Source organism: Centropristis striata, chromosome 19 (genome assembly GCF_030273125.1).
Source record: "Centropristis striata isolate RG_2023a ecotype Rhode Island chromosome 19, C.striata_1.0, whole genome shotgun sequence".
Taxonomy (NCBI): domain Eukaryota; kingdom Metazoa; phylum Chordata; class Actinopteri; order Perciformes; family Serranidae; genus Centropristis; species Centropristis striata.
The window spans coordinates 23,941,602-24,065,660 of NC_081535.1; the positions used below are offsets into that span (position 1 = coordinate 23,941,602).

At 37.2% G+C, this 124,059-nt stretch overlaps 3 protein-coding genes across 3 annotated transcripts; 2 read left to right on the top strand and 1 right to left on the bottom strand.

Moving 5' to 3' along the window:
- The first annotated feature begins 2,736 nt into the window (after positions 1-2,736).
- nfil3 (nuclear factor, interleukin 3 regulated) lies at positions 2,737-11,545 on the top strand. Its single transcript, XM_059358058.1, has 2 exons — positions 2,737-2,898; positions 8,256-11,545. Exon 2 carries the CDS (start codon positions 8,371-8,373, stop codon positions 9,703-9,705), a length of 1,335 nt encoding a protein of 444 aa, XP_059214041.1. The 5' UTR covers positions 2,737-2,898; positions 8,256-8,370; the 3' UTR covers positions 9,706-11,545.
- Positions 11,546-27,638: 16,093 nt separating this feature from the next.
- auh (AU RNA binding protein/enoyl-CoA hydratase) lies at positions 27,639-43,922 on the top strand. The gene is made up of 10 exons (XM_059358325.1): positions 27,639-27,919; positions 29,353-29,420; positions 30,389-30,476; positions 31,493-31,579; positions 33,534-33,626; positions 37,015-37,071; positions 38,549-38,736; positions 39,823-39,873; positions 40,284-40,331; positions 43,304-43,922. The coding sequence occupies exons 1-10, from the start codon at positions 27,688-27,690 to the stop codon at positions 43,379-43,381; spliced, it is 990 nt and encodes a 329-aa protein (XP_059214308.1). The 5' UTR covers positions 27,639-27,687; the 3' UTR covers positions 43,382-43,922.
- Positions 43,923-59,897: 15,975 nt separating this feature from the next.
- syk (spleen tyrosine kinase) lies at positions 59,898-110,989 on the bottom strand. Its single transcript, XM_059358237.1, has 15 exons — positions 110,631-110,989; positions 99,626-99,736; positions 92,353-92,825; positions 91,045-91,205; positions 83,215-83,353; positions 80,016-80,097; positions 78,430-78,485; positions 75,425-75,487; positions 70,370-70,442; positions 67,587-67,746; positions 66,633-66,842; positions 63,999-64,188; positions 62,981-63,121; positions 60,459-60,571; positions 59,898-60,355 (listed from the first exon to the last, which is right to left on the bottom strand). The coding sequence occupies exons 3-15, from the start codon at positions 92,752-92,754 to the stop codon at positions 60,283-60,285; spliced, it is 1,863 nt and encodes a 620-aa protein (XP_059214220.1). The 5' UTR covers positions 92,755-92,825; positions 99,626-99,736; positions 110,631-110,989; the 3' UTR covers positions 59,898-60,282.
- Between the last annotated feature and the right edge of the window lie 13,070 nt (positions 110,990-124,059).

The following is a 124,059-nucleotide window of genomic DNA, read 5'->3' on the forward strand; positions in this document are numbered from 1 at the left end:
TGTATTTTGTGTCAAAAGAAGAAGAATTGTGTTAATTGTATAGCCCACACAGGCTGATGTTGTGGTAACTGTGTGAAGAGTTTTGAAAAAGCTTTAAAAGTATTGAACAACGGGTCATAGCGGTTGTAAAAAAACCTGTAATGTCAGCAAAAGAGGAGGACCATACAAATTTTCCTCTAGGAGTAATTTTCCCTTTCATGAAAAAGCGATTCCTTATATGTTTGTTATTACAGTGGTGACTCATAATATTTACACCACTAACAAAGAGGGTAAAGTCAACTTTCTCTGTCTCTTGCCTTTCAAAATGATCTTTTATTAATTGGAGAATTCCACTGGGAATAGTGTTTATCACTATTTGATATTTTTTATATGTAACAGGGAAGATTTTGGATCTAAGAAATTCTTCATAACTAAGAATTTCACCTTCATCATTTTGTAAATCCTTAAGGTATATTACAGTTTTTCACAACCGCTATGATCCGTTGTTCAATACTTTTACCGCTTTTTCAAAACTCTTCACACAGTTACCACAACATCAGCCTGTGTAGACGATACAATTAACACAATTCTTCTTCTTTTGACACAAAATACACACATTTTACACATTTAAAATGAGTTTTAACTCCTTTTACACACAAGCTCAATCAAGACCAAAACAGTAGATGTTAACTGGTGAATTTTCAATTGCTTTCACACAGTTTGTCAAAACAGAAAACCTCATGTTCAAAACTAATGGATTGAAGATTACATTGATCACAGCTTCTGCTCCTTTTTCTTTTTGTGTATTTGACAAAACAGTAATGAATGACAGCTGATTTTTCCCCCTCTTTACTCTACTGTAAGTCATTTTCATTTGCAATACAGTAAAGTGTTTACTGCAAATCCTGTCATTTACTGTACTGTCTTCTTCTTTCATAAACATTCTGTAAAGCTGCTCTGACACGGCTCGTTCACTTTTTGTACTGAGTGTTGTACAAAAGAAAGGAACAAAATTCATGCCCAACAAATGAAAAATGAAGAACATCATCACAAACATTATCTGGAGTCTTGGGCTATTTTGTCTATTTTTGAATCCTTTTCATGTCTTTTCATGTCTTTGTAAGTCATTTTGTGTCTTTTTTTGGGTCATTTTGTGTCTTTTTTAGTCCTTTAGTCCAACATAAAATGTGATTTTGAATCTTTTTTTTCCTTTCAAAACACTATCATGCTCAATAAAGAATTGTAAATGTGTCAAATGTGACCAAAGGTGTCAAATCTAACATATAAGAGGGTTCCATCCAGTTCTATCATTTGATACTAAATATATTTGAGCTTGTCTCCAGTTTCACTTGGTATATCATCATCAAACTGAAACTGGCCTCATGGAGTTTACAGCCAGAACTTTAGAGGTAAATTTACAGTAGGGCTCCACGCTGCTTTGTTTTCTAGTCTGGATGTCATGAAGAAGTCATGATTTGGTGCTTTTGGAGACTCCACAGGGTTAATTTACATGTATGATCAATACAATAATCTGTTGATTGTAAAAGAAAAAGGAAAAAAAGTAGCTAAGAAACATGCAAAGTGATTCGGTTTGTGTTCTTCCATCAGTTGTCAGTGTTTTTTATGACGCGGTGCTGTGACTGACTGAATGTTTCTGTTGGAAGACAACTTGTGTCAGTGTTTTGGTAGATTTGGTGAACTGTGTTAGTGTATTATTGTATTTTGGAAGTGTGTGTCTGTGTTTAGTTACACTGGGTGATTTTGACCATGAAATTAACTGTTTGGGGAATTGAGTGTATCAGGTGTGATGTGCGTTAACAGTTTTGAAAAAGTTTTTAAGGTTCTGACAAACGGGTCATAGCGGTTGTGAAAAACTGTATATCCTTGTCAATCCAATGTTTCAGATATAGTGATTTATTTTTCCTAGTTATGAACTTGTTGTTCCAGATAATAGTTTTATGCTGAGAGAAGTTGTGGACAAAGCTGCTGAAAGGGCTTGTTGGTGAAATTTAGATAATTTTAGAAGTAATAAATGATGTGTGTAGAACCTGATAATGTAATAAATTCCCGATAATGTAATAACCCTGATAATGTAATAAAAATCTGCACTTGAGTCCATTGAAAATGTAATAAAACCTGATAATGTAAAAACTTCCCGATAATGTAATAAAGTGCACTTCCCAATAATGCAATACACTTTTTTATTTTACCAATAATGTAATAAAGTATAACATTAATGGGAGGTTATTACACTATCAGGTTAGCCTTCATTTTGCAAGTCCTGATAATGTAATAATTCCCCAATATTGCAATAATTTAACAGCAGACCACCCATTACTTGGGTTAAAGTGGTGATACTGTGTAGGCAACTCTAGCTCAAGAGCTCTAGCGCCACCAACTTCTTGAAATCTAAAGGTGCTTGGTGTTATACTTTATTATATTATTGGTAAAAAGGTGTATAACATTATTGGTAAATGCACTTTATTACATTATCAGGAAGTTATTACATTATTGGGGTTATTACATTATCGGGAATTTATTACATATCAGGTTGTACAATGCGCCTCAAAGCCTCACGCGCTTTGTGGATGACGACATACATTCAATATGAGTTCAATCGCTCTGCTGAAGGCAGCAGTCATTGGCTAAAAATTGGAAAATGCTGCATTCCCATTGGCTGCAGTAGCTGTCAGTTAATGTCGCTGCCAATACACTTAACCAGTGACCTACTAACACAGATTCATGAGTCAGTGGCACCTTGAGAGGAAGAAGAAGCGAACAGAGCCAGGTACTGTAACTTACAGGATTTATCGACACTTCTTCTCCTCCTCAGTAGTTGATGGGAAAGCTAAACTTCTTCTCTGGGCCTGATACGTGGTGGAAACCAGGACCAAACACTCCGAGCAGCTGATAGAAACGGTACTGATTTCATTTGAGGTGTTAACATGAACCTTATTGTTCCGTCTAGGGTGGAGGTTTCTGCAGGATGGTGTTGGGTGGACGCGTTGGGAAGAAGGTCCCAGAACCACAGTTTATCTTAGCTTACATGCCGTTAGGAGGCTAACATGTGTGTTTTTAGCAGTAAAACACACTGTACATGTACAGCAGCCACATTGAAGATGAAACCCAGCAACAAGATATCGTGTGGCTATTAGTGACCTTACCGTTAGTGTAGTAGTTGCCTGGTGCTGTGGTTGTAGCAGGGTGATGGCCGCTACATGAGCCATGTATTAAACTGTATCAACACTAACATTAGGCCCAACACGGCTAACAGGGTTACGACACAGTGTTGTAAGGCAGAATGTGGTGTGGTTGTTGAGCCTGTCGTTGTCAGCAGCCACAAGGCTCGTTACAAAGTCACTAAGTTGCCGGTTAGTAGTGACGTTAGAGTAACGTACCAGAGCAACGTACCGAGTACGAGTAACGTTGTGTACTGTAGTAGCTCTAGTCTCACAGTAGTTTTAGGGCGTAGATAGAGAGAGCCAGTGACATGAGTAACAGCCAGTGATGTCAACACAGTGAATGGACACATTGTCTGACTCAGCCTGTTACTCAGACACATCCAATATTTAATATAAGACATTTTAACTTTAACACATGGAGAGTAGAACTAACGTGATCCTTTTTGTTATTGCCACACAGCAAACATTGCATAATGTCTCCAGCCAGAGAAAATGCTGGCAGTGGAAGGCCAGGGCGCCACTTTATTGTGTTATAGGGACACAATGAGGGAATGTGGGACAATAGGACGTGATGAGGTCCGCTGTGGTCCGGCCCGATCCCTCCCAACACAATCCGGCCTGTCGCGGCTAAAACGATGGTGAACTCCCGCGGCTCCCCCTGTTCGAGCTCACGTTGCGGTAATATTACCACCCATTTTATCACGTGTGATCCAAATTTAGTCGTGATGTCATATGTTGCCTCGTAAGAAATCCTCGCAGCCCCGTATAACCCCAGCAGAACCTCTACATGGGTCAGATCTGTCCACAATGTTCTCAGGAAAAAGACAAAGAAAACAATCCAAAGAGTGTTTTTTTTCCAAATGTAAAATTAGAATTGCAATATGCCCAGTAGACTACCAGAGACCTCAACTAGGGCTGCACATTATGGCCAAAATGATAATCACCATTATTTTGATCAATATTGTAATCACGATTATTCATCATGTTAGGGAAAACATCTGTATTTTTATTGCACTACTTTTAAACAAACAATAGGAACAGTTTTTAGTGTGTGTACAGTGTCTGGTGCTTGTTGTAAACAAACAGAGATCGCTCACTGAACACCTCCTGCTACAGAGTTAACAGTAAGCCCATTAGCAATTTGCAGACTGGACGCTAAGGGGTTAACATCCCCTCTGGCTCTGCAGCTGGGAGAGACTGCTGCAGGAGGACTGTGTCTCCAAAAGCCTCCAATAACAGCAGAAAAAGTCGCTAGATTTGTCGCCAGTTGTTTTTTAAAAAAAATTGTCAGTAAGGGTGTCTGCTAAATATAGCAACAAAGTTGCATCACTTTGGCATCACTGCTTCGCCAGCTTTTACAAATGGCGCATGTTGTTGTGGCGTCCAGTACTACGTCAAATCCCGCTTAGCGCTCGCTCGTTATTTATTTAGGCAGCTACATGAAACCATAACTATGCGTTCGCCCCCTGGTGGTTGGTGGACTACTGGTGTAGAAAGAGCTTGATTAGATATGCAGCAGAGCCGCAATGGCCGAAATGGAAATATCGCTGACGATCAGGTTAATTTAATCTTGGTGGCCAAAATCGTGATCACGATTAAAATTTGATTAATTGTGCAGCCCTAGGCTCAAGTTATAGGCTAAGGAGACACTGCAGTGGGAATGTTAAGTTATAGATTAATATAAAAACTACTACAGGTGAATAGGTTCCTATGCACATTCTGAATAACATTCTCACTTATAGATATCACCAGTAGATTACTTACATTAAAACAGTATTTTTTTGCACAGCACATTTTCTGAAAATGTATGTTTACATATTCAAATGAGGCTTTAACAAATTACAGTTTTTCTCAATTGCTAAAACAAATTTTTTCGAATCCTCTTGTCCTTTTCTCAGAATTCTAAACACAAAACTCTTTTCTCACGCTACATTCACAAAAACTCTGATTCTTTTTGCAAAACCATCTCATCGCATCAGAATAGTTTTACCTGTTCTCAAAACCAACTAAACTGAACTAATTGGTCAAAATAGAAAAACTGCTGAGCAGTCATTACACACTACACCAAAACATTGAAAACGGTGTTCAAGGCATGCAGCTCATGGAGAAATATTCATTGGTCACATTAAAGTATAGCACTGCAATGTATTTTGCATGTCAAAAGTAAAAAAATTAAAATTAAAAAATTAAAAAAGATTGCACAACTCAGTGGATTCAGCATTTACTCTACATTGAAACAAAGGTAATGTGAAAAAAAAATCATCCTGAAATTTACAATTATAAATGAAAGTGTACAGCCTACAATGCAGTGGAGAAAAACTCCCCTATGGCATTGAGAAATGGGGAGTATGGTGGCAAGTAAATTTGGATTAGAAATTTGGATTCATATTGAACCATTTTTTTCACTCTGACAGCATGGTGAAAACTAACATTATACCAAACGTTGTCTTGACATGATGAGAAACAAGTGTGATCAATTTTGAATTGTTGTGTTCACTGGATGACACGTGTGTTTCATTTGTGTTCATATTTTGTCCCTTGTTATTCTGCTATGTTCTTATTGCATGATAATTGTGTTTAGAGTTTTGCTAAAGGAATAACTGAGATCTACAAATAGTGTTTTACTAGATGAAGATAGTTTATGGTTTTGTCAAAAGGATGTTCGATTCGGGGAATGAGTTTAGACAACTGAGCAATTAATTCACACAACAGGAATTAGTGTTTTAGCAATTGAGAAAAACTGTATATGTGCTAATTTGCATACAGTGGCTAAACAGGTTCAACATTCTTGTTTAATTTTGTTGACATCTCAGAGTCAAAGGTTTTACAGAGGGACTTTTGTAGGCCTACATTATATACATTTTTATCACTCCATAGAACAGGAAGTGTTGTCAGCAGCCATTAAGTGTTATCAGTAAAATGTTGCATAAATCAAACTATGAATGAACAAAGCCCTGTGTGAAAACCTTCAAGATGTAGATGTAGTAACTACTGCTGAAGTGGAGATTTCTGCCTCAATAAGACCACCTTGACTATAGAAATGCTGCTTATTAATGCATTTATTATCAGTAATATGAATCAAATAATGTATTAAACATAATACTATGAATATTTTTTATATCTATATATTTAAATTAATACAGGGAAACACTTTATCTTATAGATATCACTATGAAACTTTGATATGCAAATGAGGCTTATCTAAGGCTAACTTGTAGTGAAGTAAAATAAATGTGTATTTCTTTTTATATCAAATTGTCTGAAAGAAGAAAATTGACCAGTGTATAAAAAACAATTTTTTCCCCATGTCTTACATTAAATATCATTATTGTGTGTGTGTGTGTGTGTGTGTGTGTGTGGTGTGGGGGGGGGGGGGGTTACAGAGCTTCTGCGGGGCCACGTGTTATGGTTTCATCTGTCTGTAGTCCTTTGTGTATTCTCCTCTGAATGGAGAACATTTTGTTGGAGATTAATATAAAACTTGATTGTCACTGTAAGGTAATGCAGACTTGGGTGCACATATTTGGTGGGAGTTTGGGGGGTCCTTCCCTGAGAAAATTAGTGCTAGTCAATAAAAAAAAAAAATGCAAATTCACATAATTTTGGACCATTATCATTAGCCTATCTGTGGGGGAAAAGTTGGAAAAACTAAACTTATTGGGTGTTGTTTATTTATTATCGCTCAAAAGACAAAACTTGCCAAACAAGTCCAGACCAACTGGTCCTGAGTAAATGATGAAATACTAATATGAATGGTTTACCGGAAAAAATATGAGGCAGACTTTAACATTAGGCTTAGTAGGCAACTGCGTGTGGCCCTCAATTAAAGAAGAAATAGAAAAAATAAACACAGTGGTCCTCATTTATCAAACGAGCGTAGAAACGCGCGCAGATCTGAGTGTATATTTGGTCTTACGACAGGGTTCACGGGTGATTTATCAAATGTTCATGTCTCTCCAATCATAGCATAAAAATGATCGGCTGTTGATAAATGTGGCGGCTTGAAACAAGCGTAATTTAAATACCACACCCTAATATATAATATCCCTGATTCAGAAGACTCGCTTCCAGAGTTTACGACACTGAACGATGCAATACGGCCAAAAAGAGGATTTCCCCCCCTAAAGTCAGCTTTATTTTATTTGCAACATGCACCGTTACAAATAACAACAGGAGGAAATAGACATTTTACAGAAATATGCAGCGACGGAGGTTTATGAAATAAAAGTACTTTTAGTTATCAACTCAAACAAGTTCAGTGAATATTTTACATTTGGAGCACAGACTTAAACGTTTCCACAGCTTTTTGGTTGAAGGAGGTAAACAATGTTTTAAAGTAAGTTTTAATCCAAAAAAAGAGGAATTTCTCAGAGTCAGAAAGTGAAAACCTGACGTCCAACAGCTGCAACACAACAAACTGGTTTTGTTTGGCAGCAAAACTGAGATTACAAATAGGGCAGTGAGATAATAGGACAAAATGTGAAACTTTTATGCAGCTTTTCAGATTCAGATCTTCTTTAATTTAATAGCTCAAAAGCAATACATCTTAACTGTAGAGCAGGTGGAATATCAAATTCAACTTAATCTGAGCTGAATCAATATCGGACATTGGTATTGACTCATACCATTACAAATGTATGTATAATCGATGAGGTTGTATATCTAGATTCATATTGTATGATCTGAGGAAGAACTACCTAAATAGAAATACATACACTGTAAAAAAGGTGTGTCTAAAAAACAGATAAAAACAGTAAATCTGAGGGAAATGATCTTGCTGCATGGACAGATAATTTACCTTGACAAGATTTCTTAAATTCAGATTGTTAAATCTAGAAATAAGCATGTTGAACACTTAAAATGAGAAATTAACTCTTAAAACAAGATGAATTATCCAACACTTCTAAATCTAAAGTTTTTTATCTTAGTAAGAAACAAATAATATGCAGGTCACTCTGCTCGGGCCAGTTCATCGCTGCTTGTGTGTTTTTATCTTGTTTTTAGACACACCTTTTCTGCAGTGTACAAACATTAATTAAATGTAATACATCATAACACTTTCAACTTTCTCTCTTATTGTCTGTTATTCCACAGATTCCCTCAACTGAAGCGGATTCATCTAATGTGGTGGTTGCTATTGCTGCATTCCAGCATTATGGTGTACAGTTAAAGACCTATAAACATACTGACTCAAGCCAATAGTGATAATATGCAATCAATCAAAACAGAGGTGGACAGCAGTGAGTCCCACAGTGGAGAGGATGCCTTGGTCCTTGCTGTAGCTAACAGAGATGTGACAGGCCACAAAACATCTGAAATTCCATTCAAAGCTAAAACTACCTGTCGCAGGAAAAGAGAGTTCATCCCAGAGGAGAAGAAAGACACCCTTTATTGGGAGAGGCGTCGCAAAAACAATGAAGCGGCCAAACGCTCCAGGGAGAAGCGGCGCATAAACGACATTGTGCTTGAGAACAAGCTGATGGCCCTCGGAGAGGAAAACGCCTCCCTCAAGGCTGAGCTGCTGTCGCTGAAGCTGAAGTTCGGCCTGGTGAGCTTGGCAGCATATGCCCACGAAGTCCAGAATTTATCCAGCTCCACCACCATCAACCTCTACCAGCCTCTACCCAATGCTGGCCAAAGTTCTTCCAGCAGGGTTTTGGAGCCTCTTCACTCACGCAGCAGCTGCATATCAGTCATCAAGCATTCACCTCACACGCCTGAGACACGCACTGCAATCCAGGACAGCTTGAGTATCTGCGGGACTACTGAGGTCAAGCAGGAACCAGCAGAGAATGGCAGGTATGCACAAGAAAGGAGTAGTCCCTACAGACTCTATAATAAGTACGTTGCCAGCCCTCTACCTGGAGTCTACTCCCAGCCTGCTTCATTCCTGCAGCTCACCAGGTCATCCAGTAACTCCCCCAGGAACTCAGACGACGGCGCTGTGAGCAAATCATCAGATGGTGAGGACGAGCAGCAGGTCCCCAAAGGGTTGGGGTTGGGGTTGATGCCATCTGTAGCTGACCCAAGAAGCGTCATTGTTTCCACACACAAAGTGCCAGATGCCAGTTCTTCAGCTTTGCCCCATAAACTGCGGATCAAAGCCAGAACCATCCAAATCAAAGTGGAGGCCATCGACCCTGAATATGAGTCTTCTGAAACTAACTTCTCAGACGGAGGATGCTACCGTACCACCGAGGACTCGGAGTACATCCAGTCCTCCCTCTGCCCGTTGTCTTTACAGGTCACTAACATGCAGGACTGGAGCCAGCAGTCTGAGCAGTGGCATAAAAGCAGCACAGAGACACTGCAGAATGGCAGCCAGAGTAGCAGGCTAACCACAAGCCCTGTGTCAAACAAAACCATTGTGGATGTAAAAGAATGTTCCTATGCACATTCAGATGCTGAGGACTTGTATGTAAAGCAGGGCCCTTTGGCCTCTGTGAAGAAACTGATCACAGCACAGCAAGGCTCTGTGATAGAGTCAACCCAAAGCACCACTGATCACCACCAGGCGTTATCCAAAGGAGGTTCCTCTGCATGACCTTTGTCTGTTTTTTTGCATTCCCACTGCATTTGCTGTTGCACTGTGGGGTTGAACAATGTTTCCATTACCGTAAATGTTCAAATAAAAGGTGATCAAACAATAGCTGTTGGATGAACAAAGGCTGTCTATATGGGCTGAAATATGTGCAACCAGAAACTGGATTTGAATTGCTTAACTTGAATAATTGCATTAAGAAACTGAATTTGAATCACATAATTTGAATTTATATTGTATGATTTGAATTTGTATTGTATAATTTGAATCATTGCATTGAAAAACTGTATCTGAATTGTAATTTAAAATTTAATTTATTAGTTTGGAACTGAACATTCAGTTCTCACAATTTAAATTCAGTTTGCATAATTTAATTTCAATGTTATGTGACGAACATCTGGGTAGTTGAGGCAGAGCAATCAATCTCAATTCTGTTCGTTGCAGAAAATTGAAATTGAATTTTTCGAATTGAATTCGCATTGTGAGAACTGAATGTTCAGTTCCAAACTAATAAATTTCTATATTACAATTTAGATTCAGTTTTTCAATGCAATGACTTATACGATTCAAATTCAAATTATGTGATTCAAATTCAGTTTTAAATGCAATTATTCAAGTTAAGAAATTCAAATTCAAATATAAATAATTCAAATTCAGTTTCTGGTGGCACAAATTTCACCCCATATGTCTGCTTGTATAGGCTGATTAAAAACATTGAGGAGGGTTGGAGTTACCTGCACTGTAATAGTTCATATGGTAAATTGAGTAACATGTACTGTACAATACCAAAGCAGTTATTAAATCAGCACAACAGTCATGTCAAACTCACCACTCTGCTCCTCAGAGTGACTCTTCTCTCACACAAATGTAGTTTTAATTAACTATTTAATTCCACCTGCTTCTCCTTTGGTGTTTTTCCCTGCCATTAAGTTAGTGACAATAAAACTCAAAACAAGTTTTTATATTGATAACCTACCACAAGTAGTCAAGATTATGACCTTAAGACAAAACTTGTGACACCTTCTGAATTTTTTTATTCCATGTATTACCTTGAGTGCACTGCAAATTATTTGTTTTTTTACCAAGATAAAAAAAAAGTGTTTATCTTGTTATAAGAGTTAATTTCCTATTTTAAGTCATTTCAACATGATTATTTCTAGATGTAACAATCTTAATTTAAGAAATCTTGTCAAGGTAAATTATCTGTCCATGCAGCAAGATCATTTCTCTCAGATTTTGTGTTTTTATCTTGTTTTTAGACACACCTTTTTTGCAGTGCAGGCTGGAAGGCTTTAATGCAACAAAAAATATTAACAGTAGCTTAATGAGGCATTGGGAAAACAACAGTCAAAGTCAAAGCTGGTGCAATTCATTGGTGATTGAAAACTGTAATTTCTGTTAGAAAACACTTGGTGAGTGAAAAGCTCCAGAATTTACAAAAAATTGTTGGTGTGTGACAGACGTCATCAGTGTGCAGGATATTAACTTTTATTTTATGTTCATGACTACTGCCACTGAACACTGTTCTGCTTTGATTGTGTAAAGCAGGAAAAAGCCCTAGTTCTTTTACAGCTACATTACATGTTCAGCTGAGGGCAGTTTGGCCATTCTTTGCTTTAAAGCTTCAGTCGATTAACTTGTGTATTATGGTTATTTTATCCATTTGTATTCTGGTGTGTTGACAGCTTTACAGTGGAAACACAGTCTTCTTTAAGAAGGAATGGTCTGTAGTGCTTTATTTTATGGGTTTGTAATTTCTGAAAAACGTCAAAACATTTCCTGGAAAGAATATTGAAATTTGGTACTAATTCTGCCCTACCGAGCCTAACTGCAGTAACTACATTTTTGGTCAAAATTGAGTTATAACTAAAAATGAACTCCTTGATATCTGTTTTATCTTGTGACAAAGTTTTAGATTTCAATTTTGCTTTATTTCAGAGAAATAGTTAAAAACCACAAAATCCAACTCAAAACCAAGCAGTAATTGCACTTACCACGGTCTGCTTTGGATATATATACTAATTTAAACATAAATTTTTTATGAAAGGGAAATTATTATCTAGACAGTGATTAAGTAAAAAAGTGAGATTCAATTATATTAAGATTGAAATATAACATTACTATATAATATTAAGAAATATTAAAACACGCACATCTTTGAATAGAGTTGTTAAACACTTTTAAATATATTTATAACAAAATCAATTTGAAAATGTTTATTCACTGAAAACAAAATATAAAAGCTGAAAGAAGACAACAACATTGTTGTTATTACACTCTGTTTATGCATTACTATTAGAACATTTTACAGCAATGCAGTAACTAGGTTTTTGGGGTCAAAGGTCAAATAAATCATGATTTTTGAGCATAAAAATTACATCAATACAAATAGAAATAAGTGTCATATCACTGACCTACCTATAAGCCATTTGGCTGGCCAGTTAAAACATTTAAAAAACTTTGAAGCAGTTTTTCTCAGTTTTACTGTTTGCCTAGTTACTACAGTTAGACTTTGTAGGGCAGTGCAGAATGTCAAGTTCAAACTTCAAGGGCCTCCACTAAGGTTGTGGACTACATTGCAATGTTATGAAAATGAAAAATGATTAATGTATCCACTATGTGATTCCGATGAGCTTTCAACTGAATGGGTTCTTCCTTTGCCCATTTTCACACTTATTTAGTCTGTTTTTGTCTGCAGACAAACTCAATTTGACTCTACGTTTGTGATATAAATGAATAAATACTCACTGGAATTTATATGTGGCTTTTCTTTAAGGATACCCTATTTTCCTAAAGTAACATCAAATTAAATTGTTCTTTTCAGGAAAGTTTCTAAGACTTGTAAAATACAGCATTTGTTATGGGTTAGAATCACAACATGATATTATTTCAATACTTAAGTCACAATACAATATTTCTTTTTACATTTTGCGATATGTTGAGTACTGCAATAAAAATGTATTTTTCAACAACAATGCTATGTCCCGTAAAGGAAACATTGTCAACATGTTTTATCTAATGAGATAAAGTTTTCAGTTTGTTAATTTCACTGCAGTATTTTTTTATTGCAGCTTAATGGGACTATCACGCAAACAGACTGGCAACATTGTCACAAAAAATGTTGCATGCACCTTACAAACTGAACTGTTTATGTAAAAGTCTACATAGTCCAACTTAACACAACACACTGCTGTATAGGTATTTTGAAAAAAACAACTTGTACTGGGGTGTTTGAATTTCAATTACTGTTAAATTTGAATAAAATGAATAAAACATCTCAAATCAGCACCATTTAGTTGGCTAAAAAGAAATGTATTTCAAATTATCATTATCAAAGATGGTAAAGTACTGTGCTGTGATTGTCCCCCAGCATTAGCACTTGTGTTCTCTCTTCTGAATAACAATGCTGAGGAATATTCATCCTTTTTATATCAGTTACTCACAGCATTTTACCTTATATTCTTTGTTCTCCATGGAAAACAGGAATTCAAGAAATGGAGAAAATTCTCCATAAGCTCAGGTACACTGCAAAAAAGGTGTGTCTAAAAACAAGATAAAAACACTAAATCTGAGGGAAATGATCTTGCTTCATGGACAGATAATTTCACTTGACAAGATTTCTTAAATTAAGATTGTTAAATCTAGAAATAAGCATGTTGAACGTTTAAAATAAGAAATTAACTCTTAAAACAAGATAAATTAAAGCTGCCAGCGTATTTGTTTCTTACCAAGAAGAAAAAACTTTAGATTTAGAAGTGTTTAGATAATGTATCTTGTTTTAAAAGTTAATTTCTTATTTTAAGTGTTTAACGTGCTTATTTCTAGATTTAATAATCTTAATTTAAGAAATCTTGTCAAGTGAAATTATCTGTCCATGCAGCAAGATCATTTCCCTCAGATTTAGTGTTTTTATCTTGTTTTTAGACACACCTTTTTTGCAGTGTAAAGGGGCCACGTATACCAACAGCAAAACTATGTCATCACATCCTTACAAATCACGTGACTTGTGCAGTTCAATCCAAGTCTCATGTATTCCATTGTATGCTCACTTCTTACCAAACACAAGCATAGCTAAAAACGTATTATTGAAAACACTTGTGCCGGCTGTTTGAAGAGACTGAGACTGTTTTCAGAAGTATATAGTAAAAGATTTTAGCAAAAAAACATGTTTTGGAAGAAGTGAGCATATGATTGGATACATGAGACATGAATAAACACTTTGAATAAGTGAGTCGCTTTGTGAGTGAATGTGAAAGTCAACTGCATTTCACTATTCAGCCAAATAAACTCCACAGACTCCTTGCTACATGCTCCATTGTTTTAAATGCAGAAAGTTACAGATTTTGGCTTTAAAAGTTTAGTGTAACTTTAAAACAGGCTCTGCTGCACTGATTCACTGTTTGCCAAATAGCTATTGCTTCTTTTTTTTGGTGAACTTTTTTTGATTGTCTAAACTTTCCAGGCCGCTGGTTAATGTACAATTTTGATTCTGGAACTGGATTTTGTAAAACTCAGACACATTCTGTCTTAATCTTTACAAGTAAATGGACATTTGATCTCCAGAGATTCAGCATCATACCCCAACAGTTATTGTAATTGTATTAATATTAAAGGTCCCCTATTGTGGAAATGGACATGTTTTTTCTGGCCTATACATATATTCTTTAGTCATCCTTCAGCTAACCAAACCTGAGAGTGTGGAAAGCTGAAGCCTCTGCATTGTCTCTGTGCTTGGGCCATGGTGGTGTTATGGAATCCACAACTATCAGATATTAATACAAAAGCCTTATATATTCAATTATTGTAGCCATTTGGGGTGACTACATCTCCTGACTGTCTCTGTGCTCAATTTAAAATTGCTGACTTCAGCCAAGACAAGCTGATATTCGCTCCTTTTACAATAATGGGCTGTGGATTTGTTCTATTTTGGAATTTCTCAATGATGATGATGATGATGATGATAACTCCATTGGCCCAGCAATCTGAAGTCCAGCTTCCTGTATCTGAACACTTTTCTCAAGATTTATTGTAATGGTGAATTTTTGTTTACAATAAATGTCTTGTCACTCAGTTTATTTTCTGTGTATTTGTTTTTAGATGCAAATCGAAGTACACATCATTTTCATTTATGAAAAATAAATATTTGTATAAAATAAGTTTGTAGGAAAAAAACAGAATCAAAACAACAGAATCCACGCCATTTATGGTTAGTTGGAACATTATATTAAAACATTGCTGTTCAAGCTGAAACTCTGCATGGCTGAGGATACGCTGAAGACATCTTGTATGAACACATCCCAACACTGAAGCATGTTCAAGTGCATCAGAAATAACTGTTTCATTCAAAGTGTGATATTTGGACCTAGCATAGGATACTTTTCATAATTAACCCTCCTGTACTCTTGGGCTCCTTTTTGACCCCAAATCATTTTAAACATACGATTAATATAGGTTAACTTTTATAGAATGGCTTGAAATGTTCAGCATATGTGCCCCTCTGCATCCATGATAGAAAATATTTCAACTTTCTTGTTTTGAAAGTATTCATTTTTAGATGACAGCAAAAAAAGAAATTATTTCACAATAACTATTTTTTAAAAAAATCAGGTTTTATTACTTTTTTTCCTCTTGTAATGAGGTCTAATTTTGTATATTTTACTAAAATTGACCAATAATGAGAACTAGAAAATTTCCTCTGGGGAAATTCTGAAAGGGCCACTACCAGTGTGTGTACACTATGATGAGATTCTTCAGAGATTTCAATTTCAACTATGCCCTTTAACCTCAAAATGTGTGTGTGTGTGTGTTTTATACAGTCTATGGTGTGCGCGTGCGTGTTTGAAGCATGTGTATGCATGTGTGAGGAGTGTGCGCGCTTACGCGCATGTGTGTATCTGTAATCACATCAAAGATTAAAGAGCAAAGATCAACGGCAATCAGAGCAGAGCAATCAACAGAATTATCTGCCACCAACTGTCGAATGTTCTGGAACAATGACAGCAGCCAGAGGTGGACAGACTGGAATTTCTGGCCTCGAACAGAAAGCATTTTTGGCAAAACCATAATACCTATCATTGATTCGACTTCACTTTGAGCATCCTGAGTTCTTCCTGAACGTCTACATATGTTTTTTTTTTAAGAAAAATGAAAAAATAGCTTTGTTAGAGCGATCTAAAAAAACTGTTCCATTTCCCTTTTTCCTAAAATCTTCCTGCGTTTTTAATATGGGAGCCAATGAGGCTGTTGGTGCATGTTGGTGGCGCATCTGTGCGTCCTACGCCCAAACTATAACTCTGACAGCTTTACCAGAGGATTGTGAGTGAGAAGACAAATTTTCCTACGTTTCTATGTATAGATTATCTCTGTAGAGTGGAATTTGTGGCCTGGAGCGCAGTTTTCAAATTAATTTTTTTACAATTTATTCTCTCCCTCTACACTCTGGCGATGATGTCACACACTGTGACACAAACATTCCGTGCAATACACACCCATTATAATCTCAGAATTTCTCCAAAAATGATCATGGTCATTGAACAGGGATTGATAAAAAACGATATGACCTATTGAAACGTGGATTAATACATCGATACACAAGACTTGTGTCTACTGTTTAAAGTTTAAATGGAGTCTCTAGGTGAAATTATGCCAGAGAAGTAGACGTTTAAAAATCTCCAATTATTGTTCTTTTTCGCTCATTTTTTGTCGGCCGTCCCATTCATTTCAATGCAAAATTTTGGGCAGTTTTTCGTGACTTATATCGAGAAAAACCCTAAAAGGCCCGCAAACCCGCGAAAGGCCCTAACTAGAAAATTTCTTAAGAAATTTTGATTGCGTGCTTGCCTCTGGACCGTCATTCTCGTGGCTTAAATCAGGAGTTAAACAGGGACTCTGTCCTGAGTTCACAGACACCTCAAACAAGTATCTAGGACAGCGGTTCCCAAACTTTTTTAGCCGCGCACCCCCTTCTATGTCCCAACCGGGTTGACGCACCCCCAATCCCCCACACCTTAAAAAAACCCAAAATGCAATAAGCTTTTTTTATCGCCATATTAAAGGCGGCATGTTTAATCATGCTCAAATGACCAGAACACACATATAATTAGATAATCACCATAACAACAATGAGCTCTCGTATTTGAATTAATCTGAAACACAGTTTCAATATAATGCAACAAAGTTATGCGCAAGCTTCCACTTTTAAGAGCAAAGAGGATGATGACAGGCTCAGGATCAGAGGCAGAAAGCAGATCAGTTGGGGGAAAAAGTTTATAATATTTTGAGCCACATTGAACAAAAAATGCAGCAATTTTAAATGAGCGTGGAGCTAACAAACACAACCCCGTCATCATAACACAGGTTGGAAAAATGGAAGATGAAGTGCATTTTGAATAGCCTGCATTTATTAATGAATTACTATTACAGTTTTTGATTTTACATTTTACAAAGGAAATGTTTATTTACACTTCTTTATTGTGTGGGGGAAAAAATTTAATTGTGTAATTATCAGATTGCCATTACATTTTTCATCTCGTGCACCCCCTAGCAGCAGCTGGTGCACCCCCAGGGGTGCATGCACCACACTTTGGGAATCCCTGTTTTACATGATAGGGAAGTTCAAACATTTTATAAATAAAATCTAACAGGAGTAAATAGATATTGACATTTGACATTCATGCTTTTTATTCAAATTGTTTCATCTGGAATTTGAGTTGACAAGATCTCCAACCTAAACAACAGAATATGTTGTGTGTCAGTACCACTCATTGCGACACGTATGTAGGTATCGCGGTTATAAAAAAAAAAAGCTGCAGCGTCTGTGGATTTCTGTTGTAAATTCTCTGGGTGAAAGTCTACCGTTTGTTTGACCCTTCCTCCAACCGAAGGCCGAAATCCGTGTAGAACCTGATAATGTAATAAATTCCTGTTAATGTAATAACCCCGTTAATGTAATAAAAATCTGCACTTGAGTCCAGTGAAAATGTAATAAAACCTGATAATGTAATAACTTCCCAATAATGTAATAAAGTGCATTTCCCAATAATGTAATATACTTTTAACCAATAATGTAATAACGTATTACATTAATGGGAGGTTATTACATTATCAGGTTAGCCTTCATTTCGCAAGTCCTGATAATGTAATAACTTCCCGATAATGTAATAAAGTGCAGCAGACCACCCATTACTTGAGTTCAAGTGGTGATACTGTGTAGGCAACACTAGCTCAAGAGCTCTAGCGCCACCAACAGGTCAAAGTTGAATGTTTATTTACTTTTGACCCGTTCATCCGTTTTTTACAAACGAGGTATCCATGACACACGAATGCATTCAACAACTTCTTGAAATCTAAAGGTGCTTGGCTGTGACAACCAATCACACTTAATGGCTAAGTCACCAAACAGGAAGTTAGCCTATTTCTCAGCAACCCTTTAACATGTCTTAACCAAATTTGGTATATAGAGTCATGACGTCATCCTGGGAACACCTGAACAATTTGGTGACCTTTGACATCTAGGGGGCGGTGCAATATCGTAAATGTGTTTTAACTCCTATATCTTCACATAAGTGGACTGCAAACTTATTTTTCAATGTCTGGTGATATTGCCAGACCTCTCCAAATAGCTCCAAAACTATTTTGCACATCAGAATTTGGCTGCCATTCTGATCTCTGAGCATCCTGGTGTTAAACTTTAACTCTTATTGACATTAAACCGGCTTAGAACCTAGGATAAAAATCTGGTCTCAACCAGCCTTGGTGCCATCCACTATACATGCCCCTTCATCATTGCTTGCAGCTTTTATACGTTTTTGGAATGGATTATTTTGTATTTCAAACTATGTGTAACTACTTGCGCCTAGTGCTTTCAGAACATTTTCACATAATCAACAGCAATATTAGGCTACAAAGCACTGCTCAAACAGTGCAGTAACACTTGACTTTTTACTAAGTACATAGGTTGGATACATTGTATTAGGGACCCTGTAAAATAAAGTGTTACCAACTGTGTTCTGAGCTCGTTAAATATCACTGGCAAATTGCAGTGGACTCCAAATGCAACAATTTTGTATTTGTTTATTTATTTAATTTCAACACACAACAAAAGTAACCTATATCCAGAAAAGCCAGTAATATATAGTGTTACCAACAGTGCTCTGAACTTTTTAAATATCACTGGCAAATGGCAGTGGACTCCAAATGCAACAATTTTGTATTTGTTCAGTTAATTTCAACACACAACAAAAGCAACCTATCCAGAAAAGCAACCTCATTTTAGAGCCACCATTTTAGAACTTCTTTGTGGTTGATGTCTTCATCATGGCTATTTTGAACATGGATTTGAACTTTCTTTCGGCAGCCATATACTGAACTGGTGTATAATCCATAAACCAATAGCAAATAGACAATGTATTATCGTTATTGAATGTGAATATTATATGAAATAACTTCACTAACCAAAGCCTCATTTGCCCTCCATGTTTTAGTAGATAGACTAATTGAAGTAAATATAGAAGATGATAATAAAAGGGACTTTATACACTGGACAGCTATCGATGAGCCTTTGGTACCAGCATGTAGTTAGAAAAACTATGTAGGTAATGTAATACTTGTAATGTAATACTATATTTTTGATTATTCGTATTAGTAGTAATAATATATTACTGGAGATGATTAAAGACAATAATAGTAGTAATAATAATAACAACTAGAAACAACTAGAGTGGATGCAATATACTGGCTAAAATGTTGCTATGTTGCTGAGCTCACTGAGCTAGCTGCTTAATTTGAAACATGTACCCAGGGGGCAAAGTAAAAAAACCGACACGGAATGTTGTAAAAGGTTTCACACCAGAAATGATATCTAGGACCTTCAAGGATCACAACCTGGGTGGACAACCCGGTCAACTAGCTACTGGAAAGCTACAGGGGGCCAAAATCCCCCTTTTGGGGACATTTTCCTGGCGAAATTTTGTAAATGCAAATATTTAGGTACTACAAAGGCATAAATAGTCCTACAACTTTAAAATTTGGCAGAGAGTATCCTGACACATAGGGGAAAACAGGAAAAAAAGATGCTGGGGTTTACTGCAACTCTAGTTTAAGATATCACCCTCAACATGCCAAAAAAGACAAAAAAAAGTACTGTTCGCCTGACAAATGCTCATGAAAATTCATATTTTTCAACACTTTATGTTGAGTATCTATACCTAACATATATATAGAAAACTTCCCTAATTCATAAGCTTCCATTTGAGTCCAAGATGGCCTTTCTACTAGCTACTGGAAAGCCATAGGGTGGGTCCAAACAATGCAACCCCTATTGTGAAAAAAGAGTCAATTATGCGGATCAGACTCCATTCTATTTCTGAGTGGTTATTTGGAGATAGATTTGGAGTGATCATTCTATAAAAAACTGAGCCAACCTATCGAAAGAGCACAAAATACACTTTCAGATGATGCCTTGGTTAAGCAGCTTGGTTCCCACTAAAGCTACATGAGGGAACTGTGCATTTTGTGGTCTCCCCAAAATGAACAAGCAGTGCACTTGTGGTCTTCTGGATTGCTTGCTGTTCAAAATAGGTAAATATGCTTAAAAAAATTATTTCTTTATAAAATACTGAAGGATTTACATTAATATTATATACAGAAGGACAGTATGTATGTTTGCCACCTATGCTAATTTTAGATTTTTTGATGTTTCAGAAACTGAGAACTGTTTCAGCTTGCTAGCTTGCTAGCAAGCTATTAAGCTAGCAGCTAACATTCAGCTAACATTCTGAAAGAAACTGTAAGTCCCTTGTACTGTATTTTTCATTTTATCAATATATATTTTATATATATATATATATATATATATATATATATATATATATGTTTATCACTGATTGAGAGTATTCCATGTGATGTACCAACCATTTGTTGCAGTGCTGTATGGGATTGATGCCACACCATGATGTACACGATGAAACATCTATACTGTATTTAGCACAAGTAAAGAATAGAGTGCGTATATTGAGACAGGCTGCACTACATATGCTTCAATATATTTTTATAGAACATTATATTCAGTGGTGGCTAGTGGTGAAATTGATTGGGTGGGTAAACAAATAAATTATAAAGTAAAAGTAACTCTCTCTCTCTCTCCCTCTCTCTCTCTCACACACACACACGCGCGCGCCGTGATCCACCTCATTCATGTTAGCGCCTGCCATTTTTCTTCTTCTTCTTCTTCTTTTTCTCTCCCATCTTGTCATTGGTCTGAAAACAGCAGTATTGGGCTAAATGAAATCAGCCCAAATGACAAGTAAATCACGGGGGAGTGAAACGACCCCTGTCAATAAGTCACCGGCCACCAGCCTGCTTCTAATTGGTCAGAACCGATCGGCCTGTGGGCTGAATGAAAGTAGCCCAAATGGACAGCAAATGGAGAGGGCGGGACATGGATGGGCCTGTCAATCATTTACACCCGGAAAATAAATTAGAGCACCCATTTAGAGATATCCATGTTTTCCTTTTAACTATTTGGTGCTTTTGCCACTTTAGATTTGACTAAAACTACATTACATTACATTACATTACATGTCATTTAGCAGACGCTTTTGTCCAAAGCGACTTACAATAAGTGCATTCAACCTGATGGTACTAGACATAGACCACAGGAATCAAGTAAGTACATAACTTTAAGAGCTAACTGTCATTGCTACAGGATACCAAAGAGGTTGGCTCCTTTCCTCGCAGCCACTGCTTATTGCAAATTATACACCTCTTCTTGGATTTAAATTTTTCAGTGTTTCGCCTGGTGAACCTGACATCATGGTGTGAGGAGCTGAATCCTGGATCAGCTAAATCTGATGCTTGTGCACTCACATCAGCTGAACGTCTCTTCTCAGCATATTGGTAGCTCCTCTCATTTATGTACCAATTCCGACATTTTGGGTGCCACTTTGGTGCACTGTCTTCCAACCATTTTTCTGACACAGAATCATGGTGCAGTCTTTGGAAGACTTCATCTTGACACGCATTAATGGCTTTTTTAAACTTGGATTTCGTTATGGGAGTAATAAAGTGTAGGTATGTATCAGACTGTCCTTGACATATGATACACTTTGTGTAGTCAGTGCTTTTGTCTTCACAACCCTTGCCACCAGACCATGTTTCAGCCGCATGGCAATATCTCCCACGTTTCTTTGGCTGGCTTGTCATCTTGCTACAAGAAGGAACATACAAAGAAATTACTCAAATTATATAATTGTAAATTTAAAGTAGTGGATTAAATTGTGAAAAATTACAATATAATCAGTGATGGCTGGTATAAATGGGCTAGCAGGGCTAAGCCCTCCCTATATTATGCAATAAAGATGAGAAAGTTATAGTTGTCTAAATAACATACAAAAGATTGTTGTTTAAAGTTTAGTTTTAGTTTGTCTGAAACACAGGCAGCAGCACGTATCTCTGCATGTCTGGCCGACATCTCCCAGTGGATGTCCTCACACCACCTCAAACTCAACCTGGGCAAGACTGAGCTACTCTACCTCCCAGGGAAGGGCTCCCCCACCACTGACCTCCACATCACTGTCCAGAACACAGTGGTTGTCTCCACAGAAACCGCCAAGAACCTTGGCGTGACTCTTGACAACCAACTGTCCCTCTCCACAAACATCACCGCCACCACCAGATCTTGCAGATTCTTGCTGCATAACATCAGGAGAATCCGCCCGTTCCTCACTCAGAAGGCAGCTCAGGTCCTGGTCCAGGCGCTGGTCATCTCACGCCTGGACTACTGCAACTCCCTCATGGCAGGTCTGCCTGCCAAAGCCATCCGACCTCTACAACTCATCCAGAATGCAGCTGCTCGATTGGTCTTCAATCTTCCCAAATTTTCACACACAACACCCCTCCTCCGCTCCCTCCACTGGCTACCGGTGGCTGCTCGGATACGCTTCAAGACTCTAGCTCTGGCGTACTCTGCTGCTAACGGTTCAGGTCCTACTTACATCCAGGACCTTGTCAAACTCTACACCCCTGCCCGTCCTCTCCGCTCTGCATCAGCCAAACAGCTGAAAACTCCCACCCTGCGTGGGTCAACTCGCCTCAAAACCTCCTCCAGACTTTTCTCTATCTTGGCTCCCAAATGGTGGAACGAGCTCCCCACCGACATCAGGACCTCAGACAGCCTGTACATCTTCCGCCGCAGGCTGAAGACATATCTCTTCCAACAATACCTCGGTTAAGCCATGGTCACCTAACACATATATATATTAAAAAAAAAAAAAAAAAAAAATTGCTCTTCTTCTTCTTCTTCTTTTCTCTTCTTTTCTTCTTTAACATATAGCACTCCTGTAGCGATGACAGTTGGCTTTTAAAGTTCTGTACTTACTTGATTCCTGTGGTCTATGTCTAGTACCATCAGGTTGAATGCACTTATTGTAAGTCGCTTTGGACAAAAGCGTCTGCTAAATGACATGTAATGTAATGTAATGTAATGTAGTTTTAGTCAAATCTAAAGTGGCAAAAGCACCAAATAGTTAAAAGGAAAACATGGATATCTCTAAATGGGTGCTCTAATTTATTTTCCGGGTGTAAATGATTGACAGGCCCATCCATGTCCCGCCCTCTCCATTTGCTGTCCATTTGGGCTACTTTCATTCAGCCCACAGGCCGATCGGTTCTGACCAATTAGAAGCAGGCTGGTGGCCGGTAACTTATTGACAGGGGTCGTTTCACTCCCCCGTGATTTACTTGTCATTTGGGCTGATTTCATTTAGCCCAATACTGCTGTTTTCAGACCAATGACAAGATGGGAGAGAAAAAGAAGAAGAAGAAGAAGAAAAATGGCAGGCGCTAACATGAATGAGGTGGATCACGGCGCGCGCGTGTGTGTGTGTGAGAGAGAGAGAGGGAGAGAGAGAGAGAGTTACTTTTACTTTATAATTTATTTGTTTACCCACCCAATCAATTTCACCACTAGCCACCACTGAATATAATGTTCTATAAAAATATATTGAAGCATATGTAGTGCAGCCTGTCTCAATATACGCACTCTATTCTTTACTTGTGCTAAATACAGTATAGATGTTTCATCGTGTACATCATGGTGTGGCATCAATCCCATACAGCACTGCAACAAATGGTTGGTACATCACATGGAATACTCTCAATCAGTGATAAACATATATATATATATATATATATATATATATAAAATATATATTGATAAAATGAAAAATACAGTACAAGGGACTTACAGTTTCTTTCAGAATGTTAGCTGAATGTTAGCTGCTAGCTTAATAGCTTGCTAGCAAGCTAGCAAGCTGAAACAGTTCTCAGTTTCTGAAACATCAAAAAATCTAAAATTAGCATAGGTGGCAAACATACATACTGTCCTTCTGTATATAATATTAATGTAAATCCTTCAGTATTTTATAAAGAAATAATTTTTTTAAGCATATTTACCTATTTTGAACAGCAAGCAATCCAGAAGACCACAAGTGCACTGCTTGTTCATTTTGGGGAGACCACAAAATGCACAGTTCCCTCATGTAGCTTTAGTGGGAACCAAGCTGCTTAACCAAGGCATCATCTGAAAGTGTATTTTGTGCTCTTTCGATAGGTTGGCTCAGTTTTTTATAGAATGATCTCTCCAAATCTATCTCCAAATAACCACTCAGAAATAGAATGGAGTCTGATCCGCATAATTGACTCTTTTTTCACAATAGGGGTTGCATTGTTTGGACCCACCCTATGGCTTTCCAGTAGCTAGTAGAAAGGCCATCTTGGACTCAAATGGAAGCTTATGAATTAGGGAAGTTTTCTATATATATGTTAGGTATAGATACTCAACATAAAGTGTTGAAAAATATGAATTTTCATGAGCATTTGTCAGGCGAACAGTACTTTTTTTTGTCTTTTTTGGCATGTTGAGGGTGATATCTTAAACTAGAGTTGCAGTAAACCCCAGCATCTTTTTTTCCTGTTTTCCCCTATGTGTCAGGATACTCTCTGCCAAATTTTAAAGTTGTAGGACTATTTATGCCTTTGTAGTACCTAAATATTTGCATTTACAAAATTTCGCCAGGAAAATGTCCCCAAAAGGGGGATTTTGGCCCCCTGTAGCTTTCCAGTAGCTAGTTGACCGGGTTGTCCACCCAGGTTGTGATCCTTGAAGGTCCTAGATATCATTTCTGGTGTGAAACCTTTTACAACATTCCGTGTCAGTTTTCCAAAAAATATGGGTTTTGCCCCCTGGGTAATGTGTATCAAGGACATATAAGGAGAGACCTTTGACCTTCATCATCAAATCAATTAATCTTTAAGTCCCTACAAACATACCAAATTTGAATCACTTGCACCAATGCATTCTAGAGATACTGCACTCAAGATTATCATGGCTGTCAGAGAGCCAAATGGTTTTGAATTTGAAAAAGCTGTTTGACACATTTGTTCAACTTGGTCTGAAGATCATATGCCAAGTTTCATGAAGATTGGACAGAATATGTGGCCCCCCAGAGGTCAAAGGTCACCAGATGTTTTGGGTCATATGATGATGTCATGATGTCATATGTACCAAGTTTGGTTAAGATATGCTAAAGGGCTACTGAGAAATGGGCTTACTTCCTGTTTGGCGACCTCACCATCAAGTTTGATTGGCTGTCACAGCCAAGTGCCTTTGAATTTCAAGAAGATGTTGAATGCATTTGTGTGTCATGGTCGGAAGATCATCTGGGCCAAGTTTAGATCTTTTTTTTGATCAAATCAAAGATGGCGGAAAATCCAATATGGCTGTAAAACCCCATTGAGGATGCATTGAGCTCGGATTGGCCCAAGTGTTCTAGTGATACATCCTTTGTGAAAAACAGATGAACGGGTCAAAAGTGAATAAACATTCAACTTTGACCTGTTGGTGGCGCTAGAGCTCTTGAGCTAGTGTTGCCTACACAGTATCACCACTTGAACTCAAGTAATGGGTGGTCTGCTGCACTTTATTACATTATCGGGAAGTTATTACATTATCAGGACTTGCGAAATGAAGGCTAACCTGATAATGTAATAACCTCCCACTAATGTAATACTTTATTACATTATTGGTTAAAAGTGTATTACATTATTGGGAAATGCACTTTATTACATTATTGGGAAGTTATTACATTATCAGGTTTTATTACATTTTCACTGGACTCAAGTGCAGATTTTTATTACATTAACGGGGTTATTACATTAACGGGAATTTAATGACCCGCATTCATTTCCCATATTATTATTTATGTTATTTCATGCTGCTGTGTGTTTGAATATCTTTTTTTATATTACAACAGATCATTATATCCATTTTTCCTTTCATATGTTATGAAGAAAAATAGTTTTTGTATTATTACATCAAGTTTACACACATGGGTCAAAAATGACCTTGTGCATTAGAAGCGTAGTGATACAAAAAGTGATACACTAAATTAACAATTTGAGTATATGTGTTTGTCTTATTTTTAAGGTTTAACTTTAAAAGAGTTGTTAGAACCACCAGGTTACATTGGAAAATCACATATTTTAACATTTGAGACTTATTAGAGCCACCAAATAATAATTTCCATTGGAAAAACACCAATTTAACTAAATAGGATAGTTAATATTTGTGTCTTCTTTGTCAGGTTTTAAATAGGTGATTGGTGACAACATATAAACACCTTCTAATGCACAACATGGGTCAAAAACGACCTTATGCATTAGAAGCGTAGTGATAAAAAAAAAGGCTTTTTATTCAATAAGTAAGAAATGAAAACAAAAAATTAGGATGTATGATGATCAAAAACAAGTTATTTGAGGAAAACCTGCAAAACTGAATGATGAAATTAATTTATTGCAAAGATATAGAATATAGAAACTAATGCTGGGCTTACACCAAACAATTTCCCCAGTCCCAGACTAAAAACTGAAAGTCTTTAGTAAATCTAGGAGTTTTACTGGAGTCACGGCGCTCCCGTCATCTCCATGGTTAAGTTTGAGGTAGTAATCTGCTCTGTTTCATATCAGTCTTTTCCTAGTCTTGGGTTTGGATCATATCAAACATGTTTGATATTATCTCAAGTCTCAGTGATGTAACACAATGACCAACCAATAGTTGAGCGGGGGAAAGGTCCCCGGTTCCAGACCGGCCAGTAAAACCACTTCCACAGGAAAAAGGAACATCACAATAATGTTAGTAAGCTCAGTCCTCAATAAAAAATATAGTGATGTCATATATTTACGGCCACAAGCGGGAATTTGGGGGCGCTGTTTCTTAGTAAAGAGAACAGTAAGGAGACCCAGTTAAAATGTAAAAATAAATGTAGGCCTATACATAAATAAGTAATACATAATCGGTAATTAATGTATGATCAACTAAATGAAAGTTGAAAGAGCTGATAAATATAGCTATTTAATTAAACACATAATTAAATAGGGCATAAATGTATATCATGAATTCATTTATAAATGTTCCTTTCCTTTATTCTTCCTTATATCTATTTTGTTTACAGTAAAATAGTCAACTTTTCATGTCAGAAAAACAAACCCCTTTTCAGCTTTGTGAGGGGGCATTTTGTGGCGTCTATTCTTCTTTTTATTGTTTTTGTTTGTTTTTTTCCAACACAAACCACTGCACACACTAGAGTAGCTGGATAAAAAAAGCTGCTTCTCCTCCATTTGTAAGTTGATGAGGGGAAAAAATGCATGGTAGGTAAAAAAATGCTAAAAGAATCTAGTTGTATTCTTGTAAATAGTGACCCTGTCTTCTGGTGTATAGGGAGCATTAGTTGGGTGACTTTAGACCCATGGTTTGCATCAAAGGGTTAAATAGAAGAAAAAAAGCATGTGACTCAAAGCTCGAGGGCACAGCGAACAACTCGTAAGGTCGGACGGGACCTGAATGCAGCATCTACCATACAGACTGCTTGGTGACGTCAAGACGCCACCGGGTTCAAAGTTGAAAGTCAAATAACACTGCAGCTCCTCAGCATGGCGGTCCTAGTGGGACACAGAGCCCTGCTGCAAGCCTTCCGCGGCCAGGCGACAAGCCGGGACAGTGTGTGTAAGCTAGCGGTGGCCTTCTCCTGCTCCAGACACTATGCTGTCTGCGGTAAACTGTCGCTTTCTTCTCATGTCAACAGTTTCGGAGCACTGACTCGACACTACAGCTCGGACTCGAAGGAGGACCTGCGAGTCAGATACCTGGACGGAGAAGACGCCGGTAAGTCTACTGAAAACCAGAACCACTGTCAATTCAAATGTAACTTTTTCAATGGAAGAAGTGTCGTGTTTGTCGCAGCGCCAGCCCCATTAGCATCCCAACGATAACAACCGACTGAAACGGTGTAAATACAGTCATCGCGATCACACATAGAGGAAGCCCCGCCCACCATCAAAGTCGAACACACGCCTAGACGTCACCTTATCACGTGAAAGTAGGGGTGGGCGATATGGCCCTAAAACATTATCACAATATTTCAGAGATCATCAAATCAAATCAGTTTTATATATATAGCCCAAAATCACAGATTTTCCTCAAAGGGCCTCACAGACTGTACATGGTACGATACCCTCTGTCCTTAGACCCTTGCAGCGGCAAGGGAAAAACTCCTCAAAAAACCCTTTTAGCATCACGATATTTCAGGGTATTTTTGCATTAATGATATTCTTGACAATTTTACAAAATCCTGAAAAATTTGTCGTTTTTGTCTGTATAAATATATAAAACTAAAAATTAGGGCTGCACGATTATGGCCAAAATGGTAATCACGATCATTTTGATCACTATATTGTAATCAAGATTATTAAACACGATTATTCATCATGTTAGGGAAAACAACTGTAATTTTCATTGCACTACTTTTCAACAAGCAATAGGAACAGTTTTTAGTGTGTATACAGAGTGTCTGGTGCTTGTTATAAACAAACAGAGATCGCTAAGTAAACACCTCCACATACACACTGTACTGCTACAGAGCTAACTGTTAGCCTATTAGCAATTTGCAGACAGATGGGAGAGACTGCTGCAAGAGTTTCCAAAAGTCTCCAATAATACCAGAAAAAGTCACTGGATTTGTCGCCAGTCGCTTTTTTGAAAAATAGTTGCTATGGGGGTCTGAAAAGTCGCTAAATATAGCAACAAAGTCGTTAAGTTGGCAACACCGCTTCGCTGGCTTTTACAAATGGCGCTAATGTTTTGCCGTCGAGTACCTCGTCACATCCTGCTTAGCGTTCTATCCAATCGGCAACCAGAGCCGCATTTTAAAATGGAAATATCGCAGACGATCAGGTTAATTTAATCATGGCGGCCAAAATCGTGATAACAATTAAAATTCAATTGATTGTGCAGCCCTGCCTTATGACGTTAGCTGTGTCCCAGATCCATGCTACAGTCAGTGTTCACACTAAAGGTGCTTGATGTGATTGTGCTGCTACACTCACTGCCCAAACAGTATGATATTACTATATAGTGCATCTTGTATACATGTCTATTGTTGTTGTTTGGGACCCAACATTTCAGTTTCATGACGTTCATCTCTATGGAAGATGTTTGGTGTTTTATGATACCATAATGTTATGTGATGTCTATTGTGCTGCTCCTCATGTCCATCTGTGTGCCGTTATTAACCAGCGTGATGTAACTCTGTCTTTCAGGTATTGTTGTTGTTGGGATAAATCGACCAAAAGCAAAAAATGCCATAAGTAAAAATCTGGTCAAAATGGTATGTATTGCTGTTTACCTTGTTTTTATTTGAACACACCTATTTGACAAAGATGACTAAGCCAATAACACTGGGTGTAGTTGGAATTCTGCTCCTCTGGGCAGCACACAGACTAATGCGTTTCTTTTATATGTGTGTGAAATGTTGTGTTATTTTTTACTCATAAAACCCATCTCTGTGTGCGATTGCAGAGACGTTCATCAGTACACTCAGAGAAGCCTCATTCCAGCTTAACTATGATGACTGTGTATCAAGGTTATAATAGTTTTGTTTTTTTCATTAGTTTTAGTTTTAGTTTCGTTGTGATTTTTTTATTTTTAAATTCAGTTAGTTTTAATTATTTTTTATGGTGTGTTTTTTTTATTAATTAATTTTTATTTTTGGGAAAATGCTTAGTTTTTATTAGTTTTAGTGTTAGTTTTAGTTTTTTTGTAATGGGGTATTTGTTGGGGTGGGGAATAAGTTTATTAAGTCATAAAACCAGATAGATTAAATAGATTTTTTTATCAACCGAAAAGGTTTACATATGAAAAAAGTTGACAAAGGCGAAAACTAAGGACATTTTCACTATAATTTTAGTTAGTTTTGTAACCAAAAAATACAGTTTCAGTTAGTTATCGGTTTTTAAAAAACTCAGTTTTTATTTTTATTTCAGTTAACGAAAATGTATTTCCAATTCTAGTTTTCGTTATTTCGTAAGTTTTCATTAACTATAATAACCTTGCTGTGTATGGAAACAAAGTCATGCATAGGTCTTTAAAAAACACTGATGTTCCTGTACCTCTAATCTGCCTCCATCTTTACACTCTATCTGTACACTTCTGTTTTTCTGGTCTTGTATCCTCTGTGAGTTTGTCTTAGAATTACATCTGTTCTTTATTTTTGTTTGCTGATACAGTGAGTATTACCTTTCACTAAAACATTTTGAGAAATTTAATTTTTAAATGCTTTTAAATGATGTCTTTCAGATGTCTGAGGCTGTGGAGGATATCAAGAAGAATAACAAAGTGCGTAGTGTCATTTTATGCAGTTTGGTTCCTGGGATCTTTTGTGCAGGTAGCTCTCTCTGTTTATTGCATTATCAGCATTTCTTTCCATTTCACTTCTTGTCTTCAGTTGTACACATTTTGACAATACAATCTTGATGCACATATTTGTGCATACTATTTCATATTAATATCTTGACTCTGGTTTGCTGAGCAGTTATGGATCCAGTAGAGACAACTCTATATTGAACTTTATATTCAGAAACCTTGACTGTCAAGTTTAGGAATATCCCATAAGAACCCAGACCCAGTTATCCTTAAAATTATGGGGGATGTACAACAGAACAAGTGAACCACATAGAACACATTTATGATGTTTTTAAAAAACTCTACACCTAAATGTCAAAGATCTGTGATGTGATGTGAATGTTACATTGGGCGTTTATGGTATTTATGTTTATGATATTTCTTATTTTAAAATAAATAAAAAAAACTAGACGTATTTTCTGCTTAAAGAAACACAGATTTACCTTTTTCTTTGCATCTCCACAACATTTGTCAAAATTGTGACATTAATAGTGCTGTTTAACAACAAATTATTTTTCAGATTTGTTTTTAAGTAACAAAATAATAATACATCAATAATAAACAAAAACAAATAACCATTTGCTTTTTCTTTGCATCTCCATAACATATATCAAAATTGTGACTTTAATTTGTTCAGGAAATATGGTCAGAACAAGTTAAATGCAATACAGGACATCCTATTAACGGATTAGAATTGTTAAATTGGTTTAAACTTAGCCTAGTAACAAAAAATAAGCTTTTTGAAATTAGCTACTTTTTCACATTTCTGTTTCCAGTCACAGCCACATTTTGGAGAAGTCACTTCTTGTCACAGTCACATAAATACCACACCAGGGTGTTGAGTATACGTCGTTTGGGATTTAATGAGTTTAGGTGAAGCATAAAGCTGAATATGGGAGATTCTAGAAGATTGAAAGTGTTTGTTACACGGGTGTCACCATGGGTTCTTATGGGAGTGACACTGCACTCTGGTTTGATGTCCATGATCCTTTTGTGCAGGTGCAGACCTGAAGGAGAGGGCCAAGATGCACCAGAGTGAAGTGGGACCGTTTGTGTCCAAAGCAAGAGCACTCATCACAGAGCTGGGTAAAGATAGAAAAATCACTGTTATCAATTCATTGGAGATTCTAGAGATGGGCCGATCAGGTTTTTTGGAACCGATACCGATCACCTAAAGCCTCACAGATCCGATTACTGATCAGAGCCGATCGATCATGTGTGACGATATTAATATTTATATTTTACTCTTGTTTTCCCCCCATCAATTCATCCAGTCATGCACAGGCCTATAGTCTTTCATTTATGTTAACCTTGTAATCATTTATTTACTAGATACTACTAGATTACCTAGATTGACCTTTATTTATTGCATAGCAGTAACTTTAATATTCATTCATAGCAGCAGTGGTACTGTGGAAAACAATATGCCAACATGGCCTCTATAGGGCAGTCAAGAACAGGCAAGAGCTTCATGTTGAAAGTTCACTCATTTATTGATACTATCCATTTTAAATGGCTGTATTGTTGCATATATCGTATCAAATAAAATTCAAATAAAAACTGAGCCTATTTAACAGGCTAAACCAACTCAAAAATGCCAGTCTGTGGCATTATTGCACATTGTTACACAGTACAGTGTAACATATTATTATTGCTCACTCTCACACTAACATTTCTCTTCGGCCTTGAGGATCATGTAAACAAACAACACTTCAAGTAAATAGCCTGTGGCTTAAACAGTGTCTGAAAGAGTCAAGAAAATAACTGAAAAAAATACAAATGGCACACAGGCAACTGACAATTAATGTTTCCCCCACGAGGACACGAGGCACTAAACGCTTGCATAAATTGCTTTCTAGCGTGTGTGACATCGGACTCACTCACTTAGATAAAGTTCCATATGGCAGACAGGCTGCGTGACCACAACACTTCTTCTTCGTTTTAAAGCGGCAGTGTTTCGGCGCACTACCACCACCTTTGGATCCGGAATTTATATCACACCATAACAAATACTTGCAAAGCACATGTATAATGCAATCGGATTGGTGATTTTAAAGATATTTTTTGGCCATTTTCGGGCTTTATTGATAGGACAGAGTGAAGGGGGAGACAGAGGGGGAGACAGAGGGGAAGACATGCGGGAAATGGCTCCGAGTCGGATTCGAACCCGGGCCGCCCGCTTAAGAGGACAATGCCTCTATGGTATGCACTTTACCAGGTGTGCCACAGGGAATGCCCCGGATCGGTTATTTCAACCTTTGATCTGATTTTTCGATCGCTATGATATCGGGCCAATCCGATCAGTTGCCGATCGATGGGCGTCATCCCTAGTAGATTCATTGACTTACTTACTGATTTTACACAGGAACCTGTACGAGTACTAGTCCTTTATTTCACACAGGGACCTGTACGAGTACTAGTCCTTTATTTCACACAGGGACCTGTACGAATACTAGTCCTTTATTTCACACAGGGACCTGTACGAGTACTAGTCCTTTATTTCACACAGGGACCTGTACGAGTACTAGTCCTTTATTTCACACAGGGATCTGTACGAGTACAAGTCCTTTATTTCACACAGGAACCTGTATGAGTACTAGTTCTTTATTTCACACAGGAACCTGTACGACTACTAGTTCTTTATTTCACACAGGGACCTGTACGAGGACTAGGGGTGCAACGGATCACTAAAGTCATGGTTCAGTTAAGAACAGTAAGACGGTTTTGATTCACGCATCAGATTATTTTTTGGATCAGCAAAGAAAAAAAGGGGGGGTATAATATATCTTTGCTTCAGTATATTTGGACAAATTGAATAAACAAAACTCAGACAAACTCAAGATGTCCATCCAGTGTTTAAATTAACATTGGATGGACACATTAATTGCCATCGCAATGTGCCGGTATATATTTTTCGCTGTGATTCTTTCCTAAATAATAACTCTGAAGTGAAAAAAAATGTATAAGAATGGGTTTGTAGTTGTCTGACGTAGTTGGTTTGATGTGTACATTGATGAGCACCTTGTGTTTTCTTTTCCAGGTAATCTGCCGGTACCAACAATTGCTGCAATTGATGGAGCTGCCTTAGGCGGAGGCCTGGAAATGGCACTTGCTTGTGACATCAGAATTGCCTGTAAGACTTAAGTGATTTTCTCATATGAACTCAGGACAATGTCCAGATCAGGGCTTTAGCACAATGGTCAAGTGTCTGCTCCAAGACCAGAACCTCGTGGCTCGAGGAGAGTCCAAATCTGGGGCCTATAAACAGCTCAATACTATTAATAATACATTTAATTTATAGCGCTTTTAAAGGTACTCAAAGACGCTTTACATGACAGGAAATTAGACACACACAAACACAAAATACAGAGGAAAATAACTAAACAGAGATGAGAGATTATGAGTTCAGGTATTGTAAGCTATTTTGAAAAGGTGGGTTTTGAGTTGGGTTTTGAGTTGGTTTTTGAAGGCGTGGAGGGAGTCGGAATTGCGGATGTGAATAGGGAGGGAGTTCCAGAGGGTTGGGGCAGCAGTGGAGAAGGCTCTGTCGCCAATGGTGCGGTGCTTGGTCCTGCTGCAGAAATGTGTTGATGTATTTTTTGGTTTTGTTTAGGTCTAACAAACAATCGGTCATTAATAAAAATAAGCGACGGTAAAATATATACTATGCAAAGCTAAACCTGCAAAACCTGCAAAATCTGTTTAAGGCACCACAAAACGTGACACACTACACGCATTATTTTCTTTTTCGTATTTGTATTCAAGGGATAAACCTGGTGGTCACAATACAGTTTTGTTGTATTTCATTGTACCAGCCTCGTATGCACAACTTGCCATGGCGTGCATGGTTACTATGGATACAGTATGCACGCGTAGCTCTACATAAAGCAAAGTAAAATGAAACGCCTAACGACACAACGTTGTGGTGGTAGGACTAACATTAGAGCGTTTTTATATACAGTCTGTCATAGACTGTATATACAATATACATACTGGTTAGAGCAGGGAAGTAATGAGCGCGAGCATTATCTTAAACATTAGCCCTAGCTGTCACTGACTCGGGGTCTGCGTTGCTACATTGATTAATACATTTTTAATGAATATGAATAAATATTTATATAATATTAGCCTATTACTATGCTCACCTTGTCTCTCTTCATGCGAGTTATGTCCTCTTTTGGGACCGATCTTGAAGTCAAAAAGCTCTCCAAGTCCTCCTCCATTGCTCCTCTTCTTTCGTCAGTATCTCGGGATCTCGCAAAAGTATCTCAGGATCTCGCAAAAGTATCTCGGGATCTCGCAAAAGTATCTCGGGATCTCGCAAAAGTATCTCGGGATCTCGCAAAAGTATCTCGGGATCTCGCAAAAGTATCTCGGGATCTCGCAAAAGTCCGTCTTTTTTTTTTTTCACCCATCTTTTTTTTTTTTTCACCCATCTTTTTTTTTCCCCGTGTCCCCTGGGGGGCTCCGTAAAATCCCACGTTCCGCCACGTTTTTGTTTGCACGCGCGTCACTTTTGTCATGTCTGTGCGGAAAGTTTAGACTCAGTTTTTTGTGTTACAGTCTGGTTTAAACCTTTTTTTCTCACAATGTGACGAGGCGTGAATTTATATACCTATTTCAGTCAATCTGTTGTTTAATTCCAGCAACTTTTGGTTTGGAGTGAACCCTTTTTATTTGAAAGCTAAACATGTATAATTTAAGAAAAGTGTGTAAAAGTTTTGTAGCAGTCCTTTATTTATTCATTTTGTTTTAGCTGTTGAGACTAAAAATAAAACATTATATCCAATCTAACCCAGGACCTTCTGCTGTGGTAAAATGTATACTTACATCATTCTCTAGTTTCTTTATGTCCAATTGAATTATTCCATTTTTAGCTTTTTGTCTCCATATGGAGTTCTTGGTTTTCAGTTCCCATAAGCATATGATGCTTGTAGATTGAGCTGACATCCTGTAAAAGAAAACGTGTCAAAGAGTAGCTTAGCTGATTATGTAGTTGCCAATAATTATTTAATTTCTCAATTTCATCATTGCTTGCTGCAGTATTTGTTCCAGCTGTGTCCTGCAGCAAGGTGCATGGTTATTATACACAATCTGAAGAATGAAGATACAGCCCAAACATTATTACGTTTTCACTTGTCCAAGTCCTTTTTTGGCTGTTCAGATTTCTCCTGAGATGTAACAGAATAATTAATATAGGACAGGGTTACTTCACCAAGTTCTTCACTAAATTAGCCTACAGTATAACTGTAAACATACAGCTGTTATTATCCAACCTACTGATAATACAACCAGTCTTATTGTATCTAGTGATCTTATTGTTAATTTATTAACAACTACAAATAACACAATAAGTAGGATTGAATGACTCGTGCATTGTATCAGTCAGCAATTTTTTGCCATGCCATCTCCCTGGCTCTGTTAATGGAGCAGTAGTGTCTGTTATTGTGACCGTCACTTTATATTTTTCATAAAGCTCCAACAGCATCGTTTGCTCGGCCGCCGGGGAAATATCAGCTGTTTTTCACCTTGTTTTGTAACGGTCACTTGATATTCTTCATAAAGTTCCTTCAGCGCTGATTTTCACCACTGTTTGCGACATCTTATTGGCTGTTCCACGATCGATTATTACGGGCTGCTTATATACTCCGCGCTGGCGCACAATGTCGTCTTGTCTAGTCTGGGTTGAGTTAGCGTTGACTAGACACGTTGAGCTGTGTTAGTGGAACGGCTTTAGCCTCAAGTTAAAGTTGGTGTTCATCCTAAACAGGCTTTTTCAAAGAAGCCGCGGTTTATTTAGCAACTTTGATGGAACACCCCTCTGATCAAAATAGCTTGTGTGTCCTAAAACATCTTGTTTGTCTTTGTTATTCACATCAGAAGCAGCAACGCACATGTTGTCTTCTAGTGATCACTAGAACTAGAATTACTAGTGAACTAGTGATTTATTTCTCTACTCAGTTGTTGACCTTTTATTTAAAATATTAACTTTGAAGACTTTCTGAAGGAGTTGTCCATATCACATTGAACTCTTTGATTGAATTCTGTTATTACATTTTGAACTCATGTATCACCTAACTAGTTAACCTACAGTTCAAATTAATTGCTTTGGAATACATTTGAATTCAATGTGAAAGGCAAATGTATGCAAAAAGAGCTCTGGTGTCAGTGTCAGCATATATTCAAATGCAGGCATCATAATTAGAACTGAGGAAAGTGAATGTGTACATTTCTGTGTTACAGAAACAAAGAGGCTACACAGGTGTTTATGATTGACTAGTCCAGTAGAAATGAACCTTATTCTATATTATTTTGGCCCATATAGAAAGTGAACTTCACAGTTCTATAGCAGTTGTGTTTCACTGTCATTGAAGCGGATATAATAATTTATAATCATCAAAATAATAATTATTTTAGTAAATTAATGCATTAAGCTAATATTTGTTTGTGATATATATAAGTATCAATTGTAGAAGTAGTATTCATGTGTAAGTAATCATACTGCTCTTTGATCCCTCTAGCTGATACTGCGAAAATGGGACTAGTTGAGACCAAACTTGCGATTATTCCTGGAGCAGGTAAGGCTGGAATCTTTTTCTTTCATCATTTCTCGTGTAAATCTTTGTTGTCTCCACACATGTACATTTTATTGCAGAGCAAGTTACCTTGAGAGCTGCATCCAGAGTAGATAGATATTGGCAGTTCCAAGCCTAAACAGAGGTGTCCTCGGTTGAATTACTGTACCGTACTATGCTGTGTGTGACAGAATGGATAACAAATAGGACAGGCATCCTGAGTGTCATATTTTCTTTAAGATATTTATTTAACTTCTTTAAAAATCCCAGTTTCAAAGAATTAGTGCCATTCTACATGTCCTGGAAGATTTCAATGTCCCGTACAAAAGGGAAAAATTCCAGCATAATATTTTCTGTATTAATTGATAATGAAGGAAATTAGGAGGCTCCGACTGGTTGTCGAACCTCAGATTCAGGAGGAACAATGCGATTTCCTGCCTGGCCGTGGAACAGTTGACCAGCTTTTTACCTTTTTGTTTTTACCTGAGACTGCTGGAGGGACATGGGAGTTTGCTCATCCAGTCTACATGGATTTTGTGGACTTGGAGAAGGCTTGTGACTGTGTCCCACGGGCATTCCTGTGGGGGTACTGTGGGAGTATGGGGTACCAGGTAGGGCTGCACGATTATGGCCAAAATGATAATCACGATTGTTTTTGATCAATATTGTAATCACAATTATTCATCATGATAGGGAAAACATCTATATGTGTACAGAGTGTCTGGTGCTTGTTGTAAACAAACAGAGATCGCTAAGTGAACACCTCCTGCAGCAGCAGCACATACACACTGTACTGCTACAGAGCTAACTGTTAGCCTATTAGCAATTTGCAGACTGGACGCTAAGGGGTTAACATCCCCTCTGGCTCTGCAGCTGGGAGAGACTGCTGCAGGAGGACTGTGCCGCTTCGACTCGTTCTTACTCTTCTTAACGAGCCTTGTTAAGAAGAGTAAGAACGAGTCTCCAATAACAGCAGAAAAAGTCGCTGGATTTGTTGCCAGCCACTTTTTTGGAAAAATTGTTGCTAAGGGGGTCTGAAAAGTCGCTAAATATAGCAACAAAGTTGCTAAGTTGACAAAACTGCTTCGCCGGCTTTTACAAATGGCGCGTGTTGTTGTACATGAAACCTTAACTATGCGTTCGCCCCCTGGTGGTTGGTGGACTACTGGTGTAGAAAGTGCTTGATTAGATATGCAGGAGAGCCGCATTTTAAAATGGAAATATTGCCGACGATCAGCTTAATTTAATCGTGGCGGCCAAAATCGTGATCACGATTAAAATTAGATTAATTGTGCAGCACTACTCTCAGGTACCAAAATTGGGTACTGTTTGATTTAACATGAATCTGAACTCAGTAGTAAGTACACATAAACGTAGAGTTCATTACTCAACCCTAGTCACCTTACACCTGGGCCAGTCTGTTCAGTGTCTTTGGTCAAGGCTGTCTTCATGTTTCTCATTAATTGTTACTTGTGTGCAGGTGGGACACAGCGTCTTCCCAGGGCGATTGGTGTCTCTCTTGCTAAGGAGCTAATTTTTGCTGCCCGGGTGGTGGATGGGACAGAGGCGTGTCGCCTGGGTCTTGCCAATCATTCTGTGGAGCAAAATAAGACTGGAGATGCAGCCTACCTGCGGGCTCTGGAGCTTTCCCGCGAGATCAACCCTCAGGTAACAAGACCATTTCACTGGCAAGCAGGCCTTTTTTATGGAAGAAATGATGCTAGACCTGTTTGGTCTAGCTTTTAACTGATTATTTTACTATTTAGCTATCTATTTACCTATCTAGTTGTTCATCACATTGTTTATATTTTCTTTCCCGTTGTATTTTAGTTTTTATCCTGTCCTGTTGTCTTTTAGTCTTTTAGTTTTTATCCTGTCCTGTTGTCTTTTAGTCTTTTAGGTCTCGGCACTGGGGGGGGGGTGTTGGGTCTGCCCGTGGGGATGTGGTCTTGGAGATTCCCTGGGCCCGGGGGACTAGGCGGCTCTGCACCATGTGTGGAGTCCGCCCCGGTCTACCCGGGTAGTGGTGGTCTCTGTGATGGCATCCTCTATGGCTGTGGGCTCTGGCACCTCTCAGTGTGGATGCTCCCACAGGTTGCTGCTCTATGGACAATGATTTGTGTCTAAATGCAGGGCCACATTGTCGGTACACCTGTGGACACAATTCAAATGTTTAATTTAGGAAGGCATCACCCATATGTGTTGGGAGAACAAAACAGAAAGAGACTGGAAGGCTAGTCCTTCTCCCACAGCGTCCAGACAGATTCAGATTCCCAGTGTTTATCACTGCAGATATGATAATCATAAGAAGTAAATGTGATATTAAAGCTTGATGCCCTGCGACAGTGTGTCTTCAGTCAGTCTGCTGTGCTGCTCTGTATCACTGAGAGCAAGCAACAGGACAGAGCCTTATGATGGAGCATTGCTGATTATTTGTTTTTGTCATTTAGTGTTTCTTTTTGACATGATGCCAGTATTTGAGTGTCTTTACTCTCACAGTAAGAATTATTGAACTAATCACCCACTGTTGAATGTTTATAATTTATAAAATTATACTGAGGAAAAAAAGATAAGTTATTTGGTGATGAGTGTCGTGACTGGAAAAAACACTTTAATTCATTTTAGACACAGAATAATTGAATCATAGTATTGTACTAATTGAAAATAAATCACATGAGTGATTTGTATCACACAGCAATTTATGAAACCTTGTAACTTTATATAAAGGTCACTCTTTGATTTTTGGCTCCACAGGGTCCAATTGCAATAAGGATGGCAAAACTGGCGATCAACCAGGGGATAGAGGTAAGTCTCAGAGGACACAGACTACTTTTCTGCTTTTTTACAATTGGTTTGGCTCCTCCTTAAAACATCATGTACAGCCCATCCAGAAGGTTCAGCAGCACTAAAGGATCTTAGAACACATGAACTGCAGCTCTTTGTCCAATGAGGTTGCAACCACAGCACTTACGTATGTAATAAACTGCATGCAGTATGTACAACCCAGATTCCCAAAAAGTTGAGACAGTCTGAAACATAAATAAAACAGAGTGCAATCATTTGTTCAATCATTTTTGTATTCAATTGAAAACTGTACAAGTAAAGCAACATATTTAATGTTCAAACTTACATATATTGAAGAAAGAGAGAAAAAATGTTATTGGTGTTAAGTAGAGTAAGTACTGAGTCATGTGAGATGCCCCATTCTCTTTCAGGTGGATTTATCTACAGGTCTGGCAATTGAAGAAGCATGCTATGCCCAGGTGAGTAATTAATTAACCATTTTTATTCACAATTATTTACCCTGCAGTATGAATTATTCATAAAGTTGGATGTGTGCTGCATTTATGATGTCAGTAGAATGGAAAGACCACTGATATTTCAGGTTACTCTGACTGACATATAATTTATTTGGCTGATACTTTTATCCAAGGCAGCTTACATAAGTGCCTTCAAATTCAGATACAATCAGCTAATATGCTGCTTGAAATTTCTTAATGGTTATGGAGGGGTCATCAGCGGGAGATGCTTTCCCTGGATGGAAGAGCAGCTCAGTCTTCGTTTAGCTTCAGGTGGTGTGTAGTCATCCTCTGAGAGATGTCAGCCAGACAAGTACAGATTAATTCTGCCATCTGTGTTTTAGGAAAAGCCATGTGAGTGGACAACAGAGCCAAGGGACATAGTGTAAACAGGAAACAGGAAGGGACCCTGAATAGAACCCTGAGGGACCCCAGTAGTGGGACGAAATGGTTTAGACAGAGAGCCTCTGCAGGTTGAGCTGTAAGTGTGGCCCTTGAGGTCTGACTTTTAACTGGAGGAACACATAGTCTGAGACAGTATGTGTGATAGGCTTTAGATTTTGAGAGCAGGGGAGAGCGGGATATGAAGAAGTGGTCTGAGACACGAGGCAAAGCAGTTAGTGTCAGAGCAGTTCGTGGTTAATGTCAAGTTGAGTTGGTTTCCAGCTTTGTGAGCGGGGTGGGGGGGTGGAGAGGGAGAGAATATAGTAATGGTACTAAGACAGTTAACTTCTCCGTGTGGATGTTAAAGTAAGTCATTATTATAAGCGGTGGGGCATCTTTAGGGATGTTAGACAGAATGTCAAATTTCTCCTGGTGGGCTATAGAGCACAACAATGTTTGATTTTAGCTAATGAGATACAGACAGTGTGAATTTCCAACAAGGGAGGAGGGAAGTGTGGAAGCAGGTAGAGGGAAAATACATTAGGGTGATGTTAGCTAGTCAGTTTCAGGTCCCCTGCTGGCAGGAGTGGGTGAAGGAATCTGTTGAGGTGAGGGGTGGAATTGTCCGCTGGTGTGATCCATGTCATTTACGATAAATAGTGTCCTCGAGATCAGTGGTTCTCAACAAGGGGGCGCTTAAGATCCATGGGCGGTCGCGAAGCCCTCTTTATTTTAATGGATGTAATAAATCTAATGTGTTAAATATAGATGAGTCAGCATTTCATTCATTAGTGGGACAAAAACAAATAAATAAGGGCTACATTAAACGTTTATTCATTTATTTAGATAGAAAAATCACTATAGAAAAGTTTAAAAATAAAGGCCATATTGCGAGAATAAGAGAATACCTCCTGCAGTATACACAGAGGTAACCTCACCTAGCAATAACCTCACCTAGTAATAACCTCACCTAGTGGTAACCTCACCTAGCGGTAACCTCACCTAGTGGTAACCTCACCTAGTGGTAACCTCACCTAGAGGTAACCTCACCTAGCGGTAACCTCGCCTAACAACAGAAACACAGCTAATGGAAAAATGGCGAAGTGTCAGGGAGACAAAAATGCTGAATATCTCAAAAAGAAAAAGAGAGGGTACCATGAAAGTCACATTGAGTTCAGCTTCATTGAAGCAATGAACTATGGGGGGGGTCGCCAAAGTTTACAATGGTAAAAATGTGGGTCCCATAAGAAAAAGGTTGGGAACCACTGTTCTAGATGTAACAACAACTTTGCACACTTGTAAATGCAATACATACAGTAAAGTTCCTATTGTTAAAGGTGATCCTCCACAGGCTGTATAACAATGAAATGTAGTGTGTTTTCTGTCAACCTTTGTCTTGTGATCTCATTGGCTGTAGCTCAATTTCCAGATATTCAGCTTGCTTGATTTGTGGACTGTTTGCAGTAGTTTCAGATTTGTTCACCACAACCCTAGTTGCAGGTAGCATGCTTTCTGTTGTCATTATGATTTAAAAAGAGTAAACACAGTTGTTTGACAATAAATGGCTTCACCCAACCACTAACCATGAGTGAAAGAAAGAATTTTGTAATATCATTCATATTCTCTGATATATTCTCTGTCCACTAAATACTGTGCCTAAATGCATCTTATGGAGACACACATGAAGGACTGAGGCTGCTGCTGCCTTACTAACGTGCTCCTTTAGCAGCATGAGGTGTGTAGAAATTAAGTCATGTCAGACCCTTGGCAGGACTCGGTCACCCATGTGCACATGCATGAGAACAAACCCAAAATGTAGTGTGGTCCTCCATAGTGCTAATGTCCACATTTTAGAGAGGGGTTGATTTGAATTCTCAGCTAACAGGCTGCAATTTGTTTTGTTGTTGACTTCCATTATGTATACCGTATTTCCTCAAATAGTAGCCAGGGCTTCTATTAATGAAAAATCACTTTGGGACCCGGCTAATAATAGGGGCAGGCTGTTATTTGAAGGAGGATTTTATTAAAAAAAGAAAATCAGAGCAGCTCTGACTGGCACTTTTTAGAGTGTTTTACACAGCGAATTGTAGCCAGTTACCTGGATGTCAGCCATATTGGAAGTACTCAGATGTAAACAAACAATGAACAGCACGCTGAATGTTCATTTTAAGCAGGATTTAAAATGTCTAAACTACTAAAAAGCTCAGAAGAACGTGCGTAAATGGCTCGACTTTACAGAGAATGACTAGGACAGCGGGAGACTTTGACATAACACCGGTAAGACACCCGGCTTATAAAAGAGGCCGGCTTTTATTTACTAAAAATTGTTTTTACACCCGGTTACTAATTGAGGCCGGTCAGTAATAGGGGCCCGGCTTTAAATTGAGGAAATACGGTATGTATTGTACTGAGAGGTACTTTTTATATTTATTCTCCCCTCATTAATATTAAGTGAGTGCAGCCTCTGCCTCAGGAAATTAATTTACGAAGGTAGGCTTTAGAAAACGACCTGCATGTTACTTTGGTACTGACACATTGCTGTTGATTTTAAGGTGATCCCAACTAAAGATCGGTTGGAGGGTTTGACTGCATTCAAGGAGAAGAGGCGTCCTCACTTCAAGGGAGAGTGAAGCCACACTCCTTCCACAAATAATCCCAGAGTTCTGCCTTCTGCTCTCCCACTACTCCACTGCTTCCAACATATATCTGGGTCAAACTGTACACGTCAACACATCAAGCTGTACACTACCCAGAGGACTTGTGATTGACCGCAGGACACTTGAGTTGTTCCTGGCTCGTGTGTTTGCAGGTGACTTGAATGCTCAGTGTAAAGCGCTTGCTGGGAGCGTCGAATGCCTGGAAGAAAAGTAACCAATCATTGGCCACTGATAATACTATACAATACTATACAATTTACAATACTAAAAACTTGTATAACTAACTTAAAACAGCAGTTCAAATGACCTCCAGTGGTTATTGCCCTTTGCATTATGAATGACAGCTGGTCACTAACCTCCCTGACTAATGAACCAGTCCAGAGCCATTGACATTTCTGTGAATGCTCCACATAAATGATGTATCAGACAATTTATTGGTGTTTTAATTTGGTAGAAATGTACCACTGTGCTCACATAGCTGAATAACATGAAATCATAAAACGTGTTTTCTTTTGCTTGATTAATAAGATCAAGAAGGTGGGATTTTGGATTGGAGCCTTAGTGCCACTGTGTGTGTATGGTGTTCTGACACCTCTTCCTCTCCATGGTAGCAACAATAAAAAGACACTGTGACCCAAGACAAATTGGCTAAAAAAAACAAACATGCATTGCCTAAATCTAAACAGAATTGTTATATTTTTCTATAAGCCGATGCCTATTCCATCAGAATAATGTGAACATGCTATGGTGAAATGCAACCTGTGTAGAAATAGTGGCTTTAAGGAACTCAAAGCCATATTTCCCAAGTATACTTGGCACTCAAAACCAAGCAGTAATTGCACTTGCCACGGTCCGTTTTGGATATGTATATACACTTTTTTAAACATAAAAGTTAAAAAAATATATAAGAAATTATTATCTAGCTGGTGATTAAGTAAAAAAGTGAGATAAAATTATATTAGGACTAAAATATAACATTTCTTTTTAATAAGTCTAAAATTCGTACATCTTTGAATAGAGTTGTTAAACACTTTTAAATACACTTAAACAAAATCAATTTGGAAATGTTTATTCACTGAAAACTAAATATAAAAGCTGAAAGAAGACAACAACATTGTAGTTATTACACTGTTTCTGCATTACTGTTAGAATCTTTTACAGCAATGCAGTAACTACATTTTTGGGGTCAAAGGTCAAGTAAATCATGATTTTTGAGCATAAAAATGACATCATCAATACATGTCGAGATAAGAGTTGTATCACTTATCTACCTATAACCCATTTGGCTGGCCAGTTAAAAACGTTCAAAAACTTTAAAGCAATCTTTTAGTTTCATTTACACTTTAAAGTATACTTTCAGTAAACTACTTGTTTAATAGTTTTTATACTGCAAGCATGCTTTTCTTAAAGTGAACCTAACAAAGCACTTAACCAATGATGTATGTATCACATAAAAAGACTTTCTCCTTTTCCTATATCACTTATAAAGGCTTAAATAGAAAGAGAAAAATGCCAAATATTTATTTTATCTGTGTCGGTTAGTAAAACTGTGTAGTGTGTAAATCAGGTTTACTCCTCTCTATTCCACTCCAACATGTTTGTAAGTACTGGAGTATTATCTCAGCTGAGATATGTGAAAATGGTATTTATTACAAAATCATAATTTGTAAGGGGGGGGTAAATATGGTATGCCTTGAAAGTAATTGAAGAATCCAAAAAAAATAAAGAAAATTCTTGATGAATTGGGGCTGCAATTAACAGCAAAACTGTATTAAACCATTCAATTAAAAAGGCACACACTTAAATAGTCTGCACCTAACCTTTCTGTAGGCTATAATCTAAATATACTTTTCTGTATACTTGTTCATTTAAGCCATTTATTCTTGAGTATAATTTTATGAGGTATATCTCTTAAACTCAAAATAAGGAAATATAATTTTAGTTAATTAAAGAAGTATACTGATACTGAATGTTCTTCTTTGTAGAGGTTTTCAGTCTGCTGTGCTTCACCACTGTCTGGCTGTACTCACACATTGGCCCAGTGTGTAGTACATCATAAGTTTGTTAGAAATTATACATATGATTGGTTAACTCAGTGGTTTTCAAACTGGGGGACACACCCCCTAAGGGGGGCCCGGAGTTGTGATGGGGGGGCGTGGTGAGGCTAAATATAAATGATGCATTTTTCTTCTTCACTGCTAGCTAGCAAATCATGGAAAAGTTTGTGTAAGTACAGCCAGGTAAACGTCAAACAGAAGATGAATCCACATCAAATGTCACAACTATTAAAACAAAGACAAGAAAATATGACAAGGCATATCTGGCCCTCAGCTTCACCAGGACAACGATGGTAATGAAGAGAGACTGCAGTGTGTTGTGTGTCTCAAAATATTAGTTTCTGACAGTATGAAGCCAAACGAGTTACGACGCCACTTGGAGACTTCACATCCTGAACACAAAGACACGAAGACAAGCCCATTGATTTCTTCAGAAACTAGTCAACTGTCGTGCACAACAGAGTTGCTTTACTAAAGCAGCGTCTGTGCCTGTAAATGCTCAACTCCCCTCCTACAAAGTAGCGTACAGAGTTGCTCAGTGTAAAAGCCGCACACAGTAGCAGAAGAATTATACTATCTTCTGCTATTGATATGGTTCCAACTATGATTGATGAAGCAACAGCCAGCAAACTAAAGGCTATTTTGCTGTCAGACAATACTGTCACAAGGCACATTTATAACATGGCAAAAGACATAGAGGAGCAGCTTAAAGACAAAATACAAGACAATCGTTTTGCTTTGCAGATGGATGGGGGGCCGTGACAGTTTTTTATTTACAAGTGGGGCCCAGCAGAAAAGTTTGGGAACCACTGAGAGGTGGCTTTTTGCAGTGTAGACATGAGGTGTCAATAATCCTGTGGTGTCTGGCTGAGATGCATCATGTTGAGACTTCCCTCACATGCAGTAAGCTCAGTTAGCTCCAGTATAGGCAGAAGCCTTGGAAAATGAAAGCTGAGCATGCATCGCTCTGCAGGGACATTCAAGAAATAAAATGTGGAGGTGTAATAATCAAGACTTTTTTGAGTATTGATTTTGATTATTCAAACAGTTCTGAAATTTAAATCAGAAGACCAGAAATGTATTTTAGCTCAGAGTGCAAACACTTGGTTCCCCCTAATATCATGTCAAAAACAATAACAAAGAGATGACGACTATCATAGAATATAATATCAAATACTATTGTAGGTTACAAAAAGTACAGTCCTCTGAAAACCACAAGAGACAATTCAGTGATTAAAAATGTCCAACACAAAAAATGTGTCTTTCACCAGCTCACATGAGCATCGTCCAGCTCAAACCAGAACACACACATCTCACACACACCAGCACTAACCACTCTGTGTAATGCTGACCCTTCTCACAACTAAAGCCACATGAACTTAAACTCATATGGTCTCCATTTTTTACTGTCTTTCTTACTTAAATAATTGGATGTTTACTGACTTTTCTGATTACAAATGTGTAAGGCAAAGAAAGTCAAAATCAAACACAAAGTCCAGTGCACAGAGAGATTTTATTTTATTTTATGTGAATACATTTGATTCATTTTGAATGTTTGAAAGTATTTCACATAATGTGAAGAATCACTAGAGAGCACATGGCTGGGACAATGGCTGCAATGCTAACAATCTGCCATTAAACTGGAAGAAGACTTAGCGGCAAGAGACATACAGCAGATATACCCTCTCACCCGACACTTCATTAGGTACACTTGGACAATTACATTTATACAGACAATAAATGCAGCGTGGTAAATGGTAAATGGACCTGCACTTATATAGCGATTTTCTAGTCGCTTTGCGACCACTCAAAGCTCTTTACACTACAGACTGCGCTCATTCACCTGTTCACACACACATTCATACTGGTGGCAGAGGCTATCCTAAACGGTGCTACCTGCCACCATTGGGAATTCATTCACACACCGATGAATGCAGCATCAGGAGCCATTTTGGGTTCAGTATCTTGCTCAAGGATACTTCGACATGTAGGCTGCCATGGTCAGGGATCGAACCACCAACCATCCGATCAGTATGTGACCACTCTACCAACTGGGCCACAGCCGCCCCAGTGTAAATTTACTACCTCTCTTGAGTGAGAAAATGCATTAAAGATCAAGTCAAAGTTCCTTTTAGTTTTCTTTAGGTACCTAGGTACAGCAAAGGAGTACTTTGTCAATTTTACTGCTGAAAAAAGGTGTCCCCAAGTCCAATGAAGCCCTTGTCCTCTCTGGATTTTTCTGTCTTTGTCAGATCATTTAATTCAAATGTTCCAGCCCATACCCAACGCATGGGCACGTTTTTTACGGGAACGTGCATGCTGCTAAGTCTACTTTTTAACCTTAAAAGGAATTCAACCTATACTATTTATACGTATCTCTGCTTCCAAACGCCTCTCCTGTCTGACAAATCCTAGATCTTACAATTCATTATTCTGGTTTAAACTGGTTGTTACAGTTCTGTTCTCAACAAAAGGTCAGACTGGGGCCTTTTACACAAGAAGACTTACATTAAAAGTAACATAAATATACCACTTGTAACATAAAATATACTACAGCAGAAACAATTAAAATAAATAGAAAAAAGGGAAATATGTGGCTTTGATGCAACAGCTCTGCAATAAATTCTGGTATTACAAAGATTGGGTCTCTTGATTGACTGAAGTAGTGTTGTTGTAGTGTTGAACTGGACTGAGAGGCGGTTCTAATATTTTGGCCACCCCACATGACAGGGCTGAAGTAAGGATTAATCAGCAGAATCTGCTCTAATACAGCCGCACATTAGCGAGAGAATAAGATAAACCAAAAGGTGAAATAAATAATAATCTGATATTTTGACAGATGTCTTGGAGCCACATTTGCTTGTTTGAGCAATTCCTAACAGTCCATAGGCTTCTGTTCTCCTTATTTTAATTTGTAAAAAGTTTGGACTGCAGTGTGACGTCTGTCCTCTGTGTCTCTCTGTCCCACTCACTTACAGTCATGAAAAAATTAGGACACCCTATGAAAAAAGTGTTTTTTTTCTTCACATATTTGGACATATGAATATTCAATATCAATTTCAACAATACTGAGATATTCAAGCAAGATAGCTAAACAATTTAAACTGAAGAAAATACTTTTTAAAAACTGTAAAATATAATTTAAAAAAAAAGAAATTTCTGGTGAGGAACAAATTAGGACATCCCCACATTTATTCCCACTTTAAATGGCTAAAATCACACACAGGTGTATCAAATCAGGTGCACATGATTAGAACATCGTTACTCAGCATTTTGAAGGAGGCTTACCCTATTTAAACCTCAGACATTTAGTTTGGTGTGCTCCTGACTGTTGAAGTGAGAGTGAAGACCATGGTGAGATCAAAAGAGCTGTCTGAGGCCTTCAGACAGAAGATTGTAGCATCTAGTGAGTCTGGTAAGGGATTTAAAATGATCTCAAAAGAATTTGACATCAGCCATTCCACTGTCCGGAAAATAGTCTATAAGTGGAGGACATTCAAAACAACTGCCAACATGCCCAGGTCTACAATTCTACAATGTCATTTAGCAGACGCTTTCATCCAAAGTGATGTACAAATGAGAGTAATACAACACAAGCAAGGATGAAGTCAAGAAACGTATAGACTAAGTGCAGTGGGTTCAGTTTGAGTCCATTAGGACACAAGTGCTTTATAGGTCGCAAGAGCGGTCAGTGCGATACTTGTCGTAGTCGTCAGTGTAGATCAAGAGTGAAGGTATTCAATAAAGAGTTGGTCTTCAGTCTCTTCTTAAAGATTGAGAAGGACTCAGTGGAACGGATGGAGTTTGGAAGTTGGTTCCACCACCGGGGCACTACAGAGGAGAAGAGTCTGGTTTGAGACGCAGAGGCCTTCAGTGGTGGAGGAGCCAGACGTCTTTCACTGGAGGAGCGTAGTGGATGGGAGGGTTTGTGGACCTGAACAATGGAGTTCAGATAAGAAGGAGCTGTGCCCGTTACTCTTTTGTAGGCAAGAGACAAGGCTTTGAATTTGATGCGGGCTGTGACGGGAGCCAGTGCAGAGAGATGAGGAGGAGAGTGACATGTGCTCTTGCTGCTGTTGATGTGAAAGTGCCTCTACAATCAGAAAGAGACTACAAAAGTTTAGCTTTCATGGGAAGTGTGCAAGGAGGAAACCTTTGCTCTCTAAGAAAAACATAAAGGCCAGAAAGAAGTTTGCCAGCGAGAACATAGACAAAGACCCGGACTTCTGAAATAATATTCCTGGGACAGATGAGTCCAAAATTGAATTAGTTGGACACCAGATTTTATTTTTATTTGTGCAATAAAAACTTGTGTAAATATTAGGGCTGCAACTAACGATTATTTTAATTATCGATTAATCTGCCGATTATTTCAATGATTAATCGATTAGTTGTTTGGTCAATAAAATGTTGAAAAATATCAATCAGTGTTTCCCAAACCACAAGATGACGTCAAATCTCTTGTTTTGTCCCCAAACCAAAGAGACATTCAGTTTATTGTCATAAAGGAACAAAGAAACCAAAAATATTAACATTGAAGAGCTGAAATCAGAGAATTTGGACTCATTGTCTTTAAAAAAAAACTGCTCAAACCAATTATTCGATTATCAAAATAGTTGACGATTAATTTAATAATCGATTATTGTTTGATTAATCGATTAATTGTTGCACCTGCTGTGCTTCACCACTGTCTGGCTGTACTCACACATTGGCCCAGTGTGTAGTACATCATAAGTTTGTTAGAAATTATACATTTGATTGGTTAACTCAGTGGTTTTCAAACTGGGGGACACACCCCCTAAGGGGGGTCCGGAGTTGTGACGGGGGAGCGTGGTGAGGCTAAATATAAATGATGCATTTTTCTTCTTCACTGCTAGCTAGCAAATCATGGAAAAGTTTGTGTAAGTACAGCCAGGTAAACGTCAAGCAGAAGATGAATCCACATCAAATGTCACAACTATCAAGACAAAGACAAGAAAATATGACGAGGCATATCTGGCCCTCAGCTTCACCAGGACAACGATGGTAATGAAGAGAGACTGCAGTGTGTTGTGTGTCTCAAAATATTAGTTTCTGACAGTATGAAGCCAAACGAGTTACGACGCCACTTGGAGACTTCACATCCTGAACACAAAGACACAAAGACAAGCCCATTGATTTCTTCAGAAACTAGTCAACTGTCACAACAGAGTTGCTTTACTAAAGCAGCTTCTGTGCCTGTAAATGCTCAACTCCCCTCCTACAAAGTAGCGTACAGAGTTGCTCAGTGTAAAAGCCGCACACAGTAGCAGAAGAATTATACTATCTTCTGCTATTGATATGGTTCCAACTATGATTGATGAAGCAACAGCCAGCAAACTAAAGGCTATTTGGCTGTCAGGCAATACTGTCACAAGGCGCATTTATAACATGGCAAAAGACATAGAGGAGCAGCTTAAAGACAAAATACAAGACAATCGTTTTGCTTTGCAGATGGATGGGGGGCTGTGACAGTTTTTTATTTACAAAAGTGGGGCCCAGCAGAAAAGTTTGGGAACCACTGAGAGGTGGCTTTTTGCAGTGTAGACATGAGGTGTCAATAATCCTGTGGTGTCTGGCTGAGCTGAAATCAGAGAATTTGGACTCATTGTCTTTAAAAAAAACTGGTCAAACCAATTATTCGATTATCAAAATAGTTGACGATTAATTTAATAATTGATTATTGTTTGATTAATCGATTAATTGTTGCAGCTCTAGTAAATATAAAAAAAGATCATTCTCACTGTTCTGCACTTCAAAAATAAAAAAAAGTAATTGTGCACAAAAATGATAAAATGTCATTGTCGTACAAAAATAATTGTAATTGTTAACAAGCCTCATTGTTTCAACCAATGTATTTGTATCGTCCAAACATACTTAAATTCAATTTTTAAATAAGCTAAAATAAAGGTTTTGAATGCTTAAATATAATCTTTGCCGTTTTTTAATGGGCCCCTCTGATTAAACACTCGCCCCTCCTTGGCCCCCACAGGAACACTGGTCTAGAACCGCCACTGGTCTCACTGAACTTATTTCAGCCAAAGGGGGTAAGACTAGCTATTAGGGGGTAGGCTGTCCTAACTTTTTCCTCAGAATATGCATTTTTGTTGTTATCTTTTGTTTAATGAGTAAATCAAGGTTCATTTTTGTTGTTTAGCTGCAATTAAATCACTTTCTTAGAGAAGATTAGACGGGTATGTGAACATTTCTTAATAAAGAACTGAATATTTAATGGGGTGTCCTAATTTTTTCACATGACTGTATAGACCCTGCTGCTTGGTTTGGGACTGTCTCCTCCAGGATGTTTCCTACTGAAAAGCTGTGTGTTGCACTTTACTGGAGGTAGTGAAGATAACATTTTTGTGGACAGAATGTCCCCACAGTGGTTTCAGTTAGTTTCAGTTTTCCACCCCTGATGAAGCACAGCACACAGCTGCATCTCTAAACCCAGAGATTCTCAAACAGTCTGAATAAGATATACCAGTTCAGCAGAGCAATAAAGTAATGCACATCAGACAATAGGACAGGTAGATCGTTCTAAATATATGGCAACTTTACTCTGAACTTCTCAGAGAACACAGAAATGTGTTTTGTGAAGATTTACAACTGAAACTGTGCACACAATGCATACGCATTGTCAGATTTATAAAGCCACACGTAGGACTGATTCTCCTTTATACAATAAATCTGAGGGACATGATCTTGCTGCATGGACAGATAATTTCACTTGACAAGATTTCTTAGATTAAGATTGTTAACTCTAGAAATAAGCATGTTGAACGCCTAAAATATGAATATAAAATATGAAATTAACTCTTAAAACAAGATAAATTATCTAACACTATTTTTTTTTTTATCTTGGTAAGAAACAAATAATTGTCAGTGCACTCTGCTCGGGCCAGTTCATCGCTGCTTGCAGCTTTAATTTATCTTGTTTTAAGAGTTTACTTATTATTTTAAGTGTTCAACATGCTTATTTCTAGATTTAATAATCTTAATTTAAGAAATCTTGTCCAGTTCTGATCTGTCCATGCAGAAAGATCATTTTCCCTCAGATTTTAGTGTTTTTATCTTTTTTTTAGACACACCTTTTTTGCAGGGTATTCACAATTCAGGGAAATAGATGATAATTAACAGGGATATGAGGGTTTAAGTGTGAATAAAAGAACCATGGACCATCTTGCAATGGGACACACAAGCCACAATGCCAAACAGGCCGGGCCCATTTCCTAAACCCTTCTCTGGGCCCTTGCTCAGACCACACCCATTCCATTAAATTAATTTAAAGAGTTCAGAACTGTGTGTCTGGAAAGCTGAGACTTGTGACTTCAATGAGTCCAATCTTATTCATGTGTGATGACGTTAGTCTCCACAGTAGCGTTTCAATACAGTTAGAGCATTACTTGAAACTTGAGCTCACTGTCTAAAATAAGTTTCTGTGGCCTCTAGGATAATCACAGCACAAACTAGAGACCTAGAGCAATCTGAGGATGGACGTCTGTCCTGTGTATATTCCAGTTCCATTATTTTTGAAGGCAGTTTTATGTTCTGTGTTTTATGTTAAATAAAGATTGATTCACTGTTCCAATACAAATAGGATGAAAGCAGTGGCAGTTCTAGACCACTGTTACTGTGGGGGCCAAGGAGGGGCCAGTGTTTAATCATGGGGGCACATTAAAAAACGGTAAAGATGATATTTAAGCATTCAAAACCTTTATTTTAGCTTATTTAAAAATCTAATTTAAGTATATTTGGAAGATACAAATACACTGGTTGAAACAATGAGACTTAACAACAAAACAGTTATTTTTGTACGACAATGACATTTCTCATTTTTGTGCACAATTACTTTTTTTATTTTGAAAGTGCAGTACAGTGTGAATGATCTTTTTATAGAGATAATACAAGCTTTTATTGCACAATAAAACTATTATACAATGTACACATTCTGGGTTCCTTTTGTGTACAATGAGATATTGTTTGAACAAAAAATAGGTAACAATTGCTCCGTCGTTCATCGTTATAAATTGATCATTTTATTATTAATTTGACACAGGGGCCACAGCAGGGGCCGAGGGCTTCTTCACAGGGGCAGTGGCCCCTTGAGGTCCCTGTGAAGAACCGCCACTGGATGAAAGATTGTGATGAGTGATAAATTCAATCTCGAGTGACCTGTGGGGGAAATCACAGAGGTAGAGGTTGCCGCCATGCTTTTCCACACCGTGTTAACCATTCATCGGGCAAAGAACCCTATTTGGTAACTTCAGCAGACCAAAATGGGGTTCCATGCCTCTCTGTGAGGTCGTAGAACCACATGGATTTCTCTGAGCTAATCAGCGACGATCAGGCTACGTCCCAGATACTGACACCGTGGCATCTGACCAATCAGTAAAATAATAATGATGATAATAATAATACTCATAATACTACTAATAATAATGATAACAACAACAACAATACTACTAATAATACTAATAATAATAATAGCTCAATTGAGCTTGATTTGCAACATAAAAATTAAACATTTTGAAAAAAAATCACACGAGTAAATGTCTCCAATAACACTTGGTTGGGTTGAAATTTCCAAGTATTTCAGTGAATGCCCAATAAAGGGCTACAAAATGAATGTTGAAGGTAGACTCAGGCTGCTGTCAGGTTGAAGTAAGGGTTATCATCAGGACATGATATAAGTAGAAGGTGTGTGTGCGAGCCTGTGAACAGACTGTTGAGGCCCTGGTCGACGGTTGCGTGCAGACATGCCCTGTGGCTTCATGCTGCTGCACAGAACCTGAGATGAGGCTGTACATCCCCACTGTGGCTGGCCTCCTTCCGGCAGATGTCCCAGCAATAAGCCGGGGGGAATCCCACCACAAGGCAAGGTTGCGTAAAGAAAGAGCTGTTCCCCAATACTGGAGGCATGCCCCCCATCCGCCTCTCATGGGAAACGTTGAAAGGTGTCACTGTAACGGCATCCTTAACCGTATTTAATTTCTCTCTCTTTTTTTAGGAACAGTTTTTGTTAGCACAGGTCAGCCCAGACTGTCAGATGTGGCTCTTCCTCCATGGCCATGAAAAACAAACTCTTTCTCGATTTAACTCTTTCTCAACAAAAATGCCACAAGTGTGTGTGTTATTCCATTGCACAAAGAAAGTAGGGAAGTCTGTGTATTACTATCTGTGAATTAACATCGACCATTCATTTCTGCCAGCACCACAAAAATACCGTTCACATTTGGATGTTTGGACAATAGCGCAAATGACGTTGTTAACATTTACAATGGCTCTGTTCTATTCAAGCAGCAAAATGGAATTCAGCCATCATATCAAACCTGAGCTTTTCCTCCAGTAAAAGAACAAAACCTGGAGAAATAAAACTTCTTTACAGGTAGAGTTGTTGTTGTTGTTGTTGTTATTATTATTATTATCAGTAGTAGTAGTAGTAGTAGCAGTAGTAGTATGTTAATATAGCACATTTACAGACCAGTGGTCAGAACCAGTCGCCCGTTGTTCCAGACCAGTCACCAGGTGGTCGGTACTTCCAGCAGGGTTTGTAGCAAATTCAGTTGTTTGTCCAGTCCATGGTCCAGACTAGGGCTGCACAATTAATCAAATTTTAATCGTGATCACGATTTTGGCTGCCACGATTAAATTAACCTGATCGTGGGTGATATTTCCATTTTAATATGCGGCTCTCTCTCTCTCTCTCTCTCTCTCTCTCTCTATATATATATAGTAGTGTTCAATATAATAGCAGCTGGATTAATCTGGTTAGTCACATTGGACTGAGTGATATGCACGCTCTTAAGGCTGTGCAATTGGGGAATTAGTTGAAAGGGGTGTGTTCAAAAATATAGCAGTGTCTGCCGTTGACTTTACAAACTCAAAACTATTTTGTACAAACTTTTTTGTATCTAGGATTTAGCAATCCTGTGATCACTAAACTAATATTTAGTTGTATGACCACAGTTTTTATAACTGCTTCACATCTGTGTGGCATGGAGTCAACCAACTTGTGGCACCTTTCAGCTGTTATTCCACTCCAAGATTCTTTAACAACATTCCACAATTCATTTACACTTCTTGGTTTTGCTTCAGAAACAGCAGTTTTGATGTCACCATAACATCAATGTTGTTGTTTGGAACCAAGATTTTGCTCATTTACTAGTGTGTTTGGGCTCATTGGCCCTCATTTATCAAACGAGCGTACGTCAGAAAGTGAGCGTAAAGTGGGCGTAAGATGATTTCTACGCAAGCCTCGGCATTTATCAATATGGACGTGAGCGGACGGTACGATCAGATCCCACGTCTGCTCTCAGCTCGTGTACGCAAATCTCAGTCAGCATGAAGTCCACACGTCTGAGTCGGAGAATTGATCTTAGACTATTGTATCGATGCCTGGAGCTGATAAAACTCTGTGGTGTTTTGATTTTTAATAGTGACAAAGCAAAACATGTTTAGACTACATAATTTATCATTAAAACATAATCCAAAAATAAATACACCCTGCGATCGTGAAATTCTTTAAACAGAATACCAGCCGAGGATATTAAATGTTGTTGTCTTCTGCTGTTTACTGTTATTATTATTATTATTATTATTATTATTATTATTATTATTATTATTATTATTATTATTATCCAGCTCCGACACCGGAGCGTCAGCGTCTCTTTCACCAGCGGTTCTGCCCGAATAGAAACATTTCCAATCAGCGCCGTCACACGCTCCTCTGACTAGGACATCATTATTAGTAAATGTTAAGAGGTGAATAATATATCTCCATCATAATAATAGCAATATTCGGATATTATATAGATTATTAGGCTTTATATATCACGATGTAATTACTCAAACCTCGCCGGGAGTTTAATAGTCCGCTACTCTGCTGACAGCAGCACTGATTTCCTTCTTTTTCACTTTTTATGCTGCCAAACAAAACCAGTTTGTTGTGTTGCAGCTGTTGGACGTCAGCGTTTCACTTTCTGACTGAGGAATTCCTCTTCTTTTAGAATTAAAACTTACTTTAAAACATTGTTTACCTCCTTCAACCAAAAAGCTGAAAACTTTTAAGTCCGTGCTACAAATGTAAAATATTCAGTGAACTTGTTTGAGTTTATAACTATAAGTACTTGTATTTCATAAACCTCCGTCGCTGCGTATTTCTTGGTCTATACTGCCCCTATTGTTAATTGTAACGGTGCACTTTGCTAATAAAGCTGAGTTTAGAGGGTGAAAAAATCCTCTTTTTGGCCGTATTGCGCCCTTCGGTGTCGTAAACTCTGAAGGCGAGTCTTCTGAATCGGGTATATATTAGGGCGTGGTATTTAAATGACGCTTGTTTCGAGCCGCCACATTTATCAACAGCCGATCATTCTTACGCTGTGATTGGCGAGATACGATCGTTTGATAAATCACACGTGGACCCTGTCGTAAGACAAAATATACACTCAGATCTGCGCTCGTTTCTACGCTCACTTGATAAATGAGGGCCATTGTCTTGTTGAAACACCCATTTCAAGGGCATGTCCTCTTCAGCATAAGGCAACATAACTTCTTCAAGTATTTTGACATATTCAAACTGATCCATGATCCCTGGTATGTGATAAATAGGCCCAACACCATAGTAGGAGAAACATGCCCATATCATGATGCTTGCACCACCATGCTTCACTGTCTTCACTATGTACTGTGGCTTGAATTCAGAATTTGGGGCTCGTCTCACAAACTGTCTGCGGCCCTTAGACCCAAAAAGAACAATTTTACTCTCATCAGTCCACAAAATGTTCCTCCATTTCTCTTTAGGCCAGTTGATGTGTTCTTTGGCAGATTGTAACCTCTTCTGCACATGCCTTTTTTTAACAGATGGACTTTGCGGGGGGGTTCTTGTAAATAGATTAGCTTCACACAGACGTCTTCTAACTGTCACAGCACTTACAGGTAACTCCAGACTGTCTTTGATCATCCTGGAGCTGATCATTGGCTGAGCCTTTGCCATTCTGCTTATCCTTCCATCCATTTTGATGGTTGTCTTCCGTTTTCTGCCACGTTTCTCTGGTTTTGCTCTCCATTTTAAAGCATTGGAGATCATTTTAGCTGAACAGCCTATAATTGTTTGTACCTCTTTATATAAAGTTATGTACTTACTTGATTCCTGTGGTGTAAGGCTAGCACCATCAGGTTGAATACACTAAGTCGCTTAGGACAAAAGTGTCAGCTAAATGACATGTAATGTAATGTAAAAATACAGATGTAGCCTATAGCACATGCTATATCAGCCTGTGCTATGGATGATTTGCCATCTTGGCACCAGTGACATCTTATTTTACATGTTAGCCTACAGATGAACGTACAAATGAAAGTTAATACAACACAAGCAAGCCCCTTCATATAATAAATTATGATAATGTCCCTCGGACCATCTACATGGTTCGGTTCGATGGTTTTAATTGTCAGTACCATATCATTAATTACTATGATCTGGATCTCCTTTAACTATGCTACTCGTAATCAAGGATGAGGACTATTTCATCATACATGATGCATCATAGCCTTTTGCTACTGGTGGGGCTCCATGTTGTGCAGAATGTGCCCTTTTTATTTTTTCGCCCCTGCCCTTCAAACAGTCTGAGTCCACCACTGGCTGTGGGTTCAGTTTGAGTCCATTAAGACACAAGTGCTTTATAGGTCGCAAGAGCGGTCAGTGAGATACTTGTCATAGTCGTCAGTGTAGATCAAGAGTGAAGGTGTTCAGTAAAGAGTTGGTCTTCAGTCTCTTCTTAAAGATTGAGAAGGACTCAGCGGAACGGATGGAGTTTGGAAGTTGGTTCCACCACCGGGGCACTACAGAGGAGAAGAGTCTGGTTTGAGACGCAGAGGCCTTCAGTGGAGCCAGATGTCTTTCACTGGAGGAGCGTAGTGGACGGGAGGGTTTGTGGACCTGAACAAAGGAGTTTAGATAAGAAGGGGCTGTACCCATTGCTATTTTGTAGGCAAGAGACAAGGCTTTGAATTTGCTGCGGGCTGTGACCGGGAGCCAGTTAAATACCAATGCTGGAGATTTTATGGATTGTGCCACAAAACTATCAACCTCTGTAGCACCAGTGCTATCAGCAAAATAAGTGAATGTACAGCCCTGTAATGTATATATCAATGTTGAAAATAACGTTGCAACAGGCCATTATGGACCTATTTTATTTCAATCTTTGTAGCATTTTGAGAATGGGCAGCCTACCTTTTGGAGGTATTACTCCAAAAACACTCGCTAAAACAGCACCAGTCCGCTCCATGGCTACTGACAGTCCTGGAAGCTTGACGGGCATAGCAACAGTAACTAAGGGGGCAGGGCTTTTGCAAAGGGTCTTCTTTAGTGGGGCGGCAGAGCTAACCAATTGTTCATTTTGTGATAAAAGCACCAAATTTGGTACATCTATAGCTAAATATATTTGGAAAAAGTCTGGATATTGGGCCATCGCATATTTGCATTCTGATGACCATAGCCGGCAATTTTCCAAAATGGCAGCCAGCTGTTACAAGTAGATAGAACCTGGGCCTCCAAGCTGCTGTTTACATGTTTACAACACCACAAATATTAATTACATGAAAGTTCAAGTGAAAATATGTTTTTTGACAATGCAAAACAATAACAAATTAAAGAAAATGCGACAAAATGTTGAGATTTCCTCTGCATGTTATTGTAATAAATGAACCCCTTGGCGTTGTGATGTTCTGTCCACGGTACATTGGGCTCATCGGCCAGCTGTCGGGCTCATGGGGCTGTAGCAGGCTTAATTTTTATTTTCTTTATTTTTTTGCACATCATATCTATCTTATGAATATATCTTATGAAAAAAGATCTAAGGAATCCAATGGTAAAGAGCATGCCAGGATATCATATCGGAAGTTGAAGTAATACGGTGCAAAATGAGCCTATTTAAAATATGGCTGCCACGGCAACCAGGGTCTGAGTTTGTGATGGCCCAATACCCAGTTTTATTCCCAATATATTCATCAACACATCTGCCAAATTTGGTGCTTTTATCACAAAATGAACAACTGGCATAATATATTAAGCTATGCCACCCCACTACTTCTTTTCCTTTCAACATAGACTTCTGTTGGATATTCTGCAGTTTTTCAGGTAAATTACAGTTGGATGCATATTTCAGGACAACAATCCATCCTAGTGTTCGGAGAAGAAAAATCTGAATAAAAATTGACATAGTTTCTTTAATCCATTTTATTAGCTGCTGTTAACTGACACCTCTACCTGATCCTGATGATTGTTTAAAAGCACAACCAAAAGCTTTAAACCAATGCCTTTGCCTTGAAACTTTTCATTAAAAGGTTTGAATTTCAATGGATTTCATAGACCTTCCTTTGGCCATATATTGTATAATACTGACAGGTGTTCACATGAATTATGAGTCACAGTGACAGGGCATTTATTCATATGTGAGTACAGAACACACCCACCACTGAAAGCCTTCAGGTGTGAAGACTAGAATGACAGTGCAATGATGCAGCTATAGCCTATTCAATAACAGAATTATAACATGTCTACCAAATGAATCTGTTTGTTAGCTGTAACATGAATTTTGAAACTTGTATATGTTTATTACAACTTCAATTTTGTTTACATTCAGAAAAGAAGAAAAAATAAAATAAAATAAAGAACATTTGCATAATATGTTTAAAAGTTAGAATATATCCTCTGAAATTAATTTTCCAATCTCCAGTCTATTAGAATGCAGTTTTTCTCATCAAACAAGGGTTTGCATAATCTCATGACATCCATGTGAAGAATCACTGTGCAATGTCGTAATAATAGTCTCGTAGTCTTGGCTCAACAACAGAAAATCCTGGCCTTTCTTCTCCCCTGGAACACATGAAAACAGCAACAAGTTATCAGACTGAGCTCAGTATTGTTCCAGTCTTCTGTAAGAGTGTTTGTGAGCAGCCATTACCATGCCATCACTTACTTGTATGTCCAGCAGGTCCTCATGAGGTCATACATCTCTGGTGGACAGTTCATGGGGGCATCCATACGTTTTCCACTTTCTATCATCTGCATGACATCATTTCCTTTCATTCCCTGTAAACAGTGAGACAGTGAGATTAACGGGACATCTTTGAAAAGAAAAGCAAAATGGTTAAATTGATGCAAAACAGTGAGAGATTATTTTTGTAGTATTATCATTGAGAAAAGTAATAATTATAGAATCCTTACAAAGTTATCTTTGTTGTTGAGTGATCAAGTGTTTTTCTTAATTTTGAGAATGTTAACCCTGAAATGAGGGAAACTGAGTTTTCCGTTCCAGAAAGGGAGGTAACATAAACTCTGGCTAAGTTGCCGCGGTAACTGACTCGGAGAACCTAACCTGCTCGCAAGTAGGCTTTCTTCAACATACTCTGAGTTTCTCTGTATCTCCACCCTCTTTCAGAGACAGACACAGCGTTTCATTTCCTCATTGATTCAAAGCGTGCACCCAAACACATTAATCAGCGGAGGTTACTGTATGTCAGAATCCTACCCTGTTTGGATATTAGTTTGTTACTCACTGACTGTGTAAGGTTTCCACTTTTATGCACATGCGTCATGTATTTGAACCAGGCGGCAACCCCCGGGTCTGAACAGTGAGGCAAACCAGGAAGTGCCTTAAGCTGCATTCTACCAAAAATTCCAGCAGGGGGCGCTTACACCGGCAGAAGCTTTTGTGTCCATTCATTTCAATACAAAATGAGAAAACTTCTTTCTTGATTTGTTACTTCAGAATTTTTTTTTAGAACAATTCTATGGTCTCAATCGCAAGTAAAAAAAATCTTCAAGACAATTTGATGTTTTGAAGATTTTGAAGAAAATAGAAGATAAAGAACCGTTTGATTTGGGGGGTGACTACCTTTGATTGACAGGTCACTAACAAGGCGAGCCGTCATCAGGAGAGAAGAAAAGCAATGCGTACGTTTTTATATATTTGAACGTTTTGTTCAGTAAAAATGTCTTGTTCAGCATTTGGTTGGACTAACAGACACTCCAAGGAGTCGCTGCTCAGATTTCTGAGGTAAGTAACATACATTTAGTTTTTGTTTTCTGCTACATACCAGTTAATGCTCCAGTTAATGGTAAATGGACTGCACTTATATAGCACTTTATTCCAAAGCGCTTTACACTACAGACTGCGCTCATTCACACACACATTCATGCTGGTGGCAGAGACTATCCTAAACGGTGCCACCTGCCACCGTTGGGAATTCATTCATACACATGAATGCTACTGGATGCTAATGCTAACATGAATTAGCAGCAGCTTCTCTCAGTCAGGTTGAGGTGTAGAGAGGCTGTAGTCAGTGATCAGATCCCTCTCACTCCTCCACATTCCAGATATGGTCTGCTCCCCGTATCAGAAACAAGATGGTGATGCAAGATGGCGACGAGTGTAACGCCGAACTCGATGCGTCAAACAAGCAGGCCACAAACCAATGGGTGACGTCACAGTGACTACGTCCATTATTTATATACAGTCTATGATTTGATCCCTCCACTTTGACTCGGCCCTTTTCACACTCCATAAATTAATATGTAGGTTTTCTAGAAACCCTCATCTTTTCCCGTCCCGTAACTCTTACTGAGTACTTTGGAGTTGTGGTTTTCTTTATAATATCGGTGATGCAGAGCATATCAGAAAAATTATAGTTTGCAGAGTGAAAAGGAAAGTGGCACTGAAACATCTACTGCACATTGAAATAGCCACTGGATTATAATTACTTAAATCAGTCAAATATGAATAAAATTAAATAAACCATACCATAAACCACCTATTATAGCCTATTGTTACCTCAGTCCTACCTGTTTGAACAATGTTCATATATTTAATTTCCAGCTGCTTCCAAGTCCCTCTTTCGCCGGCAGGATTACAACTAAATGAATACAATTTGGATTCAATACCACTTCACCAGTTTTCACCTCTAATATACTTGTGATTAAATCTTATTCTTCTCTCTCCTTTGCAGCTGCAACCATGTTGCTTTTTTTTCTAAAAATGTTTTCCAACTCACCATACGTTCGTGTGAGGATTTAAAATTCAAGTATTTGTTTTAGCTGTTGCCATGGCGAATCATAATAACGCGGCTCCATTAATGCTGCCTTTTTATAGGAGTGGTGCACGCGCATAGATTGAACTAACTCAGATCAGCTTTTCTGTAACCAAAAACTCCCATCTGAGGGTAATCAACTCAGGGTTCAAGGATAGACTCAGAGGTTGTTGAACCATCTACTTGGAAAGGGGCCCTAACTAATGAATACTGTAACAGACTTTTTTTTACATTTGAGGTAGTGTGATTTGTTCTTAGAGGTAAGAACAGGATGAGGGAATTATTGAGGGGGAGAAAAAGTCATTTTGTATGATTGTGTTCTTTGTGTTTCTGAGAATAACCATAATATACTAAAAAAAAACAGCAGCTGTGAAAAATGACTGCAAATAAGTGTGCTTGCGAGAGTTCATACCTTGTATGGTTTCTGGCCATAGGAGTAGGCCTCCCACATGAGCACCCCAAAGCTCCACACATCACTTTTGGATGAGAATTTAAAGTAGTTTATACACTCAGGAGCGTACCATTTCACCGGCCACTTCCCATGACCCTTGGCCTGGAGGAGGAGACACACAAAACATCACAAGACATGTTATATTGGTCATTTGCAGCCTCATATACTCTGCTCAGGGACTCTGTCAGTATCATTTTCTTTTGTCTGATGCACAAGGGAACAGTGAAAACTGTTTATAAATTAGCTACATCATTTGATGATTCACAATCAGCTTTAATGATTTTAGTGTTGGTCACAACAACAAACAGTATGCTGACATAGATCATTGTAATAATTTGGCAACACAGAAATGCTAAAACAGTTGAAGCTACACTATAAAAAAAATGTATCTAGATTTTACGGTGAAAAACTGCTAAACCATGACAGTTAAATACCGTAAAATGATAAATGGGTTAATTCAGTTTCAGTAACAATGACACACCGTGTTTTTTTACAGTTGTTTTTTTTAAAAATACATTACTCTACTGTAATATACACTATATATGTGTATACATATACACAAGACATCCCTATACTTTTTCTCACTGTTAAATGTACTAACCCCATATCTCTAACAAAAATATACTGTAAAACATGGAATAAAATGGCAATGTTAAACCTGAAATCAACAGTGCTAATATCATTTTACTGTAATATTACGAAAAGTTTCACCGTATTTATTACAGTAAAGTTTTGGCAACCACAGCTGAAATTTTTTACCGTTAAAACAACAGTTACAGTGTACTTCATACTTTTCATTTCAATTCATAAAACCATTTGATTAAGTATTAGGATAGCTTTGAGCGATACTGCACCGCTTTACCGTTTCACTGTGAAAAACTGGAAATAAGCCATGAAATATGACACATGCACAATGGGCCTGGGTGGGATTTACAACCATTAACTGTATGTATCACTGTTAGTCCCTGTCAGCAGGTACCTTGTAGTAGTTTTGCTCCTCAGCAACAGCTTTGGAGAGGCCAAAGTCACTGATCTTGGCGTAGTGCTGTGTGACCAGCAGCACGTTCCTGGCAGCAAGGTCCCTGTGGACAAAGTTATGCTCCTCCAGGTACTTCATCCCCATGGACACCTGGTGAACCAGCTCTGTGATGTTCTTTATGTTGGTTTGCCTGTTTATGATCACTTGTTAGTAATTGTTCATGGTCAACAGGCTAATTCTCAACACAGGTTTCACTTCAACTTGAGAAGGAAAAATAGCAATATCAAGTGTGAATAGTTTTTAACCCTCTGAAATCTTTGGCTATTATGTCCTTTAAAAAATAAGTTACAAAATCTTTACTATGCCATCTTGGTATCAGTTTTCTCAGCGTTACCTCACCTATATGTCCTGATAATTAATTTTTAACTTTGACTTACTTGATAAAATGATGAACCCAAAACAAACAAAGGAAAACATAAAATCTGATCTTGAAAATCATATTTCAATATACAGAATTTTAAATGTTGCAAATATGAATACAGGTTGCAAATATAACAAATGAGGACAATCTCTAGTTCTATATTTTTAAACTAAATATTTTTGACATTATCTCTGGTTTTACTTGGCCGAATATAATCCTAAAAACATCTGGCATGGAGTTTCAAGCCAGAACTTTAGAGGGAAGCTGATGGCAAGGCTCCACTTTGCTTTATTGTTATGTCTTCACGTCATGAAGAAGTAATGTGCCGGTGCTTTCAAGGACTCTAGAGGGTTAATAATAGCTATACCGTTAATTTCATCACCATCTTGAGCTAAAACTTTGAGAAAAAAGTTCCAATTTTAATGATGCAGGGAACTGAACAGCTGTGCTTCCGGCAACATTGTCACATTAGAGACAGTGGGGGCCGTTTGGATTTGCATTTTCTTGATGTTTCAAACCACCAAAGCGGTAATGATCATTACATCATGATCATTACAAACTAACAAAGGTTCAGGCTTAGCATAAATATATGAATAGGACACTTTTTAAAGGACACATCAACAATATATGATGATATGAATACGAAATTGATTGTGCAGCAAAATGGTCATAAAACCAAAATTTGGAGATGTTAAATTCCAAATTCTACTTGAAGAGCCCTGACATGTAATGACAAAGAAGAATTTCAACATTTTTTTTGCAAAAAGCGCTGTCCTGTCTCATCTTTTATTGATGCTCAGTTCACAGTAATATTGGATTGTGTGAGGTGGACATGTCCAGCACTCCACAGGGGACATCCAGACTGTTCTCTTTACTAGGTCGTCAAATACACACACTTTGTCACGGCTCTCTGCATCTGATACACACAGAGGCTTTCAACTTACTCTAATGTAAACACATCCAAAGCAAAGTTAGACGCTCATAGCAGGTATTACTTGCATTGCTTTTTTTCCATTAGACAGCTGTTTGTGTCCAGTTTGAAACCAAAAGTCAACATTGACTTATTTATGTGGTCTACTTAACTTACGTACATGACTTAATTTCCCTAATAAAGATACATATTTTAACTCAAGCCATGATCTTTTTCTAAACATAACAAAGTCATTTTGTTTGGATTCATGTTACTTCATGTTAACATTATTGCTCCACATGTATCATAGAGATACCTAGAACATTTAAAAGTGGCACCAGGGGAGCCTTGTAGAACCTGATAATGTAATAAATTCTCGATAATGTAATAACCCCAATAATGTAATAAAAATCTGCACTTCAGTCCATTGAAAATGTAAGAAAACCTGATTATGTAATAACTTACATGTGTAGAACCTGATAATGTAATAAATTCCCAATAATGTAATAACTCCAATAATGTAATAAAAATCTGCACTTGAGTCCATTGAAAATGTAATAAAACCTGATAATGTAATAACTTCCCGATAATATAATAAAGTGCATTTCCCAATAACGTAATACACTTTTTACCAATAATGTAATAAAGTATAACATTAATGGGAGGTTATTACATTATCAGGTAAGCTTTAATTTCGCAAGTCCTGATAATGTAATATTTCCCCAATATTGTAATAATTTAACAGCAGACCACCCATTACTTGGGTTCAAGTGGTGATACTGTGTAGGCAACACTAGCTCAAGAGCTCTAGCGCCACCAACAGGTCAAAGTTGAATGTTTATTAACTTTTGATCTGTTCATCCATTTTTCACAAAGGATGAATCACTGGAACCCTTGGGCCAATCCGAGCTCAATGCATCCTCAATGGGGTTTTTCGGCCATATTGGATTTTCCGCCATCTTTGATTTGATCAAAAACCTTTAAAAGGCCTCTCTTATCACAAATTTTGACTTGCGAAATGAAGGCTAACCTGATTATGTAATAACCTCCCATTAATGTTATACTTTATTACATTATTGTTAAAAAAGTGTATTACATTATTGGGAAATTCACTTTATTACATTATCGGGAAGTTATTACATTATTAGGTTTTATTACATTTTCAACGGACTCAAGTGCAGATTTTTATTACATTATCGGGGTTATTACATTATCGGGAATTTATTACATTATCAGGTTCTACAAGCCTGATCAAGTGTAAAAAAGTTGGGAATGAGGAGAACCTTTGCCAAGGGGAACATACTTGTTTTTCTGCAGGAACTTGTTGAGCGGTCCCAGCTCAGCCAGCTCCATCACCAGCATCAGGTTCTCTGCCTCACAGATACCAATCATCCGAACAATGTACGGGTTGTCCAGCTGCTGCATGACATTGGCTTCTCGCAGCATTTCCTCATGGACTGACTGGTTGTTATCATCATTCTTTAGGATTTTCACTGCAACTGGTTTCTCTGTCCTAATATACAGGGAGGAGAAGACTGTAAAAAAGGTGTGTCTAAAAACAAGATAAAAACACTAAATCTGAGGGAAATGATCTTGCTGCATGGACAGATAATTTCACTTGACAAGATTTCTTAAATTAAGATTATTAAATCTAGAAATAAGCATGTTGAACACTTAAAATAAGAAATTAACTCTTAAAACAAGATAAATTAAAGCTGCAAGCAGCGATGAACTGGCCCGAGCAGAGTGCACTGACAATTATTTGGTTCTTACCAAGATAAAAAAACTTTTGATTTAGAAGTATTAAATAAGAAATTAACTCTTAAAACAAGATCAATTATTTTAAGCGTACAACATGCTTATTTCTTATTTAATCATCTTAAATTAAGAAATCTTGTCAAGTGAAATTATCTGTCCATGCAGCAAGATCATTTCCCTCAGATTTAGTGTTTTTATCTTGTTTTTAGACACACCTTTTTTGCAGTATATAGCAGCACAGAATTAAATTGATTGATATTTGGAGTATTGTGGAGCATTAAGGATGTGAGGGTTACAATAGATGCAACAGGAAGATAAATAAAATATTAGGAAGCTAGTTAACACGAGTTAACAAATGTATCTAGTATTTTGCCTATTGAATCGGCAAGCTCAGAATGCCACTGTGAGTCATGGGTTTGATTTATTATTTACTTATTAAGTAAGGTATGGTGTGTGTTTTGTATGCAGTTGTAAGGTGATGTCATGCCATTTAGCATACTTTCTCATCTTGTAGATGCCCTTCATGACGGTACCAAAGTTCCCAGAGCCCAGTTCTCCATCCTCCAAGAAGAGCTGACTGCGATCCACTGTGGAACTCCTCAGTTCATCTGGGTCTGCATACGGACTCTCATATACCTCTGTGTCCATTGGCATAGACCCTGATGGAGAAATGACCATGTCATTATAATGAATGAAATCATTTGCTATTAACAACACTTGATAGTCAACTGGTTGTTAGTTTGAGTCTGCTGCCCTCATGTGGGTTTATTGGGACGTTTCCTTATGCTAATTGAAAACAGCATAAAACTTGCATCCAATATAAAAACACTGAAAAAAAGTTGTGTCTAAAAACAAAATAAAAACACTAAATCTGAGGGAAATAATTTCAGTTGACAAGATTTCTTGAAATAAGACTATTAAATCTAGAAATAAGCTTGTTGAACACTTAAAATAAGAAATTAACTCTTAAAACAAGATCAAGTAAAGCTGCAAGCAGTGATGAACTGGCCCGAGCAGAGTGCACTGACAATTATTTGTTTCTTATCAAGATAAAAAAAAAACCTTTAGATTTTGAAGTGTTAGATCATTTATCTTGTTTTAAGAGTTAATTTCTTATTCTAAATGTTCAAAATGTTTATTTCTAGATTTAATAATCTTAATTTAAGAAATCTTGTCAAGTGAAATTGTTGTGTTTTTGTTCTTTTTATTGTAGTGTTTTTATCTTGTTTTAAGAAACACCTTTTTTTTCAGTGAACTAATATGATTCAGCAACAGATTTGTTTCACTCTTCTTGCTTTGTGTAAGAACAAAAATAAGAATATATTTTTGCACAGGGTGGGGGTGGCGGGGGGGAATGTTATAAATTCCCTTCTTTCAGTAAACTGGCTAGGTTCAATACCACAAGGACACAAGACAAAGGCAATAATAAAAAAAATGTTTTTTTTAATTTTGTTTAGTTTTTCTTTAAGTTTAGTCAACTAAAACTCTGTGATTAAGGTTAAAGAAAAGTGATCAATTTAACATTTAGAGGGAAACTTATTTTCTCCCAGATTACAGTGACTGTTAACATTATGTTTCAGTAATGGTTCAGTAATTAGTCGACTGAAATGTGCATCATAGCCTATGACAATCTGGCTCTTCACCATTTATATTCTTCTATACATTTTTGCCAAAATTAGCTTCAACAGAAAAGACAGATTCATTTACATTCACTACCAGTGCTTCACGCTGAGTGATTTGCAGCAAGAAATTGGCAAATTACTTTCATTATAAGGCTCAAAGATACGGCTCCAGAGGGAATTTTCTTTCTGTTTTTTGGCCAAAAATTGCTCTTTTCATGGAAAAGGTTGCCGACCCCTGATCGAGACGAACGAATGTCCTTTTATTTTAATTTGATTTCTGGGATTAAATAATTTTTTCCTATTTTTGGTGGGTGAGAGTAGTCTTACCAGAATAAGAAAGAAACATCTTGTTTTCAGGGTTAGTGTTAATTGTTCGTCCAATGCAAGGAAACATTAGTTTTACATTTGAGAAACCTAAAACATTCTAATATCATATAATCGGTAATTGAGATTATTCTACAAAATCCAATCTATATATTATAGATGACCATTTTTATATATTAGATGATTGTAGGTTTCAGCTGGTCTTTGATTTTCACTAGTACTGATGTCTGATCTGGAAAATCCCATGTTTCATTTGTTTAACTTGAGTACATCAATTTCACTAAATTAACTTTTGCTTCTTCATCTTTTTACAGTCTTGATTTGGTGCCATCTCTCCAGTTATTTGGCATTTGCCAGAATATTTGCACATGACACAAACCCTGCCCTTACAGTATGTTGTCTAGGTGGTGTTACCGCTGCTAAACAATTATTATCCAGTGGGATTTATCATTCACATAACAGCACATTGATTAAGAATGTTTGCAGCATCTAGAAATCTTAACAGCAAATAAGAAAAAATATCAGAGAAACGCAAGAGACTTTTGCTGCATGTGGTCCAATGTGTTCTTTTATCGAGATAGCTTGACCCTTTAAAGGAAGTGTGCACTGTAAAAAAAGTCTGTCGATTTTACGGTGAAAAACTGCTAAACAGCAAAAGACCGTAAAATAATAAATGAGTTAATTCAGTTTCAGTAACAATGAAACACTGTATATATATATATCTCAGCCATAACAGTATTTATTACAGTTTTTTTTGGTGTTTTTTTTTATAAAATTGTAAAATTCACTGGCACCGTGTTTGTAACAAAAATATACTGTAATAAATATACAAGCCATCACTGTAATTTTTGCATTCATCTTTTGTAAAAATAATTTTTCTAACTGTTAAATGTACCATATTTCTAACAATCTATCTGTAATATTTAATGGTAAAATCTTTAATTTATGCAGCATTTATAAAGTATTTTCTTGTCAATTATATAGCAGAACAGCATTTGTTTTGATGGGGAAAAAAATATATTTATATGGTAAAAAATGGAATAAAATATATATTTTACCGTAATATTAAAAAAAGTTCTACCGTATTTATTACGGTAAAGTTCTGGCAACCACAGCTGCCATTTTTTCACCGTAAAAACAACAGTGTTTTTAACAGTGTGTATCCGTGCATTTTTACAGAAATCTAAGTAATAGTAGACACTGAAAAGACAGAGTGCAAAAAAGTTAGGAATCATGTTCTAGCAAGTTAGCATTGCAGTTGAACAGCTTTCCCAACTTTCAGTTAAATGCGAGGTGTGCTTTCATGTTTATTACACGCATATTTGAAGTCATTTACCTTTGCCGCCCTGATTGTTGGGCACCCTGGTTTCATAAGGATTGAGATCTGTGGTGTGTCTGGATCCCCGGTTCTGCAGTCAATTTATCAGAGAAGACAATGTTTGAGAGAACACAGAGAATATCATCTGCAATGAGTGAATTAAGCATGGTGCCATTCTTTATATGGACCCTGTATTATAGTGATAGACTTCCCCTCTGAATGTTTACGGCAAATAAGACATTAGAATTTGTTTTTAGGTTTTCATATCCATGACAGTTACAAAAAACTGAAATGAAAGACATTTCTGAGTCAAAAGGTTAGTATATTTGGGTTTTCAGCCAGCAGTCAGTATCACTGTAATACACATGGAGTTAACATCTTCTTTCATGTGTGAACAAAGGAGGGGTATAGAACAAGTTCAGCCACTGAAGTTCTGTCCAATGTTCTATGGAACATATTGATTTCAATGATCAGTAAACATACATTCTGTCCTACACCCCAGCTTTGAAAAATATGTGAAGATACTGTAGCATGTTCACATCCAAGACACTATTTTTAAATCTCCAGCATCATTTACACAGCCTCCTCTCCTAAAAATGACGTTCCTATAAAACCAAACTTTATTGCCATTATCTTTAGGTTTATGTATTTATTTAATTATTTATTTTTGATGTATCACAAGTATGTTTCTAATCAAAGCTCTGAAGTCTGCAGACAGGTGAAAAGTACCCTTACTACATAACTCATGTACATTGTTTAACCCAAACAAGGATCTTTTTCTAAACATAACCAAGTTTTTTCAAAACTGAATGCATTTTATGGGAACCAGGATTAGGTGACAAGACAAGATTATCATTCGACATGATATTGATTGGCCATAATAGTGGTTATGCATGTTGTGAATATTGTGTGTCTCTATTTTACTTTCTCTTTTGCTTTCTTCACCACATTCTTGCAGTGTATAAAAAAAGAGTTTACACTAGACCTTTTGTTTTTATGGCCAGTATGACCATTAATATTGCTGTTAATATTATATATATATATATATATATAGAGAGAGAGAGAGAGAGATGATATATACTGTAAATGACAGCCTGGAAATACACACATGCACAAGGCGTCTGAATCTGACAAAGCAGTTATATTTGACAATTAACAGATTGTTGTGTGTTCTTATTTGCTTCAGTTCTTATCAGTTGGTCTTTTCTGCATGAGGAAATACGCTGAAATAGAGGTACATCTGTATATTTTGTTGTTCCGCAGCTGTGTGCAAGCATCCATGGCATTACATTATTTTGTTTTTTTGCATATTTCCTAAAATAATTGTGTATAAAACCAGTGTTTGGTGTGAAACAACTTGTACAACAGTAGTGGTCCCTCTGCTCATTCACTACCTCTCTCCACCACCACTGCTCTCTCTCTGTCTGTGCCGTCATCGACATCTAACGACAGTTCTAATCTAATGAGATCGCGCAATGAATATGATGTTTAACCCTCTGGAGTCCACGAAAGCGCCCGAGCGCGACTTCTTCATGAGGTCAAAAAAAGACACAAAAATGACCAAAAAAGACACAAAAACACACAAAATGACTAGAAAAAAGACACAAAGTGACCAAAAAAGACACAGAAGACAAAAATGACAAAAAAGACACAAAATGACCAAAAAAGACACAAAATTACAAAAAAAGACACAAAATTACCAAAAAAGACACAACAACAGACATATAATGACCAAAAAAGACACAAAATGACAAAAAAGTTTGAACCAAAATCTCCTGGACTTCAGAGGTTTAAACCTCTTTCGATATGGACATGTTATGTCATAAGATTATAGAAATTCAGTTCATTTCATAGAAACCAAGAGCGCCAAAGAGTAATAAAGTCAGATTTACAGATTTACCGGCATCTAAACAAGAGAGAGGGACAAGGAGACTCCCTAATGTTAACTTTAAAGCCTTCATAAACTCCAAATGTGTGTCCATTCAGCAAAAATTGAGGCTCCACCAATCAAACGAATAGAAACCTTTTTTTTTTTATTAAAATTAATCCAAATTGTGTAAATTGCCAAGTCCATCCTCACTGGGTGCCATAAAACGAGCATCATTAACTGTCACAGTTGTGAAATGATGCTCATGTTAAAGTATCATGATGGCACAGAGAAAAAAGTTTCGCATGAGTCAACCTTTCCAAACTCTTGATAAACAACCTCTTGCAAAAATCTCTTTTTCTAAGGTAGGCTACTGGTGATTAGCTACTTTAGCTCTCTCTCTGTCTGTCTGTGAGTTTACAAACACCAGCGTACATTGCAACAGAATATACTTGCAACTGATGTATTAATTCAGCATATATTCCAATCAGACATTTTTGGTGCGATCTGCACTATGTGACACACGTGTAAATGTACATTCTGTGTATCTCTCGCTTTAATTTTTTTCAGACGAAATATTGTATTGCCCAAGGCTTATAGGAACATCATTTTTAGTAGACAGGTTTATAGGTTGTGAGAGTTCAGCAGCTGCATTTATAAAAGCTGGACATTCTAAACTCAAAAATCACAGCAAGGCATGAAGTGCAGAAAGTCATAACAGGCTGACAAGGCTTTTCAAATCTTCCTTTAGGCCTCTCCCACAGATGTCTGCTTCTTTTGCCCTGAAGGACACAACCAATGCATCTTTAGAAACCTTCAACATCCCACATAGCATCAAATAGGACAAAGCACCAAATGGTAACATTTTAGTTTATGGGCCCCAGTGTTTAATAATTATTTCCTTAAAGAACATATAGCAGTTTATTTGGAAGGTTTCTGGAAATGACTATGGAATTTGGTATTAATTAAGAAAAAAGGCTCACACACACACACACACACACACACACACACACACACACATTCTTGTACTTCTATCTCTGTGAGGGCCCTCATTGGAATAGTGAATTTCCTAGCAAGGTTAAAATACATTTTTCATCAGTTTTAGTTTTAATTTGTTGTGAACTTTTGTTTTCAAATTCAGTTAGTTTTAATTAGTTTTTAGAGTGAGTTTGCTAGTTTTAGTTTAGTATTTATTTATTTTTAAATGCTTTAGTTTTAGTTTTTTTGTAATGGGGTTTGTTGGGTAGGAGATTAAAAGAGTTCACAGTAAATTTTGCCTTTATTTCTTTTGCCTTATCCATCTTCGTTATGTATGAAAAAAGTTGACAAAGAAAAAAACAAAGGACATTTTCACTATAATTTTAGTTAGTTTTGTAACCACACAATACAGTTTCAGTTAGTTATTTTCTATAGGTAGTCATTTTTATTTTTATTTCAGTTAACAAAAATGTTTTTTCAATTCTAGTTTTCGTTGTTTCGTTTTGTATTCATTAACCCTAACTATAATAACCTTGTTCCCTAGCCCCTTACCCCAACCCTAACATAAACCTGATTGTAACCTGAACCCTAAAATAAGGTCTGAAATCTCAAAAAAGCCTTTAAAGAAGTGAGAACCGGCCGAAATGTCCTCACTTACACGCACGCACGCACGCACGCACGCACGCACGCACGCACGCACGCACGCACGCACACACACACACACACACACACACACACACACACACACACACACACACACACACACACACACACACACACACACACACACACACACACACACACACACACACACACACACACACACACACACACACACACACACACACACACACACACACACACACACACACACACACACACACACACACACACGTCCTGAAGTGGAACATACAAATCATTCAAGAAAATGATAATCTATCTGTGGCCTTTTTGACTTATGAGTCATAGTGCCTCTTGAATCACAATTTTTTTGAGGATAATTTACCGACTGACCATAGCTTTATGTGCTTATTTTAAGAACATGTGTCTTTATGTAACTAAAATGAGTGAATAACCTCTTCACAGGGATTTCAGTCTTGTGTAAAGACTTCTTTTTAGGATTGATATTGTGAGCTTTTTCATGCTTTTCAAGCTATTCATCAGTTGAATATGGTGAGTTTTTACCTAAAATATTGCCTCCAATTGAGAGTTTTAGTTGCATGCAGTTTAAATGCTATTACAAAAGCATTTTCTACCGCCAGTATCTACCCACAGATACTGAAATAAGGAAAAATGTGCTAGTTTCAAGAATTGCTGGCTTATTTTAAAGTATATTTTGATTTATTTTAAGACATCATTGGTTTTTCCAGTGCCTAGATATTTTAATTATTTAAAGAATTCTTACAAAGAAACATTTACTTAATGCACTGGCAGATAATTTTACTTGTTTCAAGCATGTATTTGCTTAATTCTAGTTATTTATTTCTAATTTTTTGTCAGTTGGTTTTTGCAGTGTACATCAGGAGCACTTTGCCTCAGAAAGACCTGTTTTAGTATCTAACTAAATTCCAGCTCTTTAGTCTTGTTCTTCTCTGATGATTTGTTGTTGGCAGCTTATGAACAATTCATTTAATTGTTTTGGGTTCCCTTGCTGCTGACACTGCTACAATTGATCAGTTTTTACAAATACACTAAAATGACTTAGAATACTGAATACTGTCTCAGAATCATGCCTCTAGTTTTCCTATAATTAGTACCAAATTAGATTAAGTCTTTCCAGGAAACATCCTTGTAAATGTTTGAAAATGTTTGTTTGAAATAACAGAATCAGTAAAATAATATTCTTCTCATCACAATAAACTTAACCCAAGTGACCAGTGAACAGTGGAATATAGGCTTATTTGAGGATGCAGTGGTTGTGTCTCCCACTTTTGGACAAAAGACCATGTTTGGGGGGGACAGGACAGACATGTTGACCCATCATGACACGTCAACATATTTGGTGTTGACTTGCACTCTGGACAGTGTTAGATTGTAATCACAAATAGGCCAAATAGTTGTACCTGTGATCAGGGATCTGTCAGAAGGATAGAGGTGGGATATGATAAGGAAAACAACAAAGTATGCGAGGAGAACTGCAGGGTGTTAGTAAGAAGCAATCCACAATGAAGCAGGGGTATGGGGGGGGGGCACTGTGACCCAGAGGTTTATGAGGAGTGTTAGTGCACCTTCTTTATGCCAGGTATGGGAACAGTTCTGAGTTTGGAGAGAATTCCACCTGCTGCACTTTGCTAAAACCAGAATGTCAGAGAGGTTATCAGAGTCATGTTATTGTCATGCAAGTGATCATTATAGTAAAAACAGATTCAAGGGAAAGGTTAGCTCCAAACAAGGATGTGTCAAGATTATATCTCATTTTACTGTCTTGTTCCAACTCGTTCTCTTTCCCAGTTTATCACATACAGTGGCTGTGGCTCCGTTGGTGGAGCGGTTGAATACTGATCGGAAGGTTGGTGGTTGAATCCTCAACCATGGCAGCCTACATGTCGAAGTATCCCCAAATTACTCCCGATGCTGCGTTCATCAGTGTGTGAATGAATTCCCAATGGTGGCAAGTGGCACCAGTGTGCCCTGGTAGCCCCTAACACCAGTATGAATGTGTGTGTGAACGGGTGAATGAGTGTAGTGTGTAGTGTAAAGCACTTTGGATGAAAGTGCTATATAAGTGCACTCCATTTTCATACAGAATCTTGGTGCAGGAGTCCTTGGCGTCACTTTTTAATGTACTGGGTATGCCCTGTACGATAACTATGATGCTGCACTAGGCAGTTTTAAACATGTGTTTAACATTGTTTATTCAAACAAAATGACTAGGTTAGATTTAGGAAAAAAAATATGGTTTAATTAAATACATTTGTTACATATATTAGGCTACATAAGTAAGTCAACAAAAATAAGTCATTTTTGAGTTTTGGTTTCACAAACAGCTGTCTCCTGGGTGTCTTTGTCAGTCTTTATACTCTTTATCATCTGACTTATAGAGTATTTATTGTGAGCGTCTAACATTGCTGTGGATGGGTTTACACTGGAGTAAGCTTAAAGACGCAGAGAGCCAGTATGTGACAACCTGGGAATGAGAACCGTCTGGTCATTCTTATGTAAACCTTAACACAGAAAGAGACACTGTTCACACTGTACAGTATGATATGTCTGTATGTACAGTATTCCTCTACCTCCCTCTAGTGGTGTGTCCATATAAATATTCATCTTTGAGATACTTGCCTCAATTCCCAAATTCAGTAAACGTGAATGAACCTGTAGTACTCAGTACTACAAACAGAAAGATCTCAGTGAGCCAGTTAACCCACAGAACACACTGTCAACAGTTTTCATAGGGACTATTTCTTTGGTAGAAAAAAGTTCCACTAAAAACTGTTGACAAAGCATTCATTGTAGATTCCTCAGAGTATCGGGCGTTTCTTGAAAGAGTTGTTGCTCATTAACTTTTCATATACATTTTTTTTTCAATGCTTTGAGCATCCCATAAAGTTCTATTCAACAAAATTCCATTTCCATCCAATTTGGGTGCTCAATGAGAAATTACTTGCGAATTGTCATGTATTTAACAGGAAACTTGGACCTGTGAATAAAGAGTTTGTTATCATGCCTCTAAATGAACTTCATATTATTTTCCTGGAAATGTGTTAAAGGTAGTTTAGTGAGCTGTGATTAAATAATGTTGGGGTAATTTATTTTTTCAATGCTTTGAGCATCCCACAAAGTTCTATTCAACAAAATTCCATTTCCATCCAATTTTTACGTATTAGTTATTTTTTGTGTTACTTAATAAACTTTCTCTAATAATTATTAATCAAGAATTCAACCAAAGAGTACATAATTCTATTCTGCTGACACTGATGATGTGATAAGTTATTTAATATAGTTCTACCAAGTTAATTGATAATATATATAATTAGGCTCACATAGGAATTATATATGGTTCTCAGTTTTGATGTTGACCAGTACCAGGGCTTAGTTGTCTTGCCTGCTCCTTACATTTACATGGATGCTGTTATAAAATAACAAAGCAGGTAACTTCAGTAAATTCTTTTTTTTTTTTTTTTTTTTTATTTCCACATTTTTTTCCCCCTCTACTCACATTGATTTCTATACATTTTCCTTGGATCAGATCAGAAATTTAAAATGGGCTGAGACCATTTACTTTACATAGAGACCCCACCTGTTTATTTCTCATGTTATTTCTTACATATTCAATTATGTAAATTGTGTACATCACTCTGAATATAACTGCGTTTTTGCACTTTTGGTTTAATTGCAAAACAGCATTTCATTGTCTCCATACCTGTACTCTGTTTGATGACAATACAGTTGAATCAAAGTAATATTTTGCATGTGAGCCTAATTATGCTGCTCGATTATCAGTAGAACTATATAGAAACAGCTAAAATACACAACAATAGAAATGTTTAAAGAAATTACTTGCAAATTGTCATGTATTAAACAGGAAACTTGGACCTGTGAATAAAGAGTTTGTTATCATGACTCTAAATGAACTTCATATTATTTTCCTGGAAATGTATAAAAAGATTGCAGTGAGCTGTGATTATTAAATAATGTTGGGGTGATTTCTGGAATAAATTTAGGTAAATTTGGGGGTAATTAAAACATTTTGAATACATGACTTGCTAATTATTACCTAATTACCATGGAATTGGCAGACCTGTAAAGTGAATGTATTAAACAATTAAACTTATAAGCTACTTATTAATGTACTTACTTATGTTAAGCAATGTATAAATTAATACGGTAGTTAACATGACCACTATACGTAAATGATTAAAAGGCACATCGTTAACTGTTAATAACCTGTTAGTTTATGCTTATTACTGCATTCACGTACCCTTATTGTAAAGTGTTGCTAACTGATCAATAATTTTGTCCATGTCTTATTGTCAGAAAAGTTAGAATAACAACCTGATTAACCGTTTTCAGACAAAAGGTTGTAACTGGAAAAAATATGTTAAGATGAGGATTAATACATGAATCTGTGTTGGCAGCGTTCTCATTTCCTCTAGTGAGACATATGTCATCACGGATGACCCCACTTCTTGTTTTTAAACACACTGTAGGCACAGGACCATAACAATATGCAAATTGTTAAATGACACTAAAAATAAACACATACACACACACACACACACACAGTACTTACTAAGGCAGAACTGAATCCAGGGGAGCCCCCTGGGAGTAGTGACCGCTCTATCAGACCTGAACACACAACATGTGACAGATGTGGATCACATTTAAATATAAAGTGGCTTGAAAAAGTTTTCTTTTACACAGGAAATCAATATAATTTGGCCTTTTTAAAAATAATTTGCAAAAAACCCTCTTTAAGCCTTTGGAGTTTGGGGCTATTCTGTTGGTTTTGGACTCCTTTTCATCCTGCCTGTATAAACCACTTAAAAAGTGTTCACCCTGCCACGTTGGTATCATTGTTTTCAGTACAACCTAACCTATATGACCTGATTATTATTTTTTCATTTTGACTTACTGGATCAACATTTTGAACACAGAAACACACAAAAAAAACAAAAAAAAACACACAAAAAACTCAATAAAATTACAAAAAACACACACAAAAATTAAAAAAAAAAACATATCAAAAACACACATAAAAATGACACAAAAATTACAAAAAAACATATCAAAAACATACATAAAAATTACACAAAAATGACAAAAAACACATAAAAATATTAAAAACAAAAGATTGCATTTAAAATGCATTGAAGTGCTGAATGCACGCTGCAAAATTAAAAAAAAATCTCTTCAAAAACTAAAATCATGTTAGACTTGGTCGAGGTAGTTTTGACCTTTGCTGAAAAAGAGTTGACGCGCTAAATGGGACATGGAAACTTCTAGAAAAGCCAAAACTTTAGAGGGAAGCTGACAGCAGCAGGGCTCTCCGGCACTTTTGTGGACTCCAGAGGGTTAATATCAAAGTGAAAACAGATTTTTACTAAATAATGTCAATTAATTAAAAATATATATGGTAAAATAAATGATTGCATAAGTATTCATCCCCTTTAAAGTAACTGAACTAATTCAACAGAGTTCCAGCTAGTTGATGCAGCAGAATCTCTATCAGTAAATGGAGATTACTTGAGTACAGTTGATGTGTGTCAAGTGATTATAGTATAAAAACATGTGTGTCTGGGAGGTCCAGTCTCTGGTTCATCACTATTCCTGCTACAATTGTAGCCATCTCCTTGACTTCTACTTTTCTTTTCTCTGAGTTACTAGGAGTGTTCTTTTGTCTTCATGGTACAATGTAGCAGGAATAGTGACGAACCAGAGACTGGACCTCCCAGACACACATATTTTTATACTACGATCACTTGACATACATCAACTGTACATCAACTGTGATTCTGCCTGCATCAACCAGCTGGAACTCTGTTGAATTAGATCAGTTACTTTAAAGGGGATTAATACTTATGCAATAATTTATTTTAATGTATGTTTGTCATTAATTGAAATTCTTTTGTAAAAATCTGTTTTCACTTTCATATTAAAGAGGGTTTTTTTTTGCATATTCTTTTTAAAAAGGCCAAATTAAATTGACCATGATTTCATGTGTAAAGCAACAAAAGGGTGAAACATCCAAGGGGGAAGAATACTTTTGCAAGCCACTGTATTCCTACATTTGTTAGATAGTAAATTATATGCATTACACATCAGTTTGAAAGGCAGTTTTGCTGTAGACATGTTTCGTTTAGTTGTGAGAGTTTTTACCAATGTCTCCGTCAGGTCTTGGACAGGGCTCTGTTAGCACTCGCAGCAGGCCGTCTGGTTTGTATGAGTAGTGCTCCACCAGCTGTGGGAAAGACAGAAGCTCACATATCAGACACCAATCAGGATAGTCAGGACTAAATACATGCATCAAGAAACTACACTGTAAAAAATGTCTGTAGATTTTACAGTGAAAAACGGATAAAACCATGACAGTAAAAGACCGTAAAACAATAAATGTTTTAATACAGTTTGTAAAAATGAATCACCGTAAAATGTAAATATCAGCCAAAACAGTATTTTTTACAGTTTTGTTTTTGAAAAAATACATTACTCCACTGTAAAATACAAGCCACCACTGTAAGTTTTGCATTCATCTTTTGTAAAAAATATATTTTTTTAACTGTTAAATGTACTAAACACCATATCTCTAACAAAAATATACTGTAATATTTATTTTCTTGTCAATTATATGGCAAAACAGCATTTCTTTTGATGGAAAAACCTTTTACTTATACAATAAAAAAATGGAATAAAATGGCAATCTTAAACATGAAATCAACAGTGCCAATAACTTTTTACCGTAATATTAGAAAAAGTTCTACCGTATTTACTAGGGTAAAAGTTCTGGCAACCACAGCTGCTGGTTTTTTACCCTAAAAAACAACTGTTTTTTTTTTACAGCGTACACAGATTTACAGTGCAGTGAAAACTGTGAAGTAACATACCTCAGAAGCCAAAAATGTTCATTTTACCCCGAAGATGATTGTTGATTACTGGGACTAAACATGAAATGTCCCTGAGCTCTGCCTCTGATAATCTGCTAAGCATGCTAGGCTTGAGACACAGAGTATTTGTTGCTTGAATTGTTTTTTAAGAATGTGGGTTTTTAAAGAAATAGTACATTTTGGTGTATTTATGGTCTCTTGAGATGTTAATATGAATATCAATCTCATGTCTTGTATAAAAGTCACTCTCTAGACACGTTTTAAAGTATTAAGAAGGGACTGCTATGATTCATATTTTTAACATGCCACAGGTCAGGCCACTCCTCCAGTCTGCAGAGGCTGGAGAAGCACACCTGAATCCAGTCTCAATCACTGAGGGGTATATAGAGCTGAGGCCTCAGGTCTCTCTCTCTCTCTCTCTCTCTCTCTCTCTCTCTCTCTCTCTCCTCTCATCTCTCTCTCTCTCTCTCTCTCTCTCTCTCTCTCTCTCTCTCCTCTCCTCTCTCTCTCTCTCTCTCTCCTCTCTCTCTCTCTCTCTCTCTCTCTCTCTCTCTCTCTCTCTCTCTCTCTCTCTCTCCCCCCTCTCTCCCTCTCTCCCTCCCCCTCAATTTTCAAGGATTCCTAAAGCTATTTTTCTAACAAATGATAGTTTGTGGTTTTAGGGGTGGGGGTTATGTGTTGTTCTTCATTGTGGATTTGACCTATTGATTCTCATGTCAATTTTAAATAGGCATCAGTGTTTTTTAGCAGTTAAAAGTAGCAGGTGACCAACAGGCCACAACAATGGGCACACTGTTAGTCAAGAGGTGATAAACCTTTCTTTACATGACCAAAGGAACGCTTCACATTCCACAATTACACACAACCTACCAAGCTCACCTTGTTAACATCAGAGTCAGCATCTTTACATTTGACTATTACTACTGTCGGGAAAACATCATTGATTATGAAATAAAATAAAGGGTGCTGGTATTTCCCCAGCAGATCAAGGTTGTAATTAATAAAATTAATGTAATAGTTTTAGTTTAGTTTTTATTAGTTTTAGTTCTCGTAATGGGGTAATTGTTGGGTGCCATCGTTTTTTTAAAACTCTTTTTATTTTTATTTCAGTTAACAAAAATGTTTTTCAATTCTAGTTTTCATTATTTTATTAGTTTTTGTTAACTATAATAACCTTGCAGCAGATACACAGTCGCCCATAAAGTTGGAATAATTTTGTTTCCAGACACAAGTTTTGACCAGACGTACACTTTATCTGTCAAGCATAAATCGCACTGTCACAATCATTTCATGGAGAGAAGCAAAAAATATATATATTTCATTACAACTTTATTAGGCAACTGCTTTTTCCGCATTGCCCTGACAATGCGGAAAAAGCATGAATACATAAAATGTGAAAATAAAAAAAATAATCCAAAAAGCATGAGCTCAGCTCAAATGACCTCAGCACATTTCAAGACTGTGTCTATAATGGATATCTATGGAACTACAACAACTATGAAATACATCATATTATTTCTGAAAGAATACAATGGGTGGCACTCACTGAGCAACACTTAAGACCAGTACTACAAATTAGGGCTGCAGGATTATGGCCAAAATGATAATCATGATTATTTTGATCGATATTGTAATCACGATTATTGATCATGATTATTGATCATGTTAGGGAAAACATATGTATTTTTATTGCACTACTTTTAAAAAAAACAATAGGAACAGTTTTTATTGTGTGTACAGAGTGTCTGCTGCTTGTTGTAAACAAACAGAGATCACTAAGTGAACACCTCCTGCAGCAGCAGCACATACACACTGTACTGCTACAGAGCTAACTGTTAGCCTATTAGCAATTTGCAGACTGGACCCTAAGGGGTTAACATCCCCTCTGGCTCTGCAGCTGGGAGAGACTGCTGCAGGAGGACTGTGCCGCTTCAACTCCTTCTGACTCTTCTTAACGGGGGCTGGAGGCTCGTTAAGAAGAGTAAGAACGAGTCTCTAAAAGTCTCCAATACCAGCAGAAAAAGTCGCTGGATTTGTTGCCAGTTGCTTTTTTTGAAAAATCGTCGCTAACGGCATCTGAAAAGTTGCTAAATATAGCAACAAAGTTGCTAAGTTGGCAACACTGCTTCGCCGGCTTTTACAAATGCCGCGTGTTGTTGTGGCGGTCGAGTACTGCGTCACATCCTGCTTAGCGCTCGCTCGTTATTTATTTAGGCAGCTACATGAAACCTTAACTATGCGTTCGCCCCCTGGTGTTTGGTGGACTACTGGTGTAGAAAGTGTTTGATTAGATATGCAGGAGAGCCGCATTTTTAAATGGAAATATCGCCGACAATCAGGTTAATTTAATCGTGCCGCCCAAATCGTGATCACGATTAAAATTCGATTAATTGTGCAGCCCTACTTGAGACATCCTGAAAGTCATAGTAATAAAGATCAACATTAAAATAATAAGATAGAAAGTCATTGTTTACCTGCCACAGAGTGTCAAACTTCTTGCCATCTGGAATAGAGAGCTTGCTAGTCCGGTCCCTGTCAATGCGGTAATGCATGACTTGTCCTTCATGGAGTAAACACAGTGCATAGGATCCATTCAAGTCTCTCTGTCGGATCCTGCACTCACAAGAAGAAGAAAGTTAATGAAACACAATGAGTGGGTGAATACAGTGTCATTTATACTTTTGCATAAAGTGGTGGCAAACATAAATTGTGAAACACAAAGCCCATTCTAAAGACATTGCTCATAAATGCAAGGTCAGCAGTTTGTGTTTTTCCTATCTACTCGTTTCATGTTCAGCAGGGACTGAACAGGTTAATCCAACCTTGAGCCATCTCATAAACTCTATATAATGTAACCTTTAACACAGGACTGTGTGTCAACATATCTTACGAAAGCTTATACACAACCATTTGTATCTTTTGAAATATAACCTTGGTATTCAACATTGTGAAACGGGACTATGTGTTCAAGCTTAGGCACCTAAACTACTTGGTTAGGTTTAGCAAAACAAAACAAAACAAGTACTTTTGTAGATCATCGTTGATGATCTGTTTGACTTGTACACCCTGACTTCCTGTGGAATTTGTTGGTCTTTATAGTAACTTCCCTCTTCACTCTCCTTTACTTTCATTATGATAACTGTGGGTACTAGAGATCACAGCCTAACAGCTAACATCAACATGGGTGATAATAAGCTGGGGCCCCTGGCTCATGATCACTTGTGTCATGTACTGTATAAATAGTAGAGGAGGGAATCACCAGAGGCCCCATGATACTTGAGTCACAATACAATATTATTGCGATTTTAAGCATTTTGCAATATGGTGAGTATTGCGATACAATATATTGCGATTTAACTGTTTTACTGCATTTTGTGTCCACAAAATTCAATTCAATCAAGAATTGATTTGTCAAATAGGAGAAAATGTGTGCCATGTGTGTCAAGAGGAGACTTGTGGGAACCCAGTGAGCCTATTTTCAATGAAATAGCATGAGGTCAGAGGTCACATGACCAGAGGCGGTTCTAGACCAGTTTTACTGTGGGGGCCAAGGACTGGCCAGTGTTTAATCAGAGGGGCACATTAAAAAATGGCAAAGATGATATTTAAGCATTCAAAACCTTTATTTTAGCTTTTTTTTAAAAATCTCATTGAAGTATATTTGGAAGATACAAAAACATTGATTGAAACAATGAGACTTACTAACAATAACAATTATTTTTGTATAACAATGACATTCCTCATTTTTGTGCACAATTATTTTTTTTATTTTGAAAGTGCAGCACAGTGAGAATTATGTTTATATATATATATATATATATATATATATATATATATATATATATATATATATATATATATTTATGTTGTGATGGATGCATAGTGTGAAAAAAGTTTATTTTTTTCACACTATAACCAGCTCTTTCTCATATTGTTATAAATTACTCTGGTTTGCTCAAGTAGAAATGATTGGCCACAACCTGCTGCAAGAGTAGAGAACTTAACATAAATATAGTATTTACCCTATTAGTTTCTGTGTCACCTAGTGACAGAAACATTCAGACTGTATATACTGTATTTTCTGATGTACCTGTTCATTCATTCATTATTCTAACTGCTTATCCGCACTCGGGTCGCGGGGGCTGGAGCCGATCCCAGCTCACATTGGACGAGAGGGGTACACCCTGGTATACCTGTCAGGTTTCGGATTTGAAAATAAGGGAAATTTTCCAGCGCCTGCCGCGAACAGTCCCACCACCCCAACCAAGCTCCAGTATCCCTTACATTTGAAGACAGGTGTACAAGAAAGCTACAATCACCACTTGTCAACCACTTATAAACTACAATTGGCTTTATGCACAGCTGCACTACTTCCTGAACTTCAGCCAGTTCCAGTTGCTTCCTGTCTGCCATTATTGGACAAACTGATTCATCCAGGTGTGTCTGACCTCAGTTGTCATAACAATAATCAGACACACCTGGATTAATCAGTTTGTCAGAACCCTATGGGTGACGTCACAGTGACTACGTCCATTATTTATGTATTTACCCTGGACAAGTCGCCAGACAGGGCTGACACAGAGACAGACAACCATTAATACAATACTACAGGCAATTTAGAGCCACCAATTAAACCTAAGCTGGATGTTTTTGGACTCTGGGAGGAAATTGGAGAACCCAGAGAGAACCCACGCTGACACGAGGAGAACATGTAAACTCCTCATAGAGGAGCTGCAGGCCAGAGTCGAGCCAGCCTCCCTCTTGCTGCGAGTCAAGAGTACAAACTGTTGAATTTTTTTTTATCATTGTTTGACATACATTTTAAATATGTGCATATGCAAAGTCTCAACGGTTTTACCAAGGCCAGGCTGGAGAACTGGGTGCCAAGGTATAGATAATGAAAACTAAAGAAATAACGAAAAACTAGAATTGAAAAAACATTTTCGTTAACTGAAATAGAAATAAAAAGAATTTTTAAAAAATTGATAACTAACTGAAACTGTATTGTGTGGTTACAAAACTACGTAAAACTAACTAAAATTATAATGAAAATGTCCTTCGTTTTCGTCTTTGTCATTTTTTTTCATACGTAAACCTTTTTTGGTTGATATGATATCTATTTCATCTATCTGGTTTTATGACTTCATAAACTAATCGGGGCTGAGATGGATAATAAAAGGAAATAAAGGAACATTTATTGTGACCTTATTGAATCTCGCAGCCAACAAATACCCCATTACAAAAAAACTAAAACTAACACTAAAACTAAGCATTTTCAAAAAAATAAAAACTAATTAAAATGAGCAAACTAACCCAAAAAACGAATTAAAACTAACTGAATTTAAAAACAAAAAATCACAACGAAATTAAAACTAAAACTAATGAAAAATCCAAAACTATTATAACCTTACTGGGTACAGAGAAAAATTATAAAGCGGACATACAACACTTATTCCAAAGCAGTTGGGACGCTGTGTCAAACATGAAAAAAAGCATCAAATTCAGAATTCAGAGTGTAAATTATCACATTCTGTATTATTTACATACTTTTTTAGGAACCAGGGATAAACGTCACGACATGTAAAACCACATATTCGATTGAATAAATCCATACAGGCACATGTGGTTTATCACATGCGATGAATCACCACGGCTGCTGTGGTTTCCATATTAATATTTGAAATGTGAAATAATGAATTGCACATTTGCTTTTTTAATAGTATTTACAATTGACAAACACATACAATTTAAAATGTGCATGTGTGCACTGTGCCCTTTGTTCTCTGCAGTCCATCCCTAGTGTGAAAACAGTCTTGTCTGTAAATGAACACCAGACTTTGATGCTGTTTGAAACAGAAAGCTCTCATGTGACGGGGATGGAGGAGGGGTATTTTAGGACATGCTGTTGCCAGACTGATCATATCACTCCTTTTTTACAGATTCTACTGATTACAGTTACCTTCATTCTGTATGAATACTGAAAACAAAGTACAGTCCCATAGTCATAGCTTTCAGTAATGGCTGCAGCAACCTTTTTTTTTTTAAGACTGTGCAGTCCAGAGAATATCAATAAAACTGGTGTGGTTCATAAAAAAAGTAGGGCCGTGACTCGATTAAAAAAATTAATCTAATTAATTAGAGGCTTTGTAATTAATTCATTGAAATGAATCGCATTTTAATCGCATATAAATATTTGACCTGAGAACAGTGAGAAGTAATTTTTTTCACATGGATTTTTAGTATACCACTGAATTATGACTGAATACATAAGCTTGTCCAACAGACCAGTGCAATTTTTGCCATTAAGTGTAGCAATAGCATATTTAGAAATATAGTACATTTCAGAAATTCAGGCAGCCTATAGGTAGGTAGACCTTCTGTAAACTATAATACCTTGGTTTTTTTAAAGTAAAACACAATACTTTCAAGTACATTCAGAACATTGGAAACCCTGACTATTAGAAAACATCTCTCTGTTGCTTCAGAGGCCACAGCAGACTTTGTTGATTTACCAACAGCTGGTTTAAAAAAATAAAATTAATCGACGCTTCCATCCATTGGTTTTGTGTAACAAAATGTCCCATCATCCACGGGGCCAACCAAAGCGCTCTCATCAGCTTCTTCCTTCATGTTCACTGTGGTTTGTTGTTGTCTGAACTCATGAACGCTAGTTGGTGCTCCAGTATAATCGGTCCGCCTGAAACTCATCCAGTGAGAAATGTTCCGCGGTGCAAAAATAAGTGCAATTAAAATGCGTTAATTTTTGTGTAATTAATTAATCTTAATTAACGCGTTAAAGTCCTCATTCATTTCTTCTTGCAAATGCACTTGTCATTGGAAATAGCATGTATAACTTCAACAATATTTCTACACAGTAAAATGAGTTAAAGCAGATTCTCACAGTTCTATTTAAATATGTTGTAACCTCTAAATAAAGCTTGTAATAATTTAAAATTAAAAGCTGCATCTTTGTGTCTGTAATTTCCAATGACCTGTTGTTATGTTGTTAAATGTTTTTTAATTGTATTTTTACCACATCTGATAAATATCAGCTGATAAATGGGTGTAACCACATTAGGATCTGACGAAGCATTGACATTTTTGGCGACAGTTTCGACACTTAACAGGAACTGAAATAGATGGTCTGTGTGTCATTATTTATGACTAAGCCTATCCCTTTTGTGACTTTGTCATTTTAAATACATAGAAAATGCATAAAATATTCCCAATATTAGTAGTGTGTATGTAAGCCATTTTTGGTCACTCTTGGTAGCCAGAATCTAAACATCACATTAACTCTGTATTCTCGCCATGAGTACCGTGTCTGGAGCTGTTAAACATCACACTACGTTGTCCAATTATAATAATTTAAAGCCATAAACATAATGTTTTCCAGTGGAAACAAAAGCTTGCTTTCTTTTCTTCGTGAGAAAGGGGGCCCTGCTGTCATTCTTCCTCTTGTTTGGCTACTTCAGGAAGTCCTTTGCAAACTGCCAGAGCGGAAACCACAGTGTGCGTGTGTGTCTGTGTGTGTGTGTGTGTGTGTGTGTGTGTGTGTGTGTGGTGTGTGTGTGTCTGTGTCTGTGTCTGTCTATATGTGTGTGTGTGTTACTCTGTGGTTCTTCAGCTGAGACCACTCACTCTTCACTTCACTCACTTTGTTCAAATGGCAAAGCAAAAGACACATTTTAAACATAAAATCTATTTAATTAACTATAATATACCGTAGTTATATACTGTTGTAGTTGTTGGTTTAGGATGTTGGCGTTTACAACATTTCTATTATTTTCAGAACCTATACTGTTACAAAGCACATCTACAGAACAGCACTGAGGGAACGCTGTATCTCCAGTGTACCGTCTCACTGGACTTCAGTGAGTCACAATAGCAAATCATTATAATGAACATAATGTGAAACAATCAAGAGGATCTCACTGGTTGTTTTTGTAAGATATTTCCTATTGACACAGACATACACATTTTGTCCCATTTCTCCGAAGTTTTCTAAAAAAATCAGCTTAAGCAGTCAAGACAACAATAGGAAGTAGCTATCCTAACTACACTGTAAAAAAAAAAAACCTGTTGTTTTTACGGTAAAATTACGCTTAAATTAAGATTGTTAAATCTAGAAATAAGCATGTTGAACACTTAAAATAAGAAACTAACTCTTAAAACAAGATAAATTAAAGCTACAAGCAGCGATGAACTGGCCCGAGCAGAGTGCACTGTGAATTATTTGTTTCTTACCAAGATAAAAAAAACTTTAGATTTAGAAGTGTTAGATAATTGATTTAAGGGATTTGTAAACAAATCTCTTAAAACTCTTCAGTTGGTCCAGAATGCTTGTGTACTGACAAGAACCAAGAAAAGAGATCATATTTCTCCTGTTCTAGCTTCGCTGCACTGGCTCCCTGTAAAATCCAGAATTGAGTTTAAAATCCTTGTTCTTACTTACAAAGCTCTAAATGGTCAGGCACCATCATATCTTAAAGACCCAAGTGCCATATTACCCTTCTGCACTACGCTCCCAAAATTCTACGTTACTTGTGGTTCCTAAAGTCCTTAAAACTAGATTTGGAGCCAGAGCCTTCAGTTATCAAGCTCCTCTCTTGTGGAATCATCTCCCAGTCTCAGTACGGGAGGCAGACACCCTCTCTTTATTGGCGCTTCATCACCTGCTGCTATGCCCCTCCCAGAACTCCTGCTCCTATCCATCCTCCCTCCCTCTCCCCCTTCATCCTCTATCTTGATCCTGTACAACGACATCTATTGACGTCTGTCCGTTTCTTCTTCTTTTTCCCCTGTTAAAAGGGTTTTTTGAGGAGTTCTTCCTGGCCAATGTGAGGGTCTAAGGACAGAGGATGTCGTACCATGTACAGTCTGTAAAGCCCTTTGAGGTGAATCTGTGATTTGTGATTTTGGGCTATATAAATAAAATTGACTTGACTTTACTTGAATCCATGTCCCTGATCAGATGCCCATAACTGCTATTTGTGTGCTTCAGAGATGGTGCAGCTTTTTGAAAATTAATCTCTCAAGAGTATGCAGAAATAGACCCTGCCATGCATACTCTACACAGCGCTAGCGGTGTCAGCAACCTTGTTTTTAGTGCGTAAGTACAGAAACATCATAGTCTATACCAGGGGTTCCCAAACTTTTTTAGCCATGCACCCCCTTCTACGTCCCATCCGAGTTGACGCCCCCCCCAATCCCCCACACCTTAAAAAAAAAACAAATCCAATAAGCTTTTTTATAGCCATATTAAAGGCTGCATGTTTAATCATGCTCAAATGACCAGAACACACATATAATAAAATAATCACAACAATGAGCTCTTGCATTTGAATTAATCTGAAACACTGTAACACAGTTTCAATATAATGCAACAAAGTTATGCACAAACTTCCACTTTTAAGAGCAAAGAGGATGATGACAGGCTCAGGATCAGAGGCAGAAAGCACACAAGTTGAGAAAAATGTTATAATATTTGGAGCCGCGTTGAACAAAAATTGCAGCAAGTTTAAAAGACTGTGGAGCTAACACAACCCCGTCATCATAACACAGGTTGGAAAAAAGGAAGAAGATTTTTTATTTACACGTCTATTTTGTGTGTGGGGGGGAAATGTAATTGTGTAATTATCAGACTGCCATTACAATTTTCATCTCGCGCACCCCCTAGCGGCAGCTCATGCACCCTTGGGGGTCCACGCACCACACTTTGGGAATCCTTGGTCTATGCCATATCGGTTCATACAGTTCTGTTTCTTGGACATGCTGGGCTACTTTTGAGGGTCTGTGCTTACTGGAACAACACAGGACTGGTGAGGAGGGGTGTGTGTCAGTCATATTACACCCGGTTCCCCTCTGGGTGTGACAAACAACATGTTCCTGTGCTCCCTGATGACACAGGGAATGTGGTGTGCAGGGTGTGCTTGTCTTTCGCCCCATACAAGGTTAGGCTATGGCACTACCTGGGTCCTAATAAGCTGCTTGAACAAATGTATGTATGAGGTCAGTTACTCCATGTACTTGAAATCCAATAACAACATAATGAGTGCCATGTCTTCAATTGATACACTAGAGAGGGACAAACAACTGTGGATGTGAATTTTGATTTTTTTTTTTTGCTGTTTATGAGTATTCTTTGAGCATGTTATGGATATTCTGAGCTTTAAATACATTTGCAAGATACTTACACATAGTGAAATAATTGGCTAAATTTGGATGGATTTTGACAGAGTTTATATCACATTATTTACTATAAACACAGCCAACAGCTATACAAAGACAGTAAAAATACTCACAGGAATTTTCCATTTGTACGGGAGCCATTTTGAAGCCTGGGCTCAGAGTCTTCACGTGTTATGGATCCATGGAACCAGGGCATTTTTTCATGTGCAGTGGTGGAAATGAGCTTCTCCAGCTGAGGTCTCTGGCTGATGATGGCCTGCTCCAGAGCTGCTCCCTACACACACACATGAGCTATGAGAAACACTTGTAGTAAAAAGAATATGCTGAACAAGTGTTGTCTGACAGGGTCTCAACAGGGTCTCAACTATAATAAGCAACCTCCTTAACTTACCATTTTTACTTATGTTTACTTGTGCATTATTGGAAATACTCAGAGAACATTTTGTGGTGTGGTCCAGGGCGCTGATCTGCCACCCTATGGGATACACTTTTAAATCATCCAGGTTCACACAAAATATGCAGGCAATAGTTGCATGACTTAAGGGGAGGGACAGGGTGGCTCCCACCCCTCACCCTCACCCATTGTGGTACAGTTCCAGGTCTCATGTAATACCACCAGTATTAGGCCCAGGCAGCAACCTCCGTGTCTGAGCATGGAGGCAAACCAGGAAGTGCCTTAAGCTGCATTCTACCGAAAATTCCAGCAGGAGGCGCTAAGTTTGGCTGCAAAAAAAATCTGCCCATTCATTTCAGTGCAAAATTTGAAAACTTCTCACTTGATTTATTACCTCAGAAATTTTTTCTCAGGACAACACTATGGTCTCAATCACTAGTAAAAAATCTTATTCAAGACAATTTGATGTCAATAGTTCTAATAATGGCCCCATTTAGAAGAAAATATAAGATAAAGAATCATATGATTTGGGGCGTGGTTAGCTTTGATTGACAGGTCACTGACAAGGAGAGCCGTCATCAGGAGAGAAGCAGAGCAATGCGTATCCACGGCAACGTGTCAATAAAGTTATATATAACGTTTAATAGATAGAAAAGAGGACGTTTACCGATTTGGTCTCATAACTTTGACCCTTTCACTGTATTTTCACTAAATGACTTATTTATTTTTATTTATTTTATTTGAACGTTTTGTTCATTAAAAATGTCTTGTTCAGCGTTTGGTTGGACTAACAGACATTATCTATATACAGTCTATGATTAGGCCACAGAACACTGCACAAGAACCTGAAAATCATGCCCATTTTTTCTCTGCCAATTTCCAATGCTGTATTGTAGAATTTTCTGATTTCCCAGGAGTAACAAGAAGTCAGGGTTAAGAATTACAACAATTAAACTTAACTTAAATATCCATCTTCACATTCTAAATGTTCCAATTGACCTTTCTTCTACTTCTAGTTGTGACTAACCTGTAGATTCCATGTCTGCTTTACATACTCCCGGATCAGTTTTTCCTTCAGGTCCTCAAACGGTCCCACCTTTGGCTGCATGTTCTTGGGCCTGTTGCAGGGCTTCTTTAACAGACACACCAGACCATCCATCTCTTGGGAGTGGTAGTCAATCACATCCACCGGGGTCCTGTGGCTCTTACCACCAGCGATAGCATACGTTTCATTGGGTTCTCTTTCAATGGTGTAGTGGTAGCACCGGCTTGAGTACAACACGGACAGTGCAAAGCCTCCAAGATAGTTTCGGCTTTGCCGTAACAGGTATAAGCCGTTGCTGCTGCCTGCCTGCCGCAGGTAGTCCTCTGCCTCCTCCCTGGTGATGTTGCCATAGAAGAATGGCAATGTATTCACTGTGTCAGCCATGTTGGCTTCTGAATGGTGGCTCCCTTAAGAAAGTCCTCTGATGAAGTTCAGCCACCAGGGTACAATTAACCCTAAAAAACAAAAGTAAGACAAAATAACAATCTACATTATTATCATTGCTGAAAAAACAAACTTGCAAAAACAAATATCTTTACATGAATCAGTATGTAGCATAAATAATGAAATTTGAATATTGAGATCCAACAGGATCCACCGCAGTGGGGCAAATCAAATTATTTTTTAAATATTGCTTTCAAATGTCTGCAACAACATTTTTTTTCATTAAAGTTCCTCAAGAACCATAATTTAACATTAATTTATGTTTCATGTACAAAGAACGCTTGTTTTAATTCCTAGCATCACAGAACGAGTAGGTACAGTTAGTGAAGTTTTATGGCTATACCCATCCATACAGGGGCGGCTGTGTTGGTAGAGCGGGTTGTCCCCCAACCCAAGGGTTGGTGGTTCAATCCCTGACCATGGCAGCCTACATGTTGAAGCATCCTTGAGCAAGATACTGAACCCCAAATTGCTCCTGATGCTGCGTTCATCGGTGTGAGAATGAATTCCCAATTGTGGCAGGTGGTAGCCTCTGCCACCAGTATGAATGTCTGTGCAGTGGCGGGCCCAAATTAATAATAAAATTATCAATTTATAACAATGTAACAATTCTAACCTTTTTTTTGTTCAAAAAAGGAACCCAGAATGTGTACATTGTATAATAATACAATATTGAAGATGTTTAAATAAGCTAAAATAAAGATTTTGAATGCTTAAATATAATCTTTGCCATTTTTCAATGTGCTAATGTGCCCCTCTGATTAAACACTGGCCCCTCCTTGGCCCCCACAGTAAAATTGGTCTAGAACCGCCACTGTGCATGTGAAAGGGTGAATGAGCGTAGTCTGTAGTGTAAAGAGCTTTGAGTGGTCGCAAAGCGACTAGAAAAGCGCCATATAAGTGCAGGTCCATTTACCATAACTCGCTGGCCAGCTAAAAAACAAACTCAGGGAGCATAAGATAGCCCTTATAAACCAAAACCAAAACATGGCTGTCAAGGAAGCCTTTAAAGAACACAAAGACCTGTTTAATAGTAATGACCCAGGGTAAAGAAGCAACACACTAGAAGGTGAAATAAGCATGTTGAACGCTTAAAATAAGAAATTAACTCTTAAAAAAAGATCAATTAAAGCTGCAAGCAGCGATGAACTGGCCAGAGCAGAGTGCACTGACAATTATTTGTTTCTTACCAAGACAAAAAAAACCTTTAGATTTAGAAGTGTTAGATAATTTATCTTGTTTTAAGAGTTGGTTTCTTATTTTAAGCATTCAACATGCGTATTTCTAGATTTAATCATCTTAATTTAAGAAATCTTGTCAAGGTAAATTATCTGTCCATGCAGCAAGATCATTTCCCTCAGATTGAGTTTTTATCTTGTTTTTAGACACACCTTTTTTGCAGTGTGGAAAGCCAAGAGAAATGTAACTCTTTCATTTTTCAACTTCCAACGTCTCCAGTCTGCTTTTTATTCCTCTCTGTCTGATACTATAATATAAGAAACAGTCATACTTCGAGAGCAAACAAAAGACTCTGCAATTATAATACCTAACAAATGCAAGTATGTTGGGACAGTTGGCAGCAAACTGTGTTTTGTTCTTATGTTGAATTTGTATTTGAGAAAGTCTTAAATATTTTGGATATTTTCTCCTAAATATCTGTTGAGAGAAAAAAAAAAAAAAGACAGTCAACTCCAAAAGCAGAAAATGCACTGAATCATCCAAATGTGCTTTTACCAGGTTTGCTGAATGATGAATAATCATCATAATAGTTTATTACCAGAGGTAACACCACCTAAATACTATAAGGCCAGGTATTGTGCTGTGTGCAAATACTGTAGCACAGGCCCAAGAACTGAAGAGATAGCAATCATAAAAAGAAGAAGAAGCTGTAAGAAGAAGAAGTTGAGCAGTAGTGAAATCGACAAACTGTTAAGTAAACAGGGTTTTTCCAACACATTCTCATCTCAGCTCAACTTAAGATGCAGACACTTTCTTGTGGCCTTGGGGTGTGATAACAACAGTGTTGGTACTTTAAAAGCATATTTAAGTGAAATAACAGTAAAGCTACCATGTAGGGAGAAATCTAGTTCAGTCAACTAAAGCTACTGAGAAGAAGTAGTTCAAACTACTAGGTAAAAAAATGATCAAATTGATAATGTACATATATCTCAAAGCTCATACTGCCTAATAATTCTCAGTATACAGGTTAAGAATGTTTTTGAGCTTATTATCAGTAGAACAGCAGAAAAAGGAATGTGACACATCGTACTTGACTATATGCTATATGCTTTTTTCTGTACCTACAGCATGCCATTTAGTACCTCGTCTTTACGTGTGTGTGTGAGTGTGTGTGTGTGTGTGTGTGTGTGTACAGAGTTTCTGTGCCCTTGTGTCTTTTTTCCATCCATCAAATATCTTAATATTTCAAAATTAAGTAATCAGCGGTAGATATTTGTGAGTGAGTGGAGGGTGTGAGTGTGAGTGTGAGTATGAGTATGAGTATGAGTGTGAGTGTGAGTGTGAGTGTGTGTGTATGTGTGTGTGTGTGTGTGTGTGTGTGTGTGTGTGTGTGTGTATATACAGACTTTCTGTGCCCTTGTGTCTTTTTTCCATCCATCAAATATCTAAATAATTAAAAATTAAGTAATCAGTGGTAGATATTTGTGAGTGAGTGGAGGGTGTGCGTGTGTGTGTGTGTGTGTGTGTGTGTGTGTGTGTGTGTGTGTGTGTGTGTGTGTGTGTGTGCGTCCGTCCGTGCATGCGTGCGTGCGTATGTGTGTGGTAAGGTAGGATAAAAGTCATGAATTTTCTTACCAAAAATAAAGCTGCTGTCTATAGTCGGTAGTTCCGGTAGTTTAATGACCCAAAATGTAACTACTTGAATCACTACACAAATCTAAATTTTGTTGAACCACCTGCAACCTACCGCAAAATGTAGTTAAACTACTACTTCAATGACATGTAGCTCACTAACTCTCCAACACTAGATACCAATACACATAGAAGCCCTTTACTTCAGATCTGCATGTGTCAGGGATGCTGAGTCACTTTTCTCTAGTTAGATGGATAGAGGCTCAAAATAAACATCCTCGTTCCCAGGAAATGGTTAATTTTAAGTCATAATACCACTTGACTAAGATGAGGTAAACATTTAAATAATCTAAAGATTATATGATATTCTTGCATTGTTTTATGCACCTCAAATATAAAACATATTTCCTTGTATTCCTTATATAGTGGGCTGTGAAAAAAAATGTTTTCTTATCTTATAGACATTGGTGGGCAAAACATTGGGTACTAACAAAACAACAAACAAACCATGGATATGAACAAAAATAAGAGGACTTTTGTTTGTATATTGCTTCCAGCATGAGGTCCACTGTACTTGTGCTTTAAAAAAAAACTCCTAATGTTTGTAGCTCCAGCATGACTCTCTTCTCTTCCAGTTTTATCAGATCTGTTGAATTTTTTTGCAGATGGTGAACTCAGCCTGTCCACTAAAAGAAAGCAGCAGTACAATGAGTAAGTCCTGATCTTGACCTCCTCCAACCTGGTCCTCACTTAGACTCACTAATTATCCTTTGTTTCTGTTGTCACAGTCATATTCCTATTATTCACAAATAACTCATTTGATTTCAGATTTCAGTTTTAGAATCCCAGTTCACTGCAGTGAGGGCATTTCTTGACTGTATAAAATGAGCTGCTGTGCTCCAGGATAATCACAGCCTGTGGGGCTGTGCTACAATACTTGCACACAGCACAATGCCTGCCCTAGTATTTACACTGCAAAAAAGCCAACTTGTATTTTTTGGCCTGAAACAGTGATTTAAGTTGGTAAAACTTGGAAATATAAATTATTGACATTTAGGGCAATAATGTAAGTTAGCACAACAAAGCAAGCCAGTTGTATGCCCAAAAAAAGCTGGTGAGTTATTGTTACTTGTATCTCTATGTTGGGGTTTAAAACAAGGGACAATTAGTTCTGCTAACTCTTATTTCTTTGTTCTGAAATGCGGGGAAGCCAACTTTCCGAGTTGGCACTGCACTTGAAGTCTCTGAGCTTGAGTCCACACAGGTAATCGACCCTTAATTAAATGAATTAAAATGATACGGGAATTTTATTCTGAGCTGTGTTGTGCAGTGTTGTACGTCTTTTGTTGGAGAAGAGAATCCACACACTTTCAACATTTAAACACAAACAGGTATTTGGTCATTAGCGAAAGCTAGCGGCTAACTGATGCTTGTTACAGCTACAAGAGTAGCCATTAACGTATCAAAGCTATCTCAAAATTGTGGTCGCAACATTAGCTGACATTTCATAGCAGCGTTACAATAGTGCCAATTCAGCACATTGCAGAAGTAAGGATTAAAAGTTATTACAATAAAAAATTATAAGTTAGTACAATTTACGGACGCAGTAATGTGCTGCCCACTGCTCCTTGCATGGTGTGTTCACTTGTGTGTAAAAAAGGGTAGGTTAAATGCAGAGGTTGAATTTCCCCATTGTGGGATTAATAAAGTAATCTTCTTCTTCTTCTTCTTCTTCTTCTTACAGTTGAGTTGAGCAAACTCAAAAACAAAACTTAAAATATTTAGTTTAATTGTCCAACTTAAAATTTTATTGAAGTTTGTTGCCTTGAAATTTTGAGTTCACCCAACTTTTCTTTTTTTGAGTACAGGGTTCGTACACTTTAGCAGTGGTCAATTCAAGCATTTTTCAAGGACTCTCAAGGCCAATTTTCAAGCTTTTCCAGTACCTTACACCGGTTGTAAATTGCATGTTTTAGATGAGTACTTACATATTAAAAGGGGGAGATTTCACTGAAACCATACCAACAGCGATGGTATTACACCTTTAGGAGGAACGGTCTTCATTTCAGATAGGCCACTCATTACTTTTTACATTGAACATGTGATTATCTATAGTCTATAGATGGATATAGTCAGATTGCAAGAGAAATACAGTAAGAATTTCAAGCATTTACAAGCACTTCATCCAAAATCCAAGCACTTTTTAAACCTTGAAAATACAACATTTAAATTCAAGCATTTTCAAGGATTTCAAGCACCCGTACAAACCCTGTATTTAGGTGGTGTTACCTCTGGTAATAAACTATTATGATCACTTCATCATTCAGCACACCTGGTAAAAGCACATTTGGATGATTCAGAGCATTTGCTGCTTTTGGAGTTGACCGTCTTGTTTTTTTCTATCTCAACAGATATTTAGGAGAAAATATACAAAATATTTAAGACCTTCTCAAATACAAATTCAACATAAGAACAAAACACAGTTGCCATTTGTCCCAACATACTTGCAATTGTTAGGTATTATATAAGTCTTGTGACAGTTTGCTCTCGAAGTATGACTGTTTCTTATATTATAGTATCAGACAGAGAGGAATTAAAAGCAGACTGGAGACGTTGGACCATTTTTATCCATTCTTGATCTGAATAGAATTGCATTATTCAGCACGAAATGTGTGTAACAAATTGCTGCAAAAAATTGCTGCAACAACTTATGGGACATAGCTGAATATGGAAATAGACTTCAGATAGCATAATATTAATTTAATTTTATGACCCTTTATACACCCTAATATGTTTCAATCAATAAATAATAAATTAAGTCAGTCATTTTTGTTAGATATCTTTGACCAGAACAACTTGACACACAGTGCTGAGTTCAAATTAATCTTCAGGTTCACAACTTTCAGATGATGTCACCACTTCTATGTGGCATTTATTGTTGACCGGCTATCTCCCCCTAAACACCCACTGCTCACAACCACCAATTCTAAACAAAACAAAAAAACCTGAATGGTAAGTGGTTAAAGAAATCTTAACTACTCCTTTAATGTAAACTGACAATTTAAAGTATTTTGGAAAAAAAAGGCCCTAATGAGTTAAGTCGGCTAATGCAGGAAAGCTTAAGCTGTATGTTTCATACTACAGAGCCTATCACATGCTTCTTCATCAGGGTAGAACAATGAATAAACAGTTTAATCTGTGTGTTTTAATAGTTAAAAGTTAGTAATAAAAATAATATAATAATATTTATTCTCAGTCATAGTTTCTAAGAATGTGTGTATTCTTAGTCACCTTCTCCAGTCGCCTATGCTTGCCCTGTCTTTCATTAAGAGAGACAGCGCAGTTTTGTACAGCAACAAACCACACACAGAACTGCAGTACACCATAAAACTACAGCCAATATTATTATTTAATAGTTGTTAAATTATTAGTATGTATGTAGTATTACTGGTAATGATTACGTTATTGGGGATTATGTTGAACGGCAGTGCATCGTTTCCTGTTGAAGCAAAGCAATTGTTGAAATTTAATTTTAATTTAATTTAGTTTTTTAAGTTTATGGGGAGGACATGTTGAGCATATTTGTATATGCTCAATATATATATATATATATATGTGTGTGTGTGTGAATATTGTGAATATATGAATATGTGTTATATATGTGTCCCTAAAACAGGACATAGTACAGGTCATTATTTTCCAGCACTGATAAAGACCTGGACAAACTTTTGAACATGAAAGATCCTCCTGGTCCTCCGAGTGTACACCCAACATGTTACAAGTCCTTTCCAGAAGCCTCATTTATTAATTTAATTTGTTAGAAAACTCTATCAGAGGGCTAAGTTAATAACAGGGCAATTCATTATTGTTATCTTGGAAACATGATGTTATCATATAACTATTAATTTCCTGTCACCCCCACTGGCAGATTTCTTTTTTGTTTTGTTTTTAAATAAAACTTAAGGTTTATCTTAACCAGACAAAAAAATACTGCACTCACTGTATAATGTGGGGAGTAGTTCCAGTGTGTTGATCCTCTTCGTGTTCGGTTCTTTAGTCCGTCAGCAGTCTGGACAACAGGTGAACAGATCATCTCACATTCAGACAGCTCCTGATAAATAAAAAATGTGCTGTGAAAACCACATAAAACTCACAGTTGAGGCTGGCAGTGTTTTCAGGCTGGACCATATGAACAGTGAAGTGGTACACAGTGAGCCGGTGGAGCACTCAAGCTTCCTCATTTCAACGACTTCCTTGAAATATTTTATTTTTTTACTTCCTTTTTTTTTTTATGAACACTGACCAACATGTCTGCTGTGCACAGGAAATGAGACAGCTGCAATGGTATTAATGTGGTTCATCTCTTATTATTGCATTTGTATTGAGAAACTTCTTTGTTGACCTTGGAAACAGTACTGTAGTTGGACAAAAATATCTAAATAAAAAAAGCAGGAAACTCAGTTTTCTGAGAGACCATGAGTTGCAGCTGAAAAGCTCCACAGAAATGACTGGACCATGAGTTTGTTTTTATTTTTGGCCTTTTGTGTTGTACATAGAGTGTGATTATTGGAGAGAACAGCATTACTCATTAATTAAAGTTAATTATAATTAATGTTTTTTCACTCCTAAAATTTTTTTTATTTTTGTATTTTTTTCCATTTCAGTATCTTATGTCCATTAGTGTTAGTTTTGGTGTCAAAAAAATGTTATACTGCAATGATAAATTGTGTATTTATCTGTTCATTTTATTTATCAGTTACGAAGGGATTCATATTTTATACTTATTGGTTTTCTGCATATCATGTAATGTTGTAGAAAAATGATTCTGTTTTACTATGCAAACAAATCGTATGTATTTGGAATCACAATGACAATCTGTGAAATCTTGTCATGTGTATGTATGATGTCATTGTTGGTAACAAGACTGAGCCACCAGTGTGTATTATACAATGACAATTTTTAGTTATTTTTATTTATTACATAGTTAAACAGAACATTTCTAAAGAAAACTGTGTAATAACTATTATGCCATTGAAAGTGCCAATACATTTATTTTATGCAAAAAAATAAAGTAATATCATTTGTGTTACTACAGTGGAAATCAGTTATATCACAAGTCATGTCTGGCATTAAAAATCTTGAGTAAAAATATTATCAGCAAATGTGTTTGAGTATAAAAACAATTAAAAGTACCTGTTTTGCAGTGTGTTCATATTCATAGTATTAGACTTTGTAGATTATTTGATTGATATTATATTTGTATAACTGATGCATTAACATGCCGCATTAGCTGGTGCTAAATGTAGCTATACCTAATATCCAGCCATCATACATATATTATATATATATATATATATATAAATATATACATATATATATATATATATATATATATATATATATATATATATATATATATATATATATATATATGTAGGCACTACATATGCCTACACATATGTAGGCATATGTAGTAAAAATTACAATATTTATTGAAAATTTTTAAATTCAAGTCACCCCAAATCTCTATTGAGTGTTTTCTGTGTGAGCAGACACAAGTATAGCCTGATGCCATACTTGATGGTAAAAGTCTTTTTTGTCTTAGGTTGTTACTCAACCGTAATTTACTTACATATTTATACAAAATCCCTCTCTTGCTTTGACTTATTTAAATGATTGAGATATTTATTAATTGGGTGGATTTATAATTACTGTTTATTAAATAATGAATATTCATATTCTAACTCACTGTCACTCACAGTTTCCCTTAAAGTCTCCTCTGTGTGACTTGTGTAATTCAAAATTAAGTGGGGTGTGTGTGTGTGTGTGTGTGTGTGTGTGCGCGTACCAATCAGGAAATACACATACAGTCAGTAAATACACAGAGCTTGTGGTTGATTGGTGGTCATGTTCTAAAACTTACTTTCAACTCAGTTTAACTGACAAATTGTATTTTTAAAGTTGTTTTGTTAAATGTTTCTCAATGTGAATGGCTATGCATTTATGTGTACTTCCTTAACTCTTACTGCACTTTGGAAACATTTCACTGATCTATTTGCATCATACGTGTGAATGCCAAGCTGTAATTTATTAGTTTTAGTTAATGTCGATTTAAGCAAATAGTAAAACACAATTAAGTAAAACAATTTTTAAACGAGTCAAGTACCATGGTTCTCCTACGGGTACCTGCATCTCTGTGTCACAGTAACAGCAGATCACCCTGCTGTTATATATGAAAGAGATTGTGCAACACTGACATTTCCACCCACATACAGATTGTAGTTGATCTTCAAGGTGAGAGTGAGCTTTAGGTTGCTTTGGATTCAATGCGCTGAGGAATGGAAAGTCTCATCATACGAGGTCTACTTTACACTCTGTGGTCTTCAAACTACAACCGCGCTCAGGTCTCGTCACACTAAAGGAAGTGACCTGTCTTCACTTCCTCAGCTGTGAAGAGCTTCACACATCTTAACGAAGAGCAGAAGTGAGCTTTTGTCCCCAGCCATTTAGTTTACTGTAACCCGTTATTTGCCTGACTGCCCCGGAAATCAGTCAAGCATCTCCAACTTACTAGAACTTGAAACTATAAGCTTTTTCATCTGTTGTCGCCTCACTTTACTGGTTGCAGCCACCTCTTTTAAAATATGCATTTTTATAAAATGGCTTCTAAATATTTATTTATGCTTTTATATATTGATTTACTCTGTTTCTATCTCTGGGCTGCATTGAACTTGTTTTATATCATGTCATTTGTGACAGTTTTTGAAATGAGAAAATAATGAGAAAATAGTCAAAATACTGAAAAAAAGTTAAAGTCACGAGGAAAATTCAAACAGAAAAAAAAGTCGAAATTACAGAAAAAAGTTAAATTAATGAGAAAATAGTCAAAATGATGAGAAAAAAGTTGAAGTCACAAGAAATTGTCAAAATGAAAAGAAAAAAGTTGAAGTCACGAGAAAAAGTCAAAATAACGAGAAAATAGTCAAAATAATGAAAAAAAAGTTGAAGTCACGAGGAAAAGTCAAACTGAAAAAAAGTCGAAATCACGAAAAAACGTTAAAATAAAGAGAACATAGGAGCATAGGAGCAGTCCTGCACTGCAAAAAACATGAAGCTTACAAAGTATTTCCTTCTTATATCTAGCAATAGTATCTTAATTATATTGGTTTGAGTATAATTTATCTACTGACCATAGCTTTATGTGCTTATTTAATTATTAGTATTATTATTATTATGTGCTTATTTAATCATCTTATTGTCTAAAGACTTCTATTTAGGATTGACATTGTGAGCTTTTTCATGCTTTTGAAGCTATTCAATTGTTGAATATGGTGAGCTTTTACCTAAATATTGGAGTTTTGGTTGCATGTAGTTTTAATGCTATTTCAAAATCATTTTCTACCACTAAAAAAACATGCTTGTTTCAAGTATTGCTGACTTATTTTAATATTACTACAGTTGGGCTATTCAAGCCACAATTGCTCAAAATAATAATATTTGGATTTATTTTAAGACATCACTGTTTTTTTTCCAGTGGTCACTGGTATAAGTTTGCCCACTTATGGACAAAATGGTAAAAAAATAAATAAATATTCAAATAGTTCAAATCTGTTTTTGTTTTTTTAGACCAAATATTCAAACATCAGCCCTAAATGAAGTACACAACTTTGTCAGATTTTTGTCTTAAAAACATTTCTATATGTGACTTGACATTCAACTCTAACGGTATGAACATGGCTCTTCATTAGTCACGCCGCTCAGCAGGATCACAACTTGCTCCAGGAGTCCATTGTCCTGAGTTTGAGATTTAACATGCTAATGAGAATATATTGTATTATAATTATAATTATAATTATTATTATATTAGGTGAACGTTCAACTACGGCTGACAACAACATTCACCCATAAAGTTGGAATAATTTTGTTTTCAGACACAATCCTTTGTTAATTGTGGTTTTATTTTCATTGTCATATGTTTGGAAGAGATTGATTGGGGCGGAAGATTTCATTTGACCTTTAGCTTTACAGCTCCATCTTGTGGAACAACAGAGCTTTCACAATTAATGACATTTTTCTACAATCAGAAAAATGATTGGTCATGGGTGAAGCAAAGCCACTCCCACTGGAACATTTTCCTGTTTCGTCAGCACCAGACAAACAGTTAGTTTAAGGAAGGTGGATTGTGGAGCTTGGATTTTTTTTAAGTGTGGTTACATGGGTCTTATCCAGTCAGTATGTTACTCGTTTATTACTATAAATAATTTTTCCTTTTCAATACAACAAAGATTTGTGCAAAAAGTAATTTTAACTTAAAATATTCAGTCAATAGCAATATTCTTTGAGTTAACTCCAGTGTCTTTGTTGTCTTGACATAAAATTCTTTCGCAGCATGGACACTCAAATATTTAAGTTGAAACAACAAGTTGGGTTTTACAGTGTACAGTATATGGTGGTCTGCACGTCTCCAGTTGGCAGGAGCAGGCGGGGAATATATATATATATATATATATATATAAAACAAAAACTTTTATATACTTTATTTATGTAAAATATATATATATATATATATATATATATATATATATATATATATATATATATATATATATATATAAAGTTTTTGTTTTATTTTGAATATTTCACAGCTTTACCTTGTTGTCAGGCTACCTTTTCTGAGGCTGGTATCTATGATCTCTTAAAGCCACTACACTCCTTTCACAAAAACAATAATTTTACAATTATTATAAAATTGATCACACAACAGGAGTGGCTGTTCCCCCTCTGCCTCCATACTTTGGTCTGTTTCTGTTATTGTGTGATGTTGATGATGTTGATGAATCCCAACTAAGCCTAGTTTATTCTCTGCACTTACTATTGAAAAAAAAAAACATGCATCACTGGGTGCTTTTGATGGTTTCCTTCCTAAATGTTTTTTTATATACATTGTATAACCCTTTTATTGCAATGGACCCTCTTGTGGGTCTGAAATAAAGTTTAATTTAATATACCATTTGTTATAATAATATGATTTGAGAGGAGCGTCAGTGTGGATCTGCTGATGCAGGACTCTTTAGAGCAGTGATTCCCAACAGGGGGGGCCCGACACCCCAAGGGGCGCGCCAAAGATCCAAGGGGGGGTCGTGAAGCCCTCTTGATTTTAAGGGATGTAATAAATCTAATGTGTTAAATATAGATGAGTCAGCATTTAATTCATTAGTGGGACAGAAACAACTAAATAAAGGCTACATTAAACATTTATTAATTTATTTAAATAGAAAAATCACAATAGAAAAGTTTCAAAATAAAGGCTCAATGGTAAAAATGTGGGTCCCTCAAGAAAAAGGTTGGGAACTCCTGCTTTACAGGATGTACTCCCTCTTCTTCTTTTTTTAAGTTTAACCACATTTTCCATCTAATAGCACAGAGTTCTCTGCAGAAAAAGATGACAGCCCACAATTTTACACATGAGTAAGTGTCATGGGTCAGGCAGTGTACAGAGCCAATGCAATGAGTGCATAGAAGAACTTTAATTCCCCATCATCCATGTCCATGAAGTGTAAAGGTGCTCAGTAAAGAGCTGGCTCTCTAGTCTGATCTTTAACACAGAGGGACTCAGCAGACTGTAAATGTTACCAGCTCCACATGTTTTCCTATTATGACAAGTCAAATTGTCTTCTATCATGGATGGCATTTTTTTATTTAGTTGGAGCAAAATAGCTATGCAAAGGGAATATATACCAAGGTTTTAATAGTTAACGAAAACTAACAAAATAACGAAAACTAGAATTGAAACTGAAATAAAAACAGTAACTAACTGAAACTGTATTTTGTGGTTACAAAACTAACTAAAATTGTAGTGAAAATGTCCTTCGTTTTCGTCTTTGTCAACTTTTTTCATACGTAAACCTTTTAGGTAGATATGAAATCTATTTCATCTATCTGGTTTTATGACTTAATAAACTTATTAGGGCTGAGATGGATCAGACAAAGGAAATTAAGGAAACATTTATTGTGACTTTTTTGAATCTGGCACCCAACTACTAACTAACTAAACTAAAACTAAGCATTTTCCAAAAAATAAAAACGAATTAAAAGTAGCAAACTCACTCTAATAACTAATTAAAAACCATCTGAATTTGAAAACAAAAAATCACAAAAAAATTAAAAACTAAAACTAATGAAAAATCCAAAACCATTATGTGTGTTCTAACTACTTGAATTGCAGTTCTCTTTGTGCTTCTGTCAGGTTCCTGTTTTCTATTATTATAAACTGACCTTAAAGACAACTCAACAATTGTTATGCTGTCTACTTAGATTATTGGAAAAAAAAATTCTGACAAAAAGAGACAACTTAGAAAAAGCTTTTAGCTGGTACTACACAATGAATTAACTGTTATTAACTCCATTTAAAAGTCTGTTAAGCTTACGTTAACTAATTCATGTTTGTTATCAATTTAATTTTCATTCCTTTCATTTTTAGGAGCAGAAAGCAACACTGTCACTCAGGACAGTTGTAAGTTTTTTTATTCGATAACCTGACTCAACACTTTGATCATCAAACAGAACAGAATATGTGATGGATGTTAACAGTTTGTCCCACCACCCACCCACTAAAGTCAATGAACAATTAATTCCCTTAAAAATAAAGATAAAGCACATAACATATTGTAGATATGGAAATGAAGATGTGGGGGGACAAAAAGACAAATTCATTTTTTATTTCAGATTTTATTGCACTCACACCTCCACTTTATAGGCAGTTTTGAACAATTACTGCACTGATATTTGAATAGCATTGCTGATATTAATTCCCTCACATTACACAGCATGGTTAAATTAAAACTCTCCTAACTTTGTACCTCTCAAATGTTGACACAGTTCAATTTATATTCTGTGTAAATTATGTGACAAAAAAATGGCAAAAAAAAAAGACAAAACACAAGTGAGTGAAAAAAAAAACACAGTATAAAATGATGAAGTCAAATAAATCAGTGGTGTTATGGGGTAGGGCTGGGCGATATGGACCATGGCTATATGGTGAAGAATAGTCGGGAGAGCCTGTGATGGCGTTGCATTAACCCTTTGATGCACAACATGGGTCTAAAGTGACCCGACAGATTTTTTTATGTTCTATATCGTTGCAATAAATTATTTTCATCATTCAGTATTCCAGGTTTTCCTCAATGAGTTTGTTTTTGATCATCATACATCCTAATTTTATGTTTCACTTTATTCATTTTTTAATAAAATCCCTTTTTGTGTCACTACTCTTTTAATGCACAACATGGGTCAAAAATGACCCATATCCTTTTTTTTAGCTTAGTAGCTTGCTAAGCTAACTACTTAGCTAACTTCTTGGCTAAGTAGCTTGCTAAGCTAACTACTTAGCTAACTTCTTGGCTAAGTAGCTTGCTAAGCTAACTACGTAGCTAACTTCTTGGCTAAGTAGTTAGCTTAGCAAGCTACTTAGCCAAATAGTTAGCTATGTAATAATACAAAACCTTTTTTTCTTCATAAAGTATGAATGGCAAAATGGAAATAATGATCTGTTGTTATCAAAAACAAGATATTTAAAGAATATTTGGAATATTCAATCATAAAATAACTTGATATCAAAAGATAGAGCACAGAAACACACAGTAAGCATTAAATATCATTTTTGACCCATGTTGTGCATTAAAAGAGGTGTCAATATGTTGTGCATCAAAGGGTTAAATGGGAGCTTTATTTCTCCTGTGCAGCAAACACAAAACAACCCCTTTATCTTTTTTTAAAGCATGCGCTTCACTGTGTGTGTGACACCTGCTGATTTCAGTATTTTACCTCTTAAAGGGGGAGGCTCGGCTGGTAACATTATGGAAAATGAGAACCTTGTACGTTTTCCTTTTGTTTCCAGCAGAAAAGTTGTCCTGAAGCTGTGATATGAATATTGCGCTTGCACACATCACAATAGTGATGCTGAAACAATCATGCAGACATACTTTTTTTAAAATTTCAGCTGATAGCTTGATCAAGATTAATATTTCAGAAAAAATGTACTGCATGTGCAATATTTTACACAAACTAACTAGCACACATCAAAGCAGCAGCTAGGTATTATATCAGCTGAAATACTGTAAATGCAAAATACAATGTGAAGTAAAAGAATCTTCTTTGTGCTCTTAGCCTGATACTATTCCTTGATATCTGCACTCTGTACTCTATAAAGAACCTAAAACTAAGTATATCTAAACTCCTCAAGTCAAACAATATCTGCATTGGATCCTTTTTGTACCAAGATATGTGAAGAGATTGACTATTTGTATTGTTTGCTTGCAGCCAATCACTGCCAATGCAATGCAACATGTTCAGTTCAGTGTGCAATGTATTTGTTTAAAAGTAATTTAGTTGAGGAGGAGTAGTGGTGGAATTTTACGCAACTAAAGGCTTCAATTGCCATGACAGGTATCAATGAAGTAGAAAAAGGGCGGTTGAGCCAGTAAGTAAGAATATTGAATTTTGAAGCCTTTTACACAATGCAGACTCCCACAATTCATTTTTTTTGCCCCATTCAATCTGCTTCTGTGTGATTCTCATGAACATGCTACAGCTCATAGCAAAAATCCAAGAGCATTTAATACATATTTTATTTGACCCTTTATAACATATACAATCTAAAGTTACTGTTTAACATGAATTTATAATCTATTTTTTAAAATGTAAGGTATTTTCTGACATTTTTAGACACACTGTGAGCAAAATTCATTACCGTAACACATTTTTAACTAAAAAGAACAACAAGAGGTATTTTTTCTTTTTTTTTCTTTGGCAAGCACTTAAATTTGCTCAAGGGTAGCTGGTATCACCAAAATGTATTTTATTATAATATACACATATTTTAATGCAAACAATTCTATCATTACCGTAACATCTAACCATTTTTTCTCATCAATTTTCATTCAGATTTGTTCTTTACACATTGTTAAAAACCATTATATTTGATTATATTCTGTTAAATTATACATTTTTAACCAAATGTATATTTATTTTTATAAAGTTTATTAAATATTTATTGTATATAAGTGTGGGGAAACCATGACATTTTTATCTGGACGCATTACAGTAATGAATTTGTGAATCAAAAATATGTTTAAAATGTAGAAAATATTATTTTAACACAAAACAATAAATTGTGCCTCATTATGGCTATATTGTTCATTCATTTAAAAGTGAAATATATTTAGTTTAATAAAGTATGTCCTTATAATCTTCACAGACAGCTTAGACTGGCTTCTTCTCCTTCTGCTCCATATTTATATTTATACAGTGGCTTGTAAAAGTATTCTTCCCCCTTGTATGTTTCACCCTTTTGTTGCTTTTACACATGAAATCATGGTCAATATAATTTGGCCTTTTTAAAAATAATTTGCAAAAAAAAAACCCTCTTTAATATCAAAGTGAAAACAGATTTTTACAAAATAATATCAATCAATTAAAAATCTATAAGGTAAAGTAAATAATTGCATAAGTATTCATCCCCTTTAAAGTAACTGAACTAATTCAAAAGAGTTCCAGCTGGTTGATGCAGCAGAGTCACAGTTAGTGAAATGGAGATCACCTGAGAACAGTTGGTGTGTCAAGTGATCGCAGTATAAAAACATGTGTCTGGGCGGTCCAGTCTCTGGTTCATCACTATTCCTCCTACAATTGTACCATGAAGACAAAAAGAACACTTCTAGTAACTCAGAGAAAAGATCATTGAAAAGTATACAAAGAGCTACAAAGAAATGTCAACTCACGAGACATCCTACAGAGTTAAACCATCAATAAGAAATAGAAGCAGTATGGACCTTGTTTCAATCTGCCTAGAGCTGGCCGTCCACATCAACTGTTCTCAAGTAATCTCCATTTCACTAACCGACTCTGCTTCATCAACTAGCTGGAACTCTGTTGAATTAGGTCAGTTACTTTAAAGGGTATGGAATCATTTATTTTACCTTATATATTTTTAATTAATTGATACTATTTTGTAAAAATCTGTTTTCACTTTGATATTAAAGAGGGGTTTTTTGCAAATTCTTTTTAAAAAGGCCAAATTATATTGACCATGATTTCATGTGTAAAAGCAACAAAAGGGTGAAACATCCAAGGGGGAAGAATACTTTTGCAAGCCACTGTATAAATATAAATATGGAGCAGAAGAGTGATTCTCATGAAGCCAGTCTACGTACTGTCTGTGAAGATTATAAGGACATATTTTATTCAACTAAATATATTTCACTTTCATATGAATGAATAATATAGCCGTAATGAGGCACAATTCATTGTTTTGTGTTAAAATAATATTTTCTATATTTTTAAACATATTTTTGATTCACAAACTCATTACTGTAATGCGTCCAGATATAAATGTCATGGTTTCCCCACACTTATATACAATAAACATTTAATAAACTTTATAAAAATAAATATACATTTGTTTAAAAATGTATAATTTAACAGAATATAATCAAACATAATGGTATTTAACAATGTATAAAGAACAAAATCGGAATGAAAATTGATGAGAAAAAATGGTTAGATGTTACGGTAATGATAGAATTGTTTGCATTAAAATATGTGTATATTATAATATAATACAATGTGTTACGGTAATTAATTTTGCTCACAGTACTATTGCTTGCTAATACTTTTGCAAGCCACTGTATTATGAGTTATTTTGCAAGCTCATATTCACTGAACTGCGCCTTTAAACTCAGAGCAAATGCTTCCACATGCACATTTATGCAGCAGCCTATGTCTCTGTGTCTGCGACATGATTTTACATCTTCCACTGACGGTCAGCAGCTCTCATTATCTCATTATCTCTTTATCTCCTCCATTAGCCAGCGGTACTTCCTCTCATCTCTACCGGGACAGCAGCCGTTAGCCTGCTGCAGCACCTAGCTTCATCCTGTTTACTGCTACAGACGCATACGGCGGGAACACTCTGCTGTGTTAATGAATGGATAGTGTCAGATACTCACCCTGTGTAGCTCAGCCTCTCTGTCTGTCAGCCCATTGTTACTCAGCTAGTCTGTAAGGTCGCCAGTAAGTTGAACAGCATGTCTGAGAGCTGTGTGTGATTGTGTACTGCTGACAGGACTGAGGAGGTCCTCACAGCTCAGCAGTAGCATCCTATCATCAACTTCTTCTCCTCCTTCTCCCTCTGGTTGTTTCAGGGCGGAGGGCATCCTCTCATCACTCCTTGGGAAGGTTTATGTGCTTCCGTTCGGATTTCTGGGTCACTTCCTATTGGTCCATAACAATAAAAAACAAGCTCAGTCAGCCGACCAATGATGTTATCTCATGCATATCATCATGTTCATAAGTCCCAGATATTGCCTGTTTTCTTTATTGTATGCATTTTTGTGATTTGTCCATTAATTATAAATTCACTGTGATCGAAAAAGGTAAACATTAAATCTATTAGATAATACCAGCAAAAATGTTTGAAGCCCAGTTCATCATGCATTAAACAAATATGACCAGCAGATGGTGGTGCTGCTGCATGAGGAGGTGATTACAACACACACACACACACACACACACACACACACACAGACACATTTATATGGTCCTCCTCTTTTTCTGACATTAACTGGAAAAGCAACATGGCTCCTTCCACATAAATTTGCTATCTCCAATAAAATTGAAGTTCAAAGTTCAATATAAAACTAGAAAATTTCTAAAGAAATTTTGATTGTGTGCTTGCCTCTGGCCCTTGATTCTGATTAAATCAGCAGTTAAACAGGGACTCTGTCCAGAGTTCACAGACACCTCATACAAGTTTCTAGGACAAACGGTTCATTAGTTAGTAAAAGGGGGCGTGGCTAATCAAAAGGGGCGGGGTAATCAACCGCCTATTAAACAGGAACTCTATGCCGAGTAATCTGACACCTTATACAAGTTTTTAGGACAGTTTATTAGTTATGAAAGGGGCGTGGCTAATCAAAAAGGGCGGGAATTTATTAAATATTGTTATGCAGAACTGGTCAGTGATGAACCATCATCATGCATGACAAGTTTGAGGCAGATTGGACAATGTATGGTCAACTTATAAGGTATCATGCTTTATGAAAAAACGCCTTTATATTAGAATGTCTGTCTTGGAGGAGGGGGGGTAGGGAGGTGGCCTTGGCCCCGCCCCCAATGTGTAAAGAGTCCTCGCTCCGCGGGAGCAGAGCTCCACCGCGAGCGAGCACGGGGGAGAGTCTGCTTCACTCAGTTGCTGAATATGTGCGCGAAGATCAATCAATGACTCAAATATGACGCTATAGTCCACCTCTGCCTGCTCACTGTGGCGTAACTGTCTCCACCAGCAGTTCATTTCAGTTGATTGCTCTGCTGTGATTGGTCAACTCCACCTGGCCAGGCCTCTTATGATTGGTCATTTTCCAGCCCTCCACGTGGGTGCCTTTTCAGTTTACTGCTGACAGCTGGTAGCGGCGGCATCAATTAAACAACAACAACGGTTGTTTCGTGACGTTCACGACCACAACTCTACGCTTCATCACTGATAATGAAAAGGTTAAAAAAAAATGCTGTTTCTTGTTTCTAAATGATCATACAGTAGTTAAAGTGTTAGATCCATGGGTTTGCCGTCACACCGAGCAGAGACCTGCAGTCCAGCGGTGCAGGCTGTCTCTCTGTCTCCTCTGAAGAGGATGGCGGTCGTCTTAATTTATGTCAGTCTTCTCAGACAGCCCACAAACATTGGAAGACTTTCTGATCAGAGACTGGAGCGGTGGTCCGGAGAGAGGAGCATGTGGAGCCCGAGCTCGTCTGGGGGGCGGAGCTCGGCAGCACCTGGTGTCGTTGTGTCCTGAGTCTGAATCTGCTGTCAGGAGGCTGACCTGGACCATACCATGCGTGGTGAAGCATGTGTAACAAATGTTCGCACATTTGGAGTACTGTGCCGGGAGGAGGACGTGCTGTCCCTGAAGGATGTCCGAGCTGAAGGATGTCCGAGCGGAGACACCGGAGCGTCCTGTCAACAGCAGGTAACTAGGTCAAGCTAACTAACGTCAGTAATCGCCGGTGGTTTAACGTAAAATATAATAAATAAACGCTAAACGTGAGACAGGAATATGATGGAGAAGATGCGAACAATGTTTCCATTTTCAATAGTTATCAGACGAAAACGTTTTAGTTTATGTCGCTCCATGCTAACGGTAATAGCTAATTACTAGCTAACATTAGCGTTAGCTAACAATGACATCAAATGGCCGGCTAGGTTTTCTTGTGGACGAAAGAGTGTGATGCAAAACATGTCTGAGAAGTCTCGGTGACAACATGATTTTTTTTTTTAGCTAGCTTCTGTCAATACTTCTGTTGAGCAGAAGCTGCTTTTTTTATTTTAAAAATCTGCCACTACACATGGAGACGCATTTGAAGCAGTTAGGCCAAGTAAAGGAATAGCGCATGCTAATTTCTTTAGAGGTTTGCATCAGCTGTGATGAGCTCCTCTGGCCAAGGAATTAAATGATGTTGATGTGGAATTATTTGGGTTTTAAGACAGGTGTTTTTTTTAATATTATTGTGGTTACTTTTTCATTTTTGACAGTTATTTCAGACCAATCCTGAGCTGCAGATATGTTAATGTTTAGGCTCAGAGTGGTGAGGGTATTTATGAGGGCTGCTGTTTGAGGTGAAAGGTGTGTTTAATAAGAGGCTCACAGAGGGACAGAGTCGGACAGCTGCGTTTCAATTATTGTGTTTGTGTATACGGTTTGTTTTGGAGTATTGACATAGTTGATGACTTAATACCTGCTGACTTCACTTGACCTGTCTCACTGCCTGTCTGTCACTGCGGTGGATTGATGCCGCTGTACTGTACTGAGTGTTGTGCTCTCGGTAGAGCTCCGGTTATAACGGCGGTGAAATTAAAAACACTCCAGCGTCTGTAGTTAGCATTTTCTGGAGGAAGATTTCATAGAGCAGAGTCCCTGGATTTGTCTCCAGTCATTAATGAGATGTTGATTCTCTTCCGGTTATATCACTTGATTACGCGTGAATTCGCGAGATTCACTGATACACTGCACTCTGTTGGAAGAGCATTTAATTGTTCTGCCTCGCACTTCACGATGCTCACTTAGAGATTGGATAATCTGATGTTTTTTTACGGCACACTTGTGTGCCGCAGAACAGCTGTTGGGAATCACAGGATTGGAGCACAGTTATGGGGCGAATCTGATTGGCTTCTTGTGTTTTGGCTTTGATGTAAATCCGACAGGATTTACATCAAAGCTGGCGGGACTCGGCCTCTCTGGCTTTTCGTCTGAGGTAAGAAGACATACTACTAGCATACTACCGTTACAATTGTGCCTTATAATGTTAGCATTTTCATATTTGAACTTTTAAACTACTGTCGAAAATTTTGTGAAATGTAGTTGCAAGTTATTTGAGTTTCATTTGGACGATGTTTGTCATTTTATTTTGCTAATTTATTCGCGGCTACTGGTTTTAGGTCTGAGCTAGCGCTCTCAAGCGAGCTAGCTTTAGCATCATGTCGAAGCAATTTATAAATGGTCTGTCGAGGCAGAATATCTTTACAGTAACTCCATGTTTCAGTTACAATGATGCTAACAGTTGTTATAACAGTAGATGTGTCTGGTGTTAGCAAACACTATTGATTCTAAGAGTGCATTGCATGGTTTGACTGATTTGATGCTACTGACAGACAGCCTATAATGCATTGTGGGTTGATAATCTAGGCCACAACAGTTTATGATTGCTGTGTTTTGTCTTGTGTCTATCTGGGAAGGTGTTATTATGCTAATAATAATATAATAATGCTAAAAAATTGCCAGCTTATGCTATTTTCCTTGATTAATGTTGTCTAAATGCCATTTTTAATGTAGGGTTTGTGTACAATGTTGGCCTGACTAATTTTTTTTAAAACTGTGATATGTAGCTAATTGTATGTGGATTTTGATGGTAGCTTCTTGATAATAGTCCTGTTTTTTGTGAGGATGTTTTGGTATTATTATGTAGTAAGGTGTAATAGTAATACCAATGTCATACTCATCAATGGCTAAATTTGAACATTCGGTGTATTTGGATAATATTAAACTGAAACTCATGTGACTTGGTAATGAGAGGTTAAAAAGAAAAGATAAACATGGGGATATACATTTAACCATGGAGTCAGGGCTGTAGAAATTTACTGTAATGATGAACTGGTAGTTTACTTCACCATTTAAGATTTACATTGTGTCAATGTTACTCACTACTGTTAGCAGACTATTACCCAAACTATTACCATTTCTTTTTTCCAATTTGTCATGTCAACTGGTACCTGAAGTATGTGCTCCTGTGACTAATATTAATGTACTCTGTGTGTGTGTGAGAGTGTGAGAGAGAGAGAGAGAGAGAGAGAGAGAGAGAGAGAGAGAGAGAGAGAGATTGGAAGTTGAAAATGTAGGCTTAAACAGCTTTGGATTAATTCGTGTGTGTGTCCTCAAGTGGTGCTGTGAAGCATTTTCATTGTAGGCTTTAATCCTGTTTTCTTCTGATATTAATACTGCAGTACTATTTTGATAATAGAGGTTATTATGTAATAAGGTGTATTTGTAATACCAGAGTCATAGCCATTAATGGCTTAAATTAGGCCTCATTTCAAGAGAGAAAAAAGTTTTTAAAAACCCTGAATACTTTTTTCAATAGTAATTGAAAAAAAATAATTCTTGATGGGAATGCACAGAGTAGGTCATGTCAACTTTTAGTGAAACTTATGTTTTGATATTTGTATATTTGAATAAAATTGACCAATAATAATGAAAAAAATATGAAAATGAAATATAATTTTTTTTGGTCATGAGTTACCTTAAAAGGTGAAAAAAAAGTTGGTAAATTTTTTTTCTACATTTCCTAAAACCAGTCTAATGTCATGAGGTCCTTTTTGACCCCTGAGGACCATGGGTGCTATAAAAATGTATAAAACACATAAAAATGTACGAAGAAAGTTAAAATTTATATTATCTATAAAGGATGCAGAGTGGCACATATGCTGAAAATTTTGCTGTGTTTCTAGAGGTGCTATGTGTGTATTTAATTCTAATGATTATATTCAGCTTCATACTGATTTTTATGAATAAGTGATACATTAATTCAGTTATTTAAAACATTAATTACACATTATTATTACATTGCTGCAATGCTCACGGTTGTCATCCTGTTCTAGATAAACACTACTTCTTGAGACTTGAGTATCCAGTTCTTCGTTGACCTTCAGCATTCAGTTGTTTGTCTTCACCTTTTCAGGTAAGCAATTTCAAAAAAATTGCTTTTGTAATGTTGAGAAACACTGAAATTATTTTTCATAAAGAACTTTCAACCACTGTTCTGTGATGTCATGTATAGTGATATACAAATATATCTGAAGGAAAGGTGTATTTGGGATAATCAATCTTATTAGTATTATTCATGTATTTATTCATTTTTAAATCAGAGAATGGGGGAAAATAGATTATTAGTACAAAAACTAGTAACTAGTAAAAAAAAATTGGTAACAATAATGTTTATTCATTAATTGACGCTTGGTCAAACTCTCATCTAATTAAGTATTGCTGTCTCATTAATGTATTAATGTATTTATTTATTTTGTAGGCTAAAACCTGAGAAGCCATCACCATGTTGTTGTTTCACATCAGAATAAGTATTTCACATGATGCAGATTTTTCAGCATGTGGTCCTCAATATATAGTATAGAAGTCACTGTATTTTCTGACTTTTCCAGGTTTCCTGTGTCCAGCATCTTCAAGACAGACTAAGCTAACTTTTCATATTTTTTGCACATTTATATTTAGGTTAGGTTAGGAGTAGGTTAGGTTTATAGTAGAGTATTTAGTTTGTATAGTTTAGCTTTTTATGCTGGTCTAGGGACAGTTAAGTTAGCAAATTAATTTAGTTCAGATCACTTACAGTTGCATATTATTGTTACAATTGTGTTATTTTGTGAGTTATTGTTGTACAGGCTATTGTATATTGCAGGACCAAGTGAGACGAGGAAGACCACTGCTTCCAAGATGCCGCGCTCAGAAAGTGTGTTGGACAAGTCTCGACCTTGCAGATCCTGCCCCACTTAGCCCAACCACTTCCGACCATGGGGTACCTCAAAGACCTCCGTCAACCAGCCGGCTGTGGATGATGGATAACACACCCACAACTCCTTCTCCAGTCTACAAGGTATGGGTTTGTTTTTTTCCCCATCACAGTGGACACAGACATGGCCTGATAATAAAATCTGCTGTCTTAACTACTTCCTTTGAATAATAAAATATTAATTCACAATTGAGTATTTATAATGTATGAATACATTTGGTATTGTGTGTCATCTGGTTCTGAAAATACAGACACCCCCACAGTCCAAGAACAGCTGGATGACCTCTGGACCCACCTGCCCCCGTTCACCAGTTGAAAAGATAGGCTTTTTAAAAAATTCTTCAATTGTTAATTCTGCAAAAAGTGATACACAAAACATTGTATGTCTTCCATTTCAACAAACACAAACATGAAATGTATATTTAAATACATAACTTAATGCAAATCAATCATACTAAACATCATCTTCTTTTTTTTTTAAACCAACCATTGCACAGACTTCCATCCAAGGAGAGGTTACATCTTGATGGTAACTTTTTAGATTAACAAAACTTTTGTGAGATTTGTAATTGTTGTTTCTGGGGAGGGGGCGGAGAGGGTAAGTCTAAACATTGCATGCAAGAGACCAACACCGGTGTCTCAGGGGAAAGCTATCTGTATACACAAGTATCAATCTACTTGGTTGCTTCAAAATTTTACGATAGTTTTGCAATTCCTGACCCAGAGAGAAGCACATCAAACAAACAAAAATAGATTAGATAGATAGATTTTCAAGGCCTTTCAATGACGTTAACATTATTTTCAATGACATTCATTTTGCAATTAACATTAGTTTTATCTTCTAAAACATAACTATAATGACATTCAAATGTAGATTACCACAAACACAATAATAAACTGTCTCATTGGATAAAATAAAAAAATATTGACAGTCCTGAAATGATGGGTTAAACATCCTTAGTAAGCCTACATTAATAATATATTAATTTCAGGTGAAATATTTATTTTTTACTTTGAATTCAAATCATTTAAAGAAATTTATACATAGTATTTTTCAGATGAAATTATGTAAAAACAAAGAGAAAAGAAAAGATGGTCTCAGTAGCAGTCGCAGGTTCGCATGGTCTCAGTGGCAGTCGGCGGTTCACATGGTCTCAGCGGCAGAGTTACTGGTTCGCATGGTCTCAGAGGCAGAGTTAGTGGTTCACAGGGTCTCAGCGACAAAGTTACTGGTTCACATGGTCTCAGCGACAGAGTCACCGGTTCACATGGTCTCTCAGTGACGGAGTCGCCGGTTCGCATGGTCTCGGCGGCAGTCGCCGGTTCGCATGGTCTCAGTAGCAGTCGCAGGTTTGCATGGTCTCAGTGGCAGTTGCCGGTTTGCATGGTCTCAGTGGCAGAGTTAGTGGTTCGCATGGTCTCAGCGGCAGAGTTACTGGTTCGCATGGTCTCAGAGACAGAGTTAGTGGTTCACAGGGTCTCAGCGACAAAGTTACTGGTTCACATGGTCTCAGCGGCAGAGTTACTGGTTCACATGGTCTCAGCGACAGAGTCACCGCTTCACATGGTCTCTCAGCGACAGAGTCGCCGGTTCGCATGGTCTCGGTGGCAGTCGCCGGTTCGCATGGTCTCAGAGACGTTTTTGTTGTTTAAATGTGCTATACAAATAAAGTGGATTGGATTGAAGTAAAATCATGTAGAGTGGTTGTCTTACTGCAGTAACTTCCTCATAGACACTGTGTAGCTTAAAGCTACAAGAAGTTATTTCTTCCTACAGCCGGCGGATTATCTCAACCATGGGGGACAGAAACCAATGTATATCTTTAAGAGTTTTGAGTGATGCTGTTGTAGCCATTTCATAGTGTCTCTGAGCTGATCTCTAAGGTACTCTGTATTTTGGACCAAAAACTCCTTTGTATTCCGGTATCCATGTTCCTGACTTTCATTAATGTCATGTCTGATTTCCATCAGAGGTTGATTTAACTATGGTATATGTCCCATTTAAATTTTCATGTCCCACACCATTACTTCTAGTTTGTGAACTGAATGTTGCAATTCTTCCAAGGGACATGGTCGCATGGTCTCAGCGGCAGAGTTACTGGTTCGCATGGTCTCAGAGACAGAGTTAGTGGTTCACAGGGTCTCAGCGGCAGAGTTACTGGTTCACATGGTCTCAGCGATAGAGTCACCGGTTCACATGGTCTCTCAGCGACGGAGTCGCCGGTTCGCATGGTCTCGGTGGCAGTCACCGGTTCGCATGGTCTCAGTAGCAGTCACAGGTTCGCATGGTCTCAGTAGCAGTCACAGGTTCGCATGGTCTCAGTGGCAGTCGCCGGTTTGCATGGTCTCAGTGGCAGTCGGCGGTTCATATGGTCTCAGCGACAGAGTCACCGGTTCACATGGTCTCTCAGCGACGGAGTCGTCGGTTCGCATGGTCTCGGTGGCAGTCGGCGGTTCATATGGTCTCAGCGGCAGAGTTACTGGTTCGCATGGTCTCAGAGGCAGAGTCACCGGTTCACATGGTCTCTCAGCGACGCAGTCGCCGGTTCGCATGGTCTCGGTGGCAGTCGCCGGTTCGCATGGTCTCAGTGGCAGTCGCCGGTTTGCATGGTCTCAGTGGCAGTCGGTGGTTCGCATGGTCTCAGCGGCAGAGTTACTGGTTCACATGGTCTCAGCGACAGAGTCACCGGTTCACATGGTCTCTCAGCGACGGAGTCGCCGGTTCGCATGGTCTCGGTGGCAGTCGCCGGTTCGCATGGTCTCAGTAGCAGTCGCAGGTTCGCATGGTCTCAGTGGCAGTCGGCGGTTCACATGGTCTCGGTGGCAGTCGCCGGTTCGCATGGTCTCAGTGGCAGTCGCCGGTTTGCATGGTCTCAGTGGCAGTCGGTGGTTCGCATGGTCTCAGCGGCAGAGTTACTGGTTCACATGGTCTCAGCGACAGAGTCACCGTTTCACATGGTCTCTCAGCGATAGAGTCACCGGTTCACATGGTCTCTCAGCGACGGAGTCGCCGGTTCGCATGGTCTCTCAGCGACGGAGTCGCCGGTTCGCATGGTCTCGGTGGCAGTCGCCGGTTCGCATGGTCTCAGTAGCAGTCGCAGGTTCGCATTGGTCTCAGCGGCAGAGGTACTGGTTCGCATGGTCTCAGAGGCAGAGTTAGTGGTTCACAGGGTCTCAGCGACAAAGTTACTGGTTCACATGGTCTCAGCGACAGAGTCGCTGGTTCACATGGTCTCTCAGCGACAGAGTCGCCGGTTCGCATGGTCTCGGTGTTCTATGTACAGCACTTTGGAGACGTTTTTGTTGTTTAAATGTGCTATACAAATAAAGTGGATTGGATTGAAGTAAAATCATGTAGAGTGGTTGTCTTACTGCAGTAACTTCCTCATAGACACTGTGTAGCTTAAAGCTACAAGAAGTTATTTCTTCCTACAGCCGGCGGATTATCTCAACCATGGGGGACAGAAACCAATGTATATCTTTAAGAGTTTTGAGTGATGCTGTTGTAGCCATTTCATAGTGTCTCTGAGCTGATCTCTAAGGTACTCTGTATTTTGGACCAAAAACTCCTTTGTATTCCGGTATCCATGTTCCTGACTTTCATTAATGTCATGTCTGATTTCCATCAGAGGTTGATTTAACTATGGTATATGTCCCATTTAAATTTTCATGTCCCACACCATTACTTCTAGTTTGTGAACTGAATGTTGCAATTCTTCCAAGGGACAGGAGGTTACAACTGAGCAGTTAGAGAGTCACCATCACATAAATAAATATCAATCAGAGCCATTGTGTTTGAGCGAACCTCTCATTCCCGGGGTCTGAAGAATTCAATATGTTCTTGTGGCTATCACCACGGGGAGCCTGTTGTCCAGGGCAGCTATTCTCAAACTTGGGGTCCCGACCGCAATTGGGGTTGCGAGATGATTTCTGTGGGTCGCCAAATCATTTTGGAAGTCAGCTCTGTCTCCACTGTGTTAAAGTGTTCATGTGTTTTAGTCTTTTTGGTCATTTTGTGTTTTTTTTCTATTCATTTTGTGTCTTTTTTGGGGTAATTTTGTCTTTTTTTTAGGTAATTTTGGGTCTTTTCTGGTCATTTTGTCTTTTTTAGGTAATTTTGGGTCTTTTCTGGTCATTTTGTAATTTTATGTAATTTTTTGGTAATTTTATGTCTTTTTTATGTCTGTTTTTTATAATTTTGTGTCATTTTGAGGTCAATTTGATTCTTTTTTGGGTAATTTTGTGACAAATTCCAAAGTAGCAAGTTATTACTTTCCAAGGAGTCTCTGGCTTGAAGCTGACTGTTACACACTCAGGAGGTCAGAATGAACCTTTAAACTTATAGCAAAGGACTTAGATTAAAACTAACAATAAAATATAAAAAAATATATATAAATGCACAGACAGAGAGATGTTTTAGTTGTTCTCTGCTTCATTATTTGTCCAAAATTTGTTGCATCAACTGAGTTTGTTTGATCTGAACTGTGAGATACTGTTCAGTGAGGGGGGGTCACAGACAACATGCATGTTAAATTTGGGGTCGCGACTCAAAAAGGTTGAGAACTACTGGTCCAGGGTATGGTAAATTACACAGCTATCTTTTTTTTGCTGAGTATTTAAAGAAGAAAGTCGATGAATGCCAGATTCCTATTGGCTTAACAAGGGAGAGTTGACTGGGGTGTGGATTTTGAACATGAAAATACAGACTCAAATAAAGCAGACAGTTTTTATGGCAGATTGCCACACAACATGGGCTACTGCAAGCAAAGGTGGCCCAAATCTGTTTTGTTTTGTTTTGTACAGTATGCAGCACAGATCAGATGGAATCAAATTTTTTTTCAAATCAGAACCGGGTCTCTTTGTGATCCTAAATCGGATATAGATCTGATATTTTCCAATGCGACCTCAGGCTGAACAGTCATGTCGCATTTCACAATGGTCACAATTCAGGACTGTAAGTTCACACGCAGTCTGATATGAACCACATTTATAAAACAATGTGAACACGGCTGCGAACGGCTGGCAGCTCAATCTTAAACAGTACAAGTTAACACTGGCTTTACTGGTTTCCACACTAACTGGTTGCCGTAGGCAATGATCTGTGCATTTTCTGTTACACTGTTTACACTGAGCAGCCAGAGGACGACAAAGTGGAAATTCTGGACTCGAACAGAAAGCATTTTTGGCAAAACCATAATACCTATCATTGATCCGACTTCACTTTGAGCGTCCTGAGTTCTTCCTCAACGTCTACATATGTTGTTTTTTTTTAAGAAAAATAAAAAAATGGCTTTGTCAGAGCGATCTAAAAAAACTGTTAGAGCTCCCTTTTTCAGAAATCTTCCTGCGTTTTTAATATGGGAGCGAATGAGGCAGTTTGTGCGTGTTGTTGGCGCATCTGTGCGTCCTACGCCCAAACTATAACTCTGACAGCTTTACCAGAGGATTGTGAGTGAGAGGACAAATTTTCCTACGTTTCTATGTATTAATTATTTCTGTAGAGTGAAATCTGCGGCCTGGAGCGCAGTTTTCAAATATATTTTTTGACAATTCGTTCTCTCTCTCTCCACTCTGCTTGATGACATCACCACTCTAGACTGTCCATAGGGTTACATTGGGGGGATGTTTTGACGTGTTTTTGCCCAATAATTTGAAAAAAGTTTGTCGAAACCCTTAGAAAAGTCATAGAACATTTGTCATGGGCGAGCCGGTCGATTTGATACCTTTTTTGTGTATGTGTGGCAAAAACTCTGGGAGGAGTAGTCGACCGAAAAATGACACGGAAGAATAAAAATAGACCCGGTGAATAGTAGTTAGTGTGCTTTTGCAAGCAAGCACACAAAATTATACATAACATTTATCCCACTAACAAACATCTGTCAAAAGGTGTCAATATTGATGTTAATCGTGTATTTTGTAATGCTGAAGTGGAAACAATCAGGCACCTTTTTGTTGAATGTCATTTTTCCTAGATTTTTTTGGAAAAAAATTGAAGTTTACATCACCTCACATTCCAACCTACAAATTAATCTGAAAGCCATAGATATACTTTTATATTATAGCAATAAAGATAGGAAAATTCAACAACACTTAATTAATTTGATTATTCTAATGGTGAAATTCCACATACATAAAGCCAAATTATCCAAAGGTCGACCTTTCTTTCCTGTTTTTGAAATTTAATTCAACAACTACCTTGAATGTATCAAAAGGATTGATAATAACAAATGTATACATACTGTTAACATAATTCAAGAAATATTTGGAGAAATCTAATTTGTCATGCCTTTTTCTTTTTTTTTCTCCTTCCTTTTTAATTATTTTTATTAATCTGTTTAATTTACACCTGTACTGACTTATGCACTTCATTCACTTTGTCTCATATTTATTTATTTTCTCAATTTGTGATGCCAGACTTTGTTTTGTTCTACCCAAGATGAATGTTCTGACTGGAATTGGAAGTTAGGAAAAAAAAAATTTAAAAAATATATACATATTTTTAAAAACTAATAAAAAAAGACCTTCAGTCAAGATAACACAACTAGCCTACAGCACACTTGCATACACACCATTAAAAAAAATAAGTCGATGGAGTAAAATTACTTTTTATCCTTTTCACTTCATTGTCACATTTTACATATCAGGTTTCATTGGAATGTCCATTTACCAGTATATAACATTTAACATGAAACTGTTTCTTCAGGATCAGCATACAAAAAAACAACCAATGATAAAAACATGTAAAAAAAAAAACAAAAAAAAACTGATCGCAGTAAAAGCTTAAAAGGGAATCGTCACTTCAAATGAGCTATTCTCTCTCAAAGCCAGAAACCATAGAAGTAAGTTTTGAACTTGTGATGTCAAGTTCTAATAGTAATGAAAAAACAGAGTGGAGTGACAACAATGTTGTCATCTTCTTTCAGCTTTTATATTTTGTTTTCAGTGAATAAACATTTGCAGATTGATTTTGTTATAAAAAGTGTTTAACAACTCTATTCAAAGATTTGTGTATTTTAGACCTAATATTATAAAGAAATGTTATTTTAGTCTTAATATAATTTTATCTCACTTTTTTTACTTCATCACTATCTGGAAAATAATTTCCCTTTCAAATGAACTTAGAATTTCTATTATTTTTATGTTTAAATTAGTATATATATCCACAGCAGACTGTGGTAAGTGCAATTACTGCTTGGTTTTGAGTTGCATTTTGTGTTTTTTTTATATAATTATTTCTCTGCAATAAAGCAAAAATGAAATCTATAACTGTTTCACAAGATAAAACAGACATCAGAAGTTCATTTTTAGTTA

Bases quoted from the DNA above. Each gene is read 5' to 3' on its own strand.
- syk (XM_059358237.1), bottom strand. From the start codon at position 92,754: ATGGCTGACACAGTGAATACATTGCCATTCTTCTATGGCAACATCACC. The intron at 75,488-78,429 runs GTAAGTACTGTG...TTCTGGTTTTAG, and splicing joins CTGGATTCAGTTCTGCCTTA to CAAAGTGCAGCAGGTGGAAT. The intron at 64,189-66,632 runs GTATGTTCCCCT...GATCATAAACAG, and splicing joins AAGTTCCTGCAGAAAAACAA to GCAAACCAACATAAAGAACA.
- nfil3 (XM_059358058.1), top strand. From the start codon at position 8,371: ATGCAATCAATCAAAACAGAGGTGGACAGCAGTGAGTCCCACAGTGGA.
- auh (XM_059358325.1), top strand. From the start codon at position 27,688: ATGGCGGTCCTAGTGGGACACAGAGCCCTGCTGCAAGCCTTCCGCGGC. The intron at 27,920-29,352 runs GTAAGTCTACTG...TCTGTCTTTCAG, and splicing joins CCTGGACGGAGAAGACGCCG to GTATTGTTGTTGTTGGGATA. The intron at 37,072-38,548 runs GTAAGGCTGGAA...ACTTGTGTGCAG, and splicing joins TGCGATTATTCCTGGAGCAG to GTGGGACACAGCGTCTTCCC.